The following is a 144179-nucleotide window of genomic DNA, read 5'->3' on the forward strand; positions in this document are numbered from 1 at the left end:
GAATAATGTGAATTTATGTCGAATATGAATCTATGTCGGATATGATTCTCCTTCGATCATTCATTACTTAGAATATTTGACAAGAGATCTGTTTGCATCTCGTTTCGCAGATTGTCACTTCTATGAGACAGTCTTCCCATCGTTAGAAGGAGATAAAAACGTCACAGTTCCTAAAGAACGACGTAAATTATCGTGGATGACTCCTACTTTGTCTCATTTAGATCCCCACAACACTCAGTCTGAAACTGAAATGCATCATATATTAGATCTCTAAAGCGTAGTTCAGAGCATGTCAGATGCTTTCACGGATCTAGTGCGAGTGACAAGATCACATATTCCAGCTGCGAATGTGCCTGCAAAGATGGATGTACCAAATGAATAACATACTTCCCTTTTGAAGGCCCAGGACGTCACTTTGGCCGATCCGTTTACATTAGCAGCTAGCCAATCATCTACCCTACACAAAAACGTGGCAGACCACTTGGTTCAAAGGATTCACACCCTTAGAAAAGGAAACCCATGACACAGGCTCCTTCTAAGCCTACTGTGAATCCGACTGTCGTCTACTCATTCTATATAACTCATGAGAAAATTCTAGATTACAGAAGCCTCTTTAAAGAGATGTATCCACCTCCTGAGAATCGTGAGATTTTGGTCCATTATGCTATCTTGGATGATGTTTGGTGTAGAAATGAGATGAACATTGACGATGCATTAGCATATGCAGTAGCTACTGAGATCATGTTGAGCGATGACATTGAACCCCGTTCTGTTGATGAATGTTGACGTAAAATTGATTGGTCAAGTAATCCAAGTTGAACTCGATTCGCTTACGAAACGTAAAGTGTTTGGACCTGTATCTCATACTCCTCCACATGTGAATCTCGTTGGTTACAAGTGGGTTTTCATTCAAAAGCGTAATGAGGATAATAAAATTGTGTGTTACAAATCTCGTCTTGTTGCTCAAGGCTTATCACAACCCCTGAGATTGACTATGACAAAACTTATTTACCTGTTATGGATGTGATTACTTTTCGTTACCTTACCAGTTTGGTAGTTTCCAAAAAAATTAAGTATGCAACTGATGGCAGTAATGATTGCATATCTATATGGAAATCTTGATACAAAAATCTCTATGAAAGTTCCCAAATGACTTACATTGACTGGAACAAATATTTCCCAACCCCGAAACAAGTTCTCAATTCAACTGATGCATTCACTCTACGATATGAAGCAATTCGGAATAATGTGGTATAACCGTCTGAGTGAGTATTTGACTAGTCAAGGATATGTCAACAACAAACTATGCCCTTGTGTGTTCATTAAGAAGTCACATTCCAGTTTTGCGATTGTTGTAGATGAAAGATCTAGGAAATACTCCATAATGTCTCTATCTCAAGATAGAGCACCGTTCGGATGGAATCTTAGTACATCAATCAAACTACACCCAGAAGGTGTTGTGCTTTTTAGGCGCTTTATTATACTTACCTTAAGGGTACTATGGATATGGGCTTGTTCTATCCCTAAGGATCCTCGAGTGATGTTGCACCCTCTTATATCGAGTCGATTATCGCCTTGTTGGTTATGCCGACGCAGGATACTTATCTGATCTGCATAAGGCGCGTTCTCAAACGAGTTATGTCTTTACCATTGGAGGCACCACAATCTCTTGGAGGTCAACTAAACAAACCTTAGTGCCCATTTCGTCTAACCGTACTGAAATTCTCGCCTTACATGAAGCAACTTAGGAATGCTTTTGGTTGAGAGTAGTTGTGTGCTATATTCGAAGCTCCCGCGATCTTTATCCTGTCGTTGACGTCCCAACGACAATCTATGAAGACAACACAGTATGCATCGAACAGCTCAAGAAGGGTTACATAAAAAGAGACAACACCAAGCACATTGTGTCAAAGTTCTTCTTCTCATTCTCACATCAGAAGATTAAAGTCATGCAAATCCGTTCACAAGACAATCTGGTCGACCTCTTCACCAAATCACTACCGAATGCGACGTTTGAAAAGCTTGTTCAAGGAATAAATATGCGTAAACTTTCTAAGTTGTAAAATTGCTAGTTCTCTTTGGAATTATGTGAGTGTCCTAAAGTATACTTGCTTGATCTTAATGTACTCTTTTTCCTATGACTAGGAGTATTTTTCCCACAGGGTTTTTACTACCTAACAAGGTTTTGACGAGGTATTCAACTTGGGTTGATCATATCCCTGATGACGTCCCGTAGACGTTTCATTTGACTTTGCATTTCTCACTTCTGTCAGTTAAATATAGGCCGCAACAAAAATTACATATATTTTTTGTTATACAAGACAAAATGCATAGTCCCTTGATTCATGCTCTCACCCCAGTCCCCCTCCCAAAAAAAAAACGTCAGTTAAATATAGGTCGCAACAAAAATTACATTTATTTTTTGTTATACAAGACAAAATGCATAGTCCCTTGATTCACGCTCTCACCTCCCCCCCCCCCCCCAAAAAAAAACATCTCTTCTAAGTCCCTTGATTCACGCTCTTCCCCCCTCCAAAAAAATCTCTTCTAAGTTCCTTGATTCACGCTCTCAACCCCCCCTTCCTCTTTCTCCCCTCCCCAACAAAAACATCTCTTCTATTCCTGAGCCTTAACGTCTTCGTTGACCAAGTGTCACGTTTCTATTTGACCACCATGAGGAGCACGTGCATTCGCTTTGCTCTTTGTTAGGTCGCGGGATTGTCCTTAGGGAGACAGCACGTGGGGCCCACGGATGATTGTCAGAGAGCACAAGCCCTCACGTGACCAAGATAATGGGCTCGTAAGGACACGTTGTCCTTGTATTCTCGTCTATATGTTGTCGTACTTAGTGTAGGGTTTTAGAAGGAGGGTGAGTAAGTATTTTACCTCACAATCGAATTCTGCGGCTAACCTATTTGTGTTTTGACTGCGCAATCTTCGCAGCTCCTTTTTCATGCCTTAGGTTATCTACAATAGAAAAGGTTAAAAGTCTAAAAGTTAAAAAATTGTCTAATTTATCCAGAAATTCATATCTAATTAATAATTGAGCTATAATTTAAGAAGCTCACTAGGTTATTATGGGAACTTTAACGAAAAACTTCTGGTACTGTTCACTTTAACGAAAAATCATATTTTTATGCTAAAAAGTCAATCATGGTACTATTCACTTTACCTTTTATTTTGGCCTTATCGTTAAAACTCAAAGTTTTCAAATTATTTTCATTAGTTTTTCTGGCTATTATTTGGTTAAAAGGGTATCAGGTTGGCCAAATGTAGCCATCCTCTTAACCATTTTTTGGGGGTTGACTCCTCAATTTCTATAATTGATTTAAATTCAACGGCTAGATTTGAAACAATCTAACGTAGTTTAATCAATTAACTAATAAATTTGAAGTATCAACTTATTCATAATAAATTATTGAGGGGTTCGGTTAGAGATGGTATATGAGTGTGGTCTGATACTGTTCATTTAAAAATAATTTTTTGCAAGCCTATAATTCTGAATTGTGATATGTTTCACTTTTTCGGTTGGAGATGACCTTATAATATTGCATGCTTTCTAATTTATTTTGTGGATTTTTTCTTTTTGTTTCCCCTTCTTTAACAATAATGATTTTCTTTCTTGTTTTATAAAAGAAAAGGCTAAATTACAATGAAAAACCTCGAGCAAAGTCTCTTCTAAAAATATCAAAATGATGAGCGAGGGATTAACTTTGAAGCACAATGCAATCCAAATGTGAGATGAATCAAACTGGTCATCAAATTCACTAATGTCATCAATAATGAATTTGCTCATGTAAACTTATAAAGGGAACATTTTTAATGTTCAAAATTATAGTTTTCCACTTTCGTAATTCCCAAATGAATGCAGTAAAAAAAGTAACTTTGAATCACCCTCAGTCATTACCAACTTAAAAGTTAAAAACCACTTCTTTAAGCGCATAGCAAACAACGAACTACCTGTTTCTAAATGATAAATTTGATTATCTGTTAGCTATTCCACATCGGTGAGGAAAAAAAAAAAGTTTAAATATGATAATCACCTCACTTTAATTAATGCCAAGATCTTTTGTGATAAAACTCCATACATGATAGATTGGGTTAGTGATAATTACTAAGTTGAGGTCAATATCAATGTTGTTTAAGCAACAATTATCATGATTACTGATCTCTCTTAATATTATTTTGGATCCTATTGTTTGTTTTTTATCATAAATTTTCTTAATAGTATGAGTGCACTCATTCACACAAAAATATCTAATTAATATTTGTAATTGATTGTTCCTTGATGTTCTATGTCAATGGACACAACCCGAACTACAATCAGATTGAACAATAAATAAGAAGACGATGTTTTGGTGGCATTAAAAGATGGGAAGAGATCCCTCCGGATCTCTCCTACCAAAGCCACACAATCAATTAATCTGAACCCTTGAAATTTGATCCAACGATTAAAATTATTATAACTTTTAAAAGGTTCCCTGTTTGTAACCGTTGGATAAAATTTCAAAGGTCCGGATTAATTGATTGCGTAACTTTGGTGAGAAAGATCCGAAGGGAATCTCTTCCCTTAAAAGATAGAGTGGATACAATTAGATTGGACAATAATCTAAAATAACATAAAAGATTTTGGTTCACATAAAATACCTTTTTTTTTTGCGCATGCAAAGAGGCTAGGCATGATCACAATTTTTTATTTATTATTTTTTTTAGTTTTTGTGACATTGTTTAGTTTTTACTTTGCACCGTACACAAAATAGTATTTTAACAATTGGGTCCAATTCAACCAAAAAACATAAATATAAATTAACCCAAAATCAAAAGAGGGTTGTTTTTAATTATGGTGTCGATTTCTAACCGTCAGATTGAATAAATTGAAGATGTATTAAATCAGAGGAAATGAAAAAAAGCACATTATAAATTAAAAAAAAATAGTATGTGAATAACACCACTATTCGATTATACTTTGCTCTACCAATTAAAATAGAATTCTTTTTAACTTTCAATCAGATATTTGGCAGACAGTTGGAGAAGAAAACACTTTACTTATTACATGCAAAGACGTATAAAGGCAAGTTGCAGATACAAGTCACAAAAAAATATGGGAGATATTGGGGCCATGAAATCCATTGCAGTTTAGTGGGGACGTAAGGCGTTCGGATTCGGATGTCGGCTTTTCATGTTCACTTTCCAATTTAGAACTCAACTCGCCCTTTTGAATTATTTTACATTCCAAAATCATGTACCTAAAACCCTACAATTATTTCAACAAAAAACAAGAAAACAAATAGGAAATTGTGTTTTATACTAACAAAGTGGAACCTCCATTGGGTAAAACTTGAATCCCAATGACCTTATAGGACTTTATTTTACTAATAAGATGGCCTTATGTATACTTAGAGCTATAGAGTGGTATGTGCACTTTTTTGGTTTTATTTTTTAATTGATAAGATGAAGCGAAATTGAATTTGAGATATATTTCAACATTAATTAGGAAGAGATACTGTTTTGAGTAATACATTCTTCTACAAGAGTGCAATGCTAGTGTTACCGTCACAATAGCATATGCAGTCCTAGTTCATGCTTCCTTCCCTTTTAAACTCTGCCTAACTTCTATTAATTTGCTTGGCCAGCTTATGTTTGTATAACTTATGTTAAGTAGTGGAGATGAAGGTTTACCGCATTAGCTGAAGTAGTCGCGTATATGCACTTTGGTGTGGGTTCAATCTCCACCAATTCTCCTCCTCTCTAACAATTGACTCATTTCACCCGATACCACTCTAGTAAAAATATGTTAAGTGATTTATTATGATATATATATATATATATATATATATATATATATATATATATATTTTTACTACAAATGATATTATACGCTAATCTTTACTAGGAGGGAGGGACTGGCAAAATATAATTAAACCTAAGATGTAGTGAGTTGAAGAAAAAAACACTAACTATCAGTTTATAATCCACATCTTGCATGCATGTTAAGGAATATTATTATGATTAGACACAATGAGTTGAAAAAGAGAGATTATTATGATTGGAAAGAGGTCGACCTCATCATCATATATTCGTATATAATGTTTACATTATCTAGCATTAATTTTGACAAGGTGAAAAGGACATGCATGTGAGAATAAGATCGAGTATGAATGATCGGAATCACATTAGGGTACGCTAGGGAAACTAAAATTATAGATAAAATTTACAAACTAAATTATGTTTCATTAATAGGAAATGAGCATATTTATCAAAGCTAAATAAAATCTAATCGTAAATTTCCATATAATTTAGTTTACAAAATTTAACTACAAATTTAATTTTCCTGGCACTACCCTTTTTTTTAATTTTCATGGGGTTGAAAACATATAGAAATAGTTTTTCAAAGTTTAATCAAAAGTTCATGCCGTAACAACTATTAGGTTTATTCTGAAAAATGGGGTCAAGACGTACGTACGTACGTTGAGACTTTTGGTTTTTTAATAGATCCACGATACTTTGTGACTTATGACTTGAAAACGCATTTTATAATTTTACCAGATAACAATTTTACGCAACTAGCACAAGATGGTGGTGATAAAAAAAAAAAAAAAACCACTTTACCCCCGACCCCAAGTTAATTAGTGTCAATGACTCTTATTAGGGTATGAAATGACGATAGCAACATCTTAGATATTAAGTTAGTGAACTAATTAAGAAATGTGGTGTGGTAACAAATGGTTCTAGTATCACTTGGTTTGATAGTAAATTATGTCTCTTATTTAGAGCGATTTTTAAGAGATGAGCAAGAAGCAAACTTTATTTACAGATTGATGTGAACAAATACTTCGTCATCATAAGAGATTTAGAAGCTTTAATAATACATATGGGATGAGATTTGAATGGAGGAATTCACTACATATTAATTAGAAAATACATCACGACACAAAGGTAGAGTACATCAATCGATAGAATTTGAAAAGCATGCAAATAATCGATCACTTTAGTTAGATAAAGCAGGGGGGGCATGCATGCATTACGCCAAGAGCGCCAATGATATCACAAAGAAACAAAAGTGGTAGTGGAGGCCTCATTGGCCCCAAATAAACGTTTTCAAAACATTATTTGAAATACAAATTATGTAAAAGTCCTATCAGACTCATCTGTCAGGTATGTGGGGGTAGAGGGCTAACCCTAGCTCCGTGATTAGCTCGCCGCTCGCAATTAAGTTTCCCTCACTATGGCAGACATGAATACGCCTTGATTTGCGCTTTGGTGCACGTACTGCTATACAGCTATCATACAATAATACAATAATACAGGCCTTTTCTGTAAAAAGATCCTTATTTTTTGAAAAAAAATAGATATTCTACTCAGCATCGAATTTCAACGATCCAAACCGTCTATTTTGTAAGTCTTGATTCATAGATCATCCTTACAATAATTCAATTTAATCCGAAACCATTTACCTATTTAATTATCAAAATAAAATTTCATTATTTCTTATATAATAAAATATTCGTTCATTTCTTTGAATTCAATTAGATGTCTTAAATATTTTCGATTTAGCTAATATTTTGCAAAAATGATCTATGAGGTACAACTTGAAAAATAGACAATCAAATCGTTAAAGTTCGATGTGATGTGGACCCTACAACTAATCTCCATTTTTATAAAAAAAATCGAGATCCTTTTCCTTAAATGCTTCCTACAATAATAATATTAAGCATAGTTCTTTTAGTTAAATTTTCCACCTTGCTTTTCTTTTTTCTTTTTTTTTTGGTAAACCCACCTTGGTTTTCTTTGGTCAACAACATATGGTCCTTTCAATTTCAAAGAGCGGAGAAGTAGGTGGTCTCTTTATAAAAAATAAAAATAATAAAAAAATAAAGTTAGGAAGATCAAATTTTTAAACCAAATAATGTGGATGTCGATGATTGGATTATTATTTAAATATTGATTAACGTGTTTATTTCTTATTGGTGACACATCATTTGGTTTGCAAATTTTGTGTAAAATTTAATTTCCTTAGAATTATCCTAAAAGGAATAATACTGAACTACTCAAAAGTATGACCTTCTACTTAAAACTTTGGGTAAATTACATAGTAACCCCTCAGGTTTGAGGTCTATTGCAATCTTATACAACATCTTTAAAACATTTCACTTTCATACCTCAAGTACTCTTTTATTTCAATTTCATACAACCGTTACATTTTCCATCCATGGATCTGTTAAATGCTGACGTGACTGCCACATATATACCACGTGGCTGCCAAATGTCTGCCACATGGCAACTAAAATATTTTTTAATTTTTTTTTAAAAAAACCTGTCTACCACATATCTTTTTTTTTTTTGTTTCTTCTTCTTCTCCTCCTCCTCCTTCTCCTCCTCCTCCTCCTCCTCCTTTTTTTTGTTTCTTCTTCTTCTTCTTCTTCTTCTTCTTCTTCTTCTTCTTCTTCTTCTTCTTCCTCCTCCTCCTCCTCCTCCTCCTCCTCCTCCTCCTCCTTCTTCTTCTGGGTTCTTCTTCTCTTCTTCTTCTTCCTCCTTGTTCTTGTTCTTCTTCTTCTTCCTTCTTCTTCTTCTTCTTCTTCTTCCTCCTCATCCTCCTCCTCCTTCTTCTTCTTCTCTTCTTCTTCTTCCTCCTTCTTCTGGGTTGCAAAGGGTTCGATCATCCTTTTTTTTTTCTTCTTCTTCTTCTCTTCTTCTTCTTCCTCCTTCTGGTTCGGTCCTTTTTTTTTTCTTCTTCTTTTTCCTCCTCCTCCTCTTTCTTCTTCTCTTCTTCTTCTTCCTCCTTCTTCTTCTGGGTTCTTCTTCTCTTCTTCTTCTTCCTCTTTCTGGTTCGGTCCTTTTTTTTTTCTTCTTCTTCTTCCTCCTCCTCCTCTTTCTTCTTCTCTTCTTCTTCTTCCTCCTTCTTCTTCTGGGTTCTTCTTCTCTTCTTCTTCTTCCTCCTTCTATTCTTCTTCTTCCTCCTTCTTCTTCTGGGTTCTTCTTCTCTTCTTCTTCTTCCTCCTTGTTCTTCTTCTTCTTCTTTTTCCTCCTCCTCCTCCTTCTTCTTCTTCTCTTCTTCTTCTTCCTCCTTCTTCTTCTGGGTTCCAAGGGGTTCGATCATCCTTTTTTTTTTCTTCTTCTTCTCTTCTTCTTCTTCCTCCTTCTGGTTCGGTCCTTTCTTTTCTTTTCTTTTTTCTTCTTCTTCTTCCTCATCCTCCTCTTTCTTCTTCTTCTCTTCTTCTTCTTCCTCCTTCTTCTTCTGGGTTTGGTCCCTTCTTCTTCTTCTTCTTCCTCCTCCTCCTTCTTCTTCTCTTCTTCCTCTTCTTCTTCTTCCTCCTCCTCCACCTTCTTCTTCTTCTTTTCTTCCTTCTTCTTCTTCTTCTTCTTCTTCTTCTTCTTCTTCTTCTTTCTCCTCCTCCTCCTTCTTCTTCTTCTCTTCTTCTTCTTCCTCCTTCTTCTCTTCTTCTTCTTCCTCCTTCTTCTTCTGGGTTTCAAGGGGTTCGATCATTTTTTCTTCTTCTTCTTCTTCTCTTCTTCTTCTTCCTCCTTCTGGTTCGGTCCTTTCTTTTTTTTTTCTTCTTCTTCTTTTTCTTCTTCTTCTTCCTCCTCCTCTTCTTTCTTTTTCTCTTCTTCTTATTCCTCCTTCTTCTTCTGGGTTCGGTCCCTTTTTTTTTTTTTTTTCTTCTTCCTCCTCCTCCTCCTTCTTCTCTTCTTCTTCTTCCTCCTTCTTCTTCTGGGTTGCAGAGGGTTCGGTCCTTTTTTTTTTTCTTCTTCTTCTTCTTTCTCCTCATCCTCTTTCTTCTTCTCTTCTTCTTCTGGGTTGCAAGGCGTTCAATCCTTTCTTTTTTTTTCTTCTTCTTCTTCTTCTTCTTCCTCCTCCTCCTTTTTCTTCTTCTTCCTCCTTCTGGTTCGGTCCTTTTTTTTTTCTTCTTCTTCTTCTTCTTCCTCCTCCTCTTTCTTCTTCTCTTCTTCTTCCTCCTCCTTCTTCTTCTGGGTTCGGTCCCTTTCAATTTTTTTTTCTTCTTCTTCTTCTTCCTCCTCCTCCTCTTTCTTCTTCTCTTCTTCTTCTTCCTCCTTCTTCTGGGTTGGAGGGGGTTCGGTCCTTTCTTTTTTTTTTCTTCTTCTTCTTCTTCCTCCTCCTCCTCTTTCTTCTTCTCTTCTTCTTCTTCCTCCTTCTTCTGGGTTGCAGGGGTTCGGTCCCTTTTTTTTTTCTTCTTCTTCTTCTTCTTCTTCCAATTTCTGGTTTTTTTTTTTAAATTAAAAAAAAATTTATTTACCACGTGGCAGACATTTGGCAGCCACATGGCATATATGTGGCAGCCACGTCAGCATTTAACAGATCCATTGATGGAAAATGTAACGGTTGTATGAAATTGAAATAAAATAGTACTTGAGGTATGAAAATGAAAAGTTTTAAAGATGTTGTATAATATTGCAATAGATCTCAAACCTGAGGGGCTACTATGTAATTTACCCTAAAACTTTTCATTTGTTATGTTGATTGTGGTAGCAAATTTCTGCAGCCTTTGGTCTTGACAAAAATGTGCTTACAAAACAATCAACATCTTTGATCAAAGACCAAAGCCTCACGCGCACACGAGGAGTGAGGGTGGGTTGGGGGCTTTTAACCAATTGATCTTCGATGGCTAAGTGAGTTTCTCTCCAAAAAGAGTAAATGTTTAGGGCTTGTATAGTAGCAAAAAGTTTACCAAAATTTGGTGGAGATTGAGGTATTTATAAGGAGGAGTGGTGGGCCATAGTGTAAGGGATTTCCCTATTCATGGCAGTATCCTATTGGCCAATGTGTGAGGAAAGAATATTCCCAAGATATTAATTAGGAGATAATATCTTGGGATAATGATGGTATGTAGTATCCCTAATTGATTGAAATATGGATAATTACTTACTTGATAGAGTTGATCTTCACTTGGGAATGTATTAAAGATAGAATTTGGTAATTAATTCATATCTTTAATGTCTCTGACTTTTCTATACCATGGGCAAGAGAGCTATGAGCAATCGTAGTCAACTGTTTGGACCTTCAAGGATGATGAGCTGTGCATGGGATTATTTGAGAGTCATGCTCATTTAATGAGGGTTGTCTTATCTTTCTTGAGTAAAAGTCTGTGCTATCTTCTAGATTTTTGAATTATTTTTTGCTCCATATTTATGATCAAAACCGTTCATGTTAAAAATACTCAATAAAAATTATCTCTGAAAAAAAAATCAAATAAACTAAGGTCATTTACATCGCACTGTACAAAAACATATGAATGAAAATGGTAAAGTATTCTGAACTATCTATTTATTTACCACAATTAGTAAAGTATAAAATCATATGTATAAAAACACGTGTGCAAATTGAAAAAGACTTTATATGAGTTGAAACAATCATCCAAGGCTTGGTTTGAGAGATGCTGCATGGCTATAAAGAAATAGGAAAACTAATAAAAAGTGCTTGAAAACTTTGAGTTTTAACGATAAGGACAAAATAAAAGGTAAAGTGAATAGTACCATGTTTGACTTTTTAGTGTAAAAATGTTATTTTTCGTTAAAGTGAACAGTATCGCGGGATTTTCATTAAAACTCCCCATATTTTTGTGTCGATGATATGATTATGACTGAGAATGATTAAGAAGGAAAAGAGAGACGTCAGAAGTATTTGGCTTCTAAATTTAAGATGAAAGATTAGTAATTTGAAGTATCTTTTTATATTGTTGCATGTTCAGGTCGAGGCATATTTCTCTCACAAAGGTATTATGTTCTTGGTTTGTTGATTGAAACTGGTTTGCTAGACTGTAAGCCAGCAAGCCAGCTGATACACCTATTATTTAGAATCATCATATTGGTGATGAGTACATAGATCAAGTTCCAGCTAACAAATAATGTTATTAGAGGTTAGTTGGAAGATTGATCTATTTATAACATAAAGACATAGTATTAATTACTTATGCGGTAAGTGTTGTGAGTCAATTTATACATGTTCTTAGTGAAAATCATATGAATACAGTTTTCTAGATTCTTAGATATCTGAAGTTCGCATCAGGAAGGAGAATTATGTTTTTTAAGAATGGTTATTTGAGCATAGCTAGGTAGATTTGATTCTTATTGGGCAGAGAATATCACTGAAACAAAAGGTAGTGGCTTTATTCAGTGCTAAGGCAAAATGTGGAGGTATGGCCAAAGGATTGTGTGAGCTACTTTGGTTAAGGAAGTTGCTTATGGAGCTTGGGTATCCTCTGAATCAGACTATGAATTTATTTTTGCAATAGTAAGGCAACGAGTGACATATCTCATAATCCAGTTCAACATGATCAAAAAGAACATGATGAAATAGATATACATTTTATCAATGAGAAGTTGGAGCCTCACATTATTTAGGTCTCGTTCGTTAAGTTTGAAGATCAACTAGTATATATTTTGACTAAGGTTGTGTCGAGTAAGGCGTTCCACGACTCACTTGGCAAGTTGGGCATTAATAACATCTATCCACCAACTTGAGAGAGAGAGTATTGGTGACAATCCCACTCCTATTTTATTGTAAATAAAATAAGAATGCGTAAATAGACTAGGATTGGATTCTTTATGACCCTATTATATGTGTACTATATATTTGAGCTTCTACAAGAAGAAGAAGAATACGTAACAAAGGATTTCACAACAATTTAACTATAATTATTAAGCAGATCCCTAATATACCCTCCATAATTAGACCTGGCAGTTTCTAACACGACACAAAAATAATGGGTTTTGGGTCAATACGATAACTAATCGGGTCATTATCGAGTGACCCGTTAAGAACCCCTTAATAACGGGTACACACGCGGGTAATATGTGGGTAACTCATTTCGACCCGTTAAAAAAAAATTATTTTGATAATTTTAAAGTTTAATTACTAAAAGATTTATTATAAAATACAAGTCATATTAATATATACAATATATTCTATATTAAATATATAGTTTTGTATTATTATTCTATATAAGTTAAAAAAAAAAAAGTTTTAGTCATTATTTATTTTTATTATGAGAGTTCCTTATTATCATTACTAGGATAAATTTTACTTAACATGTTGTGGTCCAAAATTAAAATAAACTAGCATAGTATTTGTATAGGCAAGAACTAAGAAGACATACATACAAGTATGAAAAATGTGAAAGAATATATAAACACTCGTGATTCATCATTATTCATCCATGAGTAGATAATGGTTACACTTACATTATCGTTTAGATTTTTAAAATCCTCCAAACCATCATGAATAATTTTTTTTTATTTGAGGGGAAAATTAATAATAATTATTTTAGAAGTGTCAAAAATGTAAAAAAATATATATATACAATCACTCATAGTGACAAGCTTTACAACTTTCATGAAGGGGTTAGCCTCGAAATCCAACACTATAATCCATAAACCTTACATTTATATTTAGCCGTTGATTGTCATTTACGCTTTATTCTTCTTACTGAATTTCATTTTTTAAATTTTCCTTTTTGAAAACATGATCATATGGTGAATGTAAGAAGATGAACGGTTTAGATCTTTGTTAACACATTTCGATATTTACGGTTAACTGAAATATGAGTCAATGTCATAGAGTTTGTAGAAACTTTATAAACATCAAACAATATTTTCACTAACCGTAAAACTCTGAATATAATATCAACTATCCAAATTGTTCATCTTCCTACATCCTCTAATAGATCATGTTTTCAAAAAAGAAAATCTGAAGAAAAAAACAAAATTTGATGAGAACAATGAAGCGTAAATGTAAACAACAATCAATGGTTAAATTTTGATCAATGATTTATATAATTATAGTGGCGAATTTCAAAGTTAAGCTCTTCATGAAAGCTGTAAAGTTTGTCATTACGAGCGTTTATATAATTTTTTTCTATATTTTTAACACTTCTACATTAATTAAAAAACTATTAAAGACTTTACTTAAATAACAACCGTAAGATAAATGAGAGTAAATCTGTACCGTTGGATTTTATTTCACTTATATTATTAGAAGTTTTTTGGATGAAAAAAACCCCTTCTTTATTCCAATATTTTCCAATTTTACCATTTGATCAATTTAGGCAAGCGAAAATATACTTAAAAGAAAAATGCGTTTTTACGTTTTGGATGTGACAATATGGTATGTATATACTTATTTAGTATTATGTTTTTCATTTGATTATTTATTGGTTTAAAATATTTTCCTTAACGGGGTAACGAGTCGGGTCATATTACATGTTAATATTATCGGGTCGATTTCGAGTCAGGTCATTTTACCTGTTTATTTGAACATGTGTTACACGACACAACCCGTTAAGATATCGGGTATGACACAAAAACGACACGAACACGAAAAACACAACACAAATGCCAGGTCTATCCTTAATATATGTGAGATCTACGTACTAACTTTTATATTTAATTAATTAGACTTTAGAAATAAGGAAAACTAATGAAAGAGGCTTGAAAACTTTGAGTTTTAACGAAAATAACAAAATAAAGGGTAAAATAAATAGTACCAGGATTGACTTTTTAGTGTAAAAATGTGGTTTTTCATTAAAGTGAACAGTATCGGGAGCTTTTCATTAAAGTTCCCTTAGAAATATGGTATATGATCAGTTGAGATTTTTTTTTTTTTTAATTTTATCAAATGGTAAGAGATTAGAGCAAGTCCACCCCTAAAAAACGCGCTAGCATCTAGCCCATTTAATCCACTCAGTGAACAATGATATACCCCAATGAACAATAATAGGCCAAATGTATCTTTACCCCTAAAAAATGCGTTGGTACCCAGCCCATTTAAAATATTATTTTTTATAAAATAATAAATAAATAAATAAAATAGTTTTAATTTCGGATATGATTTTTAACCAATCTTATCACGCCATGTGTCATTGTCCGAAAGTACTATTTTGTGGATAGATTTCCTATAAGATTTTTAACAAATCCCGACTCGCCATATGTCAGTATCTATTTACAATAATTTAGCCAAGATTTCGATCAGATTTTCAACCAATCTTGTGACGTCACGTGTCCTTATCCGAACGTACTATTTTGTAGATAGATTTCCGATTAGATTTTTAACCAATCTCAACGCGCCACGTGTCACTATCTGTTTACAATAATTTAGCCAAGATTTCCAACCAATCATGTAGTGCCACGTGACATTGTCCAGAACCTCATCCTTTCTTTTTTTGTCCATATAAACCCTACATCCTACATCTATCCTCATTCACACACCAAACTGAATCCTTCTTTTTAGCTCAGAATCATTCGTCATTGTTTTTAAATCTTGAGTTCTTACAATGTCTTCTTGTCAAGGAGATTGTATGAGCAACAGAAAAAAGTGTTGGCACAACATGAAGAATTGTTCAATCTTGAGGAAGGTGAAGATGATTCTTTCGCAATGGAAGAGGATGAGGATGATGAACATAGAAGGCTTCAGGCTTCACATTCCCGTCATGTCATAGAAGCTTTGGGTTAGATATCCAAACTCAAACGTGCTGTAAACTTGGATAGAAAGAGGGAAAGATGAGGTCAAGATTTATTGGAAGATTATTTTATCCCCAACAGTTTATCCCTGATCATATTTTTAGACGTTGTTTTAGAATGCAACGAAGTTTGTTCGACAAAATTATGAGTGCGATTTGCAACCATGATCCATACTTCGTGCAAAAAATGATGCTTTTCATGTTCTAGGTCTTCTTCCTGAGCAAAAAATTACTTATGCTTTGCGAATGCTTGCATATGGAGCATCTGCAGATCAAGTGGATGAGATAACAAGGATGGAAAGATCAACTGTTTTGAAGTCCCTGATGCGATTTTGCTCTGCAATCGAAGTCCTCTACACCAATGAGTACCTCCGAAAACCCACGCCAAGGGACATGCAAAAGCTTCTGAAGAAGGGTGAGATGCGAGGCTTCCCTGGCATGATTGGAAGCATCGATTGCATGCACTGGACTTGGAAAAACTGTCCAAGTGCGTGTCCAGGAGCTTATGGCAACAAAAAATGAGCCAAAAGTATCATTTTGGAAGTGGTGGCTTCATTTGATACATGGATTTGACATACTTTTTTTAGTGTTCCAAGAGCTCAAAATGACTTCAATGTCTTTGCCCAATCTCTAGTGTTCCACGAAGTGCTGCAAGGAAAAGCACCGAGAGTCACATATTGGGTCAATGATCATAAATACGAAGGAGCATAACACCTTGCAAACAGCATTTACCCAAGGTAGATAACATTTGTCAAAACAGTGCCACATCCACAAAGTGAAAAAGAAAAACACTTCACAACATGTCAAGAGGGGTGTAGGAAGGATGTGGAGCGTTGTTTTGGTATCCTGTAAGCTCGTTGGGTCGCTGCCATAATGTTTGATGTCGAGGCTCTTCGATCCATCATGATAACATGTATTATTCTCCACAACATTATTGTGGAAGATTAGTATGATTATGATGTCGTCGATGAATACGAGCCGGACACGATGAACAACTCAAGAACACATATCTATTGTGCTCATGGCTGCACTGAAGATCTCGTGCAACAAGAGCCATTGGAACGGGATGGATGTTATAATCAATTGATTGTTGAGCGGTACACTTCAATGCAAAAGCCATATTGGCACTTAAGCCATCAAAGTGACTTGATTGAGCACCAATGGGGATTGCAATAAGGTGAAGATAATTAAAATGAGCTTGTGGTGGAAGAATAAAGTGTGTTTTTTTTAAAGTTTATGTAATTTTATTTAGTATGTTTTTTAAGTTTATTTGGTGAGTTTATGTAATTTTATTTGGTGTGTTTTTTTTTTTTAAGTTTATTTGGTGAGTTTATGTAATCTTATTTGGTGTGTTTAAATAAATTACTAAAAATAAATAAGAAATTACATAAAGTACTTAAACTAAATAAGAAATTACTTAAGGTACTAAAATAAATAAGAAATTAAATAAAGTACTACAAATAAATAAGAAATTAAATAAAGTACTACAAATAAATAAGAAATTAAATAAAGTACTACAAATAAATAAGAAATTATACAAAGTCTGAGGAGTTAGGATATGTGGTGCTAGGATCTTCGTTGCTAGGATCTGTGTAGCTAGAACCCCCTCGATTTGATTCCTCATCTCTTGCACGCCTCTTTCGCACCACGTCTTTTTTTTCGATGTCCAAAAATATTTAGAATTCGGAGACATCCCTACTAGAGACTTGTTCATAGTGTCACAATTTGCTTGAGCCATCATTTCTTCTCTAAGCATTTGATTTTCTTGATTAAGTATTTCTCTTTGTCTCTCATTAGCCGCATCACTTTTCTCAGTAACTGCTAAGATTTTTGCCATAGTCACAGCTTTTGCCTCATCTCAAACCGCTTCCTGTGCCATGTTCAGTTCACTATGGTGAGCAAGTTCGTCCATATATTTTGTGTAGTCATTTTTTGAAGAACTCCTTTTTTTCTTTGCCGCTTTTTTACCTTGAGGCCTTAGGGACCGACGAGTCGGCTGGGTCTCCGGCACTTCTTCAAGCGTCCCTTCCGTCTCTTCAAATGTGTCATCTTCTTGTTCGACCGTGTCTGCTTTTGGCGAATTGTGTAGAGGGACGCCGTGCATGACAACTTCTGGACCGGTTGGCACAATTTTGTATCTGGGACAATCTTTGACAATTTCCCAACATTCCCATTTGTTGAATGATTTGTTGTGGTTCTTCGCATTGTAGAATGCTTGTGCTTGTAGTATCTATAAAATGTGGGATAAGACAGTATTATAAAAGACGGGTGTAAACACGGAAAATTCCTGAAACGAAAGAGACAAGAACAACGCGCACAAACAAATATTAAGTATTTGATGATTTTGGGTTACAATCTCTCTATATTTTGATCCTCTGATTCGATCTCCGTAAGGTGTGTATTTGTGGATGTGTGATTGATCCAAAGGGCCGTTGGGCTTGATCTAAGGATGAACGTTCTTCAAGGGCCGTGGACTTGATCTTGAAGGTGGATTTGAGCGGATCTTCAAAGGGGCTTTTGGGCTTGATCTTTGAAGAACAGTGACGAACGGATCTCCAAGGGCTTTTGGGCTTGATCTTGAAGAACAGTGATGAACAGATCTTCAAAGGTTTTTTGGGCTTGATCTTGAAGAACGGTTGGATGTGTGGATTTGTCGACGTTGTTGATCCAAAGGGCCGTTGGGGCTTGATCTTGGATGAACGGATGATGAACGATGGTGCTTTCTTCAAGGGTCGTCGGGGCTTGATCTTGAATTGGTGGATGGTTGATCCAAGGGCCGTCGGGGCTTGATCTTGGAAGAACGATGAACGAAGAACACTTTCTTCAAGGGCCGTCGGGGCTTGATCTTGGAAGAACGATGAACGAAGAACGAAGAAGGCTTTCTTGATTCTTCGGGAACCTGGATGCTTGAGAGCTTCGGAGTTTCAGAGCTTCAGAGCTTCAAGGTGTCATATGAATTGGTCCCCTTCAATGAATGAAATAGGCTTGTATTTATAGAATTTTCCAAGGTCTAATTTCGAATATAATATTCCAGATGAAATAAGTCGTTTCTGCCAGGTGTTGACACGTGTCCTATTTGATGACTTTTCCAACTCATTTCAATTTTCGTTGAGTCACACGCTACGTGTAAAATTTATGTAATACATGAGCGTTGACACTTTGATTTATTGGTCAACATTAATTTACCGAAATTTCGATGTCTACATTTCCGTGTTTACAAATTGGCACGCCCGGTGGGATATCTCTACCTCTCATCTCTTCCTCCGTTCAAGGAATATAAGCACACTTCCAAAATCAATGACGTCAAGGAAGGCTCAAGCTGTTCCCATAACCGGCGCAAAGAACAAAGGCGCCCTCGTCGCAAGTGGTGTCACGTTGGGTGTCACAACTCGAAGCAAAGCAAAAGCTACTTCTGCCACCTCTTTCACCTCTGCATCAACTCTGCCAGGGGAACGAGAGTACCCTAGGCATGAGCCTGTGATCACTTTAGCCTCACTAAGGGCACCAAGGGGGGAAAGACCGAGGGAATACTCCGAATCCATGCTCTCCGATGACGATTCAAGCGGCAGTTCAGCCATGCAAGTCATGACCGCTGGAGCAACTTCAGTCGAGGAACATCTTGCTCAAATGAATGAAGCAATCGCAAGACTAACTCGAACTGTGGAAGAAAAAGACTTGCAAATCGCGGCATTAGTCAACCGACTGGAGGCGCAGGACAGTGAGAAACCCGACCCAGAGGATGATCCGCTAAAGGAAGGAGCTGGCGGAGACGAGGAACCCCCGGTAAAGAAAATCGATGGGAAGCCGAAACCAGACCAAGCAGCGGCACTCATGGGATCCCTTTCTATCCAGCAGCTGCAAGAGATGATCACCAACACCATCAAGGCACAGTACGAAGGGAGCTCATATACATCCGGGTTGTATTCAAAGCCGTATTCAAAGAAGATCGACGCCTTAAGGATGCCGAGGGGTTATCAACCACTAAAGTTCATGCAATTTGATGGAAAGGGAAACCCGAAACAGCACGTCGCCCACTTCGTTGAAACTTGCAACAACGCAGGAACCGAAGGGGACTACCTCGCCAAGCAGTTTGTGCGCTCGCTGAAAGGAAACGCCTTTGAGTGGTACACGGATCTGGAGCCTGAGTCCATCAACAGTTGGGAGCAACTGGAGCGGGAATTCCTCAATCGCTTCTACAGCACCCGCCGCACTGTGAGCATGCTAGAGCTAACAAGCACAAAGCAGTGGAAGGACGAGCCAGTCATGGACTACATCAACCGATGGTGTAATCTAAGCCTCGACTGTAAGGACAGACTCTCCGAGATTTCTTCAATCGAGATGTGCATCCAGGGCATGCAATGGGGTTTACAATACATCCTTCAAGGTATCAAACCACGAACTTTTGAAGAATTAGCCACCCGTGCCCACGACATGGAGTTGAGCCTCGCCCACCATGGAAAGAAGGAGCCAATCACCGATTTCAAAAAGGATAAGGTGTTCACTTCAAGAGCAGACAATCATGGGAAAAAGCCCGCCAATGAAGCTTTTACCACCAATACCACCCCTATCAAGACCTCGTCCGCGCCCGTCAAAATCTCTTTCAATAAAGCAAGGGAGATAAAAAAGGTGAGCCTTCCCACACCCAAGATAGGTACAAAAACACCTTGAGGGAATTGGAGCAGAAGGTATACCCTTTTCCGGACTCCGACATGGACGCAATGCTGGACGACCTACTGGAGAAGAAGGTGATTGAGTTACCCGAATGCAAACGCCCTGAAGAAATGAATCGCATCAATGATCCCAAGTACTGCAAGTACCATCGTATCGTAGGTCATCATGTGGGCAAGTGTTTCATCCTAAAAGAACTCATCATGAAGTTGGCACAACAAGGACGGATTGAGCTCGACCTAGAAGACACAGCTGCGACGCACACCACTACGGTCGTGTTCGGATCCTTTGATCCCGTGTTTCTTCAAGAAATGCCTGACCATGCTCGGTAATACTCAAACCACATTCTGCACCACCGTCACTGGGGGCAAGCAACCAGGACGCACCTACTGACGATGACAAAGGATGGACATTGGTGACCTATAAGAGGACGAGGAAACCAAAACCGCAAGCTATAAAGCAAAAGGGGGAACAAGGGAGAAAGCACCGCCGTCGCGGCAATAGGAAGCCTAAGAGAAACATAAGAGCTGCTAAGCCAATATATGCTGGGGAACCTGCGGAGCAAAAGCCACGCATTCCCGTCTCATTGCACGAGTACTTCCCGGAGGACTTTTTCCAACATTGCACTATCACCGCATGTCACGTGGTCGAAGTAAAAATGGAAAAACCCTCAAAGGGCAAAATTGTCACCGCTGAAGGAGAAAATACTCCGACACCTGAAGGAGGTCTGCCAATACACTTTAGCATCGAGGAAGCGCTACAATTGCCAAAGAAGATACGAAGGGCATTGGCAACGGTTTTAGCGAGTCCAAACGACCACGAAGTGCAAGAAAGCAAGAACGAAGGCTTGAGGCCTCGGCCACACGAGTGTGCCACATGCTGTGCCACCGAGGACACAATCCACTTCGCCGACGAAGACTTGTTGCTAGGATCCAAGCCTCACAACCGACCTCTCTTCGTCTCTGGGTACGTAAGGGAGCATAAAGTCAGCCGCATGCTTGTGGACGGCGGGTCAGCCATAAATATCATGCCAAAGTCAACAATGACCGTAATCAGCATCAAGGTGGATGAACTATCCCTGAGCCGTCTACTAATCCAAGGTTTTAACCAGGGAGGACAAAGAGCGATGGGCATGATCCGAGTGGAGATGACCATTGGTGAACTCAAGTCAAGCGTGATGTTCCACATGATTGATGCGAGAACTTCCTACGGTCTGCTCTTAGGAAGGCCTTGGATCCATGCGAACGGAGTGGTACCGTCCACCCTTCACCAATGTTTAAAATTTTACCAAGAACGAGTGAAGGTGATCTATGGCGACACCAAGCCATTCACCGAAGCTGAATCACATTTCGCAGACGCCAAGTTCTACATGAATGAAGACACGGTGCCCGAAACTCTTCCAAAAGAGATTAAATCCATGAGCAAAGCAGCGCCTAAAAAACAGGAGTGGCAAGCTATGCCCAAGAAGCAAGAAGAAGAAGCTATGCCATCTTCAAGCAAAAACGACGATGAGCTTTCTAAACCTGCAACAACCAGAGGAAGCAGGACGACCTCAAATGGACCAAGCGTACCCGTCTTCCGGTACATCCCGACGTCGAGAAGAAAGAATGGTCAATCCCCGTTCGAAACTGCAGCGAGCAAAGCCGATGCACAGCGGCACATAGATAATGTAAAGTTGCTCCTAACGAATGCAGTTTTGCCTCTGACCCAGCTAGGCGACACTAAGGTTGCAAAACCATCACAGGGCTTCATAAAAGGCCTGCCAAAGGGGGTAGAACCAAGCTTTCTCCCAACCAAAAGGACCGAAGAAGGTTTTGATCCAAACGCCTACAAACTTATGTCGAAAGCTGGGTATAACTTCACTTCCTCTGCAAATTTGGGAAAGAATGATTTGAACACCGTCAAAGACAACGAACGTGATCTCACTAAAACTCAGAAGAAATTGGAGAAGCATGGTTACGGGGTTAGCAACAACAAAGCTGGGCTTGGCTTTACACCAAATGCACCGGTGAAGATCTCCAGCAAGGCAAAAAATGCTAGCGCTCAACACATCAGCGTAAGCATTATACAAAATAAAGAGGAGCCTCAACCTGCCCCCCGGACATCAGTATTCGATAGAATGAATCGTTCAAAGCCCAGAGTTTCGGCACCTAAACTCATTGGCGGTCAAAACAAAACTTCCGTCTTCAAAAGGCTTAACACGTCAGTATCTCGAGGCTCTGTTTTCAAAAGGTTATCAAAACCTAAAAAGCAAAGCAATACGACTAGCTTTCCTCCACGACAGTCAGTTATGGAAAGACTTGGAGAAGCCAAAGAGCCTTCCAAAATGAGAAAGACGACACCAGAAGTAGAAGAGATCGATCGCCTAGCAGAAAAGGATGACGTTCGAAGTTCCATTCCTTCAAGAATGAAGCGCCACGCAATTTTAGAGGTTAACACAGTTGGATCGCTGAAAGTGAAAAGGCGCACCATCATTCACACTGGACAATCTTCACGCCAACTAGCTCGAGAGGTTAACACCGAAGAAGAAGCCCAAGACGTCTTCCACATCACAATCCAAGAAGGTGAAGAAGATGAAAGCCTCGAAGAAGATGTCATTGCAGCACCATCACAACTCGAAGATGGGGGGCAAGCCACAGTTGACGATCTCAAAGAACTCAACTTAGGCACAAGTGAGGAACCGAAGCCTATCTTCGTGAGTGCATTACTAAGTGCGGGCGAGATAGAGAAGTATTACCAGCTGCTATTAGAGTTCAAGGACGTCTTTGCTTGGACCTACAAGGAAATGCCCGGCCTCGACCCTATCATTGCTGTGCATCATCTTGCAGTCAAGCCTGGAACGCGACCAGTAAAGCAAACTCAAAGACGCTATCGATCCGAGCTCATCCCACAAATCGAGGCCGAGATTGACAAGTTGATCGAAGCAGGCTTCATTCGAGAGGTGCAATACCCCAAGTGGATCTCCAACATCGTCATAGTCCTTAAGAAATCCGGACAAATACGTGTTTGCGTGGACTTCCGAGACCTCAATAATGCTTGCCCAAAGGATGACTTCCCCTTGCCAATCATTGAAATCATGGTGGACGCAACCACTGGCCATGAGGCACTATCATTCATGGACGGCTCTTCTGGATACAATCAAATTCGTATGGCTCTTGAAGATGAGGAACTAACAGCCTTCCGCACTCCAAAAGGTATCTACTGCTACAAGGTGATGCCCTTTGGTCTAAAGAATGCTGGAGCTACATATCAACGCGCGATGCAGAAGATCTTCAATGACATGCTACACAAGAACGTAGAATGTTATGTGGACGATGTGGTGGTCAAGACAAAGAAAAGATCAAATCACTTGAAGGATTTGCGAGTAGTGTTCGAAAGGTTGCGAAAATACAACCTCAAGATGAACCCGTTAAAATGTGCATTTGGCGTCACATCTGGAAAGTTCCTTGGCTTCATTGTCAAGCATCGGGGCATTGAAGTAGACCAATCAAAGATCAAGGCCATTCAAAGCATGCCCGAGCCAAGAAACCTGCACGAGTTGAAAAGTCTACAAGGTCGGCTAGCCTTCATCAGATGCTTCATCTCCAACCTTGCAGGGCGTTGTCAACCGTTCAGTCGACTCATGAAGAAAGATGTTCCGTTCGTATGGGACAAAGCATGCAACAATGCTTTTGAAAGCATAAAGAAGTATTTATCAAGTCCACCTGTCCTGGGGGCACCTGTACCAGGGAAACCGCTCATATTGTACATTGCTGCTCAGGAAAGTTCAGTTGGAGCACTCTTGGCACAGGAAAACGAGGCCCAGAAAGAAGGAGCGCTCTACTACCTCAGTCGAATGCTTACCGGCGCTGAATTGAACTACTCCCCAATAGAAAAAATGTGCCTGGCTTTGATGTTTGCCATCCAGAAGCTCAGACATTACATGCATGCTTACACCATCCACTTGGTTGCTAAAGCTGACCCGGTCAAATACGTCATGTCTAAGCCAGTTTTGACAGGGCGACTAGCTAAATGGGCATTACTTCTCAATCAATACGAGATCATCTACGTCCCAGCTAAAGCCGTGAAAGGACAAGCGCTAGCAGACTTCCTTGCCGACCATCCAATCCCGGCCGATTGGAAAATCTCAGACGACCTGCCCGACGAAGAGGTGTTCTGCATCGACATATTCCCGACATGGACGATGTTCTTCGACGGATCTGCACGAGCAGACGGAGCAGGGGCAGGAGTAGTATTCATGTCGCCACAAAGGCAAGTATTACCTTATTCATTCCAGCTAAGCGAATTATGCTCCAACAATGTCGCTGAGTACCAAGCACTGATCCTCGGGCTCCAAATGGCAATCAACATGGAAATCGCAGCCCTCGAGATATACGGCAACTCCAACCTCATAATCAATCAACTCCTGACTGAATATGAGGTGAGGAAAGATGACCTTGTCCCATACTTCCGGCTGGCAACGCAGTTGCTACAAAGGTTTGAGGCCGTAACATTAGAACACGTGCCAAGAAAAGAGAATCAAATGGCAGACGCTCTCGCCAACCTAGCCTCGAGCATGACATTAGGAGAAGATGAAGCTACAAACGTGCCAGTCTGCCAAAGATGGGTAATCCCGCTTGTCACCGAAATGGTATTAAGTGATACAAACGTTATTTCAATACTTCCGGTCAACGTTGAAGAATGGAGACAGCCTCTGATCAACTACTTGGAGCACGGAATGCTTCCAGATGATCCGAAACACCGCTCTGAAATACGTCGACGAGCACACCGCTTCCTCTATTACAAAGGAACACTCTACCGGCGATCGTTTGAAGGGGTACTTCTGAGATGCCTAGGCGAGGAAGAAGCCAATCAAGCCATGGAAGAAGCACACTCAGGAATATGTGGAGCACACCAGTCCGGACCAAAGCTTCATTTCCAGATCAAAAGAATGGGTTATTACTGGCCAAGCATGGTAAATGACTGCCTAGAATACGCCAAAAGGTGCCAAGCCTGCCAATTTCACGCCAACTTCATACATCAACCGCCTGAACCATTACACCCCACAGCTACTTCATGGCCGTTCGATGCATGGGGATTGGATGTCGTAGGACCAATTGCGCCAAAGTCATCTACGGGATAGGCTTACATCCTGGCTGCAACAGATTACTTCTCTAAGTGGGCTGAGGCCATACCCCTGAAGGAAGTCAAGAAGGAAACTGTCGTCTGTTTCATCAAGGGACATATCATCCATCGATATGGGGTGCCTCGCTACATCGTCACCGACAACGGAAAGCAGTTCTCAAACCGACTCATGGACGAGCTCTGCGAGAAATACAAGTTCAAGCAGCGCAAATCCTCCATGTATCATGCTCCGGCCAACGGTCTTGCAGAAGCGTTCAACAAGACATTGTGCAACCTCCTGAAGAAGGTAATCGGTAGAACAAAGAAAGACTGGCATGAAAGAATAAGCGAAGCCCTATGGGCATACAGGACAACATATAGAACGCCTACCCAAGCCACACCTTATTCTCTTGTATATGGCGTAAAAGCTGTCCTACCACTCGAAAGTCAAATCCCCTCGCTAAGGATGGCTATACAAGAAGGCTTGACTGACGAAGAGAATGCAAAGTTGCGTCTTCAAGAACTGGAGGCACTGGATGAGAAAAGACTCGAAGCCCAGCAACACCTGGAGTGTTATCAAGCTCGACTTTCTAAAGCCTTCAACAAGAAAGTTCTCCCTCGATCTTTTCAAATGGGAGATCTCGTCCTTTCATTGCGTAGGCCTATCATCACAACTCACAAGACAAAGAGCAAGTTCACGTCAAAATGGGATGGACCATACGTAGTACAAGAAGTCTACACCAATGGTGCCTACTTAATCATGGCGGAAGACGGCTTGAAGATCGGCCCTATCAACGGCAGATTCTTGAAGCGCTACTACCCGTGAAAGGCAACAAATTCATTCTCCTTGTTCGCACGAGCCTAAACTGCACGAACCAAAGCTCCTCGCCTGCACGAGCCTAAACTGCATGGCACAACGCTCCTGGTCTGCATGAGCTGAAACTGCAAACGGCACAAAAAAAAAATAGAAAAAAAATGTATTTTGAACTACGTTATGACTTGATCCCTCCTCAACAAAGGGTACGTAGGCAACTCGAAGTGTCAAAACTTCAAGTACAGTCACATCATCTAAAAGAAATATTAAAAAAAAAAAAAGAGCTCATTTATTAATGTTTCCAATAAATTACAAATATGTACATATACATAAATCAAGATAAACAGACGAGAGGGAGGAGAGCCTTCACAAAGGTTGCTCAGGCGGAGCCTCAGCGGTCGGCGGGGCCACAGAAGGATGAGGTATCGGAGGTTGATCATTCTGAGCTTCACTACACGGTACAGCCCCAGAAGACGAAGGCAAATGTTGTTGGAACAAGCCCACAAACCTCCGATGATCAAGTAAAATCTGACCATCAGATTCCTGCATCTTGTCAATTTTCCTCTTCATGTTTGTGGCATAGTTGTGTGCGAGCTTGTGCAACTGTTTATTCTCATGCTTAAGCCCCCTAATCTCCTGTTTGAGACTCATCACTTCAGCCGCCAACGATTCAACTTGACGAGTTCGAGCAAATAGGCGTTGGGCCATGTTGGACACAGAACCCGCACACTGCACACTAAGAGCCAGAGACTCCTTAACAGCCAACTCATCAGACCGCCTGGAAAGTAGTCTGTTATCTTTGGGAGTAACAAGGTTCCGGGCCACCACCGCGGCGGTCATATCATTCTTCATCACCGAATCCCCAACGGTAAGAGGACCAGTAGGGGATATGAATGATGGGCGCCATATGTTGTCGGGGGAAGGCGGAACTGCCTCTTCACCAAGGTTCAAATCAAAACGACGGTCGGATGGTCCAGACATTTTCAAAGGTGTTGAAGAAAGAAGAGGCCAGACAGATTAAGATCTTAGAAGTGCAAGAAGGGAGTTTCTACAAGCGAAAATTCAAGTGTGCTTTGAAACGAACTGCGTGCCTCTATATATATAAAAAAATAAATAAATAAATAAAAAAATCGGCACTCGACGGGATTTCAGAGATCGAAGAGGTGAGCTCAGAGTTCGAAAATGCCGATTCAAAAATCGAAGCGCCGATCCCAGATATCGAAGAGACGCAAGTCTTTTCCAGACACTTCAGCACCCATCACACGCGAACTCAGCTTTGCGGAAATCACGAGTGATTTGTCGAAGCACCGATCTCAGATATCGAAGAGACGCCAGTCTTTTCCAGACACGTCAGCACCCATCACACTCAAACTCAGCTTTGCGGAAATCACGGGTGATTTGTCGAAGCGCCGATCCCAGTTATCGAAGAAGCGCCAGTCTTCTTCAGCCGCGTCGACGCCTGTCACATGCACACTCAGCTTGGCGGAAATTACGGACAATTTGTCGAAGATTTCTGATAAAGAAGAAAGCACGTGAAGCCATGCTGATCAATCACGCATCGGTTACTGACACGAGTGAAAAAGCAGTACCTCTACAGGTATTAAGGAACTCCCTATAACTATCCACCTTCACCCTCCATAGCAAGGGAGACATACAGAACCTTTCTTCATCTCCGAGAATGCCTTCCCAACGAAGCCTCTCGAGTCACTCAGTGTTCCTTATTCCTTGGGGTACCTCAGCAAACAAATAACACCAAAGCAAAAGTATCTCATATCACCAGGGTAGAAAGCAAGAGTATCTCATATCATGCGTCTTCCCTGTCCTTTCCTTTGTCCTTGTTCTTACCTACAAAGACAAGGATAAAGAAAACAATATGCCAGAACCTCCACTCAAACTCGGGTAAGGAACCGACTGCTTGGAACCCTTCCCTGATTGCCTACCTGGCACTGCTCTCGAGTACTCGCCCCCCCACTGCTGCTGTACTTTCAAAGAAGCTGCCACATCTGCCCAGAGAACAGATAAGGCAAGTGAAAATGATACCTTGAAGCATGTGGAGACAACGTGCATAAAGAACAAGCAGAGAAGAATGCGGTCTGCACAGTCAACTCAGCAGAAGGAGTCCGAACTGAGGAACTCGAGAAGCTGCCACATCTGCCTGAAGAAACAAGCAGAGAAGAATGCAGCATGAACAGTCAACTCAGCAGAAAGAGTCTGAGATGAAGAACTCGAGAAGATGCCACATCTTCCTGAGGAACAGATAAAGGAAATGAAGATGATACCTTGAAGCATGTGGAGACAAGTGCAACCAAGCACGTGTTGATTCATCCGCTACTTCTTCAAAAGCAAGAGTATCTCATATCATCAAAGTTGCAATCACTCTGACGGTGAATTCGTTTTGACCCTCAAATTCTTGGGTCGGCTTACTAGGCGTTGTAGGCTGCACGTGCCGATTCACCACCCTTGAATCAAATCCTTAAAGATCAAGTCACCAACTGGAAGAAAAGCGCATCAATCTTGAAGATCATACCGTTGACCAAACTGCTCAGGTGTGAATTAGAAAGATTGAACAGAGCAACAAGTCGTCACATTCACCTCGTGCCTGCTTGTCATGTGTTCAAGTCAACCTTCAAGGATCAAGCCCTAACGGCCCTTGAAGAAGTTTCCAACCAAATTCAAGATCAAGCCTCGACGGCCCTTGAGGAAATCACAAGTCCGATTCAAGATTAAGTGTCTACCACCCTTGAATCAAAACCTAGTTCAAGAATAAGCTGTGGAAAATCAACAATTGGAAGAATCCAGAAAATCTTCCAACCCAGTTCAAGATCAAAGCTGTGGAAAGTCAACAAGCGCAACAAAATACGTGCCGATTCATCCATTACCAAAGCCAAAGATCATCTACCACATGAAGCTCCTTGTGGCCCAATTTCAACCTTCAAGATCAAGCCTCGACGGCCCTTGAAGAAATTTCAAACAAAAGTTCAAGAACAAGCCTCAACGGCCCTTGAAGAAATCTCAAGCCCAATTCAAGATCAAGCCTCAACGGCCCTTGAAGAAATCTCCAGCCCAATTCAAGATCAAGCCTCGACGGCTCTTGGATCGACATCTACAGTAAGGGACTTCAAAACACATCTCCTACACGTGACAAGCACATGTATACGACGTGCCTTGAAGTGGGGGCATTTGTAGACATCGAAATTTCGGTAAATAAATGTTGACCAATAAATCAAAGTGTCAACGCTCATGTATTACATAAATTTTACACGTAGCGTGTGACTCAACGAAAATTGAAATGAGTTGGAAAAGTCATCAAATAGGACACGTGTCAACACCTGGCAGAAACGACTTATTTCATCTGGAATATTATATTCGAAATTAGACCTTGGAAAATTCTATAAATACAAGCCTATTTCATTCATTGAAGGGGACCAATTCATATGACACCTTGAAGCTCTGAAGCTCTGAAACTCCGAAGCTCTCAAGCATCCAGGTTCCCGAAGAATCAAGAAAGCCTTCTTCGTTCTTCGTTCATCGTTCTTCCAAGATCAAGCCCCGACGGCCCTTGAAGAAAGTGTTCTTCGTTCATCGTTCTTCCAAGATCAAGCCCCGACGGCCCTTGGATCAACCATCCACCAATTCAAGATCAAGCCCCGACAGCCCTTGAAGAAAGCACCATCGTTCATCATCCGTTCATCCAAGATCAAGCCCCAACGGCCCTTTGGATCAACAACGTCGACAAATCCACACATCCAACCGTTCTTCAAGATCAAGCCCAAAAACCTTTGAAGATCCGTTCATCACTGTTCTTCAAGATCAAGCCCAAAAGCCCTTGGAGATCCGTTCGTCACTGTTCTTCAAAGATCAAGCCCAAAAGCCCCTTTGAAGATCCGCTCAAATCCACCTTCAAGATCAAGTCCACGGCCCTTGAAGAACGTTCATCCTTAGATCAAGCCCAACGGCCCTTTGGATCAATCACACATCCACAAATACACACCTTACGGAGATCGAATCAGAGGATCAAAATAGAGAGAGATTGTAACCCAAAATCATCAAATACTTAATATTTGTTTGTGTGCGTTGTTCTTGTCTCTTTCGTTTCAGAAATTTTCCGTGTTTACAACGGGTGTAACACAAATAATTTTTTTTTTTATATTGATGCGGGTGGAATACATATAAATAAATAAAAATATTGTCACCTAATCCTCTAAACTCCTCCCACTACTCAAATTAGTGGAAGCATGAGAGAGAGCGTTTTTCCAACAAGTAAAGAATATGTTGAGCTTTTTCCAACGACCTTGAAGACCTTGACTACTTCTAATGTCTTTTCCAAGCCTATCACAAAATGCTTCCGTAATTCTACTCCATATTTCTCGCAACTCCATCTCATTACCCATAAGCAAGTCATGAGTAATTTGAACCTAGCATTCACACAACGTAACATCTTCGATGAGCTTCCACGTGGTCATTTTTTCCACAAAAAAAGTATATGAAAGCTTTGGTAGAAAGTGTTGAAAATATTGAAATGTGGTGTAAAGTGGAAGATGATGGTTAGGTATTTATAGAAAATAATAATAATTTTTTATGTATTTTTAACAATTTTTAATAATTTTAATTAAGTTAATTATTATGAACCGTTAGATTTGAAAAAGATTCAAATCCAACAGCCCAGATGTTGACACATGGCCAACAGTCATAATTCTGACCGTTGTGCCTTTTTTTTTCATTTTTGGTTCTAAAATTGTGAACCGTTGATCTCTGGATTAGATGTTGGATATGATTTTCAAATTTTTTTTTACTGTTGGAAATCCAACGGTCTAGAAAACTAGCCATTGGAAATCCAATGGCCCAGAACGAGCCACATGACTTCTACCCCGCGTCCTCGATTGCAGTTGCAACGGCGGGCCCCATCGCCTTCTACTCCCACGCGCCTGACGCAAAAAAAATTTAAGTGCGTTGTGACATCACGCTGACGACAGCATGACGTCACAGAGGCCAGCTGATTGCTCAGCACATTTTGAGTCGGCATATGGCCTGACTTGGACTGGGTGCCAACCTATTAAACTGAGGTGGAGGATTTTTGGGAGGTGCCGGTCCATTATTTGTGCTTTGAGCCGGCCTACCCCTTGGGTGGACTTGCTCTTATGCAAATACTACTTGACCGCGCTAGGGTTTATAGGAACTAAATATCTTGCAGCCACGCCTTGAGTTCCCGAACTGCGAAGGGATAAGGGTCGCCCCACGCCATTAAAGCTTTACATCTTCTATCCTTAGTGTGTGGAACATGCTGCATGCACATACATATATAATATATAAGATCTTCATAGGGCCATGTGTCCCAAACAAGGGCTATGTGTTCGATTCCCACGTGTGATGTGGGACCAAATTCCTCACTCTTCTGTCAAAGATTTTTTATTTGATTTTCTTTATTTTTCTAGTTGTGTCTCAAATAAAAAAGTGTGCAAATTGTTATGATACAAAATTACAAATGAAGGGCAAAGCCCTATATATGCATGCACTTTTTCCCCTTTGTTTTGAAGCTTAGTACTATATGGTCTCACATATATAGCACGCGTTTGGGCAATGCTTCTGCATCCTCTTGCATGCGGATTAGGTGCTAGGGTAGCGACACACCTATACTCTCTCTATCCATACTCATGGGGTATGGGATCCTCTTTTTCGACACTTCTTGCATCAAAAGCAAGAAATTGGTGTATTGCGGGTATAAAGTGCATTTGCATGTGTATAATTGTGTCAATTTTTATTTATCTTTTCGGTCGAAAATAACTGAGTGATTAATTTGTTCAAGACATCACAACACAAGAACTTCAAATTCGCACCGAGAATTACACCACAATTGGATTTAATCACATTGAAAGAGATTTAGCAAATTCGATTCATCTTCACACGCTCTTGCACGTATATCCAAACATAATAAATAAAGTGTGAAATGCCGATTTAGTTCCTGAATTATCACCTCAATGAAAATTAGGCCCTGAATTATTTTTCAGAAAAATAAGTCCATACATTCATTAAAAAATGCTAATTACATCCCTACTATTATATTCAAAAGTTATTTTATTCAATTTTTCATCAACTTAAGTCGCTTGACACAGTTTAGAGTGAATAGCGTCCTTTTCTCAACCATAAGCCCTTAACATTTCATATATGTTGCAAATCTAACATTTAATTTACCCTCCAAAGTCAAATCCATGGAAAATTACTAATCTACTCTCCAATATGTATCACATGTAAGTAACATGACATAAATTGACGGAAAATTTAATTAGTGGCTTCGAATCTAATATTAGGGATGTAATTGACAAATTTTTATAATTCAAGAACTAATTTTTCTGAAAAAAAATAGTTTTGGAACCTAATTTTCACTCATGTGGTAATTCAGGGATTAAATTAGGCTAAGGGAGTATGCAAGATACCCTTGCTTAGGCCAAAGCCAGAACACTCTTGGTCTCGAAAAATCCGGCAAGCCGGTTAGGCGAGGAGTAATGGAAGTGGGAATTGAATCTGGTGTATGTTTCCCTTCGGAAGCTCGTGGATCTGAGAAAAGTAGTGGTGGGGATGGATTGTGAGCTAGTTAGGTAAAGGAAGGAGGTGGGGAATGGTGGTTGTTTGGGGTTGAAGAACATCGGATGGAAGATAGAGCAGGTAGAAAAAGAAAACAGAGGATAAAGTAGCAAAAACGGCGTTGTAGACATGCAAATTTCGGTGAAAATAAATGTTTTCTAACGTATTAAATTTTGACATGCAAGGCTTATGTGGCATGTATCATGCATGTGTCTCACAAATTGTACACATAACATGTGACTCATCAAAACCAAACGAGTTATCAAGAAGACACGTGTCAACGCTTGAAGGAAAGGATTTGTTTGATTTAAATAAATTATTTAATTTAAATTTAAATCAAATGAAAATGCCAATTTAGGAAGATTGATTTATTTGAATTTTATTGGATTAAATCAAATATTAATTGATGGAGCAATCACGAACCAACACACAAATCAAGTCTTGGGTCTTTCAAATGCAAATCTTGGAAGGTTAAGAGGCTCCAAGACAAAGAAAGGGTCTAGAAAATCATTCTCACCTAGACGCTGAAGCTTTAAGCTATCAAACCCCCCCCAGATTTCTTAACACTTAGAAGATTCAGAAAACTCTCTGCGTTTTTCATCATCCTTGAGAATAATCATCAAGCACAACTATACGTGCCGATTCTTCCATCGCCAAAAGCCAAAACCTCGTAGCATCCACTCTTCCAAGATCAAGTCATCGCGACCCTTAGATCAGTAACACACACATTTTACATTTTCAGAGATCAAATTAGAGGATCAACTTTATAAAGAGATTGTAATCCTAAACTCGTTAAGACAAATATTATTTTATACACGTGTTCCCGTTTAATTTGCTATAGGATTGTCGTATTTACATGCGTTAAAATGACAAGAAAACATATCACCAACTCTCAAAACGGCAGCAGAAGGTGACGTTTGAACACTATACAGATACAAGAACAAGCAACAAAGATTTAAATTCTCACCGGCCATTTGCCAGATATAAACACAATCCAAACCACCCTTGTCTTTTGACGTAAAGAGGCCCTTTGATCATTTCATGATGTAGGGTTTTGTAAATTTGTGTGATTTCCAATCCAAACAACCACGCAAGCAGAAGAAATTCAGTGCCAACAACCAGAACAATTATAAAGAAAGCTCTTCATTAGTATGGTGGCCCATGGCATCTGTAACTTGAGTTACATATGAGAAATCTCAACTTATATAATTTAGTACGTCGAAAATAATTAACTAGAATCGTGACATTCATATAGCTTGGTGATAGAGTACTCAGTACATACGAATTTGATTCTATATCACACTTGTAAGTTCAACGATCACATGTGCTCAACATCTTTCAATTTGTATTGTCCAAATAAGCTTGAAAATTCATCATAAAAATGCATGTGAGGATGTGAAGGAAATGTCACACATCGAAAATACCAAACATTGCATAACCTTATAAGGAATTGAGCTACTAATCCACATATTATCATTTGGTTTATAGTAAACCCTCAAATTCCTTCCCTTTATATACCCCAGAGAAAAGATTAATTAGAATCCATGTGGAACTTCTTTACAACAGCATTGTTATGTTAGTTGAAGTTGTTGTTTTTTTTTTTTTTTTGAAAAACAATATTATCTACACTACGAAGGAGGAGGTGGGCTAAACCTCACAATGAGCTAGCAATAATGTGGTTCAAATTTGCCTTTGGCGAAAATCAAATCTAAGACTTTTCACTTAGAAGTGAAGAAGGATACCAATATACCGTAGTACTAAGCAATATGTTAGTTGAAGTTGAATAAGTTTTTTTGTTTCAAGGGTTTTCTAGCTAGATATACCCTATGGTGATATGAGCTAGCGGGTACCCTTTAAATAGTAGCTATCTTTTAGTAAGAGAATTTTATGGTTCCAATAAGCCATTGCTTTGTTCCCTTCATATTTTATGGTCTTTATCTTGGTGTGAAAGGGTTTGGAATATGCTTTTAGAGAGTGTTTACATGCACGTACATGCACGTACATATTTTATGGCCTTTTAGGGCTGCAAGACATCAAAGATATCAAACATGAGTGTTTACATGCACGTACATGTAGGGGTGGTTCGGTATGGGATCCCATACCGAAACCCTTGTCCCGATTCCCAAACCAAATTTTTCGGGAATCCCAATTTGAATACCGATCCCAAACCAAATTTTCGGGAATCCCAATTTTCAGGAATCCTGAAATAGTTTCGGGATTTCGAGACAAATCGGGAATCCCGAAATGGTTTTGGGCTTTTGGGCTTTTGGGCTTTTGGACTAAAATTTGAATTGTTAGATTGTGCAAACATATCAAGCAAGTCTCATTCACATTCTTGGAAGTCATAGATTGTGCAGGCTGGTTAGTCTGAGACTGAGAATCTATTGCATCTCTTGCTAGTTTAAATGCAAATATAATCTCATATCGGAGCATAAGCATTGGATTGCAAACTGTAAACTTTGCTTGAAGGCTCTTAACCTGACTGACAAGCATTGCTACCTTGCGCTGCTTTGTTGTCCATTTACCAGTAATCTGCATATGTAAAATACATATTTACAATGCCAACAAGCTCCATTTATTGGTGTAAACAGTAAAGAGACTCAAGCATAGTAACTAGCTGATCCAACATTCTTGGTTTCGACATAAATAAAACAACATTGCTTACGTTATATCATAATTCATAACATATTCCATTCTCTGTAATAAGTTCAAACCATAAAGTCCATAATCAATTATAAAAGAATAATATATATGTATAAATATATATATAATAATTAATAATATATATTTTCGGTTTGGTATGGGATTCCCGAAATATCGAGAAGCCAATCCCGAATCCTGTACCAAAATTTCGGTTTGGGAAATTTTTGGTTTGGGATCGGGATTTTTTCGGTTCGGTTCGGGATTTTTGGGAATTTTTTCCACCCCTACGTACATGTTATCCTCTTAAATTCCCATCTCTTTCTAAGATGTTGATTTACCTTTTCAACTTATGATTTCAATATGCCAAATAAAAAAAATAAGTAATCCACTAATTACGTCACTAGTACTACAATTCCATGATATTTTTCTCCTCTTACAATTATACAATCTCATTAGATTTGACTTTATTGATAATGAGTTTAATACTTGATTGTGGCTGGTCTATTAGAGCAATTCCACCGGGGATGGGATAGGCCGGCACCCAGCAAAAAAATGGCCCGGCACCTAGGGAAATCTCTCCAGCCCAACAGATTGCCTGGCACCCAGCCCAAGCTGGTCTCTAGGCCAGTCCAAAATTGACAGACCTTGGGACTGGCCTGTATGACGCTTGCTGACGTCAGGGAGGGAAGGAGCACGGAGGGAGAAGGCAAATGGCCTGAAGGTGATGGCTTGAGTTCATCAGAAAATCTGAAAAAAAATGCACCAACAACATGTTTGCATCAACACAAAGGTTTCCAACAGGATTTATATGTTAGAAACCATAAGAATAGGATTGAGAACTTACCCAGGTGAAATGCAAGAGATTTCACCGAGATTGGACCTTGAACTCGTCAGAGTTGTCCGTTTTCCTTTGTCGGAATCACATGCAGGGAATTAAGCCCTCAAATTAACCACAAAACTTGCAACACAACAAGATTTAAAACTCAATAACACAATACAGTGATAGAAACATCACCTGGGTTAGAGATTGAGAGCTCAAGCTCTCGGCTTCAGTGGTAGGATCTCGCACCATACACCGATGCCGCATGCAAGGCCATGGTTGGGTTCCTTGAGCTCCAGGGATTACAAAAATAATATTTTGTGTTTGATTTGTTGAAGGTTTTGAAGAGGAAGGAGAATGATTTGTTGAAGGTTTTGAAGAGGAAGGAGAAGGAAAGCTCACGGGAGTGAGCTGGAAAAGAGAGAGAGAGAGAGAGAGAGAGAGAGAGAGAGAGAGAGAGAAATAAAGGGAAGATGACCGGACAGAGAAAAGGAGAAAAAATAAATTAAATGATAAAATATTAATTGATATAAATAAAATAATATAATATTAGATGGACTGGGTGCCAGCCTATTTTTAGGGATGGAGCTGCTTTAGCCTATTACTGTTCAGTGAGGTCTATTACTGTTCACTTGGGTGGATAAATACGCTGGGTGCTGACGTAAAGTCCTTAGGGGTGGACTTGCTCTTAGTTTAACACGCTAAACTGTAATTCATTGTGCAACTTAACCTAAATATCTTGTCATCTCAGCACTATTGCATAATCACTGAGTTAATCGACACAATTGACATAAACTGTTTGACAACACTCCATAAACTTAGTTGGTTATTGAGCAATACATGTATTTAAATTTGAATTCATGATAGATTCGAAAACCTCTCAACTTAGTCAATGTGAATTGTTAAGTGTGAAGTGCCTGGAATTTGAAGTGTGCAACTTGAATTTTTTAAAAAGAGAGCACCTAACGCACTAAAACTTCAAAAGCTAACTAGGGAGAGTCTTATTTTTAAGAGTACTATGCCCAAAGCTTCATGACATGAAGGAAGCTTGCTTTTGGACTTTAGAGGGCATTCGGAGGCTTTGAAGCTTGGATCACGGATCTATGTATTAGACACATCCCTTGAAACATTGAGCAATAAATATGTGCTCGGCGTGTTTATTGCAATACCAACTTTATGACAACCGGAAAAACAGAAAAAAAAAAATGAGAATGCATAGCGAGCCAGTCTCCCTTTTCATGCTAAAGATATGACGGTAAAAAATCCCGATATAGAAGATATATGAGCATATTAGAAAATTTCCAACTTCTCTATAGAGGCGAGTTTGGAATTTATAGGACATAATATGTTGAATTGTTGTTCAACGTAATAGTTTCAGTCTGAGTATTTCTAAGTTCACCAACCAACAACTATAACGATAAAAAAATCTTGGTCGAATCGAATTTAGTTAAGATAGTCTAGTCCAAGCCAAACTCCACCTATGTAAGTTTATCTTACATTGCCGGTCCCAAGCCCGGGTAAAGGAGGAGGGGGAGGGCGTCAGGTAGTCGACAGCCGGCACTCAACAGTTACGTCGAATCCTTATGAATTAGTCTAGTCCAAGCCGGATCAGCTGATTATGATACACACTCCAAACTTCTATAATGGTCAGTACCAAATATACTGCTGCATTAGGTTGTGAGGTTTACTGAGGTGAGGTGTTTTAGGTGGAGGTATTGATTTCTGGGGAGCTTTTAAAAAATCACGGTTCGGTTGCCGTCGCCGTTACAAAACCGGCGCCAGCCGGTTATTGCGGAGGCTCTGCCTCTTTGTCCCATTGACGTCTGGTTTATTCTTTGTTTTTTACCCTCAATTTTTAAAAATTACTTTTAGAAAAGTAAAAGGAAATCAAGAAAATAAAAAATAAACCCTTTTTCGGCCGAGACCGTTGATTGCGGTTTGAAAATAAAGCGCGCCCCTGACATTGGATAATGGGACGTCCCATTTTTGACCACTTCTTTTTTGTCTTTTCCATATTTTTTTAATAGGATCTTTTGATATAGACCCAACAGTTTTGAATTTTTAAATTAAACATTCATGTTTTTTAGTCATTTAATTAAACTTTTTTTGTCATAATTTTGGTGCTATATACACATTATATTGTAACAAATTTTCTATAATCTAGCCTTTTAATTACACTCTCATCCGTTAGAGATAATTGTAAAAAAAAAAGTTGGTTAGATTCAATTTATTTTCACAATATTGCTACAATTTAACAATAATTATCTACGATTTAAGATATTTTATTTCCAAAATAGTTGAAAATATTTTAAATTTCACAAAATCAAACGTATCGAAATAAGTTTTTCTTTTAGTACATTAAGAGAAAATATGATTGAGAATAATATAAATGTACCAATAAACAATGTGTACAAAATAAAACGTACCAAAATAAAAATAATGTACCAATATTAACAATATATATCAAATCAAACGTACCAAAATTGCAAATAAACGTACCAATTAATGATTTTTGTAAATTCAAACGTACTCGCAGATAATATATATGTAATGTATTTTACCTAATAATAATTTGTCAACAACTATACTTAAAAAAACAACTAAAAAATATAATTTCACAAAAAAAGTTGAAAAAATAACACAGAGCTTTTATGTTGATCACCAACTATTTGAAAAAGAAAAAAAAAACCATATGGAAAAATAAATAATATTAAATGCTTGCATAACAAAAAAAAATGTGATCGAAAAAACATATCTGGAAGAAGAGGAAATATAGTTTAATTACTAATATCTCCACTACATAAGAAAGTGCATCATGCAGATAAAAGGATAAATTCAAAAATTATTTTAATTTTAAAAAATATAATAATGACATGTAATTTAGCTTGAGGTGGTTATTAGTCAAAACACTTTAATCAAAATAAAAAAATGCATAGATGTTTAATCTAAATGATACAAAAAAACTGTAAAGGATTCTAATTTTTTTTAATTAATATTATTTTTCTTAATTTTGTAAGTGTGAAAATATTTGGAAAATTACAAGTGGGCATCGTTTGGACTTTGGAGGACAACTTACAGGAAAAGCCAAGTCGTTTTGACGCTTGTGTAAACGCAAGTTAAGTTTTTTACCGGGTACTGTCGGTGGCATAATAAAACTGAATTTATTGTATTTTCTTGGGTATGTAAATAAATAAAATGTATTGTTTTGGGAGAAAATAAATCATTAAATGGTGGTGAGTGTTGTTTGTCGGGTTGTCGGGCATTCGAATCCTGGTTACAGGTCAATCTTCTTGGGTATCATGTTTACACGAACCACGCCGCCACCTTCCCTGCCCTTGATATCCTTGCCATTTTACATTTCTACCCTTCTCTAGACCTTATATGGAGATGGAGAGGTCATTGGTTCTCTAATTTTACTAATGATTCATAGTGAAAGGGTTGAGCTCATGTGGATGCAAGTCCTTCTCTACTTGAACTTCTAGTTTGTGTTCATAACTTTACTACGAACTGTTTTAGCATCAATCATGCAAGAACGCATAAGTAAATATTGACCATTCGTATGTGCATTACTTATTTTAGAGAAAATGATTACTTGAGAGTGGACTAAGCCTCGCAATGGTTTAGCAATAATGTGGTTCAAATTCGACTTTGGCGATAATCAAACCTAAAACCGCTCACTTATAAGTGAAGAGAAAAACCACTAGACCTTATTAAAACTATGTAGTAATCGATGGTTTCCTCTATAGTTAAGACTATATAGTTAGTGATTTAGTTTTTTTAGCCAATTGGCATCCCCTCCTTTTTAAGAAAGTTGCTTGGTTAAAGTAGAGGGGGCGTTGAGGGGATGCGAAAGGTGCAGTCGCACAGGGCTCCAAATTTGAAGGGGCCCCAAAATTTTTGTCACCTAATATTTATATGTACTAATATTATATATTTAAAATTACTTTTGTTATGAAATAATATTCTATATTCAAAAATTGATTTTGTTAGCATTTTAAAATCTCATCTTAAGCGTAATTTTTTCCTTTCTAAATATAAAAATTTAGAGTACAATAAGATATTTTGAGTGCCAATAATACACCATAAAAGATGGTATTTTTTCAATATTATCATATAATAATGTTACATATTCAAGTGAAACTTTAAAGTTAGAGTTTTTGAAGTTTGTTTTCTTGTTTGGTTGTATAAGATTGAACTGCTTTTGATTATTTAGTGAATGTTATGTTTGTAGCTCTTTTTACTTATTATTAATGACATTTTTAAATATGCAATCAGTGAATGCTAAACTTTGTTTTGATTTAAGTGATTGTTTTCTAGCGTTAATACATTGTCCTACATTTTTTAAGACTATCTTAAGGAGGGGCGCTTTTATAAATTTCGCACAGGGCCCCAAAATCTCAGAGATGACCCTGGGTTAAAGGGTTTGAGAATGTGTATAAGGGCAATTTTGTAACTTCAAATTATTAGGTTTCTGCTTGCTTGTTTCATAAAACCAATCTCAAACAATATTTTATTTTGCATTAAAATCTGAATTTCTACATACCACTTATTTTTGCTAGACATTAATAGAAAAATTCATTTCAAATCAATTTATTTAAAATTATTATTATTATTATTATTTGCTAGACATTAATTCAAATTCCGAAAGCACACGGATATCCCCTCTGTAATAAAGATTTTCTTCATGGACATACTGCAAGAAAATAAATGCAAATATGCAACCCTAGTTAATGAAACCCTAAAATGTTTGTTCAATCTCTCCAACTAGTCTGGGTCTTTGTCTGTCTGTACATGCATGATATGCTCCTTCCTCACATGGATTATCGAGACTTGACAGCAAACCATTTGCAATCTCTCAATCACTTTCACATTTCGGCATGCATGCATATGCTATCAAATTATTGATCAATATATGTTGATTTTCTGTCAGATATATTGACAAGATTGGTCAATTTCTTAACCTCTTTAAACTATTTGGTACATTCCTTCTCAATAATGCATAGTTTTCCCTGATTTATGCACCTGCTCAACTTTAACAAAATTAAAGAAACTTTTTGTACTATTGTTTCGGATAAATATAGTTCGATTTGGTTTGAGCTGTAAATAGTTTTGGGGTTCGTTTGGTTTTTTAATCACATTCGCATTTTAGCTTGAACCGAACTAAACTGCATTGCTTGATGTGGTTCATTGGTTTTATTGTCACTTGGAATTGAAACTAATCCAAACAAGATCTTGTAAATTGTTGAGAATTTACACATTTATTTCAATGTACAACTCAAGATAAGGAAGTTTCTAAATATTGTTAAACAGGACTAGAGAACCATGAATAGTTTTAACTTTAAGGTACCTCATTGAAATTTCATTTTTTTTCTTCATATATATGAACAATATGTATCACGATTCACATGAGATAAACAAAGTTAACTATCGAAAATTCAATAAAAGTCGATTGATTTTTAACCTTTATGTTAGAGAGAATACAACTTCTATATGCGAAAAAAAATTCTCATAAACACACAAATATGACATTTGAGAAATATAAGGCGTACTCAAGGATCTAAAAGATGCTAGATGCTAGTCGGGCAGTGGGCAGGGGCCTAGTGCCTAGGTGATTAGGCGAAAGCCTAGGCGGACTAGGCGGATTTAAGTAAATTTATTATATATCCTATAAATAAGTGTCTGGTTATACCTAAAAAATACATAATTGCATTGAGATACATAAATTGTAAAATATAATGACATATAGATAAAGTATTAGAATATAATGCAAAATGAAAGTTATCTATTTTTTTGTCTAAGTGATAATTGAGACCTAGGTGAGTGTTTATGCAAGTCTGAGTGTCCTTCTTAATTTTTAAACGTCTAAGAATTATCAGGACGGTAATCAGTCGTCTAGCATCAAGGCAGCATTAATGGAAATTTTTGGGACAGTGGCCATACTTACCAAATCTCCTACTTGCTGTAAAACTTTGCTCTTTCTTGTTGTGGCAAAGACAAAAACATGATCAATGTGGTGAGACAAAGCACAAATATCCGTCGGTTAGGAAAGTACTAAAAATTGTTACCAAGACTATAGACAATGGAGATTTCATCGGGTAAATCGGTGAAATTTCATTTTTCCCCATGCAAAAATACACATCGAACCAATGAACAAAACTATCGATTAAAGTTCAGCAAAGGGTCAACCGATTTTCAAAATCCCTCGCCAGATCCAATAACATTCCGCCACGCAATTACCAAATCAAGTTGTGGAAATGGCTATAGTACCCAGAAAGACCAACAACTTTCACCCAAAAATACCATGGGTAAAATGGACATTTCATGGTGGGGACAGCCCAATGGACGGAAGCTGAAACCGTTTTGACTCTTCACCGCAGCTTCCTAACCCCTTTCTTGTTTTGAATCTGATAATTCTCAATCTCAGTGACCTGCACAGAAGTCGTGATTTAATTATAAATAAATAAATGCAACTCGTTAAGAATCTTTTAAGATAAAAAATTTGGCATAATACGAATAATTAAAATAATAAATTTGATACAAAAACAAGACGAACATGGCTTATTTACCGAGGACAAGGATTGTATGCCCTTCCATACCTTCCTGTTTGTGTGGTCATGATTAAGCCACGTCAACATTTTATATTACTATTCATTTTTGTCTTATTATCTTTATAAAAAAAAATAATATAAAATATTGATGTAGCTTAACTGTAACCACACAAAACAGAAAGGCATAAAAGAGCATGGAAAAAATGAGGGTAGACGATCCTTGTCCATTTACCAGAGCGAAGAAGCTAATATGCAGTAACTTTTTCCATTCCACACGTACAATAAATGCACACCGACCTTCCCAGCGAAGAGCGGGAACACCCACATGCCTCTGTTCTTTTCTCAACCGTTTTCAGCCCCTTGAAAAGAGAAATAATCTGAAATTATTCAAAAATAATTAAATTAAATTAACAAAAAATAAACAAAATTTTGGGTCCATACTAATTTCTGGGCACTTGTACTTTTCCCTCCTCCTGTATATAGATGCCCATTGTGCTCCTTCACATTCCCAATCCCTACACCCTCTCCCTCCACTTCATTTTCCCAAATCCCTCTCCTTTTTCTCTCTCCTGGTCTCTCCTGGTTTATCAGAAATTTTAGCTGATAAACCACCTCACATTGCCTTCTTCTTGTGTTTTTACAGCTTCAAAGCAAAGAAAAAGCTTCCATCTTTTTACCGTTTTACTGCTGGCATGGAGAAATTTGTGAGGGTAATTTCCATGGCTCCTCTGCTTCTGCTGCTCTGTTTGCCTTTTGCTTTGGCCGGCCATGACTACGGGCAGGCTCTGAGCAAGAGCATTCTGTTCTTTGAAGCTCAGAGATCTGGGTTTCTTCCCCGCAACCAGAGAGTCACTTGGAGATCCAATTCTGGCTTGTATGATGGCAAGGCCAATGGGGTAACTTCTTAGTCACTCTTTCAGAAAAAATCTTAACTGGGTTTTGTTGTAAAATGATGTGGTCAAATTAAATTACCCAGTTCATCATTTTGCATAAAGATTTCAATCTTTCAGTTAAAATCTCAACTGGGTTCATCATTTTGCATAAAAGCTCAACTCTTCAGTTAAAATCCCAACTGGGTTATGGTAAAATGTTGCAGTAAAATTACCCAGCTGATTATTCTTTCATAAAAATTAACCTTTGGTTTGGAATTTTCAGGTTGATCTGGTGGGAGGGTACTATGATGCAGGTGACAATGTGAAGTTTGGGCTTCCCATGGCCTTCACAGTCACAATGATGTCCTGGAGTATAATCGAGTACGGCAAGCAAATGGCCGCAAGCGGTGAGCTCGGCCATGCCATGGAGGCCGTCAAATGGGGCACTGACTACTTCATCAAAGCTCATCCTGAACCCAATGTCCTCTACGGAGAGGTACCTTTCCCCCCAAGTTCTCAACTTTTCCACTCTCCCCAACTAAAATTCTATAATTTTTAATTAGCTTTACTTTTCGAAAAAAAACATAATTTTGTGTTTTTTTTTAATGATTTATTGACCAACCCGGTTTCCAAAATTTGATTTTTATTTATTGCTCTGTGTTTAATGTGTTAATTTTGTGATTAGGTGGGAGATGGGAACACTGACCATTACTGTTGGCAAAGACCGGAGGATATGACCACTAACCGCCGGGCATACAAGATCAGCCCCAGCAATCCCGGGTCCGATCTTGCCGGAGAAACTGCCGCCGCTATGGCGGCTGCTTCCATTGTCTTCCGCCGCTCCAACCCCACATACTCCCGTGAACTCCTCCGCCACGCCTATCAGGTCGGTCTCACATTTATATTTCTACATTTTCAACTAAACTAATCGTCATTAGACTTAAGTTTAATCAAATTGATTAGAGTGCGTTAACATGAATTTGGTCCGTTGGTCTAAAAAGATAGTGTAATCCTGCGGTGGGGACCAGTAATAGTATTGTCGGTTCAACCGGCGTACGTTAGCCATGCGCGGCATTGAGCCGCTGACAAGTACGTGGTACATGCTTCGGGTCTCATGCTTTTGGCGCGGGACCGGCGCATGATAGGCAACTGTCGTAGTTATTAGGCAGTTACGGTTCCGACTTACTTTTTGTCAGTCTGGGCATTGCTACTTGCTACAGCGCAGCGTACGTTACTTTTAGCATCGAATGTATAAACCCTAGGCGGACGTTGCCGTTTTAATGCCAACGTCTGGTAGTTACTTTTGGTTGCGTTGGCAATTAATTTTACACATGGTTAACCATGTAGCTTTGTATCTTGTGTTGTTTTACTTAAAATTTCATATCAGTAATAATAGTAAAAAGAGATCATTTTAATATTTAACCGAAATCTCAATTATTATGTGATATGTATTGGCAACAAGGGTTGTAATTTTTTTTTTTAATTTTTTGTGAACAAATAATATTATGTACAGTAAGAGAATGAGGTAGACTTAGCCTCATAATAAGCTGACAATAATGTGGTTCAAATTCATGTTTGACGAGAATCGAATATAAGACTTACTTATAAGTGAAGATGAATACTACTATATTGTAGTTCTAAATGGCACAAAGGTGGTTGCTCTTAAATTTGAGAACAACTTAGGATTCATTTTTAATTGATTAATAAATACTTTTTATAATTATGACAAGTAATTAATAGTTTAATTTGACATATCGAGTGGATAACAAAACGTAAAAACAAAACCTAAAGTCCCACGTAGACTTTCATCGTTAGTTCCTAATAGTCTCGTTTGGATTGTGAATATCTTTTTTGCTGCCTATGTACTATCCGTTGGTGTTTGAATAAAACATCTTTTCCATATAAAAAATGCCCGTCTGCTTAAACGGGGTGGTCAAAGTTAAAAAGTTTTCGGCGCATAATTTGGATCGTGATGGGGGGCATATCTGCCCGTCGATCACGGGGACTGTGCTGCTTGATCGTACAGAATCTACGATACAATCAGATCTAACCCGTCCACTTGTAGCCGAACCGTGAAAAGTGTGAATGCTATTTGCACTTTCACGTGCGACTTTTGTCGGTGGTATCGTACACATACCACACCCACACAATCCCCAGCACCTTCCGTCCCTGCACATGCATAATTGTATTCCCTTAATACCCTCACTGTTTTATTTAATTTACTTAAAAAACCACTGATCTTACACTGACTTTTTTTTTTTTTTTTTTCAGCTGTTTGATTTTGCGGACAAGTACAGGGGGAAATATGACAGCAGCATCAACGTGGCCCAAAAGTACTACCGGTCCATCAGTGGCTACAATGTACGTTATTGGGCCCCTCTTGGGCTTTTCTCATTTCAGGCCCAAAAACAGCCCATTATGCTATTTCCATTTCATATCTAATTTTGGTTGGGTGTTGAACATTATTATTGTTATGTGCAGGATGAGTTGCTATGGGCTGCTGCTTGGTTGTTCCAGGCAAGTAACAACCAGTACTACTTGGACTACCTCGGAAACAATGGTGATTCCCTGGGAGGAACCGGTTGGGGAATGACCGAGTTCAGTTGGGATGTCAAGTATTCCGGGGTCCAAACCCTTGTTGCCAAGGTACTACTCACAACCATGGTCCATGAGATTTGAATTCAGAAAATTCTGATAAAGCAGAGACTTTGTGTTACTAGACCAAACGGTCGTTGACAATCTAATATGTTTTTTTATAAGTGAATTGTAAATTGCATTGATTAGATTTATATTGGGGAGACAACTAATTGGTTTGTGTTTTCTTGACTGACAGTTTTTAATGCAAGGCAAAGCTGGTCGTCATACAGCAGTCTTTGAGAAGTACCAACAGAAGGCTGAGTACTTCATGTGTTCATGCGTTGGTAAGGGCAGCCGGAATGCACAGAAGACTCCCGGTGGCCTAATTTACCGCCAGAGGTGGAATAACATGCAGTTTGTCACCAGTTCCTCCTTCTTGATCACCGTCTACTCCGACTATCTCACATCTTCCAGGAGAACATTAAAATGTGCTTCTGGCAATGTGGCACCCAATGAGCTTCTATCTTTCGCCAAATCTCAGGTAATTCATCCAAAAACACACCCTTATCGAATCATCCAAAACATAAGTACTTTGTCAAAGCATGTAGTTTGATCCTATGTTCTTGTTAAAATGCTCAGGTGGATTACATTCTAGGAGACAACCCAAGAGCCACCAGTTACATGGTGGGATACGGAAACAACTACCCTCAACAAGTTCACCACAGGGCTTCCTCAATTGTTTCCTACAAGAAGGACTCATCATTTGTGAGCTGCAGGGGAGGCTATGCCACTTGGTTTAGCCGGAAAGCTAGTGACCCCAATCTGCTTACTGGCGCTATTGTTGGTGGACCTGATGCCTACGACAACTTTGCTGATCAGAGAGACAACTATGAGCAGACAGAGCCTGCTACTTACAACAATGCTCCTCTTCTCGGTATATTGGCACGCCTACATGCCGGCCATGGCGGGTATAACCAGCTCCTACCAGGTATATATGCTGACTGTGTTCAATTTTTCTAAGCCTTATCAATATTTTTATTTTATTTTATTTTTTATTTTTGTCTAATGGTAATTGATGTATTGAACATTCTTACAGTGGTTCCCACTCAACCGAAATCAGCTGCACTGCCTAAACCAAAAGCAGCTCCAGAGCCTAAAGTTACTCCAGCTACTCCAGGTATTACATAGCTCCTCGTACGAAACTTTGTTTATGTTCATAGCCTTCTTTTTATGTTAACATGACTTGTCGGAAAGTGATCTAAAATGAGTGGCTTTTACTGCAGCTCCATCGTCGAGCCCAATTGCAATATCGCAGAGGAAAACTACTTCTTGGACTTCCAAGGGAGTGACTTACTACAGATATTCCGCAATTGTGACCAACAAGTCTGCCAAGACGCTTACGAACCTCAAGCTTTCTGTCTCCAAACTTTACGGTCCTATTTGGGGCCTCGCAAAGGCCGGAAATTCCTATGTTTTCCCATCGTGGATCAACTCTTTACCGGCGGGAAAGAGCATGGAGTTTGTCTACATCCATTCTGCTTCTCCAGCAAATGTCTTAGTCTCAAGCTACTCATTGGCATAAGAAAGGAAAAAAGCTCGTCAAAACAAAGGGGAGAGGCTCACACAGTTTCTGGTATCGGAATGTAAGAATTGTGCAGCTATCCGGATGCAGACCAGAAGAAACAAGTCCTTTTTTTTTTCTTTGCAAATAGTACTTATGATTGAGATCTGCATAGGCGTTTTAGAAGAACGTAGGTCAAAAAATAAGTACGGAAATTGGGGAAGAAAGGAGTGACGAGACGGGTTTAAAATGAGTGCTCGTCCTCTTTCACCTCAACTTTCAGTAGGGTTATTATATATTGGTTTTGGGAGAGAGGAACAGTTAAAAAGTAAGTGTGAGAGTTTGAGGGGGGTGAAAAAAATGACTTCTCTCAACTGGTTTCAAGAAGTCTTTTTTCTTTGTGCTTCAAAGCAGCTTTGGATGTCCTTTTCCTTTTTACTTTTTTTGTGTTGTGAATGTTGTAAGCTTTGCAACATTGTTATCTTCGAATGGAATATAGTTTGTGCAGATTGCATTGTGTCTATCTGCGAACTCAGCAACCCTATTTTCACAGCTTTGATATTACTCAAGTTGTAAGTGGCATGGTGACTCTTGACCAAGATGCAAATTTCGAAAACGAGTAAACCAGGATCGAAACAGACATCGAAGAGGTTCCCCAACGTCGGTGCCATACTCGAATCCGATGCTTGACATTGACATTGTTACTCCAAAAACAAGGTAGGATAGAAATGGGCAGCGCAATGACATGAAGACTCTCTTCGCTGTTACGACGAAAGGGGTATCGTTGATACATGTGATGGCTGAATCTTATCAGACAAAACATCGAACGCCTTACAACGAAAGGGATGCTGTTGATACAGTTGTTTACTAAATCTTATAAGACAAAGCATCAAACACATTAGGGTTACAAGTGATTATGATTAGTAGTACTCTTATCAATTGTTCATGTACTAGTGACGGAGGACCCCTTGCAAATTGCAATACCACAACGATTATCCGCCCTTGTGGCACCGTCTTCGTAGATTTCATGTTAAAAGTCCTTTTGCTTTACAATTACGCAATCACAATAAAAAAAATATAGCGGAATCCAAAAAATAAGTAGGGTTTATAAGGCCATCTCTAACCGAGGGCTGGCCAGAGGGCTCGTTTGAGCCCTCTGGCCCTCCAAGATTCCCCAAGATATTAATATTTTAATGAACAGTACATGGCCATATTTGCCTCCGTCTCCAACCGAGGGCCAGAGGGCCAAAGGGCTCGTTTTAGCCCTGTCACAAAAAATCGTCTCCAACCGAGGGCCATAGGGCCAAACATAATTTATTATTTAAAAACTACAATTTAAATTCAAATCTAACGGCTAGTGTGACGTCAACATGATGTCAGCTAGCCGTTGGTAGCTGACATCATGCTGACGTCAGCTAGCCGTTGAATTTGAATTTTTTTTTGCTATAAATAGGGTGGATATTGGGCTATAATTCACACAACTTTAAATTCAATCTATTTCAATTCAATCTCTTGCAATTCAATCTCTTTCAATTCAAGTTTGCAATGAATTCCAACTTTGGATCTTCATCCAATTTCAATTGGGGGTCCTCATCCAATTCCAAATTGGAAGCAAAATGGGCGCAAATGAGACGAGAAGATGAGGAGTCTGATGAAGAAGTTCAAGTAAGGCGCAACAAACAAAACATGGCAGCAGCCATGGCTGCGGCCATGGTGTGTCAGCCAACTGAGGAACAACCTCAATGGGGTGGCTCTGTTGCTGGTCGCTCTTACAAACCACGAAACAGAGCGATGGCGCATGCCAATCTGGTGAACCACTACTTCAACCCCAACTCGGTGTACACAGAAGAGGATTTCAGACGTCACTTCCGGATGAGGCGTCATGTCTTCGTGCGTTTACTTCGTGATGTCCAGCAGGTCAATCCATACTTTCGACAGAAGCGGGACAGAGTAGGCCGCCTTGGTTTCTCACCTCATCAGAAGGTTACTGTTGCACTCCGAATGATGGCATATGGCTCCTCAGCTGATTCGATGGATGATACCCATGGTATGTCTGAGTCTACATGCCTTAATACTTTTGAAGAATTTTGTAACACAATTGTTCAGGTTTACAAAGACGAGTACCTCCGAGAGCCAAATGAAGAAGATCTGAATCGGCTCCTTCACAAAGCTGAAGACCGTGGGTTTCCGGGCATGATAGGGTCATTAGACTGCATGCATTGGGATTGGAAGAACTGTCCCACTGGATGGCAAGGAGGCTTTAGCGGAAGGTCGAGAAAGCCAACTGTTGTGTTAGAGGCAGTTGCCTCATATGATACATGGATCTAGCATGCTTTCTTTGGAGTCCCTGGATCCCAAAATGACATTACAGTTCTTGGGCGTTCACCCCTCTTCAATAACTTGACGGAAGGTAAAGCACCTCAACTTGACTACTACATCAACGGCCGTGAATACAATATGGGGTATTACTTGGCAGATGGCATCTACCCAAAGTGGGCGACACTTGTCCAAGCAATTCCAAACCCTAGGAATGATGCAGAAAAGTTGTTTACCTTACACCAAGAGGCATACCGGAAAGATGTTGAGAGAGCTTTCGGTATTCTACAAGCACGGTGGAAGATTATCAGCGAACCGGCAAGAGGGTGGAGTCGAGAAAATTTGAACTCCATCATGATGTCTTGCATCATATTACACAATATGATAGTGGAGGATGAGCGAGATGGGTATATTGATGGAGAGTCCGATGATGACCAAGAAGATCCAAATAGGTCAAGAAGGGCTCTAGCAAAAATATATGATGTGCCTAATTTGCCTTTCAATCCAAGAACTGGAAGTATCTCTATAAATGAGTATATGAGGCGCTATAGAATGATACATTCTCGTGCCACAAATAGGTACCTACAACAGGATCTTGTTGCACATCTTTGGGCCAAAAGAAGCATGGAGTAGGCTTTTAAGTTTTATGTTGTTAAATGTTTTTAAAAATGTTGTTTAAGTTTCATGTTGTTAAATGTTTTTTTATGTTGTATAATTTGTATGTTGGTTAATGTTATTTAATGTTGTTTCATATTGTTTAATGTTGTTTCATGTTACTTAATTTAATGTTGTATAAATGGCCTAGGAAGTTATAGGAAAAAAATAGAATTGAAAAAAAATATGAAACAAATTTTGTGAAATAGAAGTTATAGGAAAAAAAATGGAATTAAAAAAAATATGAAACAAATTTTGTAAAATAGAAGTTATATGAAAAAAAATATGAATCAAATTTTGTAAAATTGAAGTTATAGGAAAAAAATAGAATTTAAAAAAAAATTGAAACAAATTTTGTAAAATAGAATTGAAAAAAAATATGAAACAAAATTTGATTCATATGAAAAGGAAAAAAAGAAGTTTAAATTCATAAAAAAAAAGGGCCTAATAATACAACGGCTACTAGCCGTTATATTAAAAAACATTCAAACTATTAGTGTCGGTTATAACCGACACTAATAGTAAAACTATTAAAAAAAAAAAGAAATCTCTTTAATGCTGTCGGTTATAACCGACAACAATAGGAAAACATTAAAAAAAAAAATAGCCAGCCCTCCAGCCCTCCAGCCCTCTCTGATCCCGTGGGGCCCTCCCAGATTCCAGAGCCCTCTGGCCTAACCCTCGGTTGTAGACGGTTTTAGGGCTATTTTCGGCCATCTGGCCCTTTGGACCCTTCGGTTAGAGATGGCCTAAGAAACTCTCATGAATCACATTCGGTAAAAAATCAGTAGGATTTATGAGAAACTATCACGAACAACATTCAATTAATAGCCTGAAAATGCACTATCATGACAAAGGTACGATAACACAGACTGTATCATGAAATTGTACCAAATATAATAAAGGTTGTTGGTTGTTGGTTGTTGAACTTGGGTGTAATATGTGCATTAGTTCATTTTGGTTATAATTGGGTTAGATTGTGCTGATAAATTGGGTAGGGCATGGGCGAGCAAAGGATCAACCGAACTCAACCCAATAAATGACCGGGTTGAAGTTAGGTTGGGTTTGGGGCGGGTTATAACTAAGAAAAATACCTACTTGTTCGGGTTTGAATTTGGGTTGGACATGGGTGAGTTCGAGTTGGCTGAACCCAAATTGCACCACTACCATATATGAAAAATGGAGCACAAAAGAGAAATATGGAATTATGCTTGTGTTTATGGAAGAAATTAACACACAATTTAGTTTTTTATTGCTTAAGAAAAGTGGAAGAAAGTAATATACAAGTTTTTTATTGCTAGAGAAAAGTAGAAAATTAATATATTAAGTATAAGCTCCACGTTTTGTTAAAAAAAAATGTATAAGCTCCACTTAATCAATTGTAATATAGATAACCATATGATGATCATTTTTCTTTTAAATTAAAAACCTTTTTTTTTTGGTTAAAAATTTACACTCATGTAAGGTATAGAAGGATAAAAGATTTTGGGGCCCTCAGAAATTTGGGATCCTGTGTTACTGCACCTTTTGCACACCCCTAACGCCATCAGAAAATACATGCGCCAACGAATTAATAATACCAACAGGATCCTCTCCGGATTCTTTTGCTAAGGATCATGGAGATCCGTAAATCGTATCTATTTATCGTACATTGTGCAATTAATTTTTGTCAGGTATTGCTTGTATTTAATTTTAAATCAAAATATTTAAAATAATTTTTAACTGTACGATGAACGGATATAATTCACGGATCTCTGAAATCCTCTCCAAGAATCCAGATTCTTAATAATATATAGTGCACTGCATGCCACAAGACACTATTCATATATCATACAAAAGAAACCCAGACTGCATACGATAAAATATAAAAAAACGCAAATGACAAATCAACTCGAACGAAAAATTCATCAGGCGGATGACTTGTTGAGCTCAACGACGATCACAGTTATTTTGTCTTTACTCCACCTCCTCTCGCCAAAGCCAACTGCGACAGCAAAGCCGCTGCATTCGTCGCCGCATTCGTTCTCCTCATCCCTTCCGACGACCTCATCTTCTTGTGCGCATCGAGGCACCTTCCCACCACCTGACATGTGCCCTCGTTCGAAACCACATCCCATAGCCCGTCGCTCTCAATCACGAGGAAGTCGCAGCACTCGGTCCTCTCGTTGATCGTCACCTCCGGCTCCGATATCACTTACGGCTTCAGGTAGTGGTAGCCGATCGACCGTGACGTAGAGAGAACTCCGAGGACGCGGCAGCCGTACCAGTTGATCACCTTCCCTCATGCCGCCTCCACTCTCTCGCGCTCGTCGGGTCGGTCCGGATTGTGGTCTCGTGACAAGGGAATCGCCACGCCGCCTCGGGTTGGTCCCTGCTATTTGGGTTTGCCGTTGCTTTCTGTGCATTTTATTGCCAGCCTCATCTGCTGCTTATGGACTGTACTGCCCGCTACTTCTGGATTGCACTGAACTACACACCGCTGCCTCTAGATTGCTGCCTATTTCCTGCCCTGGTCGCTACCAGCTGCTGTAACTGCTGCCTGTGGCTGTTTTCAGCATCTGCGTCCAGCTCTCAGCACTATTTCTGCCCGTTGCGATTGCTGTTGTGACTGTCGTCTCTGTGACTTCTCATTGCCTTGCCGCTAAGACAACAAATTGCCCTGCCGCTTAGCTGCAATGCCGCTGTGACTTCTCACTGCACTGCCCGCTGCTTGTTGTGAATTGTTTGCTAGTTTTTCGCGCATTACATTTTGTCTGCAGTAGTGCACTACTACTGCCCGATGTTGCCGCTGTTTGTTGCACATTGTTTGTTGTTTCACTACACATTGCTTGATGTTTTGTCGTGCACTGCCTCTTGTGCACTGCAGCTGCGACTGCTGCATACTGCGTACTGCCGTCCTACTACGTTCCTGCTGCTACGACTGCCCGCTGTTGTCAGTCGTCCGCTGTCCGTTGCCAGCTGCGACATCCGCTACCCTCTACGACATCCGTTATCCGTTTGTTGCTCGTTACTGCATCGTTGTTCCACATGAGATGGAGTTTTCGATTTGGTGCTCAAATTGGACGTTAGCTTCAATTACCTCGAGACAACCCCGGCAGGGAATGATTGTCCGCTGAAATTGTTTCCTGGGACTCGGTCATCTTCCTGTGGTCTTTGCCCTGACATGAAGAAGAAACATTAATCACCTCTTCCCCCTCACCGTCTCTTCTGGACGTAGACATCGCCCACCTCACCGTATATCCCGCGAGCTTTCTCTTGTTGCCTCAACAACCCACCTCGTCCAGCTCGATTCACCGTGTTGCCAAGGTAAGTCACTGTGTCTGTAGCTAGCTACTAGATATGTTTATGATATATGAATTTGGGAATTAGGGATGTTTATTCCATACTTAGGACCTCCGTATTTAGACCTCGTATAAATACTCGGAAAACTCAAATGTAATTATGTAATAAATGAAAGGGCAAATATGTAATAAGTGAGAAGTCCTTATTCTGTAAAAGGACTCCTCACTCTCCTCATTGGAGGAAGCCAATCCTTAGGCCTGAGATCCCAGAACCTCACCCTTACAATAGGGGACGCCAATTCTTAGGCCCTCTCATCCTCAGAAGCTCTCCCTCACAATCCTCTTAGAAATATAATATCAGTGTGGACGTAACTCAAACCTTGGAGTGAACCACGATACATCTTGTATTATTTACTTTCTTGCAGATTCATGGTCGGATTTACGTTGTTCCAAGACCTCCGGTTTTGTGCATCAACAAGGGATTAGGGATTTGGTTAATTTTAGAGGTAAAATTTGGATGAGTAAACTTTAAGATGAGATTCTCAATTATAGGGGATTTAATAAGTTGCAATTCTCTAAGTAACTTGTTTAAGTGGAATTTGGTGGAGTTGTTAATTGCTTCCTGCATAGGTGTAAGATTCCACATTGCCCAAATGGGTGATCCTTATATGTATGTTCTCATCTCTACCTAGCACGAGGCTTTTTGGGAGCTCACTGGTTTCGAGTTCCATCGGAACTCGGAAGTTAAGCGAGTAGCGCACGAGAGCACTCCCATGATGGGTGACCCACCAGGAAGTTCTCATGTGAGTTCACAGAAACAAAACCATGAGGGCGTGGTCGGGACCCAAAACGGACAATATTGTGCTACGGTGGAGTCGAGCCGGGGATGTGGTGGGGGCCTGGGCCGGGATGTGACAATTTGGTATCAGAGCCTAACCCTGACCGTGGTGTGCTGACGAGGTCATTGGGCCCCTTAAGGGGGGTGGATTGTAAGATCCCACATCGTCCAAGGGAGTGATCCTTATATGTATATTTTCATTCCTAGCTAGCACGAGGCATTTTGAGAGTTCACTGGTTTCGGGTTCCATCGAAACTTGGAAGTTAAGTGAGTAGTGCACGATAGTACTCCCATGATGAGTGACCCACTGGGAAGTTCTCGTATGATTTCCCAGAAATAAAATCGTGAGGGTGTGGTTGGGCTCAAAGCGGACAATATCGTGCTATAGTAGAGTCGAGCTGGGAATGTGATGGGGGCTTGGGCCGGGATGTGACAATAGGCATAGGCGATGTTTATGACATTCTTATCAGAATTTGTGTGCCTCATGGTGTTCGATAAAATGCTAGAAAGAAAATTGGTGTTTCATACAATGCACATCTTCGCATTTGCTTAATTACACATCTAAATCTTAGATGATTTACATTTGACAATTTGACAAAGCGGGTTGGTCTCTTTGGTCAAACATATACTGCAAGTAAAGTATTTCACAGCTCCACAATGGTTCTTTGGTCACAATTGGACTAAGCGGAGGGTGCTTTTCATTTTTTTTAAAACAAATTTTTCGTTTAAAAAAATTGAATCAAACCCAAACCGAATTGAAAGAAACCAAACCAAATAAAAAATAAAAAACAACAGAACTGAATAGTCATTTCGGTTCAGTTTTTGGTTTCGGCAAATCGTTGTTTGCAATGACAAAACTGGTGCCGATCTCGTGCTCATGTTACTTTGCACCTCCGTCAATTAATTAATTTCTTGCAAGTAGTTCTCCACTACAGTGGTTGGGAGGAATGTTGTTTTGGCATCACAACGTGAGTTTGAACCCAAAACTTCTTAATCTAACATATTTATCATTTGACAAAACAAATTTTTTATTTAATTCTTGCTTTTATTTTTGTAAAATATATTTCTTGTTCCCCAAACGAACAGTTTTACACGCAACCGAAAAAGAAGTAAAAAAAGAGTAATAATTGGCCTCCAACTTCTTGACTAAATTATTGAAATACAATTTGCATCTCAGAAACACAACACACAAAAGGGCAAAGAGGGAGAAGAAGAGAGAGATGGCGGTGGAATTGGTGGAGCTCTGCATACAAGCCGCCTCTGAAAGCAGAGACAACGTCGAGAAATGGCGGAGGCAGCGACGGAGTCTCGAGCGCTTGCCTCCTCAGCTCGCCGACTCTCTCCTTCGCCGCCTCATCTTCCGCCGCCTCCTCTTCCCTTCCTTACTCGAGTAAGTTTCCCACCTTCTTTTCTGTTTGTTTCCCGAGAAACCCGTTTCCGAAATCTAACAAAACTGCTGCAAAATTACTTGATTTTAAAGAAATTCGATTTCTTGATGATGTGAATAAAATGGGTTGTGGGGATTTGGTGTAGATTATTCAAAAACACCGTGGAGGAGGTTGATCTGCGAGGGGAGAGCTCCGTTGACGCCGAATGGATTGCATACCTAGGGGCATTTCGGTACTTGCGATCTTTGAACGTTTCTGATTGCCGTAGACTCACTGCCTCTGCTCTTTGGCCTATTACTGGTACAATGCTATTTCTATAAATTTTTCTAAATTTTTTGACCGAAATTAAAAGAAAGATTGAATTTTTATCATGGGTTTTAACAAGTGCGTACAATTTTACTGGGTTTCTTTTTTAGGGATGGAGAGTTTGAGGGAGTTGGACATTTCGAGATGTCCCAAGGTTACTGATGCTGGGATTAGGCATCTTCTATCAATTACAACTTTGGAAAAGTTGTGCATTTCTGAAACAGGTGTGTCGGCGAATGGGGTTATGCTTCTCGCTTCGCTGAGAAACTTGTCTCTCCTGGACTTGGGTGGTTTGCCTGTTACTGATCAAGCACTGAGTTCTCTTCAGGTAATTCGGTTTTTGGATGCTTACGCACATGTTTTTGATCATTGATTGATAGAAGTTCTTGGTATTGACAATTTATGTCTTTTTCTTAAACTGTATGCTTTTCTTAGGTTGTCACTGAAGTAAAGACATGATTCGTTTTAGCTTGATCTTCAAATTTCTGTTGTATATTTCATGTGGTTTGACAGAATTTGGCCCCTGAGATCTTCGCAGCTGAACTTAATGTGTTCACCTTTGATGCACACTGTTATATCTGCTTGTTGCAGTTCATACATGATTCTTTTCTTTCATTCAATGTTTCGCCATTTCACTCTAAACTTCTGCTTTGTAATATTTTTTCTCAGGTACTTACTAAACTGCAGTACCTTGATCTTTGGGGGAGTAAAATATCTGACACAGGTGCTGCTCTTCTTCAAGCATTTCCCAAGATGAGTTTCCTCAATCTGGCTTGGACCAGTGTGACGAAGTTACCAAATTTGTCATCCCTCGAATGTCTAAACATGAGTAATTGTACAATTAATTCTCTACTTCAGGTGTCATTCACCAGCTTCAATTGTACAATTAGAGCTCCTTTGGCTAAGCTTATTGTTTCTGGAGCTACGTTTGGGGACGAGTTTGAAGCCTTCCATGATATTGAAAAAACTTTTTTGACCTTTTTGGATTTATCCAACTCCTCGCTTCAGAAATTCTACTTCTTATCTCATCTAAATGCTCTGGAACACTTGGATCTCAGCTCAAGTACAATAGGGGATGATTGGCTTGAACTAATTGCACGTATTGGAGTAAATTTGAAATATCTAAATCTTAGCCGCACCAGAGTCAGCTCTGCTGGCGTTGGAGTTGTCACTGGACATGTACCCAATCTTGAGTTCTTGTCAGTATCTCATACATCGGTTGATGATGTTGCCGTTTCATATATTAGCATGATGCCATCTGTGAAATTTATTGACTTGAGCAATACGAACATTAAAGGTATGGTATATTAATGCTAGAGCCGCCCTGGTTTTGTCCAGAACTATGCTGGAGAAATCACTGCATACGGTGAAGTGAACAATTTTCAGCTGCAGGAATTTGTGACATAATTATGTGTTTTTCTTTTCTCAGGTGTCATTCACCAGGTTGAACCCGAGTCAGCTCCAGTTCTCTCGCTGTCAGCACTTCAAAGTCTCCGACACTTAGAAAAGTTGAATTTGAAGGATACGAAAGTTACGGATGCAGCTCTTGACCCTTTAAAGAGCTTCCATGAGTTAACCGATTTAACACTGAAAAGTGCATCTCTTACAGACAACTCGCTTTACCACACATCGTCTATACCAAAGCTCACAAATCTTTGCGTTCATGATGGTGTTCTGACCAATTCCGGGCTCAATTCATATAAACCTCCATCGACCCTAAGAATGATGGACCTGAGTGGTTGTTGGCTCTTAACCGAGGATGCGATCTCATCCTTCTGTAAAGCTCATTCTCAGATTGAATTAAGGCATGAACTTGTTCATATCTCTCCGTCAAAGCAGATTGTTTCTAATAGGCCATCTTCTTCACGATCAAATAGAAAGGCTTCACAGGCAAAGCAGAAGCAGAAGCAGGAAAATGTACCAGTGTTGCCAGGTTTTCTAGGTAAAATTTATATATAAACATTTTCTTCTGCAGCAGCGTTTATACAAATCATCTAATTGAATTCCTAAATTTTATGAACCAGATCAACGATTGAAGTATAGTAAAGAGGAGCTACTCGCGCTGCAGTACTCATCATTATCTCTTGTGCCGCCTCCTGATGAGGGCGCTGTATTACCTAACACAGAATCGGGTTAAGCTGGAGCCGTTGGCACGATTGCATCCAGATTTTACAACGCATCGCCCTAGTAGCTGTCTGCCATGGTAATCTTGTGCTTTGTAATCATAGTTGAGATCCTTTTCCTGTTTCTTTTCCAAGGATGTCTACGAGTCGCTGGAGAAAATTGAATTAGTGTCGTTTATGTATGATATTGCTTCGATGTGGATCTGGACATAAAATTGTCTTATAATCGGAAGTGACATGCCGTTTTGTGGTTGTCAAATTTCAATGGAACAGGCAACACCATTGTCATTCCTTTGTTTCTATAGTAGGATTATATGGACAAGTTTTCTTCATGTCTAATTCTCATTTCAGTCCCCTTGATCATCATTTCATCGTAGGTCTTGTGTTGTGTCAGGAAATATTTGTTTCCCCTCATGTACACAGGTGAATACTCTTTACCTATTACTTGAGTTACAGATCACATGCAAGTGTTGGATTGCCCTGGTGACCTTTTCTTTAACTCACTACATTCTAAATTCAAGCACCCCTCAATCTTAGTGTAAGTTAGTGTAGATTATCACTAGTTCTAAAAAAGTGGTGTTTTGGAGAAAGTCAACTAACCCTCAAACCAAAATCCATGAGAAAAGACAACTAATTAAGTTACAAAACTCTTGTAGATGACACTTTACCGTAGTGGCAAAAAGCAATCATGCATATACACTATGGTGCTGGTTTGACTTTCACCGACTCTCCTCCCCCTAACAACTAACTATTTAAACCACATACGCTATTGTTTGCCAAAAGAAAAACAAGTTACAAAACCCTTAACCATTAATGAAAGTTACAAAACCCTTAACTATTAATCAAAGTTACAAATCAATGAGAAAGACGAGTAATTCTCGGCCAAACATCCGTAATAAGCCTAGTCAAAGTTTGTTTAAATTTGACTTCAAATGACACAAAAGTTGTTATAGCTAGCCTTTAATAACGCTACACCAGCAATGCTCGCTGGTTTTGACTAAACCTAAATCTTTAATTACACATATTAATGATATTGAACCATTCGAAGAAGGCTCGAGAAGAGCCCTCCATGCTAGCTTAGGTAACCCTGCATGCGGGTTAGCCTAAACACCTTGGCTAACCTGCATACTGCTTTTCCGTAGTGGGCGGCTAGGTCATCAAAATCCCACACAAAATTGTACATGAAAAAAAATAGCAGAGTGCAACAGCAAAATTGGTCAGGAGAAGACTCAAAGTTTCTGTTTGGCTCATTTGGATGAACATGTATATGCATATTATCAGAAGTACATTCACATTCAGTAAGCATAACTTACCAGATAAGCATATGTACAATCACAAATATAAAAACAGAGAAACTAAAACAGAACTTGTCGAATTGAACGTCTTTAAGGTTTCTGGTTCCGCATGTGTATATCTTTCAGGCATCGGGCTTATTTTGCACTCTTGTACATGTTATCGATCAAATCCTATGCATCAAAAGAATTCTGAGTCAGCACTATCACCGGCACTAACATATAAGAAGTAATCGATCATAAATGAAACTCATACAAATTGATCGGGTGCAACTTTGAACATAAATAATTGCTCATAGAAATCCATGCACTAAAGTCTTAATCAGTGAAAAAAACATTGTTGTGCACTGTTTATTTGCTTGGATGATCCATGCAACGGCAACCATTAAAGCCTATCTCATCCCAACTTCATGTGTCATAAGGGATGGGCAGACACAAACCGTCTATCAACAGAGTCACAGAGCATATGTATTCTTAGGTTCCAATATCAGATACCATGTTTCATGATTTCAAATAACGCTAAGGATGCTTTTTGAACTGTATCGATGCTGTGACAAATATACAAGAGTTTAAAAAATCAAGCGATAATATCAGATTACCATAGTGGTGCAAGGGCACGGCGTTGACATTTCACAAAATGTGCACTGTAAAAACAAGAATTTAGAAATTTCATAGAGAAAGTAACAGGATAAGAGCTACCTTGTAGTGTTTAAGCAACTGGGGTCTCTTTTTCTTGTATGTTGGAGTGATAAGGTCACGCTCCATGTCAAATGGTTCTGGGTCAAGGTGAACACCTTTTATAACCTCAAAACCTTTCAACTGCCAAAAAAACAACACGAGCATCACAAAGAGTTTCACAAAATTCTTCAAAAGCCAAAATTAATTCTGTGACCACCAATGGCTACAAATTTAAGGTACTCCAATTAAGAAAGGCGAAACCTTTTTCTCTTTAGCAATCTTGTTGAGCTCTCCAAGTATGTGTTCTTTCACCTTTGCATTTCCACAAAGAGAATTGAAGTCACCAGATATACCATTTTGTTGAGCCCAACTTTCAATTGCTTGCTTGTTGGGATTAACTACCGCAACCAGGAAGGACTCAAAGCTGTTCCCATAAACCCATATCTAAAATTGGCAGAAAAAAAAATTACTAACCATCAGACTAGTACAAATTCATATCAAGCAGTAGAAACAAATCCCACTATAGTTAAAGCAGAATATTGCATTGAATGCACGTATTACTTAAATACACAAGTCACTATATCTAGATGAGCATTTTCTACTAAAAAGTTGCATGAAAACATACCAGCAGAAAGAAAATAGCAGACGGAATAGCATAATTTTGAAATGCAATTATGAAAGCAGAAAGGCATACCGCGTCAATATCAGAAACAAGTCCATAAATATTCTCCAAGTTTTCAACTGCAACATACTCTCCTTGCGAAAGCTTGAAAATATTCTTCTTTCGGTCAATGATTTTCAAGCTTCCATCTGGTTGCCACTCACCAACATCCCCTGATACAAAGATAATTATGGGCAAAAGTTAATGTCTGGAGTGTGTGATATGTGAGCCATAATAGACAAACGAAATACACCAGCATGAACAAACCTGTATGGAACCAGCCATCTATCAGGACCTCTTTGGTGAGGTCCTCGCGTTTGTAGTACCCTGAAAACAAAGTGTTACCCCTTACACATACTTCTCCACGCGGTGTGTCTGAAAGAGCATCGTATCCCATTTCGGGGACTGATTCTAGGCACACATCCACATTCGGAACTGGAGGTCCCACAGTGCCAAGCATTGAAAGTTCATTTGGCAGTGATACAAATGTCCCCGCACAAGTCTCTGTCAGACCTACAGTAGCATATATACAGAATACGTTATCAATGTACCGAGATGAACCAATAAAGTTGATGATAAAATGAAAACTAGCTTATATTATCCCTTGAGTATAGCTCCCGAAGATAGCTTACCATATCCTTGTAAAACATGAGCGCACGCCACCACTCGTAAGAAAGCTTCTACATGAGTAGAAAGAGGAGCAGCTCCAGACAGTATAAGCCGCACCCTACCACCCAATCCTTGCTTTACCTGAAGTTGTCGGAACATAAATTAGGCTCAATCTAGGAAGGATAATAGGGTTACAATTGTTGTTCATAGAATATAGAGCATGTTCAAGTAGAAGGAAACACCTTACTAAACACAACTTTGTCAGCAATGGGAGACGCCTGTGCATGCCCATGGCCCTTTTGCATGTTATGATACTTGCTGCAGCACCAGATGAAACATCAGGCTCAAATAACAACCATCCTATTATCTACTTCCACTAAGAACACAAATATCTATATCTACTTCAAGCCTTAATATCAAGTAGGTCTAAATTCACCAAATTTGCAGTGAATCCACACAGGTGTACATGCACATCAAACAAATGGACAGGTTATTTCAGGAAAAAAAAAACAGCAATCCACATGCAGATACAATGTATCTTGTTTAGGAAGTAAGAAGAAGGGTACAACAAATAGGATAAAGCACAAGTTCAAGCTTCTTTTCAGAATAGGCATGTAGAAAAATTTGATAAGATACGGTGTTTTACTAATCATCAACGCAAAGAATGGCACTTACTATGAATATGCAAGATTGAACATGGTCTTTTTCACAAAGCCGCCTGACGAAATCCTGTGTGTCAAGCCTGGAATGTGCATAGAAATTATATAGCATTTCAGTTGAAGTTATTACACAATTTTTATATAATTGCATCAACGAGTAAGAAGCCTCAGTTCCATGGCTAAAATCATGCACCGACAAGCTGATTGCTCCACTGAGATGAATGGTTTCTTTCATTACTTTCCACTTGAGCGAAAGATCCAGAAAATCAAATTCATTGGCAAATTAATCCAGGAGGTAAATGTACTTGTATTACCACTATTCCCAAAAGCTTATGATGTTAGGATTGGTCTAATGATTACTTTAATAACAACAGACCCCTCACATGTGAGCCTCTCCCCACCATTGGAGCCCAACATGTTACATTTCAACCTAAGGTCCCTTGTTCGGGTACCATGTTAGTTCATCACTGTTCCCAAAAGCTTAAGATGTTGGAATGTGAGCCAACAAGTACTTATGGTTGAACAGTACCTGCATAGATTCTGTCTAATACACGAGGAACAGCACAGAAGATAGTCGGTTTTAGCTCCCCAATGTCTGCAGTTAACAATTTGACATCCTGAAGAATGAGAAATAACATATAAGTCAATATCACACTTAAATTTTTTTATTAGAAACGAACAATAAGTAATTGTACTCACCCCATGCCAGAACCCTATTTGGGCGCCAGTCCAGATAAATAACTCCTCAATCACCCGATCGAAGGTATGTGCAAGAGGAAGAAATGAAAGATATACATCCTTCTCACTCAACTTTAAAAATGAAAAAGAAAACAAAAAATATAATGCAAAAGTCAGTATTCTAAAACACAAGTAACCAGTTCTTGTTCTCACAAAATGAGGTATGTCGTTTGAAATGAAGAGGAACTCACCTGTTCATTTACACTCTCTAGCAAACGTTTCACCCCAACCAGAAGAGTAATGATGCTTTCATTGGATATCAATACTCCCTTGGGGTCACCAGTTGTTCCACTAGTATACATTATAGTACAGATATCACTTTTCTTTTTTACTGGAAGGTCAAAATCTTTATTCTCTCCCTGCAGGAGCATATTTAAAACTTAAACCAGAAAAATGTACAGTATTGATAATTTGGAAATAAATAATTAACCAAACTGTGCATGAAATATGACAGCCGGAATCCCTTCCCTGAACACATTACACATTTCCTCTAAATTATCACACAGTAATTATCTTTCAAATAACTGATTAGCAGTTCGGTAATTACACACAGATAGAGAAGAATCATTTCAACTTTTAAACAGTGTTCAACACAAGGGGAGTACTTCCGTAAGAAATTTCCTAACTATTTTCCTCATAATAGTTATGTAGAGGCATTTGTCCTTCTTTTGTTTTCAGAAAATTTTCTTTGGGTCACAAATATAATTTATTACATGAGAAGAGATTGGGAGAACAAAAATAGAACCCACCAGTTGCAGAAATTCACTCCATGAATATAATGCCACTCCATACTGCTCAAGTGTTTCCTTTTGTTCAGGTGTAACATTGCCAAAGCTCACAAGTGCTGCATTTAAAATAAAGATAAAGAAGTTAATTTAATAGCAACAGATACATACACAAAGAATCTCGGAAAAAATATGAGAAATATGCGACTTACTCTTCAGATATTTTGCTGCACCAGGAAATGTTTTCAACAGCTGAAAGGGCAGTAAAAGAAGAGAACATGAATGAGCACTAGCAGCTTTAAAATGTCATAACTCTCAAATTGTCACCCACTAGCATGTTTACGTAGTTACTGTCAATATTCAACCTATATTTTCAGTATAATCTGACAAAAGTATCCTCTGCTCTGATGTACCTGTACCACATTAAAGCTTTACTAAGCAATAAAATTGTAGATATAGAATCATGTACCTCGGGTATCTTCTTTTCTTCAGAAAAAGCAATTGAAACTTCAGCATGGCATATGATAAATTCCACAGCACCAGCACCTAAACCATATATCAGAGATTAGGGGAAAAAAATATTAAAAAAACTATTGGAAAATCACGAAATGCGAGTTAAGGTACACCTCAACTATATCAACCAAGCCCTTCAACCCAACTGACTGGGGCGGGCTACATGATAAAGAAGAGATATGCCTACCTAGGGAGTCATATAAAGGCACGCAATAGAGTCCATGAGCATTGCAAGCCTGCAGAAATGTTTTATTATTAACTAGAGTTTCCCAGAGAAAAGGAGACTTATGTAAATATAACCAAATATGAATGAACTACGTTTCATACAGCTTGCAAGCCCAAGTAGAGATACCAGACATAAGAAAAATTTCTCGATGTAAACTCCTCACTTCAGAATTCAAGGATACCACAATGGACAGGAAAAGACTTCTTTTCTTGTTTCTTTAATGGACCATATCAGTACAGAATGGTAAGTAACAAAACAAAATACGCTTGAAAACCCTACCATCTTTATCAAGTAAGCATTTTTCCATACAGGTAAGAGGAAAAACAAATGGAAGAAGTTACAGAAGAAAATGAAAATAGAAAAAGACAGCATACTTCCATGCTCATAATCCATTCTGGGCAGTTGACACCATATATACCACACTTGTCTCCCTGCAATCACAAGTAAATACGCTGATTCATAATATGCACGTAAATTGCACGGGAGAAGAGTTCGCGGAGCAGTGAACGAAAAATAAATTAGCGAATGAGAACAGACAATGACATACTTCGCCCACACCACAACTGCGAATGGCATTTCCAACTTTGACTACCACATCATACACTTCCTTATATGTTAGCCACACATATTTACCAGCCTGCAAAGAACCAAAACTTTACATATTAGCAACAAATCAAAATAATTAGGTAGAAAGAACGCTATCACCGCAGATAGACACAGATGATGTACAACTACGATATTATACCTTCCCATTCACAATCTCCCGACGACCGAGCATTGGATTTCCGGGATTTTTCTCCACTGACATGCTGCAACACAAGCAAGACCATTTACAAACAAGAAAAATTCATACATAAAAGTCATTGATTTTGTGGACAGATCAAATTGTTATGCTGTTCCATAGCAAAACTGAACAAACTGATTTTTCAGTCAAGCTACCCGATTTACATCAAACCTCTTCAGCAATACTTTTGCATTTCGTTATCGAAAACCAAAACAATTTTCACCGTGAAATTTTTTACTGCATCACTTTTGCATGGTCAAAAACTGAACTTATTGCATTCAAATTGTGAAAGCTGCCACTTTTTTTAAGCCAAGGCCACAAACTTCACAACTGAAAATACAAATTACAAAATGTGACTAAAATTCTCAGAAAAAAAACGCTGAACAATCCGTACCACGCTCGATCACTGAAAAAAATAAAAAAAATAAAAAAATCATGTAGAAACAAAATCCTTACGAAAAATCAAATTCCAAATCGCCCAATTTCAGAGTTCGATATATACTAAGCATTCAGCTCAACTGATTTTTTTAACTTTAATTTAAAAAAAAAATTGCATCAAACAACAAACTGCCAAGCAAAGAATATAACTTCTGTTAATTTTCTTTCTTTTCTTGCGCTTTCTCGGCAACCAAACAGAACTATTAGATTAAAAACAAAAATAGTACCGGAAAACATCCCAGCAACTGTCCATTCCGGGAATCGCAGGCGGAAAGCCATTCTTAGCGAAGAGGCTCCGGTACACAGGTCCCTGCGACGGCCTCCCGTCCTCGGCCTCCTTGGCCTTCTCCACTTCAACCAGGTACTTGTACTTGGTCGCCGCCATTTCTCAAATCTCAACCGGATCGCACGGAGCTTCCTCTCTCTCTGCGAATATGAGAAAATCGAGAGAATGTAGAAAATGGAAGGGAAGTTAGTAATATTTATATGGGAAAAATAATATTCAATGAATTTAGGTGGCAGTGGGTGGGTAGTTCAGTAAATTCGGTCACGGTTTTCAGAGGCTACCGCTCGCAGGCTCGCAGCCGGTGTTTTGACTTGCAGACGAAGACGAGTTCACTGAGTCACTGAGTCAGAACGAAGAGTCGCAGGGAGGACCACATAAGGCGGAGGCTTTGGGATTTTCGCTTTGATTTTTTTGAGGTGGTGGTTTGCGGCTGAGTCTTTGTGCGCCGTGTGCGTGCAGAGTTGAATCAATTGATTGCGTGTTATACCACTTGTAAAATGACTGCTGTCATCTAAAGCTCTGGTTTTGGGGGGATTTTGATCTTGATTTGTTTTAGGCTGTCCGATCATTCTGTCTTCAATAGAAAATCAAAATAAATGTACAATAAACCAGTTAGTATTATAGTCTAACGATATTCCTCTCCCTCAAGAGAAGGATTTTAAGTTCGATTTTTGTCAAAAACTAATTTTAACCAGATTATTAGTAACCCATTATGAGTCTTAGCGTACTCTCTCACCCTTAATGTAAAAAATATCATTTATTAAAATAAATAAATAAATGTACAAAAACAACGGCTTAAGTAAAGGGGTGTGTTATCTACACACCTTTTTTACTTCTCACGTCGGACCAAAAGAATTGAAAAAGATAAAATGACAAAAATTGCTAAAAAATGTGTGAGAAATAAAAAAGGGCTTATTATATTAACACCTTACAAATTGTTGAATAAACCCCACATACTTAATACACCCCACATTTGCTTTTTCATTTAAAAATTATCTTAATACATCTCATCTACTTTCCCATAATACCCACACACCCCATATTCTCAATATACATCTTATATTTTGTACATACACCCCACATTTTCTATACACCCCACATTTATCAAATCTTATAAGACTTTTTTTATTAGCAACTGCAAGATTAATGCGATTAATTACTAATCTATGATCTTTCATATTCGATTCATTGCCATATGACTAAAGGTAATTAGCATATCACCAATTAGGGTTTTAGAATGCATGCAATGCGAGTTTAAATTGATGATACATATTCATCGTCACCAACTTAAATGTGATTGTGATTTATGTGAGGGGTTCTAAGCTTGGTGGTCAAGTAAGCTTGTATAAAGTAAGGAATGGCTTGGGGAAGGAGCTCAAATATTTTTCAAGGTTGCTTTGCATGCCTGCTAGATACCATTCTAATTGTTTCTTTCCAACAGCTCCGTTGAACATAAGGAGCCTTCTCTCGAGGCCCTCCAGGCCAGACGGACTGTTCTTATCTGAATTTGGAATTTTCTCTTGAAGGAATTTCAAAGCCTCGATTGTACATGGATGATCTTGAGGCCAGCCAATAGCACTGATATTATAGCCATCCAAAACAACAAATCTGAATTCTGGGGCCGGTGAAAAGTCATCGTAGGCACGACCATCGACAATTGGAATGTTCAATATCGAGAGTAATTTGTTGCGGGGAAGATTGTACAGGCAATGATTACCAATCATATGATAAACAGGGTACATAGCATCTGTTCCAGTGAGCTTGTTTACGAGTATGATCCCAGATGAATATATAGGTTTAAATAATGCAGCAAATGCAAGATTAAATAATTATCGATGTCATCGAAATTATTAAAACAATAAAAAATATGAAGTCTTTCCTCATGTGAAACTTCCAAAACATCGATTTCGTGTTCCATTAGTCAAAACCAATTTTTGACTAGGGTTTTGTTCAACAATGGAGGGTGGGAGGGTTTTGATAGTTGAAAAGATAAATAATACGCTAAAAGTGATTTTGGGTGTATTTAGAATTTTTTTTAACCTAAAATAAGGTCAAAATTGTGATTGCATAGTGGGGTAAATAAGTTATTTAATATTAAATTTTAATGTGGGATGCATTACATTGTGTGGGGTGCTAATATAAAAAGCCTACAAAAAGTGTGTAGATAACACTCCTCTAAGTAAAGCTTGATATTCGGTATTTCCTTTGGTTTTACTCCTTTAATGAAATATCATTTACCTCCAAAAGAAAAAAGAAGCAAAGCTTGATATTCTTAATTTTATAGTAATTAAATTAAAAATAAAAATAAGTAAAGCTTGATATTCTTAATTTTATGGTAAGTAAATTAAAAAAAGAAATAAAGAAACAAAGCTTGATATTGTATTTAATTTAGATTTCTGAAAGTCACAGGTATCCAATTAGGATTTCAACGGAGTTTATAAAAATTTACAGAATTAGTAAAAACTTCCAGGAACTGAATTTGAGTCTATAGTCTGCCCATTTCTTCATCTTTCCAATTATTCAACAACAACTGAATTTGAGTCTTCCAACTTAACTCATCCCTCCAATCATTTAACTCCTATAACACAAAAGCCATGGTTAAGATTTAACACTTACAGATGCCTTTAACGGTCAAAATTAACTCCAAAATCCGTGGGTTTATATATATATATCTACACCCCATTCTTAGGGAAAGAAGATGAACGATAGAAGCCTTTTTGTCGTGAGAAAAAATAGGGTTTGTGGGGCGAATAGAAATATTATCTTACAAGTTTTTAGTAATATGTCTTCTTTTGTCAAACACAATTAAAAATTAAAAAAAAAAAGAAGAAAAAGGTAAGCTTAAATAATGGAGTGAACTTAGATGGTGGTGGTGTTTAAACAAAAACACTCAAAAGAAAAACTATTTTGACAACATTTTTTTATAACAAAAATATTCCACTCCATAGTTTAGATGAGTGTAATGTGTATATATAAGAATTAGACAACTTGAGTTTGATTCGTATTGTCGCTTGTGAGTTTGATATGAGTGAGTTTGATATATTAATTGTGAGACTCATGTACTTTTTTTTTTCTTTATCTTATGATTGGTTACTTCTTTTTCTCTTTGTCATTAATTATATATGTATTACACTCATGATTTTAATATATTGAACTCAAAAAGAAGAATTATACACTCAAACTTTTTGGCCAATTGTTGAAGGCCTAAAGGGAGGGAACTGAGTGTATATATAGAAGTACAGTTCTAGCCAGTTGATGTTATGCTCGTACATGTATTTTGAACACATTGTGATTATATAAGCTAAGCAGATGAGGAAATGCAACAAAGAACCTAACCGTCCTCTTTAATTGACTTCATCAGGAGCATCTGTAAAGGAGTTAGCAAAATTTTTCTTTAAAAGTGCTATTTGAAACACATTTGGCACATTTCCTTCATTGAAACTTTGTGTCTTTTAACTTTTGATTGAAGTCCTTTAACTTCTTTCCAAATCAGCATTTTATATAATTTTTAAAATATAACGTAGCCCACACATCATTTGTGTTTGAATAAAAACACTAAAAAGAAAAAAAAAGAAAAAAAGGGAAGGAAGTTAGGAGAGAAAATAGGAAGTGAAGGGTTATGCTTTGGTGACAACTGGGTGAAGACTGGGAAAAGAACAACAAATTTTGGTTTGTGCGAAATTACATTTCTCATAATTTTATTTTCTAATCCTAAAATAAACCAATTTACAACAAATAAATAAAGTAATCACAAAATAATGTTACGGAGACCAAATATCTAAACCAACATTTGTAACCAAATGATGCAGATGTTGATTATTGGACTAGTAGTTAAGTTTTGATTAACATGTTTATTTATGTTGGTGACACATCATTTAGTTTATAAATTTGATTTACAAATTTAGTTTTTGTAACATTACATTTGTTCTATTCATATTTATATTATATATGCCAATGAATTAGTTTTGGGCACATTCCAATATAGAAGAGTTTGCCCCATCCATAAGTAAATACTTTGTAGTAGCCTTATTAGAACGTACATCTTTCTTAGTATATTTATATAATAGGTAGGAGCATAAACTGAAACATTCTGAAGCTACAAAGATAGTTATTAAATCGTTAGCACCGCACAATAACATTCCTCCTAGAGTAGCGATAACAGAAACTCTGTTATGTAACGATAAAGAAAAACAAACGTATCATCTAAATGTTATGTTTCCAATAAACAATATATATTATTGGGATGGGAAGACGTCAAATGTAATCCAAATACAATCTCAAGGAAATTAAATTAGAGTGGAAGAGGATCCTTATAAACAGGCTAATTAAAATAAGGTATGTGATCGATAATGCGATTAGTATTGACCAAGTAAGATTCATATATTATAGGTTTTTTTTGTTGTTATAACTAAAATGGTCCTTGAAATTGTCATAACTCCTCACTTTGTTCTCTGAGATTGAGATTTAAAATCGATAGGTTATTTGAGTTTGTTTAGCGTCAATCATTTTGGTCATTCTGTGAAAAATCTCTTTTAAATAAAATAAAATGACAAAAATACCTTGAATTTTGTCAAATATTTTGGCTCATTGTTCATTAAATTGAAGGTATTTTTGTCATTTTGGTCTTTATTTAACAGAATTTTTTCACGAAATGACCAAAATGATTGACGATAGATAAACTATTGATTTTCAATTTTAGAGACTAAAAAAAAGACTTATACCAATCTCAGAGATCATTTTAGTTAAAATGGTTATATTATAAGCAAAGTTATTGTGCAAGAGCACTTTTATAAGTTTAAGAAGACTTACAACTGGTTTTCTTGCTATATTTGAAAATTTGAAGCTTATCATGATAGGCTAAAGTTGAAATGGACAAAAGTGAACATCCACCTTGAATTATAACTCATTACCGAAAATCAAGAATCAGATCAATTAGAAGACTAATTATTCTCATTCTCGTTATTTTTCTTTTTCCAGATCCATAAATTTTAGTTTGGCTGCCAAGTAACATGCTGCACGAGGCATAACCAAATCTCAAGAACCTTCAAAGTATATTTCTCTTGCCTGTTCTAGAACCATTAAAATGAGTTCAACAAAATCATATTCCAAGTCGTTTATTTTATCTTTCTTGGGTCTAAAGGAAACAAAGACAAGTCCTAGTCTATACATGAAGGCAAACCAACCATAATGCAAGTGTGCTAGGAGGCACGGCTTTCCTGCCCACAAGTCGCAGCCCTTTAATTTGGTTTGTTGATCCATTCATACGAGGAACTTTCTCTGAAATTTCTGTTGACATTATGTGGAGTTAGAAGTTACTTATAAACTGCTAGTGATTTTAATGCTCTTCTTTTAATTTTTTGCCCTCAAGTGAGCAAAGAAAAGACATTATAAAATATTCAATTTAGAGTAAAAATAATTGAACGTTGCTCGCTCCTCCTTATGCGATCCCAGAACCACCAAAATGGTTAGGTTTTTCATTTAATTGCATCATCAATCGGCATCCTTTGTAGCTTCCCTCTACCATCTAATTTTTCGTCATGTGGTCCTCTTCTATTTTTTAATAGGTTTAACAAATGATTCATAATATTTTGGAAAACCATATATGAGATGGTAACTTCGTCACTGCTTCTCATTCCCACTTCGCAATTTTGTACGATAATCAAAACTATTTTTTTTCGAGATCAGCTTTCAAATATCATGTATGCGCAAAATAAATCAAATTAAAAACTGTCTAGCCATTTGATTAACATTGATACGATAATTCAGTGTTTAAAAACGGGTTGATGACTAAAATATTTTCGATTTATTGATTGGGAGGTGCAAAAGGTACAGGCTACTCCATACTGTACTAAATTAAAGGAGAGGGTTAATTAAACTCGAAACAAGTGGTTAGCATTGTCTTTCTTTGTGGCAATCTTCTGTTGGCCCAATTAATGAATTATCCCTTATTTTTTCATTTTTTGTTTCACAAAAAAAAAAAGAAAAAGAAAAGAGGTGATGTCATTGACTAAATGTAATCGTCTACGGAGGCATATCCTTATATTCTTCATACAGATGATCTGTTATGGGCAATGCATTATGCATGTAGGTAAACCACTTAGGCTAGATCTCTTTTTATTTTACATTTTCTTTCAACCCAGAGTCCCACACCCAAAAACCAAACCCTCATAATCGGGAATATAACAACTAACTCTGGTGTAGAAGAGTAATTTTTTTTTTTTTTTTGGAGAACAAGGAACAGCATTCCACGGGCACAGAGGCCAAAGAAAAAACAGGAAAGCCTAAGAAAGGCAAACCGCAAAGCTTGAAAAAGCAAAGAAGGCAGTGAAAGGAAGATCAGAGAACGTGACGCTACAACCGAGTGGAAGCGTCGCCCCCTAGCACTGCCTTCCACGCCTAGTAAGGACAAGGAAGACCATCATTGTTCAAAACAAAAACTAACGAAGATGGAGGTCTATCAACCCAAACAACATCACACATCTCCGTACAATCCCGCGACGTAAGAACATCCGCCGCCATATTAGCTATTCTTGGAACCCAAGACCAGCGACAGTTCTGAAAGGTTTCCCCTAGCTTTCTCACCCTAGTTAAAATAGGAAAAGCCTCCCAACTGCCATCCTCAAGAGAATCAGAAAGGCAAGAGACTCCCTCGAGAGAATCAGATTCAACAATAACCTATGACAAACCCAATGAAGCACCCAACTCGCACCCGCGAAGCAACGCCAAAGCTTTAGCAGCAGCAGAATTGGAAGCCTTGATCGAGTAACGCGCTGCAGCAATAAACTGCCCCTTAGCTCCTCTCAAAACTACACCCACGAAACCTGACAAGGACATCTTAAACCAACTAGCGTCGACATTGATTTTTATAAAAGGGGAAACCGGGGAAGTCCAACAAGGCACCTGATTTGTAACCTAGCCGACATTATCCCTCGACCCACTGACCTCCAGTTTCCTAACAGCAGCCAAGAAGGATCCCACCTCAGTAGAAATAGCCAAAACAACCCTAGTGGGATTGATTCTCACATGATTAAAAACAAAATCACACCGAGCTTTCCAAATGAACCAATAGGTAAAAGCCACGATCGTGCGAACCCTCATCCAATCAACAGAGGCTCCAAAATTTGAGGAAAAAATAGCCTGCAACCAAAGAAGCCAGGAACTAATAGCAGAACTATCAACTTTATAACTCAGAACCCCACCGAACCAAACATGTTTGACCCACGGACATAGGAGGAAAATATGTTCAGTGGTTTCATCTTCACATTGACAAATAGGGCAGATTGGGGAAGTGGAAGCTCGACGTTTAAAAAGATTAACGTTGGTGGCAAGGGCATTATGAAGATAACTCCATAAAAAGTGGCGGATCTTAGGAGGCACCTCAATCTTCCAAATACACTTCCATAGCTCTTCTGAAACAGAGCGAGCATGAGGAAGGCGAATATCTTTCAAACTTATGGATCGCGATTGAATCCACCTATACCCAGATTTAACTGAGTACTTTCCATTCTTAGTAGCTGCCCAAATCAATCGATCTTTCCTACTCGTATCACCAATTGGCGTTTCTCTAATTGCCTCATGATCAGCGTCCGACAAAAAAGGATGCAGGAAATTAAGATCCCATTCTCGAGAGAAAGGACATATAAGGTTGCAAACCCGAAGATTTCTAGTCACCGCCACTTCACCTAGCGGAATTGGATGCCCCAAGGAAAATGAAGGTAACCAACGATCCACCCAAACTCTCACATCTTCACCTCTCATGATTTGCCAGTGAGTTCCTTTAAGAATCAAGTCTCTTCCTGTGAGCAAGCTACTCCATGCCCAAGAAGCTCTACCCCCTTTTGATGCCTCTAAGAAAGAACAATGCGGGAAGTAGCGGGCCTTTAGAACTCTAGCCCAAAGAGAGTTCAGATCACAAATTAAACGCCAACATTGCTTTGCTAAAAGCGCATCATTGAACTCCTTAAAGTTCTGAAAGCCCATTCCTCCTATATTCTTAGGAAGACCCAAGACCTCCTTAGACACCCATTGAATTTTCCCTCCTCTTCCAGTGTTCCCCCACCAAAATCCAGCCACCAATGCATCCAATTCGTCACAAACCACTGTCGGAAATTTAAAAATGTTCATGGGGTACGCGGCAATAGCCTGGGCAACCGCTTTGATTAAGACTTCCTTGCCCGCCTTTGATAGAGAATTTTGTTTCCATCCTTGCAATTTCCCCGCAATCCTGCCCTTCACATAAGCAAGACCCCATTTTTTTGAGCGTCCCTATAATGCCGGAATGCCCAAATACGTGCCCGGGTTGTCAACCACTGGCATTCCTAGAATCTGACCCAATTCCTGAGATACTTCTATCGGAGTATTGGCCCCAAAGTACACACTGGATTTTTGCATATTCACCTCCTGACCCGAAGCATCGCAGTAAGTCCGAAGCAGCTTGACAAGATACCTACAGTTTTTCACATCAGCCCGCATAAAAACTAAGGTATCATCGGCAAAGAAAATGTGGGAAAGAATCGGCCACATGACACCCATTCGCACACCATCTATCATTTAGTTCTCCACAGCCACTTGGATCATTCTCGGAAGAACCTCTCCAACCATAAGAAATAAATACGGAAAGACGGGGTCTCCTTGCCGAAGGCCCCTTGACGGAGCAAACTTTTTACCAGGTTGCCCGTTAAGGATGACAACAAAATTGACAGAAGACACACACCCCATGATGAGCTTTCTCCAAAGACTACAAAAGCCCATGCGCTCCATAACCGAATCCAAGAAGTCCCATTCCACCCTATCGTAAGCTTTTTGCATATCAATTTTAATACCCATTTCAAACTTGTGTTTCGATTTGCACCCTTTTAGAAAATGAAAAACCTCATGGGCTATCCCGATATTTTCTTGAATTTGTCGACCCATCACAAACGCATTCTGAGAGGGAGAAATTAGCATTGGCATAATAGCTTTCAGTCTGTTTGCTAGAACTTTGGAAAGGACCTTATAAGAATAATTGCAAAGACTTATAGGCCTAAAGTGAGACATAGACTCTGGATTCTGAACCTTGGGGATCAACATAATATGGGTACTATTGAGCATCGTCGGGCTAATCGAATCATGAATTAGGGTCTGAATTAAATTGTTGACATCCGCCTCAATATTAGCCCAGAAAGATTAGTAGAAAATCCCCTGAAAACCATCCGGACCCGGAGCCTTGAATCCCCCCATTTGAAAAGCCGCAATCTTAATTTCCTCCAAAGAAACTGATGCCATGAGAGTCAAGTTCATGTCCTCTGTAATTCCTGGATTAACACAGTCCAACAGATTGCCCCAATCCCTAAGCCATCCCGATTTGAATAGATTGAGGAAATGAGCATCCACCAGTTGACGAATATGGATGTGGTTCTCCACCCAAGTACCATCACCATCCTTTATCTTCAAAACTTTGTTCCTTCTGCGTCTTTGTAAAATGGACTGATGGAAGAAAGTAGTGTTAGCATCTCCCTCCCTTAACCACTTCACCCTAGACCTCTGATGCTAGAGGCTTTCCTCCTGAGCCCTCAATTCATCGAGAATTTTGGACTTCTCTTTAATCATCTTCACATTTTTTCCCCAATTCATTTGAAGTTCTCCCAAATGATCGAGTAATTCCTCAATCTATCTTTCCCTCTGTTTAAACTTCATTCTGCTCCACTTGATCAACTGAGAGCGACAATCATCAATTTTCTTAACCCATCTCCCCTGGACCTCCCCTTCAAGCTGCCGATCCCAGCAACTTCTCACCAAATTCTTACACTCTTCCTCCCTGACCCAGAAAGCTTCAAAACGAAATAATTTTCTTTACCTCCTCCCTTCCAACTCCGTCTTGATGATAATCGGGCAGTGATCAAACCCCAAGACCACCCCGTGAATAGCAGTGGAGTTAGGCCACAAGCTCAGCCATTGATTATTTACCAAGCCCCTATCTAAGCGTTCCTCCACCAGACTGCCATTCATCCAACCCCAGAATTCTGCTTTTTTTCCTCTATAAGCAGTACCGTAAATACCAGTAACTCGAACCCAAAGATTGGAATCACAATCCCTCACAATAGCATCTATCACATTCTTGGATGAGAACATAACATGCACTTCCATTGAATCATCCCACCACAAACTGAGACCGCCCGCCCTTCCAACTGGAGACACATTAAACCCCTTGGAAAAACCCATACGTCGCCGCACTCCATCTATTATATGATCTTTCATCTTAGTTTCAGATAAAAAAATCATAGAGGGTTTCAAGTTCCTTATTTGCCTATGAGGGGCCCAAACTACCGTGTCCGACCCAAGTCCACGGCAGTTTTAATAGATAAATCATGGCGATCTTGCGGCTGTTGAGGGCCAGCCGCCACCACCCCGAGCCAAACTGCCCGCTTGTTTTCCGAGGAGCTCACTCATTTCGTCTTTTGATGTCTCTTCCAAGTACTCCCATATCTCATGGAACTCTAGGGGGATTTCCTGCAAATTCTCATGCACATAGATTACACTTTCTACTATCAGACTTCTTTCCTTGATACTCATGGCCTTCATTTTCTCTGTCATCCTAATGTTTCTGCTTTCACGGCTTTCTGTACCCCTGACTTTCTTTTGCATGGATTAAAATGTCTCCATGATCTGTGGTTCCTTACCCCTTTTTTTGTCTGGTACCCTCCACTCTGGAATGAGTAGGAAAGCTCAGCTGACTGCTTTCACTGTGAGTACAAGCCGTATCCACATCATCATCATTTGGCAAGGTAGGCGCATCCGCAATAATTTCTTGTATGATAACCGAGTTCAGATCAGTCCCCGGCTGTTGCATAATAATATTCTGGAAAAAAGGATAGCAACTTGTCCCAGAGCCCTACAACGACTGCTTGATACGTTGTGGAATAGTCTAGTTGAGTTGTCCAGTGGTCCCCTGAGCACGAGATTTCCTATGCCATTTCTTCCTTTCACGGGGAAGTGTAACATTGTCTTCCCCTTGTTCCACTCTCAGAGCCTTGATCCCACTTGTTTGATTCCCCGCCGAGTCAGAAGCTTGAAACTTGCTATGAGAAGATGAAGATGCTTCCACTCTCACCGCACCAGCTTTTCTTCGGATTCCTGCTCCTACTGATAAGGGTCTTGAAGCCTTCACCACATCCCGAACTGGTGGTGCCTTTATCCACTCTCCAAAACCTGCTTCCCCACCTGTATTTGCCTCAAAAGTACATTCAAGATTGACATGATTTAGACGACCGCATCTATAACAGAAGTCTTGTAATATCTCATAACGGAACTCCACCCAGGTATCGCGGTTATTCTCCCTGCTCAGCCAACAACCATTTATTAATGGTTTAGCTGCATTAATCAAGATTCTTACCCTCAAGAAACCACGAGCCTTAGCCGGATCCTCCATTTGAATAAAGACCCCCACCTGTTTGGTCAACCTTCTAACATTTTCTAGAGAAATAAGGCAAAGAGGGATTCCTCTTATTTGAACCCAAAACGGGACATGCTCCAGCTCTAATTCCTCCAAAGCAAGCTCGGGGGGCCACATCTTAACAGAGAAATTCTTTTTCATTACTCCCCAAGGCACTTGGTCAAGAATTTTTGCTGCCACACTTTCATCCGGGACTGAGATAATAAAAGTGTTTTCTTTAACCCATTTAATCTCAATCTCTCCATAATCCTTCCAAGTTGCTTTGAGAATATTCCTGACTCCCCATTTGTTTAGAGCTTTGGATGCCAGTGCCGAGCCCACCAATTTCACCCCATGTTCCATTGCCGAAAGATCCATGGACTGTTCCAAGTGAATCACAAGCTCATCCACTCCTTCCTGTGCCATTTCTTTCCAACTTGGTTTTGTTGGTTGCCCCGTTTGCACCGCTGAGTACAACAAATACAAAGTAGATGCTTTCTCCAGGTATACTATAGAGGAAGTATTAGCCTTTTGCACCCCACATGCAATTTCTTTTATTTGTTGTAAACAAACTAAAAGAGCAATAAATATGGGTGGTTGGAAATACTTATAGCTGGTAGAAATTGAGTACTTTAAACCTTTACCTAATGTGGTTGTCAAACCTGTATTTTCATCTCGGACAATTAGCGTTTGAACCTCCTGTGACCATTTATTCCTTTCCCTTTTGTTAGAGTCAAAACCTCTGCGCTTCCCCATAGTGACGTAAAGCATGTAAGTACCATCCACCCCCCTCCCCCGAAGAAATAATTTCAGAATTGGGAAATTAAAGAGGTAGAAGAGCAATTACTAAGATGTCAGAATTGAGTAACCATCCCCACCCACCCAAGGGCATAAGTAAGCAGAAAAGACCCGAGAAGATAAATACAGCAGGTAGATGACAGTAATTGAAGAATTAAGGGCGAAAAGGGGCACGGGATAAAGAACCTCAACAGAGACTGACAGGGACCATCCCGCGGACACCAGAGGAGACCGAAAAGAAAGGAAGAATACGCAAGGAGAGAAAACCGGAAAGAAAGAGAAATGGGGCTCGAACTTACCAGAATTAGAAGAAAATAGGGCACGCACTTCGGCGGAGTCTCACAGAGGAGAAAGAGCTCTCACGGAGGAGAGAAAAACCTCGAGACTTTGATTTTTTTTGGTGTTCGTCCTTTATCTCAGAAAATGAGGACGGATGGGTTTCGTGTAGAAGAGTAATTTGCATGCAACAAGTTCAACATTATATGATGTCTCGATTCAATAATATCACGTCAATTTGATAAAACTTACAAATGAAATGACATTATTCGACTGGAGTGCAATGATAACAGCAAACTCGTTCCAAATAATTATTTCTCCTGATGTAGAGTTAGTGCGTTGCATAATTCTTACTTGTAATGTGTTTGTGTGTGTTATATTTTAATCAGTTCGTAAGTCTAATCACTAAAAAATTGGATCAACAGGCTTGGTAAATGGGTCATGTTTGCCGTATTTCGTGTATTATTTGTTATCTTAACGGGTCCTTAACAGGTCGGATCACTTTACCCAATAGGCACCCGACCCGTTATGACCGGTTACGAAAAATATTTTTTTTCTTAAATTTGCACATACTATATTGCCACATAAATATTACTTCAAAACCTAAAAACACATTTGTCGTTAAGTATTACATCCACACTCCAAAATAAGAGCTTGATAAAAAAGCACAAATACAATACTAGTCTACTACAAAATATCAAATGTGCAAGGATATGCAAAATGAAGGAGTTTTTCTTTTCAAGGTTGTGAAGCATTCCTCAGAAGTTAAAACTTTGCCAATGAAACTCAAAACTTGCATGTTACTCCTTTTACAATTGATCATCATGGAAAAATTGTATTGGAACTTTGGCTTGATCTATTGCCTTCAAGAGTTATGTTGATGATGTTTTCAATAAGGTTTTCCACATCAGAACTCTCTTCTACATAAACTAAGTATAAAAAATGAAACATTATAAATAATTCAAATTATGAGAAGTTTACCAAAATAATTATGAAAATAAATAAAACAATATTACTATACCATATAAAAATACAGGAGCTTTATATATAAAGACAAAAACTTTCACTATATTTCAAGGAACTCCACTAGTTTTTAAACATATTAAGGAGAGACAAAAACATAAAAACAATTAAAACCCAGCCCAAAAACATGAAAAACAATATTTAAAATAGAAAAAATTCATATAAAGTATACTTTTAATACTTAATTTCATATTGAGACAATACTTTTTAAAAGAAGAGACAAAAATAAATACATGTGAAAGATAACATCATTTACTTTAATTTCCTCTCGAGTTTAAGTTACAAAAATACCCTTTATCTTTTGCATTTTTCCACACTTCTTTCTCCTCTCCCTTCTCTCTCCTTTTTTTTTTCTTTGAACAAACTCTTATCTTTTTTTCTTTTCTTTCTCATGCTCCCCTCTGTCTCTCTCTCTGTCTCTCTCTGTCTCTCTCTCTCTCTCTCTCTCTCTCTCTCTCTTTTCTTTATTTCCCTTCCTTTTTCCCATTTCATCAATAAACAAACAAAAAATATCCATCCATACACCAATAAAATCACAATTTATGCATGTGCCTGATCAAGAAAACACGGTACGGTGAAGCACAAACCATTCTTGATGATTGGTCGCAAGGTCATCTTCATGAATTTAATGAGCTCCAGTAAAAAAATTTGAATTGAGGAGTTGTTGTAGGAGCTAGCTAGAGCAATGTTAACTTGTAAGTTTGTCTACCAATTCTTTATATTTAGAAAATAAAAATGTTTTTCTCGAGGAGCTTGACCACTTGATGAAGCACTAAAATCCTCTATGGTAGAGGAGACTTCCCATATTTGATGAGATTTCTTCATTTAGAAATGAGTTAGTTTGCTAATTTGTAGAGATTTTTAGATGTTGAAGCGGATCTTAATTTGAATTCTACTATAAGTTAGGAGGTCGGTACCAAATAGGTGATATCTGTACAAGAACAACAACATTGAAATTCATTTTTCTTAACTTTGATTAAATTATGGTAACAAAAATAGGGTGACATCTTTGTCGTTTTGAACTAACATATATAATTTTATTTCGTTAATTTGTAAAAAAGTATGCTTATTTTCTAGTTACTGAGCTTAAAGTGATCACTATAATTTATGTTTTGTTGCTTCTGTTTATTTGCTTTTAGGTTCAATATCTACTTATGAAACAAATAAATATTCATACGTGAGGATTAATGAAATAGAGCTTACTTTGTGTTTCAATTTTGTTGTATTTTCATTAGGTTGTATAGGGAGCTTTGTAAATGAATCTATTAAATGTGTTTCTTTTGGTTTGCAAAAATGGTCGAAGACGGGTTGATTTGATTCTACAAAAATAGTCTAGAATAGGTTTTGAACTAATTCTGCAAAAATAGTTGATGACAGGTTGAAATGATTCTGCAAAATAATCGAGGATGGGTTGAATTGATTCTACAAAATAGTCAATGACGAGTTGAATTGATTATGCAAAAATAGTCGATGATAGGTTGAACTGATTCTGCAAAATGGTCGAGAACATGTTGAACTTATTTTGCAAAAATAGTCGAGGACAAGTTGAACCGATTCTACAAAATGGCCGAGGACGAGTTGAACTTATTATGAAAAAATGGTTGAGGACGGGTTGAACTGATTCTACAAAATGGTCGAGGACGAGTTGAACTTATTCTGCAAAAATTGTCGAGGATGGGTTGAACTGATTTTGCAAAATATTCGAGGATGGGTTGAATTGATTCTGCAAAAATGGTCGAGGATAGGTTGAACTGATTTTGCAAAATGGTCGATGGCGGGTTGAACTGATTCTGTAAAAATAGTTGAGGACAAGTTGACTTGATTTTGCAAAAATACTTGAGGACGGGTTGAACTGATTATGAAAAAATGGTCGAGGATGAGTTGAATTGATTCTACAAAAATGATCGGGAACAGGTTGAATTGATTCTGCAAAAATAGTTGATGACGAGTTGAACTGATTCTGCATATAGTTTCAAAACTGATTCTGCAAAAATTGTCGATGATGGTTAAGCTTATGACATGTATTAATTTTGTTGGAGTTGTGAGGGTTGTGTTCAATAGCCCTCGATGATGGTTAAGTATGACTGGTATTATAAAACATTGTTTTCATGTTTTTGGGCTGAGCTTTAGTTATTTTTATGTTTTTGTCTCTTCTTGACATATTTAAAAACTAGTGGAGTTACTTGAAATATAGTGAAAGTTTTTGTCTCTATATATAAAACTCTCTTTAAAATATCAGCCATACTCCTAAGGCCTTATGGTTGTTAATAAAACCCAACCCTCATCACATCTCCAATAAAATTAATATGTGCCATAAATTCAACCCATTCTCGACTATTTCTGCAGAATCAACTTTGAAACTATTACTAGAATCAATTTAACCTGTCTTCAATCATTTTTGTAGAATAGTTCAATTTGTCATCGACTATTTTTACAGAATCAGATCAACTCGTCGTCGACCTTTTTTGCATAATCAGTTTAACCTGTCATCGACTATTTTTGTAGAATTAGTTCAACCAATCTTCGACCATTTTTGCATAATTAGTTCAACTCGTTCTCGACTATTTCTGAGAATCAGTCAACCGTGCATAATTAGTTCAACCTTTCTTTTACCATTTTTGTTGAATCAGTTCAACCTGCCATAAACCATTTTTGTAGTTGCAGTTCAATCTGCCATCATCCATTTTTGTAAAATTCGTATAACCCGTCGTTAACCATTTTTACAGAATCAGTTTAACTTGTCCTCGACCATTTTTTGCAGAATCATTTCAACCCGTCATCGACATTTTTTGCAAGATTAGTTCAATCTGTTTTTACAAAATCAGTTCACCTCGTCTTCGACCATTTTTATAGAATTAGTTTAATCTGTCGTCGACCATTTACGCATAATCGGTTCAACTGTTCGTCAACTATTTTTGGAGAATCAGTTCAACCTGTCTTCGACTACTTTTGCATAATCAATTTAATTTGTCATCGACCATTTTGTTGAATTAGTCAACCTGTGCAGAATCAGTTCAACCCATTGTCGACCATTTTTGCAGAATCAGTACAAGCCGTCTTCGACCATTTTTGCAGAATTAGTTCAACCCGTCCTCAACTAGTTTTGCAGAATCAGTTTAACATATGATAGAACTGTTAACCATAAAAGGACAACGTGTAGTCAATTACAACTTTTGGCAGTTTGAAGCAAAAGGTATAAGTCAAAGAATTACTTGTAGATTAGTCCATGTATGAAAAATTAAAATATAAAAAACAAGTCCAAGATCTTTCGAACAAGCATTGATTTGGGATCTGTAGCAAATTTTATGGCTGCTTGAAAAAGAAAAGTCTCTCATTAAAAGATCCAAAGTGAGCATTTGATTCATGAAAAGGATGATATCGACATAAGTATTTCTTCCTTTTTGGTTTTCTTAGAAACAAATCAGATGATATGAGCTTAGCAATCCAAATTAACAAACTTGATATACATACTAAACCATCCGACGAAAACCAAATCCTCGATGAAATGATATGAACATTCTCATTTATATGCAGATACAGAAGAAAAACAATTAAGGAATATAATCTAAGTAGATGCTCATTAGAAAAAGAATAAGTAATTTCTATGTGTATTTTTTCGCAAGGAAAAATCATGCATGTATTGGTCCTTCAACAGCATTCCAAAAATAAATTAATTGGAGGTTGTTTGTTACTCCTCGAGTCATTATCTGCTCCGTAGTATGATGTGTTAGAGTAAGAGATAGAATTGTTAGATACTACCATGGGTTACACTTGTATTGGTGACTCTAGAAGTTAGTTACGTGTGGTTGTATTTATAAAGACAAATGATGTAATAATTGTTTATATATATTGAATATTTAGTTTCCCTTTCTACTCTCTCTAGCTTTCTCTGTATTTTACCATTGTTTAATCTCAAAGTTATCATGGTATCTTGGCCTGCCATGGTTAACACCCTTACTTGATGATTCATGTGCTTCCACTCACCTTTGTTATTTCGGTTGCTGTTGGTGTTATTTCCGCCGGACGTCGATTGTTTCCGGCAATTGTCGGTGTCGCAAACCCTAGATTTTGGGGTTTTTGAGCAAGTTGGTGGAATTCTTCTTTGTTGGTCGCTCGTTTCTTCATCGGTGCCTAGGGCTTTGATTGCCGATGCTTGCGTATGCAACTGATTGCATTTCTATTGCTGCAATTGAGGTGTTTTCTTTTGATTTCTCATTCTACTTCGATTCAATGTTGTTTCTTGATCGTTCTTGGGTAATTGCTTGATTCTTGGTAGTTATTGTTGCTTGATTTGCTGTTTCTGTTGAATTATTGAGTAAAGAAGTGTGTTCGAGTGATTACTTACTGTCGAAGACAAGTATTGTGTTTCTTAATTTTCTTGCTTCACTTAAGAAACGTTGATTTCTGTTGGTTAATCATGGTTACTACTGCACAACTAGCTCTTACATAGTCTCCAATTTCTTCACTAATATCAAGTATTGGAAACACGGTCACTGTGAAGTTGGATGATTCTAACTATGTTACATGGAATTTTCAGATAGAACTGTTACTAGAAGGGAATGAAATTATTGGATTTATTAATGGCTCTATTCCTTGTCCTGAGCAATATGATGAGTCGGTAGTTCATAACTCTCCATTGATTGATGCTTATAAAGTGTGGAAAATACATGATAAGGCTCTTATGACATTGATTACTGCAACACTCTCTACTACTGCCTTTTAATGTGTCATTAGGTGTCAGAGTTCAAAGGAAATGTGGACTAATCTTAAGGAAAGATTTACTAATATGACTCGTACTAACATTGTTCAAATAAAGATTGATCTGCAAAATATTAAGAAAGGACCAGAATCCATTGATATGTACTTATAGTGAATTAAAGATTGTAGGGATCAATTAGTTGCAGCTAGTGTCGTCATTTCCGATGAAGATATTGTCATTATCGTTCTGAGAGGCTTACTTACAGAATACAATACTATTAAAGCTGTCATTCAAGGGAGAGAGAATTTGGTTTCACTTAAAGAACTTAGATCTCAGCTAAAGGCAGAAGAGTCTACTTTAGAAGAAGTTCTTAAACAACCATCTTTAACCAGCTATGTTTGCACATACTTCTCCCTCAGCTTATGAAGTTGGTGCATCTTCAAATTCCAAGTCTCCAACTGGCAATGTTGGTATTGGAGTATCTGCTTCTTCATTCCCAGCTATACCATAGTTTCAGCAACTGCCATTTCCTTCTACCAATGGTCTTGTTGCATTGGTTTCGCAGACTGGTTCTAGGACTTATAACAACTTCAGGGGGAATAATTACAGGTCCAAGGGTAAAGGGAAAAAGTTGAATGTTGGTTATCAATCTTCTGTGTATCAGGGTTTTGCACAACCTTATATTCAATCTTAGTCTCAATTTCAGAAGTTGGAGCTCAAATGGCTTCAGGCCAATCTTTTCAACCACTCCATATCCCACATTAGAAACTGTTATTGGTGCTAATGGTGAAGGTTTGCATAATTCACATATTGGTCAAGCTAGTTTCTTTACTTCTTCTCATAAGTTTGAGTTAAAGTCTGTTTTGTATGTTCCACAACTATCCCAACACTTATTGTCCATGTATCAATTGTGTAAAGACAACAATTGTAGGTGTATAGTTAATGATTTTTTTGTGTGTATACATGACAAGGTCACCAACAAGGTTCTATATCAAGGACTAAGTAACCAAGCTATCTATCCACTTCCTACTTTCAAACAACCAAAGATCACTCCGGCAACATATATTGGACAGAAAATAAATGCATCTCTTTGGCATTGCAGATTGGGTCATCCAACCAATTTTGTAACTCAGATAGCTCTTAGTAAGTCAGCTATTAAATTTCCCTGTAATTCCATACCTCAAACTTGTACTGCTTGATTGCAAGGCAAGTTCACCAAATTACCTTTACCTTTAGTAGCTTCTAAGTCTCTGGTTCCCTTTGAAGTCATTCATATAGATATGTGGGGTCCCTCTCTTACTATGTCTAAAGAAGGGTACAACTATTATGTGTCTTTTATCGATGAATGTACAAGATATACATGGATTTTTCCCATAAGTAATAAAGCGGTTGTTTTTGGAATATTTGTGCAATTTCATGCATATATTCAAAATCATTTTTCTACCTATGTCAAAATCTTATAGAGTGATGGTGGGGGAGAATACATTAGCACTGCTTTTCAAAATTTCCTCAAAGTCAAAGGTATTTTACATCAAAAGTTCTGTCCATACACCCCTGAGCAGAATACTTTAGCCGAAACAAAAAAATAGGCATCTTGTTGAAACTGCTATCACATTACTTCAAAAAGCCTTTCTTTCACTTAAGTTTTGGTTTCATGTTTGTGCAACAACTGCTTATCTGATTAATAGAATGCCTACCTCTATTTTGATTATTGCACTAAATTAGAAATTGGCGAACATGAAGTCCAAGAAACACTAAAGTTTCATGATGAGAAGTAATGGGTGTGGATGGAAATTTCTTCCTCCTTGATCTTGGACAATTTTGCACATGCAAAACAACTAGCACCTTAGGTTAAGGCCAAAAGCTTCACGCGCCCACGATGAATGGGGGGAGCTTTGGCCGAAGAACCTCCGATGCCAAAGTTAGAATTTAGAGCGAAAGAGTGTTTAGAGAATTTTGGGATTTTTGCCAAAGTGTTGGAATGGCTTTTTGGTGAGAATGGGATCGCTTTTATAGGGATAGGAAGTGGCCGGCCTACCTAGGGTTTTTGGGTTTAATTTAGGTTTAATTAGTCAATTTATTTGGCTAATTAAACCCTAAAGAATAAATTGGTGGTTACAAAATTGATTATTTGTATAAATGGGGTAATAAAATGGAGAAAAGTGAAAAAGGTTAGGAAAAGGGAGGTGGCCGGCTTCTTAGTAGTTTTAGGTGTGAATGTGTGTTTTAATTGATAATTAAGGGATTGATTATGTAATTAATCCCTTAATTAATCAACTTTTTAGGGAATATGAAAGGAAAATATTATTTAGCTAATTGATTAGCTAAATAATGGAATACAAAATATATAGAATAAATTAGGTTTTAGGAATTACCTTATAGAAAGGATTTGATGAAATAGGCTTTAAATTGTTACCTATTTTGGGCACTTTTGACTTGGTTGAGGATGATTGTTTGCCGCTCGCATGTAGGAATCTTGGTATGCCTCAAGGGTATTTTTGTCCCTTTTTACCCAAAAATCCACGTGTTACCTTGTGATTATTTTTGGCTCCACAAATGCCCCGACACCTGTTGGGCTGCTCGCAGGAAAGGGCAGTAGGTGTAAAGATCTTCTTGCTTTAGGAAACTTAAGACTACTTCCTATTTTGATGTTGATTCTATCTTTAATAGGGAATTAGATCCTTCTAGGAAAGGGAAATAAATTTCTCTCAAAGCTTATTTAAGTCCACCTTAAGTGGGTTATTAAATCAACTTTGGAAAGCGATTTATTCTACCCTACAAGAGAGAGATAGCTTAGAGGATATTTGTTCCCCTACCTCTAGCAATCTTCTACATCTTGCCCGTGCAAAGGATCGTCTTTTGTTGCTTTCTTCGTCTTTTTCGTGCCGCACTGAGGCAAGAAAAAAAATAATTTTCCTTGTCTTCTTCTTGGATGGTGCTACCGCGGGGCATCCGTCGAGGTGATACGGCATGTCGGCTGGCATAGGCCAGGAGTCAGCTCGGCATGGGCCGATAAGGTATTGTGGCAGAGACCACTGTTTTAAGCTGCTCGACTTGGCTAGAACCAAAGGCAGCTTGTGTGGTTGGGGCACCGCGGATTGTGGCGCTGGGGCACAGTACTAGGCGAGTCACATGGCTATGTCTTTTTACGTTTTTGGACATGACGCAAGCTAGGCCGGTGATTGAGAAAAATGAAGAGGTTGCGGGCCTCATGAGTTGCTGGAATGTTGGGGTGAACTCCCCTGCTAGGTACCACGAATGGCATTGGCTACTTTAACTCTCTTCGTCAGGAGAAACGTGGGCTGCTCCCAAAAGATGAGGTGAATAGGATCAAGGTGGATGCATTGGCTTGTCCAATCACTGTCGTGGATCCTGCTGCAAATGAAGGTGGGAAAAGGGATATTCTCTACCTGCTCAAGAGATGCTAGCTGAGAAAAAACCAAAGACTTCTTCGCTGCTCGTGTGGGTTCGCCGACTACCTCCAGGCTTGTGATTGACTTGACTTTTTCCAAGGGGACGAAAAATGAGGCTACTAGATCTGAGCATGTGGCGCCTGCCATGTCAAGAATGGCTGGTATGATTGCTGATAGGATTGTTCAGCATAAAGGTCCTGTCATGCCCCTAGTGTCGAATTTTGTACCAAGATGTCTATTGGGAGCTAAGTCCGGTTCATCTTTGGAGAGGCTTGCTATTATGAAGAGCGATAAGGTGTACTCTGCTACTAAAGTGGCGTCAAGGCTCATTCCTTATACTGCTGAGACTGATTCGCCTGCTGGGAATGAGAAGACTGCTCGCGTAGGTAGCTGTGAGAAATCCACTAAGCCTGCTTCTGGGGAGGCTGCTAAGATCTATGTGCTTTTGAAACTAGATCTCTTGAAAACATGGACGTTTGTGCCAAGTTTGTTGATGGCGTCGGAAAGGTTGTTTGCCCAAGCTCATTTGCGAATCATATGGCATAATATAGAATGACTGCTCTGCTTGCTATGATGCAGATATAGCAAGGCTGCTAAGGAGATGGCAAAATACTATGGCAAATTCTGAGCTCGTTGCCTTGAAGGGGTCTAATATTCTGCCCCCACTTCTTTGTAGCTTGAGACCGCTCGCCAAGAGATCTTGACGTGATCCAAGTTAAGCATGAAAGTGCAGAGAAGGAGATCGGATGTCACATACCTTAGATTCAAGATCTTAAGCATGTCATTTCTGAGCTTCGTTCTGCTGGAAAGGATGAAGAGTTGATTGCTGCTTATAACCAAGTGATCCACTTCAAGAGAATCATCGATAGGTTTGAACCCCAAATGTTGGAACTTCAAGGTGTACTGAAAGCCTGAAGAAGGAAGTGGATGAGATGTAGAGCATCCATGTTGGTCTGCTCGAGAAGGATGAACAGCTAAAAGGTGAAAAGGCTATGCTCGGGGTTTCGAGACATTCTCTATTTCTCCGGAAGACTTGGTTGATTTTACTTTTGAGGCTTCCATTAGTGAAGTAGTTGGAGAAGTTAGTGCCTAGGCTGGGGCAGCCGAGGGTGAAACATGGGATGATACCGCTGCTAAGAGTGTCGCGGCTGCTGAAGGTGTGGTGACCGAGTAGTCGTGGGATGTTCAAGCTGCTATAGTCTTCTAGGTAGCCTGTAGGATTTTATTTGTTTTTCCTTGTAGCTCTTGTTTTGCTTGAACTCCTTCGGCATTTGCTAGTTGTTTATAAACATGTTTTCCTTTACTTTTCTTCATCTTCGCTTATTTTGTTCATGCCCTAACGTTTATACTTGATAGACCAGTGGCAGGCATGCTACTTTTTTTATAAGCCTATGCAGCCGTTGGTGTTGGTGTAGAACTTTGCAAAGTTGTTAGCCATAAGGTTGGCAGTCGGATGCCTTACTTACAAAAGCAGACAAGTCTGCGTAACCACTAGGCTGTTAACCTTGGCTTTCTCCAATTCCGTAGGTTGCGTAGCAAGTATCACAACACTTTAAGACTTGGTGTAGGTTGTTCCGCGCTTGGCAGAGGTGAAGCTTATCGACTACGTAGCATGTCGGCAGTGGATAAAACTTCGTATATGCGCGCTAGCTTGTTTAACCTTTCACAAGAATATGCGGTTGTATAAGTCTAGCGCGGCTTTACTGCTCGAAGGGTAAGCGGTAGGCAATCTTCCAGAATCCGTAGGCTACCTTAGTGTACTCGGTAATAGCTTTAGGGTTCCAAGGCAGCCGTCTGTAGGGCGTACTGCGTAATGTGCCCCCTCCGTCTCTAGGGCCCGTTTCCCCACGGATTAGGCCAAGAGACCAAAAATCTTTCAGTTAGCTAAGTCTTGACAAAGACCATTGTGGCTACTTCTAGGAATCCCAGCACAAGCCATCATGCATCTAGTTATACTAGGGCAGCCAGGCTCATCCACGTCTGGATATTCGGAGTGTAAAGTTTATCCTCCCGTCTTGGAAAGCTGACCCATATGGGTGTCAAGGAATTGGTTTACCCTCTCGAACTGGAAAGCAATTAGTTTACCTTCTCGCACTGGAGAGCATGGTTGGTCCCTCCGGGGCGCAATTCCTGCGATGAGTCCCTAAGTAAGGCGCAGTCTTCTTTTAAAGTGCAGAAGTGATCAGTTGTTGTAATTATGCAGCCGAGCCAATTTGTGATTACTTCTGAATCCTCATTGAAAAAATGAGTGAAACGAACGAGAACTTAGCTGTAAAGTAGAAACTGCATAATAATTGGATAGTTCTCAGCTTGTGAGGTGGTGCCCGTCGAGCTTCTTGAGTCTTCAGGTTTTAATGTAGCGGAAGGTCACACATGGTACTTCTTTAGATTGTAGGCCATCCATTGATTTTCGATCTTTTTGTTGTTTCATGGTGGCGAAGGTGTAATTACTCTTGCCGCCTTCTCTACTGATCTTGTACAGACCTTCCCAGATGAGATTCATCTTTTTGGAGCCTTCTCTGCTGGCAGTGATGAATGCCTTAAGACTAGATCTTTGGGCTGGAATTGTCGGATCTTGGCCATTTTGTTGTAGCTGGAGAGGAATTGATGCTGGTAAGCTGCGATGCGGGTGATAGTCTACTCGCACTTCTCTTCTGCCAGATTTAAGCTTGTGGCTATCTCCTTTCGGTTGCTCGTCTTTTGGTGGTGCAATATGCCCATAGATATCCTTGGAGTTTGTCTGGCCATTTTCTTTTCTTATTGGTGAGGGATTTCTTGTGGCAGTCGAGGATCATCTTAGTGGATGCTTTGGCCCGCCTATTGCCTTGAGGATATCTTGGCGTAGACATGTGCTGCTTGATGCCATATTTTTGGAAGAACTTCGCCAAATCTTTGCCCACGAATTGCAGGCCATTATTGGTGACGATAAATTAAGGGATGCCAAATCGGCAAATGATGCTCCTTCATATGAAGCGCTCTATATCCGTCTGAACCATGATCGTTATGGGCTCTGCTTCTACTTATTTGGTGAAGTAGTCGGTTGCCACGATCATCATGCCTTTGTCCCTAGTAGTATGGCTGGTGATTAGTTAGGACTCGGAATGAATTGAAAGCTTTTTCACCACCAAGTCTTTTGTCATTCGAAGCCCTGCTAGCGAGGCTTCGTACTCTGCTTCGTTGTTATATGCTTTGAAGATTAGAGTGATCGCTTGCTCGAGCATTGAAATGTCTGGGGTGGCAAGAACCATGACTGTTTACGAGCCTTCGTAGTTGGATGCACCGTCTACATGCAAACGCCATAAATCTCCATTGAGGGAGCTGGTGTGGCTAAAGTGTGCTCGACTACCTTTGGGGCGTCGTTGGGCTGCTCTGTTGCATTGTCAAGGCTAGGCTTGAATGCGCGATAGGGAGCTGTGGAGCTGGGGCCATGTTACATGTAGCAGGAGATGCTCAACTTCCGGTATTAGGCCACTCTAGAGCTGAATAATGGAGTAAGGGTCGGCTAGGGCCGTGTGACGCGTAGCATGAGGTAGTGTTCGACTGCCAGTACATGTTGCTCTTACGTAGAATCTTCTGGGGTGACGAGGATAAAACCAACTTTTGAGTGTTCCTTCTAGTGTTCGTTTGCTCTTGGCGTCTTTTTTGGGCCGAGTTGTTGCGTTCGTCAGAAAACTTTGCATCTGCCAGGGTCTACGCCTTTATCGTTACGGGTTTGGATTCGGCAGAATAGTGCGTCATGATGATGACTGCGTGCGTTTGAAAGTAAAACTTAATCTTTAGGGTACTTCTTTAAACATGCGAATAAGTCCTCTGCTGCTTCTAGGGAAGTGATGTCGGGTACTTCTTCAAGTCCTTGAATGTGCATTGGTGAGCTTCATCCCAAAGTGCATGTTTTTCGCCAAAGAAAAAGAGTCTGCCAGAGTTAGATCTTCTTTCATGATTAATTTTTCGAATAGCGGGTAGTCTGCTGGAAGGCCTGTTTGGAAGGCTGCTCTAGCTATTGAGTCGTTGCATCCAACGATCCTTGTCTTCTCTGCTTTGAATCTCCTCACATAGTCACGAAGTGACTCCTTTGGGTTCTTCTTGACGTTAAACAAATTATCGGACTTCTTTTTGATCGAGCGATGGATGAATATTCTTTGGTGAAAACCAAAGAAAGTTCGTAGAAATTCCGGATGGATTGTGGCGGTAGGGTGTAGAACCAATCTTGTGCCTCGCCTTGTAAAGTGGTGGCGAATATCTTGCACATGAGATCATCGTTGTTTCGATAAAGGATCATTGCACTTCGGTAGTGCTTTAAGTGTCTCTCCGGGTCTTCATCCCCTTTGAAAGATGTGAAATGTGGCATGTTGAACTCACGTGGAGGCTTTGCCTGCTCGATCTTGTCCGTGAAGGGTGACCTACTTATGTTGGTCATGTTCTGTTGTAGTGCCTCGTCGGTGACCTCGTTGCGTTGGAAATCGTGCAATCGCTTAGTCAAGAGTCTCTATACTTTTTCCTGAATTTGCCTTTGTTAGGGTATCAGAGCTCTCGGCTGCCCTCAGCCATGACTTGCTGGTCTAGGTTGCTTTTTCATGTGTTTGGCTCGTCTATACTGTGATGCAGTGCATGTGGTGTGTTCTTAGCAGGCGAGCGAGTTCTTCGCAGGCTGCTGGTTGAACTTGAGCTGGATTGAGTGATTGGTTCTCTCCGTCCGTCGTGCTGCCTACTCCGATGTGAGGTGGAGGATGCTCCTTGCGGGCTTAGCCGCGAATGAACACTTTGCCCGGAAGGTTGCTCATGTTGACTACCGGAGTATGACCCCAACCATGAATGTATGCTCACCCGTAGGCCTAGTCGAGAGTGCACGCTTCTCCGTGTGCTAAGATAAGAGTATACGCTATCTCGGGAGCCCAATCGGGAGTGTACACTGCCTAAACGCTCGGCTCGTGACTGCTTACCGGGACGCTGCTGGAAAGGTTCGTCTGCCCTTGTCCTACTTCGGGATACCTCGTCCGGTGCACGTTGGTTCCTGGTGCATTGCAAAAGTTGATTCACCAAGGTTATCTGTTGTACAAGGGCGCTCATCAACTCTACGACTTGTCGAGACAAGTGTTGTTCGCCATTTGGATTGGAAAAGCTTGGAAGAAATGTTCCTCATTGGGCAGTGGAAGGGTGGTAGACTCCGGGCTCGAGATTTGAGTTGGAAAATGTCAAATCTGTGAAAAAATATGGTGAGAATGCCCCTGGCTTGATGGTAGGTCTGGATGGTTGAGATAGTCTTGGGCCGACTTGGGCTGCTTGGAAAGCCACGGGAGCAGACTGGGCCGCGGGAGCAGGCTGGGCCACGAGAGCAAGCTGGGCCATGAGAGTGGGTTGCTCGATGGGAGTAGGCTGGGCCACGAGAATGGGCTGCTCGTTAGGAGCAGGTTGGGCCACGAGAGCAAGATGGCCCATGAGAGTGGGTTGCTTGGCGGGAGCAGGCTGGGCCACGAGAGTGGGCTGCTCGGAGTGTGATGCACATGGGTGCGAAGCTTGGGCTCGGCTTTGCAACACATTGAGTTCGCGTTGGGCTTGAAGTGACATGGCTTGGGCCATGGCCTTGGTGTCGTGAGCCTTGGATAGCATAGCTTGGGCCGTGGTAGTGGTGCCATAAATCTCGCGCGGGTAGTGGTGACCGTGGTGGCCACCGCGGTGGTTGCCATGGTGGAGCCTCGTAGCGATGGTGCTGCTCCTATGATCACATTTAGCCTCGTGGATCGCTGTGGTCCCATTTCTTGAGTATTAGAATTTTCACTTGTGGAATTTTCTAAATTTCTAACCATTATATTTTTCTTATACGTTTTATCAAAGAACATTTGCAAATAAAAAATTCTAATAATAAAAACGTATGAAACAATATTCAAATGGACTAGAAAATAGAGAAAAACCTTTTTATGCGAGAGTCTTCTATGAGTATGGATCTCAACTCTCAATGAAAGCACCAATTTGTGGATCCAAATTTCTTTCTCCTTGATCTTGGACAATTTTGCACCTACAAACCAACTAGCACCTTAGGTTAAGGCCAAAAGCCTCACGCGCCCACAATGTATGGGAGAGCTTTGGCCGAAGAATCTCCAATGCCAAAATTAGAATTTAGAGAGAAAGAGTGTTTAGAGAATTTTGGGATTTTTACCAAAGTGTTGGAATGACTTTTTGGTGAGAATGTGATCACTTTTATAGGGATAGGAAGTGGCCAGCCTACCTAGGGTTTTTGGGTTTAATTAGGTTTAATTAGTCAATTTATTTGGCTAATTAAACCCTAAAGAATAAATTGGTGGTTACAAAATTGATTATTTGTATAAATAGGGTAATAAAATGGAGAAAAGTGAAAAAGGTTAGGAAAAGGGAGGTGGCCGGCTTCTTAGTAGTTTTAGGTGTGAATGGGTGTTTTAATTGATAATTAAGGGATTGATTAGGTAATTAATCCCATAATTAATCAATTTTTAGGGAATATGAAAGGAAAATATTATTTAGCTAATTGATTAGCTAAATAATGGAATACAAAATATATAGAATAAATTAGGTTTTAGGAATTACCTTATAGAAAGGATTTGATGAAATAGGCTTTAAATTGTTACCTATTTTGGACACTTTTGACTTGGTTGAGGATGATTGTCCGCCGCTCGCGCGTAGAAATCTTGGTATGCCTCAAGGGTATTTTTGTCCTCTTTTACCAAAAAATCCACGTGTCACCTTGTGATTATTTTTGGCTTCACAATGGGTAAATGGTTTTCTGATAGACAAATTTTTTTTCAACATTCATATGTAAGGCTCAAAAGTTGGACAGTTAAGATCATTGTAAAACATTGCGGAGAGCTCATTGTCTGCACAAGCAATGTAATCAACTAGTACACGTGGTAATGATATAATACTTTCTTTAGTTAAGTACCAAAAAAGAAGGCTATAATGAATAAAAATATCAAAATGGATTGTCTAGTTCGCTTTAAAACCTCAAAACTACACCGAAAACAAGCCAAACCTAACCAATTTAGATATTGTGATATATATGGATCAGCCGGTTTGATGCCCACACCTATCATGCACAAATAGACATACACACACCTATTATACACAAATAGACATACACACACCTATCATACACAAATAGACATACACGTACAAACAAATAAACCAACTGAGAGAGAGAGAGAGAGAGAGAGAGAGAGAGAGAGTTACGTACTTGGTGCAATCCATGGTATTAAAAATGGGAAAACTAAGATGTTGATTGCAATATAGGGGAATAAATTGGATGTGGGAGGGTATATAAGGAATGCCATAAGACATGTCCTCAATGCATTGACAGATAATACGTGGTGCGTTTTTCTCATCTGTTTTAGCCATCGCGTTCAACGCCCTCACAGAGCCACAACACGCCATTTGTATGTCGTCCACTCCGGTAATGAAACTGAAGCAGTTGTTGAATTCACGAATAACGATAGACATCACCACATAATTCTTGAGCAGTGGCTTGATGTGTTAGAATTCCTCTGTCCCACATCGACCACTGAGCTTGAGAACAAGCTCTTTAAATAGAATTACCTAATTTTAACTAATACCGAGGCCTTTTGTATTAAAACCCCACACTTGATGGATTGAGCAGGTGGCCAAGTGGGGACAGTATCTGTGTTGTTGGAGTGGGCCCATGGCCCGTCTACCTGAAATTTAAGATGGCATCAGAGCCAGGGGACGGGCCCGTACATCCACATGAATGGGTGGGTCCCCTTTGACCCTGCGCGAATGGGTGAGCCCCGACTTGGCTCCACGTAGGCTAAGAGATGCCACATGAATGGGTGGGTGGTGGGTCTCCATTGGCCCCGCACAAACGGGTGAGCCCCGGCTTGGCTACACGTGGTTGCCGATGTGTGGAACTCCACATGTGACCCATAAAATAGAGTCTCATGTGCGAGGGAGTGTTAGAATTCCTCTGTCCCACATCGGCCACAGAGCTTGAGAACAAGCCCTTTAAATAAAATTACCCCACTCTAACTAATACCGAGACATTTTGTATTAAAACCCCACACCTGATGGATTGAGCAGGTGGCACTCTAACTAATACTGAGACATTTTGTATTAAAACCCCACACCTAATGCATTGAGCACGTGGCCAAGTGGGGACAGTATCGATATTGTTGGAGTGGGCTCATGACCCGTCTACCTGAAATTTAAGATGATGACCCACAAACTAATAGATAGATGGCCATCGCACAAGCAAAAATGCGAGCCATCCAATACAAATTATTATTCACTATCCAAGCCAATTAATTGACATTTATAAGATACACACACACAATTATAGTAATGCTCTAGCGCTAACTAGTTAAAAACCAAATACGGAGGTAAGCATTCGTTAGTAATGTTAGGGAGACCAAATTTTGTAAACCAAATTTGCAAACCAAATGATGTGGTTGTAGATTTTTGGATTATTAATTAAGTATCGTTTAACGTGCTTATTTTTTATTCGTGATACATCATTTTGTTTGTAAATTTGGTTTAAAAATTTAGTCTCTCTAACGTTATCATTTAGTAGTTTAACTATTGTTTTGAACATTTTTTATTTTCATGATTGCCTTTTAGATAACCAAGTAGATTTTCAATTTCTGTGATTATTTTGAAGGGATGATTTTCCAGTGATACCCTAACAAAAAGGATACTGGGAGACCAAAATTTTAAACAAAATTTGCAAACCAAATGACGTTTTACCATAGAAAATAAGCAGGGTAATCAATACTTAAGTAATAATCTAATCATCAAGAACCACATCATTTAGTTTACAAATTAGGTTTAAAACATTTGGTTTTCTTAACATTATCCTAAAAAAAATCAGTTCAAATTATGATAAATATTATAAAGTGGATCCAAACAGGTGATTAGCTGATTAGCGTTTGAACTCGTGTAGATGAATATGCCAAATGTGGCATGCTTTGGGAGAAGAATGCGAGAGAGAGACATCAGAAACACACCTGATAATTTAGTTTGTTGATTGCTTTGCTACAAAAGGAATCATTATCATGCTTAATGAATGACTTAGTACTGGTTTGGTACTAAAAAATGGGTATAAAAAAAAGTTGAGCTTAAAAAAGTGTTTGGTAAACACTTAAAAATAGCTTATTTTCACATTTTTACGTGAAAAAAAGCTGAAAACATGAAGCAGGAAAAATAAATTTATTCTCACAGCACAGCAGAAACAATTTTTTTTTCTTTTCAAAGCACAACAATACCAAACCAATCTTTAGTTTTATACTTTGACAAAAAAAAAAAAAAGACTTAGTTTTATACTTTAAAATTAAGAGAATTTGTTGTAATCACGGCATGATTACATCTTACACTATGTTTGGATGAGAAAAATAAACTTAGAATTTGGATAAAAGTCAGAATTTGTAAATTGACATGCACCAATTCTCTTGTTTGGATTTATAAACATAGAAATTTAGAATTTCCGCTAGGAAAAAAAAACTTGGAATTTGGGACCTCCAATTTCCAAGTTTAAATTTCATGTAAATAGGTGTCATTTCCCAATTTCTATGATTGAGAGCTTAAAAATAAAAAATTCCATATTCAATTCCATTGTTCTTTTAGGTTAACGAAACAAGAAAATTCACAATTTCTAGAAAATAAAATATTGTCAATTCAATTTCCGTCATTTTAAAATTTCTTAGTAATCTTAAATTTCTTTTTCCAAACATAGTGTTAAAGTCTCCAAGACGTTGCAAAATCTTATCAACTTTGGCTTTTCCTTGAGGTTTCAATTTTATTTAATTAATAAACTCCGTATGCATCGTGATGGACAAGTGCAAAGAAAATGGTACATAACGAAAGTTGATAAAATTGAAACATTGATAAACTTGTAACGAAAGTTGATACATAATCTAGATGCATGGACAAGTGCAAAGAAAAGGATACACTCCTTTAGGGGGTTATATTCAATTAGGATTATGTGAGGTTATAAAGGAGTGTAAAAATTCATGGGTATTCAATTAAGATTTTAAATGAATCAATTAAATGCATGTTGTATTCAATTTAGATTTATAAAGAGTCAATCAAAATTTGGTGGTATTCAATCTAGATTTTTAGAGTGACTTTCCAAATCTGAGAGTCTTAAAAAAATCAGGGAATTTGTAGGATTCAATGAATTTGTTGATTTTGATGCATTCTAGGGTGTGAGGTATAAATATCAAAGGCGTTCACAAATCAGGCACCCCTCTCCATATTTCAATGTGATTCCTCATTGTCAAAGCATACCACAGAATATGAACTTCTTCTTCTTCAAAAGTCTCTTCTCCGGGTAATACACACACAATATGCTATGTCTCATACTGTAAATCTTTTGATTAGGGTTCTAATTATCGTGTTTATTTGTGAGTTTGCATTTTTTTTTTCTTTTTTTACTTACACCATGGATTATGTGGGTATTGGTTTATTTGAAGACACATTGAAATCGGAAGAACTATTGAAAATTGCAAGTTATTCCGATGGGTATTTCCAGACTCCAATAATTTGATAAATGTATTTGGCATGGAGGAACAACTTTTGGGAACAACTCAGTTGGATTGGGTGAAGACACTTATTCTGGAACATATCAAGTGGGAAAGAAATACAAGAGAAAAAAATACTAGTGTCGTAATAGAGGACTATGTTATTGATGGCAATACTGACACAAACGTGTAAAGTCAAGCTGTGGAAGATGACTACATTTTTCTTGGACACAAATTTGGAGCCTTCCATAACAAAACTCCCTCAAAGAATGAGACCTAGAATAGATTACGAAGCAAATAGTACCTCAGGTGAGACTGTCACTCTAGCAACTCTAATTGAAAAAAGTTTAAATTGGTATGGATTCAATTGAGGCAATTGCTAATAAAGTTTGAGGAATGCAAAGCCTAGTAGATAAAAGAGAGAGACAGGGAGATAGAAAAGAAAAACAATGACTTTTAGAATCCGTAATAAAAAAAAAAAACTACCTAATGACTATTAGACTCCTTAAAAATGCATTGAACTTCATAACAAATTCATACCAAATCTTTCAACAATTCACCGGATTTTATGTGAATCAATTAAAATCCATGAAATCCATGAGAGTTAATAATTACACAAAACTCTATTAGAATCCTAATTGATTACACCCTCCTAAGTGTTCTTGTTTCTTTATTCCCACTCTTTGATTTTTTTTTTGTTACAAAAAATGGGGCTAAAAACAAAAAAAAACTCAAACAAAACTAATAAATCTAGACCAGGACATTTTAAGTCAATCTTCACAAATAAAACTAACTGAACAACAACAAAGTATTAAATCTAAATCAAGATTATAGTTTGTTTGTACTATACTTAGGGCCTCCGTATTTAGACCTCGTATAAATACTCGGGGGACTCAAATGTAATTATGTAATAAATGAAGGGGCAAATATGTAATAAGTGAAGAGCCCTTATTCTATAAAAGGACTCCTCACTCTCCTCGTTAGGGGAAAGGCCAAGTTTAGGCCATGGGAAGAGAGAAAATAGGCTACAGAGCACACTGCCTCTAGCCTTTTTGTATATTCACCATTCAGAGTGAAACAATATCAACATCAGTGTGGACGTAGCCCAAACATTAGGATGAACCACGATACATCTTGTGTTCTTTACTTTCTTGCAGATTCACGGTCGATTTTACGTTGTTCCAAGACCCCTCCGGTTTTGTGCATCAACATTTGGCATCGTCTGTGGGAAACGACACGAAAAACTATGTCGGTTCTCTCTCAAATTTTCACCTCCGCCGTGAATCTACAAAAACCCAAGAGCCCAAAGCTTTCCCAGAAAACCCATGGACCACCTCCTCTTTCACTCAGTCTCTCTTTGAAACACACGGAAAACACCTTTCCTTTAAAAAAAAAGTACAAACAGAGAGAAACATCTAGAAGCGCAAGTCGCTCGACGATCTCATCTGGAGGCGCAAGGCGGAGAAGTCGGAAGCCGGAGGGCATCGCCGTGATGAGCGACAGATCCATCCAGAGAGAAACAAAGTCTGACAGATCCATCAGAGCCATCTACCAAGAGCAACCAAAACCTCACAAAGCTCGAAGCTTTCTCCAATGGCGTCCTGCAAAGTTATCTCTAAGTTATCCTTCCGATTACGACCCTTCATGAGCAATCTCGCCTGGGAACTCATGGAGGGGCTCGAAGAAAGATGAGACAGGCAGCAGCAACAACATACCGATAGCATCACTTTCTCCTCTCCTCTCTCTCTCCTCTGACGGACGAGACATGTAGCAGCAACAGCAACAACAACCAGCATCAAGTCAATCATTATCTCCCTGACAACGAAAACCACCACCACCTCGATGTTGAAGAAGAGCTGAGGCCCAAGAATTATAATCCTGGGCTGACTCACCATAAATTTGGGTCGACCCGGATCAGCCACCAGCACATACCGCGCCCCTGCTCTTCAAGTTTTCGGTGCCATCCGGCCACCATCCAGTTCGCCGCCTACTTGGTTCTCCTCTTCGTCGTCCGATCTTCAAAAGGTAGGCCACCCGCCACCCAATTGGGCGGATCAAAGTCAGAAAGTCTCATACCACCACCTGTTTCAAGCTTTTTTTCAAGTAGGATCAATTACTAACAGAAAGAGCAGAAAGAATAAGGATAGTGGGGTTGACAGGTGGAATTGCTTTCGGGAAGAGTACCTTCTCGAATTTCTTCAAGGAACATGGCACCCCAGTCATTGATGCCGACCTTATTGCTCGAGATGTGTTGAAGAAGGGCACTGGTGGCTGGAAAAAGGTTGTTTTTGGAGAGGACATTTTGCAACTTGATGGCGAAGTTGATAGGCCTAAATTGGGACAAATTGTGTTATCTAACCCCGAAAAGCACCAACTTCTTAACCGATAGACTCCTAGCTCCTTATATATCGTTTGGAATCTTTCGGGAAATTTTGAAGTTATGGATGAAGGGGTGTAAGGTTATTGTTCTTGATGTTCCTCTGTTGTTCGAGGCCAAGATGGACAAATGGACAAAGCCTATTATTGTTGTATAGGTTGATCCTGAAACGCAGTTCCGGAGACTCATTGGTGGCAAGTTCCGACCAGTGGAGTCTGTCTAGTAGTTGGAAGGAGCTGTCATCGTGAAAGTTGAAGTCTGGATGGTCATGGAGAGAGGCGAAGAAGTGTCATTGAAAACTTTTGAAGAACGAGGCCGCTCCTCTCCCATTTTCTACAGGAGAACATGCAGGAAATGGAGTGGGAAACAAAAGCAAAAGCAAAGCAAAAAAACAAAAGAAAAGCAGAAAGAAAAAGTAGAAAAAAGGGAAAAAGAAGGAAAGAAGAATATCTCATCCTCATCCTTCATGATCTGCCTCTGCAAAAACAAAGAAATGGCATTATTCCTTGTCTGTCATTTGCTAAAAGAAAGAAAAATAAAGAGAAAGGAAAAGGTAAAACATTCAGTAGGCGCAGTACACACATGGAAAAAGATCTGCAACAACCCAGTACGCAGTAGGTGCAGTACGTACCAACGATCTGCAACTGTCGAAGCTTTTGTGTCGAAACCTTTGTTTTGAATGATGTGATTTACTTTTCTTATCTTTTGGAGACATCTGTATAACCCCAACAGAGGGTAATCATAAATAAAGAAAGAAGGCAGCATGCCAAAAAAAAAAAAAAAGGGGCCAAAATGTTGGCAAGCCCACAAGCCCAAAATAGTGGGCTGGAATGTTATGTGGAGGGCGAAGGCCCATATGCCCAAAAAAGCCAGACCCTATGGCTTCAAACTCAACCGTCATCCCTCCACTTAAGGTTCACCTTCTATTATCACCAACCAGGTGATCAAAAGTACGTCCAGTACTCCAAAATTATTCGGCAACCTGCTGCTATTATCACCAACCAGGTGATCAAAAGTATGTCCTGTACTCCAAAATTATACATGAGCATCACTCATGTCAATCATACATAAACATTCATGACCATCATTCATGTCAACATTTATGAGCATCACTCATGTCAACATTCATGAGCATCACTCATGTCAACATCCATGAGCATCACTCATGTCAATCAACATAAACATTCATGAGCATCACTCATGTTAATCATCTTCGAAAGCTTCATTTACAGAGCTCCAGCTTTGAGAGCTCCAGCTTCAAAAGCTTCATTTACAAAAGCTCCAGCTTCAAAGCTTCACTTTCAAAGCTTCACCTACAAAGCTTCAGTGCAGGGTATACAAATACTGCCTCCGAACAACTGCCACTTCAGCCCATACATGGATTCAATTTGAAGTCTCTAGCCAACATACTCTATTGATTGAAGACTTGGGGGAATACACTATGTACCATATATTGGGCTTCCGCAACTGGGCCTCATGAAAAATACTTGGACGACTTAGCCCATTATTTATAGTGTACCATATATAGAGCACCCATTATTTATGTATTGAGAAGCGAACCCTTATTCTATAAAAGGGACTCCCTCACCATCATTAGAGAGCATCGCCGCCAGCTGAGCAACCGCCTCGCCGCAAGCATCGCTCTTAGCCCATCACATATGTATTGAGGAGCGAGCCCTTATTCTATAAAAGGGACTTCCTCACCATCATTAGAGAGCATCACTGCATGCTGAGCAATCGCCTCGCCGTGAGCATCACTCCTAACCCATCACTTATGTATTAAGGAGCCAACCCTTATTCTATAAAAGGGACTCCCTCACTTTCATTAGAGAGCATCGCCGCCTGCTAAGTAACCGCCTCACCGCGAGCATCAACTCTAGCCCACCATTTATGTATTGAGGAGCGAACCCTTATTCTATAAAAGGGACTCCCTCACCATCATTATGAAGGGAAATCTATGAGATTCATATGGGATTTCTAGTGACTAGCATGCATATACAATTCAAAATTTATATACGAAATCAACGGAAGCATGTTATCAGATAATATCAAAGCAATAGTCACATAAATCCCCTTCAAGATTCATAGGTTTATGTAAGATGCATCAAAAACAAATTTATATAAGAACAAAGTTTAGGAGTAGTTTTATACCTCTTGATCTAGATCTTAGACCAAGGATGGACCACCTCCAAGACCTTTGCTCCTTGAACTCCTTGAGCCTAGCCTCCTTCCTTGCCTCCTCCACTTTGTTTACAAATGAGTGCTCCTAGGTTCTCTTCAAGTCTCCAAAGTTGAAGACCTTTAAAGATCCCCACCCACTAGTGTAGTGAGAAGGATGAAGGAATAACCAAAGGGAGAAAAAGATGATTAGCTAAAATCTCCCTATGGTGGCCGGCCTTTGGTGTTGAAGAGAGAGTTATTTTCTTTTTCTCTTTTGTTGTTTTGAACACCCAAAAACCCTAATGAAAAATATCTCTATAAAGTTCCTTTTATAGAACAAAGAAACCTAGTCAACCACTTGACTTCCTCTCTCTTCTTTTCCCTTTATGTGGCCGGCCTCCTTAGTGTTGTTTGGGCTTTTGGGCTTTTATCATTTCAAGTCATCTTATGCTTGAATAAAAGCCCAATAGGTTTAGGCCCAATGGGCCCAATTAAACCCGAACGTTTTTTTAAGCCCAAAACGATCTTATATCGTTTTTATGATTTCTTTAGACTTTCTAATTAATCACAACACTTAATTAATCCAATTAATTATTTCCATCATCCATTAATTACTCACTACAATAGTGTATTGGTGAACAATCGTTTTAGGTTCTAATTAGCAAGGCAGTGAGGTGATTGGCACCAATCCAATTGATTATATTTGATCCAATCACTTAGTGAATTAAAACTTACTTTTAATTCACCTTCTTCTTTGACAACTACATTTAATCATCTAGAAGAACTCACAAGCCATGAGGGACATCTAACCATATATCATGGCTACCCAAGCTAATGTAGAAGTTGTTCGGAGAACCTATTCAGTTGGAATTACAATGCAATTCGATCCTTCTCTAAAACAATACTCTCAATCACATCACTAGGGTATGGATATGTTATGTCAAACCCCTAATGTGATTATTCCTTCTTATATGATTCAATTGAGTCGTATAGGAACGCTTTCCTTTATAACGCTCGATACTTCGGCCGAAGATTCCCGAATCATATCTTAGAGTATTCATCATCTCTTAACAAGGATTAGAGATTCCTTGTTGCTCATTCACTTGCCTTCATGACTAAGTGGCTTAACCCCGACTATGTCGTGGACACCCGCGGATGGAGTGACTTTGACATAATCAAAGATCAAGTACTTAACCACAAGACAACGATGATGCCTCAGGTCAAATGACTACTTACATTATTCCAACCATTAGAGTTACTTGCTTGACATGTGAGTAAACCTTCATGCAAGTACTCTCGTTCGATTGTGTTCAGTGAACTCATTCCCTTAATGAGCACCTACATACTTGTCTTAGTGTCACTACACGAATGGGATGAGACTTTCCATCATTCTAATCGAAGCGGACATAGTACATACCGATCTATGCATTGTCAGTATCCCTCCAACAATCCTATGACCAGGAACCTTTTGGACATGATGGTTATGTGAAAAAGGTCTCTGTAGTCTAACATCATTAGATTACTTCTTCAATCGATCCATTGTCCATGGATTCACCATTTAGGACATATATCGTTTATAGAGATAGTCCTAAATAGTATCTTCGCCATTTGATGTATAAGAGTCATCTATACATCCATTTATTGTCCTGAAAGGTTTCTTCCAAAGATTGACTTTCAGGACATATTTCCAACACATTAGAGATCATCACCGCCTGCTGAGCAACCGCCTCGCCGCGAGCACCAACTCTAGCCCATCACTTATGTATCTAGGACTAAACCCTTATTCTATAAAAGGGACTTCCTCATCATCATTAGAGAGCATCGTTGCCTGCTGAGCAACCGCCTCGCTGTAAGCATCAACTCTAGCCCATCACTTATGTATCGAGGAGCAAACCCTTATTCTATAAAAGGGACTCCTTCACCATCATTAGAGAACATCGCCGCCTGCTGAGCAACCGCTTCACCGTAAGCATCAACTCTAGCCCATCATTTATGTATTGAGGAGCGAGCCCTTATTCTATAAAAGGGATTCCCTCACCTTCAACGCCAAAAGGTGAGCCAACCAAGGCAACATAAGCCACAAGCCGAGCAACCTTGCAACATATGCTACTTATAATTTAGCATCATTGCACATTGAGCACTGCCTCATATCGAGTATCAGTTCTAGACGATATCTAGTTACTTCAGCCTACACATAGACTGAATTTCAAGTCTCCAGCCAAAAGACTCTCTTGACTGAAGACTTGGGGGACTACTGTTTGTACCATACTTAGGGCCTTTGTATTTAGACCTCGTATAAATACTCGGGGGACTCAAATGTAATTATGTAATAAATGAAAGGGCAAATATGTAATAAGTGAAGAGCCCTTATTCTATAAAAGGACTCCCCACTCTCCTCATTAGGGAAGAGGCCAAGTTTAGGCCATGGGAATAGAGGAAATAGGCTAGAGAGCACACTGCCTCTAGCCTTCTTGTATATTCACCATTCAAGGTGAAACAATATCAACATCAGTGTGGACGTAACCCAAACATTGGGGTGAACCACGATACATCTTGTGTTCTTTACTTTCTTACAGATTCACGGTCGGATTTACGTTATTCCAAGACCCCTCCAGTTTTGTGCATCAACATAGTTCGCTAAATTATATGCCACAAAATTCATTTATGTATAGACAAGCCGAAGATTGTTGGTTACTACAATTTTACATTATCCCACAATTCCAAAAGTTATGGAATTAATCCATTTTTGTAAATTACAGATCGACATGAGTACGTAAAATTACAAAATTTAAACTCCACAATTGAAATTGATTCTTATTTCATTTGTTGAATTGAAATTGGAAACATGTATTTTCTTGATCCCATCTAGCAGAAAGGATAATGTATTTACTTAGTACATTCACCATCTAATTGCCATATATGGTCCAAAAAACCAAGCCTAATTCACAAAGTTTTATAAAATATATAAATGCATACACAAAACCACTCGAACACCTTCCATCAAACCCTCAATAAGTGAAACAATGAGTCACCAATTAAAACAGTAAAAAGCAATGAAACCTCCTCATCAATGGGTCATCTTAATAGTTGAACTTGTAAAAATCAATAAACTCACTACTTCTCCTTGTCTTCCTTTCTTCCATTCAATTGTTTCTCTAAACTTTTAATCCCTAAGAATTGATGAAGATTAGGATGATGATATACTTTGGTCTTAAACTTTTGATGGTCCAACAAGTAGGGAGGTTGAGCCACAAGACCCTACAACGACTTGAGGCAGTGTGGATTATAGTGAAAATGCAAGTTGCGATCATTGAGGGGGAGCATTATCTAGCAGAGGTTCAGGAATATCCAAGGCTTGTTTCAACCTAATATGTTTAACCAATGAAATCAATATTCAAAATTAGAGTACACCAGAAGTTTCAGCACAATAAGTTGAGATATGCTTTTAATTTCTAGCACAAATAATGTGCATCTCACATCAATGGAAAAGCTTTTTTATTGTTAATAAAATATAAGGTAAAAGGACTCAGTCAGTCCATATGAGAGCGAAAACAAGTTGAATGTCACTTAGTAACAAAATACAGCCTGCACAGTTGATTAGACCAAGTACAATATAATGTCAGCCTAGCTTCACATCTATCCAGTCAGTCGTCATCTCTCGACTATCAACCCAAACCTGTCTATCCAGTAGGAATTTATGTGAATGGTTAGTGAGTAAGTTAGTTTTCAAGGACATGTGTGAAAGGTTTCGCATACAGTGCTGATTTGTGTTTTGAGTTGAAGGTCCTTTCTACATTGACAATCCTCTTGTATTTATATGGACAAAGTACTTGATGCCCAAGTTTTCAAGTCTTGGAAGCAGAGATTATGACAATCGTTTCTTGCTTGAGGCAAGAAATTCATTTTCTAGTGATCACAGTGGTCCACTAAGGCTTCCCATAAAAACTTCGGATCCTCTTTAGCTAGAAATTCAATTTGAATGAAAACGAGGGTCTTAACTTTCTAGGACTCATTGGCAACATCATCTAGGATGGTGTCGGACAACTTCCTCACCACTTCTTGACATTTTGGGCCCACATGATGTAGTTAGTGCCAGAGATATAGAGAGCAGTGAAGTCCAACTTGTTCAAGTTTGACATCTTTTTTGTAGGAAAGAAGTGGATTCAAACTAGATATAAAAAAACGGTGAAGTCCAACTTGTTCAAGTTAACATCTTTTTTACAGGAAAGAAGTGGATTAAAACTTTAGGTTTAATGAAACTGGATGTAAAAAAAACCGGATTAAAGGTTTGTTTTGCAAGATAACTCCAGGTTTCTATCTGGTGAATAAAAGCTTAAGAGTGTGAGCTTCGACCATAGATGTCACTACAATAAATTGGTCTTTTAGCAAGAAATGTTTCAGCGAGAACATTATCTTCCATGCTGTAGAGTTGCTTTCGGCAAGGAAAATTTTGAGTTCTCGTAAAAAGTGAGCTCATTTGGTCTCCTTACATCTCTAAGAAACAGCGAGGAAAAATTAATTTGGTGAGAAAATTGTTTTGTAGCTGTACATAATGCTAGCGAGGAAAAATTGTTCTTCTTGCTCTAGGTTTAGTGGGAATTATATTCCCTTCCGCCAATATATTAGCGATGAAATTATTGTTTTTCTCGCTAAATAAAAATTTTAATGAGAAAAATGGGTTCTCGTTGTAGCATTCCCGCTATAACTTTCCAAAAGTTTCAAATATGGCACCTTTTATTCACACCTATAGCAAGAAATTTTGTATTTGGGTCGCATAAGTGTTCAGCGAGAAATATATTTCTCGCAGATGGCCCAAGTTTTTGAAACTCAATATTTTCCCAAGTGTTATAAAGGCAATACGGTGTCGTTTATGGAATAATAATAATAATAATAATAATAATAATAATAATAATAATAATAATAATAATAATAATAATAATATTAATATTAATAAAAGAAAAGGAAAGGGGAGAATCTTCTAAAAAAGGGAGCGGGTGGAAGAAGGAGCAGGAGGAACCTGAATAAGGAGGAGAAGAGAACATGGGAAAAGAAAAAGAAAGAAAATGAAGAAGAAGAAGAATAACAAGGAGAGAAAACTATACCTGATTTTTTAGAGAGGTCGAAGGAAGTATAGAAAACTACGAGCGGCTAAAGAATTGAATTGGACAAAGTAGAGTATTTTCTTCGAGTTAGAGTATTGGTCAAAGCTAAGGTTGAGACATAATATTGATGTTATGCATGTTGAAAAAAAAAATATATATGTGATAGTGTAATCAGGACATTGTTGAATATTGAGGACAAAACGAAAAACATAGATAATGCTTATCGAGACTTGGAAGCTATGAACATCAGGTCAAATCAACATCTGAGACTTGAAAGCAGAAAAATGAGAAAACCACATGCTAAGTATGTACTAAAAATGCCTCAGCGTAGGGAATTTTGTAAGTTTCTAATATCAGTCAAATTTCCTTATGCAATATCTCTAGAAATGTGAGCATCAGTGACAGAAAGATATCTGGTTTAAAGAGTCATGATTGCCATGGTTCACCTAGTTGTCCATTTACCTCGTGAAGCCAAACTTGGCGGTTCTGTTAACAATCGATGAATGTATTCAATTGAAAGGCTCTTAGGAAAACTAAAAAAATATATTAAAAACAAAGCTTATCCCGAAGGTTCACTAATAGAAGGAATATGGTAAATGAATCAATAATGTTATGCTCATTGTACTTACGTGGGGTTGAAACACGCTTTAATCCAAATGAGCAAAATGATGACGGGGGAGATGATCGAAATGTGGGTGGTTTGTCAATATTCTCCCAGAAAGTGCGTTCATTTGGTGGTAGAAAGTTTATATTGTTGCCTAAAAAGGAAGTTGATAGAGCTCATTGGTTTGTGCTCCACAATTATGATAAGGTTCAACCATATCTTATGTAAGTAATCTTTTAGCTCATCTATATATTTTCATTTTTATGTATTAAAGTATTAATTAAGTATTTGTTTGTCTTACTTGTTTAGTGAACATATGGAAGAATTAAAGCTAAAAAGCAATGAAAATTTATGTCAAAGGCAGGAACAAGAGTTTCCTAAATGGTTTGAAAATCGAGTTAGTTTTGTAGACATGTTTATGTTTGAAAATATATGTGTCATTATTTTCCTATATGTAATTAGTGTTTTTATAATATTAATAGATATATGGCTTGAGAGAAATGGGATCATTGGAAGCCACTAATGATCTACATTATTTGTCATGCAAGCCTGATGTTCGTGATCATACATACAATGGGTGTATTATTAATGGAGTTTGCTTTCAGACAAAAGTTTGTGACGATAATTGTACCACACAAAATAGTGGAATTTTTGTCTCTGGAGAACATAGTGATTGTAGTCATGATTATTATGGTGTTTTAGAAATTGTGTTGGAATTGACTTACACCAATTGCAATAAAGTATTTTTGTTCAAATGTTTGTGGTTTAACACTAACTCGACTCACAAAGACCCTAAGAAGAGAAAGATACATCAAGATTATCATCTTTCAAGCATCAATGTAAATTCATTGTGGTATAAGGATGATCTTTATATACTTGTTGAACAAGCACAACAAGTGGTTTACGTCAACGATTACAAGCTAGGTTCTAGCTGGAAAGTCATGCAAAGAGTGCAATGCAGAAATCTATGGGATGTTCCAGAAAATGAAGTAGCTGAAGAGGTAGATGAAGATATCGAACCAACTACTGATAATCATGTTTACCAAGAGGATGAGTTCAATGAAGTTCACTGGGCTGTTCAAGGAGATCAAGAAAGTCTTTTATCAAGTGATGATGACATGGACGAAGATTCTGAAGAAAAGCCTCATGTCTATGTTGTAGAAATTGATCCAACTTATAGGGTATATTCAAGACATGACGACGAGGATTTTGAAGAAGATAATTCATTGGATGACAGTGAAGATGAAGAAATTCTTGAAAGTGATGATTAGGAATGGGCAAATACCTATTGGCTATGGGTAACTGCAATTACCCGCCCATTTAAATTTTACGGTTACTGTTATGGGTAATCGTTTAGATAAATAAATGGTTATGGGTATAACCGTTTACCCGTGAAATTTAAATGGGTGGTTATGGGTATTAACCGCGATTATAAATGGATAACCGTTTACCCGTTTATTTTATATATGTAAAATTAACACAAACTATGTTCTCTATCAGACAAAACTTAAATCAATGTTATTGACTATAATGCATGGTTTCTGTAGTTAATATAATATAGACTCAGCACAGTTTGACGGACTTGTAGCTGTTGGATCAAATTTCAAGAGTTCGGATCTCCGAATCCTCAGGACTTGGTGGGGGAGATCCGACTGGGATCTCTATCCCAGTTTAAGAATATATCATCTCACTGCCTGTCTCTAGATAGATGCTAATGTAGCGCAATTGAAAATTTTTAGTTTGGAGAAAAGATGAACCTACTCTTGCTTTTCATCTTCTCTCTCATCAACTCCTTCAGATTATTATGTAAGCAACAAGCTATCTCTCCTTCTCTCTCTCTCTCTCTCTCTCTCTAAGATTTTTATTTAATTCAGATGTTCAAATTTTGGTAACAATTAATATATGATGCAGATGGGTATGATCCATTAGATCCATATGCCAACATAACAGTCAAATGTGATTTTCTGCAACAAAGTGGAACAAATATAAACATATTATATTTGTGTTGAAAAAATATGCAGACTCCTCGATTGTCAAATGACAAATTTTTCTTTTTAAATATTCAAGTTGTTAAAAAAACATGTAGACGAATGAAAAATAGGTAAATGGTAAAAAAAAAAGGATAAACGGGTTAAAAATGGTAAATGGGTAAATGGGGTAGTAAATGGTTACGGTTAAATGGGTATGGTTAACCGTTTATAAACGGTTATGGGTATGGGTATAACCGTTTAGGCAAATACCCAACGGGTGAACGGTTATGCAAATATGAGCATAAACGGTTATGAATAAATAACCGCAGTTACTCGCCCGCCATCACCATTGCCCAATCCTAGTGATGATAGTGATGGCAGTGACTATTAAGAATTTTCTAATGTAGTTTCTAATTTTGAACTTTTGATAGTGCCATGATGTACTTGCGTATTTTTTATTTTTGTCATTTTCATATGGTTACTATAATTGTAGAAGCTACTAATGTGATGTAAGTGTATTTTGTCTTTGGCATTTGAGGGGTAAGGTGCAATAGTTTCCCTTGATCAATTGTAATTATTCACTGTCTATATTCATAGAACTAATTTGTCGTGTTGTTAAGCTTTCTCAAATAACTTGCATATTTTAACTTTGTTAATTTTTTTCTTCTCGAAGAATATCACTATGGAAGGAAAGAGGAAGCGAATTAGGGTTGCTGTTGTGATACCTTCAAGCAATACCCAGGGAAGTGCTAATGATATGCCTTTTTATTTTGAATGTTATCTATATTATGTTGCTTAATTGAAGTGATCTTCTTCTCTAAGTGTATTTGAATATAATTTGTGTAAGAGTTATGACATGTGTTTTATTAACTATTTTGAACTTTTCATTAATGAACTAAAAGTTAGAGCAAGTGCTTTATACCTCAAAAAGAGTTTTGTTTTATAGCAATAAAATGTGGCTCTTTTCTTTTAGGATGTTGTTGGTGTGTTCAATTGGTTTTTTATTCTTATGGTTTTCTTAGTCCATGGCCTTCTTGTTCCACTTGTTTTGTATTGTCTTTATTTCAGTAAAAGGTTCTTGTATCATATGTGAATTTAAAATTTGCATTAATGATGTTTTAGGTGAACCGAAAAAAAAAAATATCAAAAACCAATGGGAAGAATTCTGATAAACTGCAAGAGCAGCTTGATGGTTTGAAAATACCAATTACTCTGACAAAACTAAAGGGGAAGCCCACATGTCTGAATTCCTAATTTCTTGTGAATGATATTGGTTTTGTGGTTTGGACCTACGCACCACTAAATGTGAAGCAATGAAGGAATGTAGAAAAGAAGGATGTGGATAAGATGATTGAAAGAATAATTGTGAGTAATATTTTCTTTTCACATTTTTGTTACATTCAGTATGTAAAAGTCTTCTTAAATTAGATTTACGATAAATTGAATTCCATGCAGAGCAAGTACGATATTGATATGCCACTAACTCATGTTAGTACATATGTTAAGAATGCATTACAAGGGTAGTTTGTTGATTTTCGACACAAGTTGAAGAAGAATTTTGACTCCTTCCCAACTCTAGAGGAGGCTAAACAAAACAAACATGAGGATGCAACTAGTCAAGAGGAATGAAATTTTCTATGATCGTTATGCAAGTGTTCAATTCAAGGTACACATGTATATTAATGAACTGAATTGTGGTTGTCATGTGTGCTATTTATCTTCTTTATGTCACAACATTTATTTTGCTATGCAGGAACGCTCAAATAAAAATGCAATTAATAGGTCTCATTTGACTTACAATCATAAAGGAGGGTCAAAATCGTTTAGGGCCCAAGAAGAAGAGATTGTAAGATGTATTTTTCATAATTTTAATCTAGATTCTAGGTGGATAATAAGTTATTAGCTTTAATTTGTGATCCATGTATTAGGAAGCCAAAACCGAAGAGCAACTAAGTGCAATTGATTACTTTGAGGCTGTGCATAAAGCACCAAACATGACATGACAGATTTTATGTTTGTGTACATTAAGGAGCCAAACATGATAATTTATTTTTCATTCGTTGGAAGAGATGCTAAGTATGAAAAATGAAACAACTCTTCCAGATGGTACTATGACGTTGACAGATGATGAAATTGTTTTAGGGGTTCTTGATCACAAGTCTGGGTACTTCAAAGGTCCTTCAAAGTCTTTCTCTCGTGAAGACACTATGTTGGACAAACATTTAGAAGAAAAACTTGAGACTCAGCAACAAGATCTTGTGACAACAAAACAAGAGCTTGGTGAAGCAAAACAAGAGATCCAAGAACTGAAGGATAACCAAAAGAAATTTGAGGAACTCCTACACAAAATAATGGAAGGGCAACAAACACCTTCATAAGTAGTCGTTTTATTTTGTTGGAATATGTGAACTTTCATAGTTGTTAACATTAAGCTTAACTGAATTTGTACACTATGAATTATCATTGTAAGCTATTTTGGTTTTAGACTAATATGAATTAACTTTCAGTACCTTTGATCATTAATTCTTGGCACTAAATTCCAGTTACAGAGAGAAGCCAACTTCTTGCAGTAGGTTACTTATGAGAATAATTATCTTCAACTTATAATGTGGAATTTTACCTTCGTTAAGGTTTTCGTTGTAGACTTGCTACAACGAGGAAATGAGTGTCTCATAGATACTTATCAACAAGGAAATTTATTCTCGCAACATATGATTTGCAATGAGAAATAATATGTTCATCGCTAAAAACTCACCTACAAATTCCTTGCCAAAAGATATTTACAGCGAGGAATTTGATTATTTTTGCGAGGAATTTTATCCTTGCATAAGTTATGGAATGTCAATATTTAGGTTGTCAAAAGGTTTTGGCGATCACATTCCAACCCTTTTAGTGAGGAATTTGTCACCGCTTCAACTCAACTACGAGAAAAAGTTCCACTCTCGTTGTATCATTTGTATGAGGAAACAATTCCTCAATGTACACATTTCCTGATGGGCGTACTATGAGGAACGAGTGAAGAATTTTTTTCCTCGCTGAAAACCTTTAGCGAAAAAACGGCAACTCTTAACAAGGACAAAAGTCCTCGCCAAACAGCTATTTTGTTGTAGTGTGAGCTCATAATGAGGCACTAATTAGTGGATCCATTTGGGCTTGGTATTTTGTTTCTTAACTTTAGAAAATTTCTAAAGTCAAGTGAGCTAGAGACAAAAAATAAATTAATTCAATTCATGCGCTTGAATGATTTATTTGGGCTCTTATTCACATATTCAACTGGATATGAAATTGGGCTTTCGATTGGATTCAAAATAAGTTGTTGACTGGAAAGCAAAAATTGTGCATTCGACTGGAATGCGAGTTTTGTATCCGATTGGAATAGGGGTTGGGTTTTTCGATTGGAAAGCTGATTTAGGCATTCGACTGGAATGCACATGGGAACATTGTTGGGTGTCGGGTTATGCTTACTTCTGGAAGCCCACTAGTTGCTAAGGTTTTGCGATGGGGATTGAGACATCATTTTAAGCCTCCATATGATATATACATGTCCTCCATAAGATATATACATGTTTATCATAAAAAATAAAAAATCACAAACAACCGTTTTTTTATTTAATATGCATAAAATTAGATTAAAGGTGCTATGCATCATGATGATTTTTCATATTGTGAGGGTTTCACAAAATTACAAAAAATAAAATGATATATGATAAACAATAAAAAGAAACACAAGCAATAGGTAAATATTATAATTGATTTCATGCTTCATGGGATGTTTAAATATACAATTACAAATTTGGCATGAATTTGAAATCATGAAATGAAATACTTAATTCAAAATGCAATGATGCATTTACTTTCAAAATTCTGAGGATTATTGCCAAAAAGGTGAGAAGAACCAAACTACAGGATTTGCTAAAAGCAAAAGTGCTGATAACGTGTTGTATAGGAAAATAATTTGAGAGAGAATGAGAGAATTCTATAAGAGAAATTCTTGGTGTGTTACAATGTGAGGCATAGTCACCTTTACATAATGGTAAGGCTATCCTGGTAAACTACACAAATACCCCTAATTCAATAGGGAGAATCAATTGCCTAAATAATTGAAGAATGAATGGCCTAACATTTATATCGGTTAATTGAGGAATGATGGCTTATTCATATGAAGTATCAATAGCCTATTCATGAAGGTCCTGCAATAGTATCTAGCTTCTCATTTTATGAACTAACAATTTTAAATGTTTCTTCAAAGAAATATTAAGGAGACTCTCTTAAAAGTGAGACTCACCATGGCTCTCTACCACCTCATATTTTTTACAAAATATTATATAATATTGGCATGAGAATTGAATTGACATTAAACTGTGAAGTGGTAGAAAATCAATGAAGAATCTCACTTTTGATAGAGTCCCCTTAGCATTTCTCATTTGTTTGACCAAATAAGATTTATGAATCTACTTATTTTTCCAAAAAATTAGATAGTACATCATTCAATGTACTATATTATTCTATTTTAGAATATTTAATTAAGAAAACAAATTATTTAAATAATAAAAAACTATAGTAACACAACACATCAAACACACAACAATGACTTTTCATCTCAAATGTGTAAATAAATTGTGAGGTTGCTAATCTAACATCTAATCTAACAAAATTTGTCATTTGACAAAAAAAAAGTGTAAACAAATCAACAACGACCGGTGAAATGCGTAGAGCATTGTGCGAGTTCAACAACGATAATCCAGCATTGTCAAATTATAATTGAATCATATTTTAGGAAGCTTCATAGTTGAAATATAAGCACTATGTATCATGTTAAATTTATTATTTTATTTTTGGTCAGATGTATCAGGTTTAATTATATATTACGGGGACTCATATGAAATTTTTATAATGTATATTATTTTATAAATTTAGTGAATTATTAATTTAGCACGTAATTAGTCGAAGTTAATAATTTGTTAGGTATTAAATTATTCTATTGTACAAACCCAAAGAAATATTAATGTGCTGGCTTGCGGATTCTTTGCACGCACAATTTAGATAAGTAATGATGTGGGAGTTGCAAATACAAGCGTACAAACAATTTCACCTCTCACAAATACTAACACAAGTTTTGATATTCCACACATATTCCATTATTCTCATTGCAATTTCTTTTTCCACATTTAATTTTGTTTTACATTGCAAATCTATGTAACCCCATTGCCTTGAACACAACCATATTTATTCAAACGGTACCAAACTCTCCTTCCCCTATCTCAAACCCTACAAAAGAAACCAAAATTCAGTCTTTCGACTACTACAAAAGGGTTTTATAGTGTCAGTGGGTGGTGTCGCTTTAATCTAATATAGTGGTGGATAAGACAGTTGCGACATTAACTGAATATGACGTCGGATTTACTGTTGCTTATAAGCGTCATAAAATATTTATGTCACTTTTAAACTGACGTAAACATAAATTTTAATAATTTTTAACTACTAGTATCGCTTTTAAGCGACATAAAGTATTTTTTAAATACTGGTGTCGCTTTTAAGCGACATAAATTATATATATTAATTTAATTTAATTTTATACCCCTAAAAACTATAATAATTATATATATATATATATATTAAATTAAATTTTAAAAATTGGTGACCATTGGATTGGCTTAAATATATATACGATTCAATTTCTTAAGTTTTATACATACAAAATAAATAAATTTAAATCCACTTAATAAATATATATACATATATATATACACACACCATTGAACTTGATTGGATATGAATTCTACGAAACTAATTTCGACTGTTATAAACGAAAAATCACGATTTAACGGTTATTTTAACTCCGATTTTGATGATTTTTTTACAGCTACACTCCTTAACCCTATATCAATACAATGAATGAATTTGATCTTCAATTTAAAATATTTACACTAGTGGATACCACAAATCTTATGTTATACTTAATGAAAGTATAAATAAACTCTAAGTGTTAGTGAATCTATCGTTTTGATGAGATACACATCCTACGAAACTAATTTCAACGATCTAACCGTCAAACTTGTTTGTATATGCTTCAAGATCGCATACGCCAAAAATCGCAAAAAAAAAACATTCAGAGATCAGGTAACGGGGCAAAACTTTTCGATGGTTATAAATGAAAATTCACGATTTAACGGTTATTTTAACTTCGATTTTGATGATTTTTTACAGCTACACTCCTTGACACTATATTAATACAATGAATGAATTTGATCTTCAATTTAAAATATTTACATCAGTGGATACCATAAATATTATGTTATACTTAATGAAAGTATAAATAAACTCTAAGTGTTAGTGAATCTATCATTTTGATGAGATACGCATCCTACGAAACTAATTTCAACGATCCAACCGTCAAACTTTTTTGTATATGCTTCAAGATCGCATACTCCAAAAATCGCAAAAAACAAACATTCAGAGATCAAGTAACAGAACAAAACGTCTCGACGGTTATAAACGAAAAATCATGATTTAACGGTTATTTTAACTCCGATTTTGATGATTTTTTTATAGTTACACTCCTTGACCCTACATGAATACAATGACTGAATTCAATCTTCAATTTAAAATATTTACACTAGTGGATACCACAAATCTTATGTTATACTTAATGAAAATATAAATAAACTCTAAGTGTTAGTGAATCTATCATTTTGATGGGATACGTATTCTACGAAACTAATTTCAACGATCCAACCGTCAAACTTGTTTGTATGTGCTTCGAGATCGCATATGCAAAAAATCGTAAAAAACAACATTCAGAGATCAAGTAACTGGACAAAACTTTTCGACAGTTATAAACGAAAAATCACGATTTAACGGTTATTTTAACTCTGATTTTGATGATTTTTTTACAACTACACTCCTTGACCTTATACGAATACAATGAATGAACTCGATCTTCAATTTAAAATATTTACACTAGTGGATACCACAAATCTTATGTTATACTTAATGAAAGTATAAATAAACTCTAAGTGTTAGTGAATATATTGTTTTGATGGGATAAGCATTCTATGAAACTAATTTCAACGATTCAACCGTCAAACTTATTTTAATTTGTTTTTGTTGTTATTTTGATAACTTTGATAGCTTTTTGTATATTTATTCGAATTAATTAATTTTGTCACGTGAATTGTTATGAGAAAATGGAAATGAATAATATTTATAAGCATTTATGTTAAATTAACGATATTAAATATACCCTAAAATTATAATATTTAGTAATATAAGAATATATTATGTTAAATTAATTTGTTTTGCACTCTAGATATTCAAAATAAACTAGGCAGGAACCTTCCCGCTTGTAAGTAGTCGTTTCGGTTTAAACTGACACCAAGTGAAACTAAACCGATGCAAAGGTCACCTCATTAAAGCTTGTCAGACTATGGTGTCGGTTTTAATCGACACCAAGGTTTATGAAAGCGACGCCTTATTAATTTGAAAAAAACTATGTTATAAGTAGTTGATTGATTTAATGCGTGTCAGTGGTGGTGTCAGTTTAAACCGACACCAAGTGCAACTAAACCGACACCAGTTTTTGTTCAATACATTTTGTCAGAAAGTGGTGGATAATGAATGTCAGAAGTTAGTGGCTGTTTAAACTGACACCAACTCTCACTTATTACGACGCCAGGGGTCCTTAATGACTCTGCATCTATACTTAAACCTCTTCTTCCCCTATTTCGCCGTGCATTCATTTGAGTTTCAATTTCAACCTCCATTTCTTCTCCCTTCTCAGTTTTTAGGTTATTACTTCTTGAAGATTGTTTTGCTATGGATCATTTTGAGGATGAACATGCTGATGAACTCCAATTCGAAGAGGAAGAAGTCGAAGGTTGTCCATTTTTATTTTTTTTATTTTTTTGGAAACGTGGTACTTTTTCATTTTATTATGGTTTTTAGTTTCAGTTTTTGGTTTTGTAGTCTAACTATTATGATGCCCAAATTGATAATTGTTTTTTGGTTTTTAGTTTGAGTTTATGGTTTTTTATCGGAACCCAGATGGAAAATCTTTCGAAATCGAGCTCCAAAAGGCTCTGCATGTCATTGGGAATTGCTCATCGGAATTGGGTTTCTGAGTTTTTGAAGAATAATTAACTGAGGATTTAGTGCTAATTGACCCAATTCACATTAATTGTTTAATGTCAGTAAAATGTTAAAAATCTAGCAAAGATAGAATTATGGAACTTTTGTTAAGATGGATGGATTATCATATAAGCTTAGATCTTAAATTTTGAAACTTTTTCGAAGCATGTGCGTAATTTATGTGTTAAATGTGCTTCTTCAAATTACTGGTAAGTGATGAGAAATCTGTTTTAGTTTTTACTGCATAAATGTTGTTGAAAGTGTTTAGCTCAGAGAGTCAGCGAGATTCTCTTTCTCCTTCTGCGTCAGTAGACATCATCGTCTTCGTCGTCGCTGAGCTACAACCAGCAGAGCAATGGAGCAGCAGAGCAATCAGAAGACTGCCCAACAACAAGACGAACTCGAAGAAATGCGGCATGGCCCTGTCCCCGTCGAACAACTTCAGGTGAACCCATTTCGATTTCACACTCATTTTGAGCAAGTCAATGGGTTCCCCATGCGGGTTCTTCTTCAATCTACTTCCGATGGGGTTTTCTTGTCTAGATTCTTTGTTCCTTTCAAAAATTTAAGAAATGGGTTTTCATTTTCTATGAAATTATGTTTGAATTTCTGTGAATTGTTGTTAAAGATTCTATATTTCATATGGGTTTTGCGATTTACTGTGAATTATTGTTGGGTTTTGTTCTTTACCCACTATGAGAAAACCTAGCCAGCAACAGACCTGGTTTTGGCTACCAATTTCATATGGGTTTGATCATTTTGGTTATTATTAATTAAAAACGGATTTTTTTATTATTAATATATCTGGTGTCGCTTATGGACGACATTAGCTTAATTATTTTATTTATCTAAATGGTAGGTAATGTCGGTTACAACCGACATTAGCTTGACTATTTTATTTATTTAAGTTAGGTGATGTCAGTTTGAACCGACAGTAAGTGTGATATTTTAATTGTTTATTTGTTACTTAATGTCGGTTTGAACATCCATCATATCAAATTTCCATGTCGCTTTTAAGTGACGTAAGAACCGATGTCGCTTTTAAGCGACGTTGTTGTTCTTTTTTTATTTTATATTACTTTCCTTCTTCGTGGCGGATTAAGGAAGATAAGCGACGTCAATATCCTTTTGTGACGGTAGTAGTGGCGTCGCTTCCACTATCCGACATTGCACGATTTAATGTCGGATTTTTACCAAAAATCCGATAGTAAGTGGTGTTTTTTGTCGATTTGATAGCGCCAGTGATATCCCTTTTTGTAGTAGTGTTCCCTTCCATATATAAAAGGAAGATGAGAGAAGGTTAATTATGGCAATCGAAAGACAACTTACCGGGAACAATCGATGTTTCTTGAGATAGGTGGAAGGTTGACACAAACACCACATTTAATAGACAGATCAGAAATGAGAGAAAAATCAATAGACCCTATCATATTAGCTGCACCCTTGATACACCCACAAATAGCCCGCCTATCTTCCCTGTCGTTTGAATACTTGGTGAGGTATTGCACACCATTACAGCAAGCAGGTAGGAGATGCACGGGGTCAACTGGTTCATAATGTCTTGGCAGGAGGGCACAGTGCCCATGGTTGAAGCAGAAGCCACAAAGAAAAGAACAATTACAATGATCTTAGTTAGATGAGTCATATTTGGGGGCTTAATATTGATTAGTTAAGTCAATGTGTGGTAGTAGCATGGAAGAAGTTTATTTATCCATGAATGGTGTTTATTTGTGTGGTAAAAATTTAAATATAGTCATGTAAATCTCATGAACCATATTGTGGGGTTTATTGTTAAGGGTTGAAACCATAGATTTGTATAAGACACAGGAAAAATGATTTTTCATGGTTGGGCTGTTGCTGTCACATTGCTCATGCATGTTGATCAAAGGAAAGTAAAAAAATTTGACTAAACAATAGACTAATTTTGAAGGACTAAATTTCCAATGTAAGGTTACTGGGAACTCAACTTTATTTTCTAATAAGCGATGAGTTCAAATAGTTTGTGGTGTACAAGTCCTTGTTTGTTCTGTTGAGAATCTACTTAAAAGTGTAGCCCTAATTCCACTAATCAAACACCAAAAGTTTATCCTTTGTCACACTAATCATTGAGAACTAAACAGATTATAAATGGAAAATATTTGTTGATTATAAGGATCATGTGTTTTCAATCTCTCCATCAGCTTGATCAATTCCATCATATTTTACGTTTATTATTTTCTCAAACCTTCATTACAATCAAGGAAGAAAATATCGGTAATATCGGAAATATCGGTAGTCCGAAAACACGGAAATATCGATGGAAATATCGGGATAATATCAATATCGATAAAAATTACATGGAAACCACGGAAATTGTAAGAAAAACTTGGAAATTTTTATTGAAACTTTGCAGGATGTTTATTTAGTCAATTATCTATTAGTTTATCACAAAAAATTGGAAGGAAATGCATTACATGATGGATTTAACTGATTTAAGTTGATTATACAGCGAGCTGGCAAATACTGTAAGTGAAGAAAATATGTAGTAATTAATGAAAAAAAAATTAAACACACCATAATAATTTATATATAATGATTTACTACAACTTTCGAGTAAAACTCATATTTTAGTTTTTAAATCTACCCTAATTCTGACATACTGCCGCACCCATCATTTCTCTACTACCTTTCTTCCTTCTTCACATGGGATGTACCTCCCTCATTTTCTATTATTTCTTTCCTTTCCCCACACACACACACACACGCACAGACACACCCCACTCCCTCATTTTCTATTATTTCTTTCCTTTCCACACACATATTTTCTATTATTTCTTTCCTTTCCACACACATACACACGCACAGACACACCCCACTCCCTCATTTTCTATTATTTCTTTCCTTTCCACACACATACACACGTACAGACACACCCCACTCCCTCATTTTCTATTATTTATTTCTTTCCTTTCCTTTCCTCCACACACAGACACACCCCACTCCCTCATCTCTCGATCCATCTCTCAGATCCTCCTCGTCCGCGTCTCCCTCTGCTCCTCCCTCGCCTTCCTCCTCGTCGAGCTCGTCACCATGTCCTGCGACCTCTACCTCTCCTCCGTCGTCCCCATCGGCGTGATCCTCCTCATCCGGGTCTCCCTCTGCTCCTCCCTCGCCTTCCTCCTCGTCGAGTCGTCACCGTCTACTCCATCGGCGTCGCCTTTAAGCAATGTCGCGATAATATCGCTAATATCGCGATATTATCGATATTATCGATATTATTTCAATATTTTGACGAAAACCTATTGGATATGTGTAGAAATATCGGACTTCCAAAAAAACGATAATATCGGCGAAATATCGCCGATATTATCGATTTTTTATACCATGATTACAACCTTGATAATTTAATACTCGATAAATAATAACTTCAGTTAAATAATATATTTGGCTGGTCCCAACTTGAAGATAAAGTACTGAATTAATAATTTGCTTGATTTATACAAGAATACATTATAAAAATTTCATATAGATCCCACGTAATATATAAATTAATAATTTCCTGATACATAGTGATTATGATTTGACTATAATGCCTTCCAAACACATAAAATGAGATTCACTCTTGTGTTCGAAGCTCAATGACCGAGATTTGGACTGTTCAAGAGAGAGAGAAAGAGATTTGAGCCGTTCAAGTTTTTGAGTTTTTGTGAAGTGGGCCTAATAGGAGCTGTATGAGTGATCGCATCTTTTGGTCCGTGGGCTCTGGGATGGATCTTCATCCCTAAAATAAGACTCGATCGTTGTTTATTTTTCAGTGCTTTCCGAATTATCTTTATTGTACTTCCACAATGCTTTAAGAAAATAAGAAATACTTTGATCATTTAATAAAGTTATTAATAATTGATAAACTAATAGATAATTAATATTCGGTAAATTAATAGATTTTTCTTGTTCGACAATCACGAGAACTTCTCCGATGTCGACAAGAACGCGTACAGGAGATGATGGCAGTTCTTAAGACTCCTAGCTGGGTTGATACCAGCAGTGGCGAAGCCACAGCAGGGCAATGAGGGGCGGACGCCCCTCCGGTCGTCGGAAATTCACATGTAGAGCAAGGAATCCGCCGCTTTGGTCATCAAAAAACCACATAAAGAGCTATGGTATTGGTGGGCTCTCTGTTGCAGAGGAGGGCAACTCCTGCACGAGGAAGAAGAACATAAAAGAAAAGTTGTTTTAAAAAAATCTTGGACCCCATGACGTCGTTTCAGCATTCCTTCTAAATGAAACGTTGCGTTTTGTTACTTTTTCTTCTATCCTTCCTTTGTTGCTTTTCTCTGTTTTTTATTTCCCATTTTTTTCCTTCTATCTTTTTTCCGTTTGACTTGGTTCCTTTGTTTTTGGTTAAATGGTTTGGCTTGGTCTCTCTTTCTTTTGGTTTGATCTTCTGATTGGTCCCTAATTAAACTTTAAAGACATAAGTGCTTCAATGAATTTCTGATGTGACTTTGAGGACTTGTTTCATGTTTCAAATAATAGGAAAACTAATGAAAATAATTTGAAAATTTTTGAGTTTTAATCAAAATGACAAAAATGTGTTGTAAGTGAATAGTACTAGGAGTGACCTTTTATAATAAAAATATCTTTAACGTTAAAAGTGAACAATACCTGAAGTGTTTCGTTAAGACTCTAATTTATATCCATCTAGGCTCCTGCCTAAGCACCTAGCTGCTAGGTTCTAGTCTGCTGTTTGACTAGCGCTTAACATTTTTTAGGATCTAATCCTAGCCAATTTAAGCTTTTTACATTGACTTTGACATTATTGCTTACAACCGCTTTGGTGGAGAGAGTATTTCATGCTATTAATAGACTCAAAACTTTGCACTCTCCAATGTAAAAGTAACCGCTTCGATTGAACCTTGCACCATTTTGAATTTTGCCCCTTTCCTCAGCAAATCCTGGCTTCACCACTGGATACCAGTTCCAGAAATGGGGATGGTGGACAAGTGCACTAAGAACACGGCAAACCAAGAAGCAACGAAGCCAAAATCTGATCAAAACCCATCAAAGTTCACTACCAACTAATATAGAAACCAAATGAAACCCCAACAAAAACAATCAAATTCACAAAATTAGTTTAAAAAAACAAATCTGTCCCCCGTGGGGGTGGGTACTGCTCGCCGGGAAGGGGACTTTACGCCTTTTTCCCAATCTTCCTCAAATTTTTGTTATTTTCCTGATGGTAAATGATCTCTAAAATTGACCTATCTAATTAAAATGATCTCTGAAATTGAAAATTGATCAATGTCGTTTTTGAAAATGAGTGGAGCAAATCAATATTGTCATTCCGTTAATACTCCGTTAAAAAAATTGTTAATATGCTGACATGACACATTATGAGTCCCACTTCAAAACTATGATGCCATGTGTATTAGAGAAATTCATTTTATATATATTTTTTTTAATTAAAAAGTTGAAACGGGGACTGGGGATTGCTGCTACCCAGCAACCCTTCTTCTCCAGCAATCTTAATTAATCTTCTTCTTCTTCCTTGGTCGTCATTTATTATTTTTGGGTAATTGATTCGACTTCTCGTCTCAACTCATATACATGTGCTTTCAATCTCTATGTGTCTTCAAAAACCCTAGATTCCCGAAAGCACACAGAGGTCCAAACCCTATCAATAATGGCAGTCTCAAAGGCATCCTCCGTCGTCGCCATCACGATAGTCATCTTCATCGTTCTCTCGGCCACCAGCACCGCCCAGGAGGCTCCAGCTCCCAGCCCAATCTCCCCGGCCGCATCCATCTTCTCCTCGTTCGTATCCGCCTTTGTTGCCGCCGTCGTCAAGCAATCATCCCCTATTGTCTTTAGCAATCGGGGAAGGAAACCCGAAGCCGAACCTCACCCGAAGCCGAACCTGCATATATATTGATCAATGCCCGAAAACTACCTGCATATATTTAATCAACCCTGTAATATATATATATATACACACACACACAAGAAATCAAAACCAGTCATTAGTTCTTATTATATAAGTAAAAAAGATTAAGATTGCATATAGATGAAAGAGACAAAAATAGAGCCAGAGAGATGATTACGTGGAACAATCGGTTTTATTGGAGATTGGTGGAAGGTGAAATAATAGATCGCAGGCTTTAGGGAGGGAAGAGAATTTAGAAAATTTATCAAGAGGCATGTTCATCAAAATAGCTTCAGCCTTGATGCAGTCACATATATTTTGTCGACCCTCCATGTTTCGTGCTGAGGAGCTCAGGTCTAGGACGCCATTACAGCAAACCTTGGTTGGCTTCGCTTCGTTTTCGAGTATGTAAGGAAAGCAAGGGGTCAAGTTGTCGAGGACGATAGGGCAGTAGGGTACTTTAGGATGATCATCTCCTTCTCCCATGGCTGACCTAGCAACCAGTAATATCATCAGAATGACTATGATCTTTGTCGTTGATTTATTAATAATGTTGTGGAATTTGGGAAGAGAGGAGGTCATGTATATATAAGGTTTACGTACGTATGTGTACTTAATTACTAAACGTTGTGGTTAATTAACTTGATTACCGATGGACGAAAGTCGTGTTCCATAATAGTAGGGATCATTGTAATAATATGTTACTTTTTTTGTTTTGTTTGCTTGTTTGCTCCCAAGAGTGGGGCATTGAGACTTAAATATATGCAGGAAAATGCTTTTTTCATGTCCGAGCTGTTATAACATTACCAGAGAGACAAAAGGGAAAAGAAGAAGGGTTTTCTATTATCTCTCATAATTGGTTACAATTTCATTTTCTAATATTATAAGGGGTTGTGGCGAGTTCAATACCACGTTAGAGTGATGCTAGAGACACCACAAATACAAGTAGGTCTCACTTTTATTAGAGAGGTAATTCACATGTGTTTGGGCTCAAAATATTGGTGTGGGCCGAGTAAGGAGTTGTTCTCGGCCAGGCAGTATAATTCTAGAACCATCGCGAATTCCAGTTGTTATGGGCCACTTGGTTGAGATCGGCCGAACCCTAGTATGAGACAGATTGATGAGGTAGGTTGAATCCTAGTATAATTAGGAGTCTCAATAGGATGAGGATGCTGAGATTTGAGAAGTGAATGTGGCAGGATAAAGAGTTTGGTTCAAAGTCCTAATGGAGGTAGGATTGGTCGAGTCTTGGTGAGATTAGGATAAAGAATCCTAATCCGAGTATAGTTCTGTTTTGGCCATGACGAGAGTGGTTGCTATAAATAAGAAAGGGATGCATCATTCAAACCCTCTCAAATTTAACACACAAACTGCCCTGCGCAAACTCTCGCTCTACGCAAAACCTCTCAACAACCTTGAGATTTTTATTTTCTTTTTCGCCGACACATCTTTAATTTGGATAAACAGCAATGTGAAGGCAACCGGTGAACAACTTCATTTTGGATAAACAACATTGTCGTCGTAGAATCAGCCAACTGCGAAGCACCTTCAATTTGGATAAACAACACTGCGTCAAGGCCGACTAGTTATCTATCCAAGTCTCGGTCGATAAGGGTTTTCGAATCCTTATTGGCAGAGGTCATCTCACGAGCCTTCTCGACGAAGTGAGGTGTTACAAATCACTAAACTCGGCGCATTGAACGCCAAGTTATTTTATGATTGGATACTCACAAGTTGGATTTAGAGTTCGGCATTCTGACGGCCGAACCACATTTAAGATTAAGACGTACATCTGCTTTGAATACTTATGTCCATATAGTCTGGTGTCAATTCAGCATGCTTATACTCTTATGAATATAATCACCGTGACAGAATCCGATGCCAACGATTTGTGAACTTCGTAGAACTAGCAGCCTTGTCTTCAGGCTCTAAAACCCGAAGGCCGAGACGTGTTCCTTCCTCGGTCGTAGTCGCAAGATTCAGAAGTCAACAGCGCGCCCAACGCAACATCAATAAATTTTACTCACCGGCCAAGCTTGGCAGTCGAGTTGGCACACCCCGCACACAACCGAATGACGTAGTTAGTTTATTAATTACTCGACCCGTGCGCCATGTAGGCTTGGTAGTTTTTAGGGTCAACATTTTGGCACGCCTATTGGGACGAAGTGCTAAAACTTCGAAGTTCATAACCATTGAGACACGGTCAATAAAAAAGAAAACAGTCATGGGAAAGTCAACGACTGACTTGCCAGTTCAGGGCCCCGAACTAGATTTGTCACAAGTACAAAATCCTCTTGTCACTGTGACACCTAAGGTTACAAGTGCAACGCCCCGAGAGAGGGAAGTTTGTCTCGGCGGTCAGCCTCGCAACACATAAATTCTTGACAAAACCACATGCATTTTAATTGAAGGGATAATGGAAGACTGCGATGAAGATGGTGGTGAAGGCTCTGATCCCCCGACTAGGTCGTTTCTTCGAAGACGACTTGATGAGCAATCTCGGCAGGTTGAACAACCGGTCAGCTAAAAAATGAACGGTTTGCTCGATGTGATACGAAGTAATGGTGACACATATACCAGATTGCTTGAGTTATTAGTCAGTAAAGCCTTCGAAGATAGACCCACTGGTCAGCTCCGACAACTTTCATTTAGGAGTAATTCGCTACAAGTCGAAACATGATTTGCTCGGCTCAAAACAATTGAATTGGAAAAAAAATAAGGATCGAGCAGTAGATCAGACGGATCCAACCCGAGAAAGGAAACAGCATCCTTCGATATGATCGAGGTCCTGATGTGATATAAATAGCACACAAACTTAAACCCGTTTTTTGATAGTTGTAGTATATGTAAGTAGGAATCGTTCTATCCGGGGATTATGATGGCTGCTAATCTACAAAAATTAAACTCTAAATCACTAAGCTAGACTAAAAAACAGAAAACTAAACTTAAACTACTCAAAATAAGCTAAATTGACTCAAAACACACAAACTAAGTTAAATTGACTCGAAACAAGAACTAAAGGGAAATTTGGACGAAAATTAAATTAAAAAGACTCAGAATACTAAACAGGTGGTTGTTTTGACGAATTCAAGAGTTAAACAAACAAATTTGCATAAACAAACTAAAGGGTACGAAATTAGGTGAATTAAAGGGATGGAAGGCTAGTTAGAGGGTCCTTCTCCACACATGAAACATATGCATACAAATCGATTTCCAATTATTCTTCCTATAAACCATGAATGACAATGCCCCAAGTTAACCGTGAACTGCAAAAAGTAACAATCAGATTTTCCTAAATTCATTAAATTGGACTCAGCGGCGCAACCAAATTATTCTTATCAAGTTCCCTACATGAACTGCATAATATAGATACTTATCAAAGATCATTGAGTTCTGTGAAAATCATAAGCATTAGACTTCGGCTTGCCTCGTTCTTTTGTTAAGTTAAAGTTGTTGGATCTACTTTATGCCAGCCGCGAAGTCCGTCAGTCGAGCCTTATTCACCTCAAAATCCTTTTCAAGTTCTGAAGCAACAACCGATCTTTGCTGTTGAAGCTCAGCAATTTGACGTTGAAGCTCGGCAATTTGATGATCAAAGCCGGCCAGTTGCGCTTTCTTTGCTTTTATGGCCTCAACCTCTGACTGACTGGCTTCCTGAGTAATCTTTGCAGCCTTTAGGTCATCCTTGGCCCAGAGAGCTTGTTGAAAAGTAATAAAGTGTTGTCAGGTCTGCTCCAGGAGATCAAATAAGTGGACGACATTTTCGATGCTCAGTAAGTTGCCGGCTGCAAGATCATTTAGGCACTCTCCTACAGAGTCGAGGCCTTTGTGTTGAAGAACTTATGAGGCAGAAAGGGATAGGAGCTCCTGCAACTTGGCGAATGTGTTGGATTCGGCCGCGGTCTCCAAAGGCTCGGCCGACGCGACAGAATACCCGGCTACTCCAGAGGTATTCAAGAGTAGGGCGTCAAGCTCAACTTCCCATAAAAGCTGCATAGGAAAGAATTTTAGGCAAATGGAAAATTGTAAAGAATATAGCAAAGGGAATTTGTTTTAAACCTGTCGAAAGGAAACTTCGACCATGTCCCCTGGTTTATTGCTCGAACCTAGAGAGCTCAATGGCCAAGCCTAATGTTTAAGACTGCTTCTCAATTCACACGGTCGATGGAGGTTATCTACGTTCGACGGCCACTGAAGTGGCTAGGAAATATAGATAACACCATTCGACACATCAAATTTTTGGTGAAATGAATAATCGGGCACTTGACATTTAATTTTTTTTCCTAGTTCAAACTTGTTATAATAAAATAACAAGAAAAATGGATAGCCTTACAAAAGTCGAAGTAACTTTTTGTGGAGGAACGCCAAGGTCTTGATCTTGCGGATGGATTGGTGTCTCCGCCGTTACTTCAGGCTCGATAAGAGGTATTTTCCCACCATCTACTACAGAAGGATCGACATGATCAGCCGCTTCAACTACAAGAGGAGGATGAGTGGTAAGGGGTTTGGTTGGTCAAGGGCGACTCGTTAGCAGGGTTTCCTCACTATTGTCATTCTGAAATAAGAGTTATTAGTATTCAGAATTTATTCGAAGAAGTTGCCAGCAACATAATCATACCTCTTCCTCTAGAATGACCACGTTTCTTGTTTTTGGATTCGGTGGGAGATCTTTCTCGGCCAAGGTGGCCATTTTCTCCAAGACAGGAGCAACGGTTAGCCCTGGTACTGCAAGTTCGTTGACCACCAGATCGTGGGAAAGCAACTGGCCGAACGGAACTAAACTAGGGTGCTCGACCGGCATGAGGGTTTGGTTGCATATCCGTCAAGGTCTGAACGGCAGGAAAGCAAGGAGACTTAACAGTGTCCCCAGTGGTTTGGTTGGACATGACATAAATCTCACGCTCCCCTTTTTTCACAAACTTCTTGATAAGTTTTTTAGGACGGGGAGCATCGCCAACCATTTCGGCCTCTGGGTGAGAACGTTTACTCGGTAAAGTTGGCAAAGTGGTCTTAATTTTCTTTAGCGAGGGGGCAAGTCTCTTCTTAGCCACGATCACAGCTGCCACGACCGTTTGACTGCCTGAAAATGCTAAAATCAAATCAGAAGGGAGGTCGAACAAATGACCAGAGTGAAATGATACACGCAGGCAAATACCTTGAGCCGTTTCTTTGGATGATGGTATGGGAATCTTTTTCGATCGGTCCTCAAAAAATTTCTTGATTACGTTTTTTATCGATGCATCGAAAAAGTCTTGAGTATATGCGGCCCACTAGTCAACAAATGTAGCAGTATTGAGTGTTTTATGGACGTTCGCCCGAAGGTGGAATTTCTTGCATCTTTCTTGAAATTCTTGCTCGACCTCCCTGCATTCTCTTTTTGAGGAACCAGAGAGGCATTCTCGGCTCAGGAGAGAACGGGAGGTTAGTAGGGGCAGTGGGCAGCCTTGGAGGTAGCCAAGATGTCGCGCGGTGAAGTGGGGTTGGTAAATTTCCCAACTTGCATGTTTGGCATCGTAGCTGAGAAGAAAGTCGCGAGTTAACACAAATGACCCCCAGCTTTTTCAGAGGTCACGTCTTCAGCTTCATTCCATGCTGAGGATGGGAGCTTAATGGAAGAGGGTATTCTTGACAACGGCAGATCAAAAACTCGTCATCAGAAAGGTCTTCTAGGTCGAAAAAGTATTTAAAAACTTTTCGACCGAGTGAGGAGAAGCGGGTATATAGCCTAACTACAGACCTAACGCTTCAGTGGGTCTGAAGTTAGGGACTTCTGGCCTAAGGGTGGAAAAATAGACTTGCAGCCAAAGTTGAAAATCCTAGAGTGGGCCAGTCTGGTGTGTGTCAATTTTGTTGACAGTCATCTCGGCCAGGTAACGTGTGAGGTTGGCGAGGATAGCTGAGCTGAGAGCCAGGACATGACCACTGGCCAATGCTTCAGCGACCGACATGTTCTCGACCAAACATTTATTTGACTTGGTACAACAAATAAATTTGTTGTACCAGTAGAAAAGGAAGGCTTTGTGTTCTCCCTTCCAGAGGTTTTCACCCCCTCAGCCAGCGAAGTGTTGAATGAGGATGTTGTAGTTGAAGAAGTTTTTGTGCAACTTCTGAACTTCCTCTTTCAAAGGTTCTTAGTTTTTCTTCCTCAGCAACTCAACAGCACATTCGTCAAATAGTATCTTGAGGTCGAGGTTGGATGGGCACCTGGAGAAGGAGACGTCAATCGGGAGACCTGAAGGAGAGACCCTGAGGATGGCTGAGATGTCCAGAATAGTAGGGCTAATAGGGCCGAGCAGAAGGACCATAATATTGGTGGCCGAGCACCAAAAGCCTAGAGCTACCATGAGAAGTTTTTTGTCCATGGCGATCTCGATGGTCGAGGGCTTGACGACATCATAAATGCCGAGAATCTTCCACTCCTTACTGAAGAATTTCTCCATCCTTTTAACTCACGCTACCCAGGCCGCGGTGGTTAAAGGCTAGGCTCCTAGGGATTTAGTCAATTCCCACTTCGACCAGTAATAACCTTGAAGTAGGGGTTCCAAGCAATGATCTTTGAAGAGGTTGATAATGGATGTTGGGACGTTGTCTTTAAAGAGTGGTCCTAGGATCTGATGGGAAGCGCTCGAGTCACCTTCGAATCGCAGGTTTTTTATGGCGCTCCGGTCAATAAAGTCCCGGCACTTGGCACATTCGTCGGAAAGCTTGGAGATGAAGGTGCTGAGAGTCATTGTGGAGGACTCAAAGGAATTTCTGGATTCAAACAAGTTTTTCTGGTTAAGAAGGGAGCTTTGAAGGATGATATGAGAGTAAAATGCTTGAGAGTTCTGAAGGTGTAAAGGAAAAAATGAAGGATTTTGAGTATTTTAGGGGTTTTGGGAGAATACCAATCGTTTGATTTTGAAAAGAAAGGGTAAGACTAGTCAAACAGTTTTACAATCATCATGGGTATTCAGGGGATCCAGGTGAAGGGACCGAAGAACTCGTGGATTAAGGCGACGTGGTGACATGTGGCGGTAAGTTTTTTATGATGAAGGGACAGTTCAATGACCTAACAGTTTGTAATTCAAGATAGTGCAGTTATGCGTAACGGCAGGGTTAATAATGAAAAGATCGTTTGGCGTCTGCACGTTATAAAAGTCATCATTAGGGGATAAACAAGTAGAAAATTGCTGCGTGGCAGGATGTTAAGAAAATCAGAAATGTGTGATTGTGTCTCATAAATGCGCATGGTTAGGGTATTCGAGGCATGACAGTGTTTATAAGAGGTATGAGTCGATTTCACTTCTTCAAAGTCGAGGCTCAGCCTAGGAATGAAAGCCAAGGACCTTAGAAGCGAGGGGGCAAAGTTTGGGCCCAAAATATTGGTGTGGGCCGAGTAAGGAGTTGTTCTCAGCCCGGCAGTATAATTCTAGAACCATCGTGAATTCCAGTTGTTATGGGCTGCTTGGTTAAGATCAGCCGAACCCTAGTCTGAGATGGATTGATGAGGTAGGTCGAATCCTAGTATAATAAGGAGTCTCAATAGGATGAGAATGCTGAGATTTGAGAAGTGAATGTGGCCAGATAAAGAGTTTGGTTCAAAGTACTAATGGAGGTAGCATTGGTCGAGTCTTGGTGAGATTAAGATAAAGAATCCTAAGCTTAGTATAGTTCTGTTTCGGCCATGACGAGAGTGGTTTCTATAAATAAGAAGGGAATGCATCATTCAAACCCTCTCCAATTCAACACACAAACTGCCATGCGCAAACTCTGGATAAACAGCATTGCGTCAAGGCCGACTGGTTATCTATCCAAGTCTCGATCGAGAAGGGTTTTCGAATCCTTATTGGCAGAGGTCATCTCACGAGCCTTCTCAGCAAAGTGAGATGTTACGAATCAATAGACTCGGCGCATTGAACGCCGAGTTATTTTATGATTAGATACTCATAAGTTGGATTTAGAGTTCGGCATTCTGATGGTCGAACCACATTTACAATTAAGACATACATCTGCTTTGAATACTTGTGTCCATATAGTCTGGTGTTGATTCGGCGTGCTTATACTCTTATGAATATAATCATTGTGACCGAATCCGACGCCGACAATTTGTGAAGTTCGTAGAACTAGCAGCCTTGTCTTCAGGCTTTAGAACCTGAAGGCCGAGACGTGTTCCTTCCTCGGCCGCAATCACGAGATTCAGAAGTCAGCAACGCACCCAATGCAACATCAACAAATTTTACTCACCGGCCGAGCTCGGCCGTCGAGTTGGCACGCCCCGCACACAACCGAAGGATATAGTTAGCTTATTAATTACTCGGCATCCGTGCCACGTAAGCTTGGTAGTTTTTAGGGTCAACAACATGTAATGAAATGTTGTTTTATTAATATATTCCACCACACTATGGCCAACATTTTCTTTGTATGTAGGAATTAGCCTAAAACCCTCAAACCTTCCCTTTGGGCATGACATTGCCATGGTTCCTTCAACCCCAGCCCTAAATTCATCCCTCTTTTCATTCCCTATTTCAACCTACTATTTCTTCTCCTTCATCATGCCAATTCATCTCTCATCCTTAATCAAGTTTGAGATTTAGTGCTCACAATCTAAAATAAATTTGTTGCAAAATGTACTTTAATTTGATGATGTGTTGGTGGTTGGTAGATGAAGGGGTTTGGTTGCGGGGCAAAGATTAAAATAAAGGGAGTTTTAACGAAACACTTCCGGTACTGTTCACTTTTAACGAAAAACCATTTTTTTACATTTTTCTGGTACTATTCACTACACCTTTATTTGTCATTTTTCATTAAAACTAAAGTTTTTTTTTTGGACCTTTCGTTAGTTTTCCTATAAATCAAAAGAAAATTAATAAAAAGGGTTTTAATACTTTGAAATTTAACAAAAAACCATGTAATAATTTTATTTAATAATTAGGACAATACCAATACCAAACCAGCCCAATAAGACTGACTCACACAAAATAATTATGGAAATTTCTATTTAAGCCCATATAACCTCTTTTTACACCCAACTTACTCTCTACACCCATATTACCTTTAACTAAACTATCAATATCGCTTTAAACGCAAATTTACTACCTAAATTATTCTCACAAACTCAATTCAATATATAATTCAACTTTTCACTCATTAGAAAATAAAAACTCAAAAGCAGTATTCTATAACTCATTCAAGGCGTAAAGAGAGCAGTATTAGTTTTTTAGAATTAGATTCGCCTCTCTAGTGGCATTTGCTTAGTTGTGATAAAAATTCTTTTAGGGTGTTGTAGAATATAGTTATGTGCTACCAAAAGATTCAAATTTGTTCCTAGGTTTTTACTATCTAATATAATTTATTTCTCTTGAAAATATTCTACTCTTTTTTTTTTTCTACCAATATCCTCTTGCATTCTTCGTAGCACATGAATGAAACCGTTGATGTAGGCACTAACTTCATGTAGCTTGGGCCCACCCCTCTTTATAAACCCTGAACCTCTTCATGCTCAAGTATACTAGCGAAGATCTAGTTCTTAAAGAAGTTACTATTGACCAATCTCAAATGGTATTATGGGTGGGTTCAAAAATCGAAAACCAAACCGGATCGAGGTCAAAAAAAAACCGAACCGAAAAAAACCAAACCGAACCGAACCGAATTTGGCCAGTTCGGTTTCGATTTTTGAGGTTCGGAAACCGAAACTTACCAATATGTATATATTTAATTTTTTTTTCCAATATTTATAAATAGTTTAGTCATACAATCATAACAAAACAGAATATGTTGCCAAGTTGGTTACATTGAAACTTTTCAAGCTAGAGCGCATAGGTTTGAACCCTCGTGCCTTTAGGATTTTGAAGAATTTTTTTAATTTTTATAAGAAATCAACAAAACTCTTTTAACCCTAGCCACTATGTAGCAGACGCACCTCACCTTTTCTATTTTTTATTCCCCCTCTTCTCTCTCGTTCCCTGCCTCCAAACTCCCTCAATCTCCATGTCAGTGCCTCCAATTTCTCCATTCTTCTCCATAACCTTCATCCTCCTTTCTATTCTAAACTTCATATTTGTGAGACCCTCTTCTCTCGTGTTCTACAGATTTTATTTTCAATTTCATGGGTTTTGCAGATTTTATTTTCAATTTCATGGGATCTGCAACTTTTCAATTTTATGGGGTTTGCGATTTTCTTTTCCTTCTTTTGGCTGGGAACTGAAGTAACAATCATGTATTGATTGCGATTTTATTTTCAATTTCATTGCTATAGATAATCTCCTTCCTTTGCTTTTACAGCCTTCATTTGGGTTTTGATTCATTTGATTGCTTCTTAATAAGAATTGTGAAATTGGAGAGCATTTCGATTTGGGTTTTCATTGATGAAATTTTTCGACTTTAGAGCTTCGAAATGTAGGAAAATAGTAAGAAAGGTTATGAGTTTCTGGTTAGTGGTTACTGATTTAGTTAATTTGGATTTTGTAGGTAGAGATGGTTTGACCCACAACATGTTATATAACTGTGAACACGGAAAATTCCTGAAACGAAAGAGATAAGAACAACGTGCACAAACAAATATTTGTATTTGATGATTTTGGGTTACAATCTCTCTCAAATTTGATCATCTGATTCGATCTCCGTAAGGTGTGTATTTGTTGATGTGTGATTGATCCAAGGGCCATCGAGGCTTGATCTTGGAAAATGGATTTGAGCGGTCTTCAATGAGCCGTTGGGGCTTGATCTTGAGGATGAGTGTTTCTTCAAGGGCCGTTGAGGCTTGATATTGAATAACGGTGATGAGCGGATCTTCAAGGGCTTTTGAGCTTGATCTTGAAGAACAGTGATGAACGGATCTTCAAGGGCTTTTGGGCTTGATCTTGAAGGACAGTGATGAACGGATCTTCAAGGGGCTTTTGGGCTTGATCTTGAAGAACGGTGGCTTGTTGATCCAAGGGCCGTTGGGGCTTGATCTTGGAAGAACGATGAACGAAGAACGAAGAACACTTTCTTCAAGGGCCGTCGGGGCTTGATCTTGAATTGGTGGATGATTGTTGATCCAAAGGGCCGTTGGGGCTTGATCTTGGAAGAACGATGAACGAAGAACGAAGAAGGCTTTCTTGATTCTTCGAGAACCTGGATGCTTGAGAGCTTCGGAGTTTCAGAGCTTCAAGGTGTAATATGAATTGGGTCCTTAAAATGAATGAATTAGCCTTCTATTTATAGAAATTTCCAAGGCCTAATTTTGAATATAATATTCCAGATGAAATAAGTCGTTTCTGCCAGGTGTTAACACGTGTCCTGTTTGATGACTTTTCCAACTTATTTCGATTTTTTGTTTAGACATACGCTACATTTAAAATTTATGTAATACATGAGTGTTGAAACTTTGATTTATCGGTCAACATTTATTTACCGAAATTTCGATGTCTACAAATGCCCCCACTTCAAGGCGCGTCGTATACATGTGCTTGTCACGTGTAGGAGATGCGTTTTGAAGTCCCTTACTGTAGATGTCGATCCAAGGGTCATCGAGGCTTGATCTTGAATTGGGCTGGAGATTTCTTCAAGGGCCATTAAGGCTTGATCTTGAATTGGGCTTGAGATTTCTTCAAGGGCCGTCGAGGCTTGATCTTGAAGGTTGAAATTGGACCACAAGGAGCTTCATGTGGTAGATGATCCTTGGCTTTGGTAGTGGATGAATCGACACGTATTTTGTTGCACTTGTTAACTTTCCACAGCTTTGATCTTGAACTGGGTTGGCGGATTTTCTGGATTCCTCCAGTTGTTGACTTTCCACAGCTTATTCTTGAACTAGGTTGGAGGATTTTCTGGTTTCCTCCAATTGTTGACTTTCAACAGCTTATTCTTGAACTGGTTTTGATTCAAGGGTGATAGACACTTGATCTTGAATCGGACTTGTGATTTCCTCAAGGGCCGTCGAGGCTTGATCTTGAATTTGGCTGGAAACTTCTTTAAGCGCCGTTGAGGCTTGATTCTTGAAGGTTGACTCGAACACATGACAAGCAGGCACGATGTGAAGGTGACGACTTGTTGCTTTGTTCAATCTTTCTAATTCACACCTGAGCAGTTTGGTCAACGGTATGATCTTCAAGATTGATGGGCTCTTCTTCCAGTTGGTGACTTGATCTTTAAGGATTTGATTCAAGGGTGGTGAATCGACACGTGCAGCCCACAACGCCTAGTAAGTCGACCCAATAATTTGAGGGTCAAAACGAGTTCACCGTCCAGAGTGATTGCAACCCTAATGATATGAGATACTTTTGATTTTGAAGAAGTAGCGGATGAATCAGCACGTGCTTTGTTGCACTTGTCTCCACATGCTTCAAGGTATCATTTTCATTTCTTTTATCTGTTCCTCAGGCAGATGTGGCATCTTCTCGAGTTCCTCATCTCAGACTCATTCTGCTGAGTTGACTGTGCAGGCTGCATTCTTCTCTGCTTGTTTCTTCTGCACGTTGTCTCCACGTGCTGCAAGGTATCATTTTCACTTGCCTTATCTGTTCTTCAGGCAGATGTGGCAGCTTCTTTGGAAGTACAGTAGCAGTGGGAGACGAGTACTCGAGAGCAGTGCTAGGTAGGCAATTAAGGAAGGGTTCCAAGCAGTCGGTTCCTTACCCGAGTTTGAGTGGAGGTTCCGGCATATTGTTTTCTTTATCCTTGTCTTTGTAGGTAAGAATAAGGACAAAGGAAAGGACAGGGAAAAAGCATGATATGAGATACTCTTGCTTTCTACCCTGGTGATATGAGATACTTTTGCTTTGGAGTCATTTGTTTGCTGAGGTACCCCAAGGAATAAGGAACACTAGGTGACTCGAGAGGCTTCGTTGGGAAGGCATTCTAGGAGATGAAGAAATGTTCTGTATGTTTGCCTTGCTATGGAGGGTAAAGGTGGACAGTTATAGGAAGTCCTTTAATCCCTGTAGAGGTACTATTCTTTCACTCATGTCGGCAACCATTGAGTGATTGATCAATATGGCTTCACGTGTTTTCTTCTTTATCAGAAATCTTCGACAAATTATCCGTAATTTCCGCCAAGCTGAGCGTGCATGTGACAGGTGTTGACGAGGCTGAAAAAGACTGGTGCCTCTTCGATATCTGGGATCGGCGCTTCGACAAATTGCCCGTGATTTCCGCAGAGCTGAGTTTGCGTGTGACGGGTGCTGACGCGTCTGGAAAAGCAAGTGCCTTTCCGATTTCTGAGCTTGCCTCTTCGATTTTTGAATTGGCCTCTTCGAATTCTGAGCTCGCCTCTTCGATCTCTGAAATCCCGTCGAGTGCTGATTTTTATAGAGGCACGCAGTTCGTTTCAAAGCACACTTGAATTTTCGCTTGTAGAAACTCCCTTCTTGCACTTCTAAGATCTTGATTCGTTCGACCTTTTTTTTTTTTTTTAACACCTTTGAAAATGTCTGGACCCTCCGACCGTCGTTTTGACTTGAACCTTGGTGAAGAGGCAGTCCCGCCTTCTCCAGACAACATATGGTGTCCATCTTTCATATCCCCTACTGGTCCTCTTACCGTTGGGGATTCGGTGATGAAGAATGATATGACAGCTGCGGTGGTGGCCTGGAACCTTGTCACTCCCAAAGATAATAGACTATTTTCCAAACTGTCTGATGAGTTGGCTGTTAAGGATTCTCTGGCTCTCAGTGTGCAGTGTGCAGGTTCTGTGTCTAATATGGCCCAACGTCTATTTGCTCGAACCCGTCAAGTTGAATCATTGGCGGCTGAAGTGATGAATCTCAAACAGGAGAATAGAGGGCTTAAGCATGAGAACAAACAGTTACACAGGCTCGCGCATAACTATGCTACAAACATGAAGAGGAAGATTGACCAGATGCAAGAATCTGATGGTTAGATTTTACTTGATCATCAGAGGTTTGTGGGTTTGTTCCAACAGCATTTGCCTTCGTCTTCTGGGGCTGTACCGCGTAATGAAGCTCCACATGATCAACCTCCAGCTCCTCTTCTTCCTGAAGTTCCGCTGAGTGGTGTGGCTTCAAACAGTTAACCTCTGGCGCTTCTTCTTCCTGGAGCTCTGCCGAGTGGTGAGGCGCCACCTGATCGTCCTTGAAGATCCCCTCTTGTAAATTTGATTTGATTTTTTTTTAAGGTCTGTATAATGCAAATTTATGTAAAATTTCCAGAAAAATAAATAAAATGGACTTTATTTCTCTCAATGTTTTTTTTTTTTTTTGCTATATACATACATATACATATACATATATATATATATATATATATATATATATATATATATATATATATATATATTTTCACGTGGACTGATCCACCATTCCAAAACCCTTTTCTTTTTTTTTGCATGGTGCTAGCCACCAAGAATCCATTTACTCCATTTATATATATATATATATATATATATAACTTTTTTTTTTGTTTCTTCTTTTCTGCTTTCGGTAGTGCTCACACCTACCACATCAAATTTTTTTTTATTATATTTTATTCTTTGCTTTCGGTGGCTGGACACCATTTGAAAACCTTTTTTTTTTTTTTTTTTGCATGCACCATTTCACAACTTTTCATTTTTTTACACATATATTTTTTTTTAGAATGGTGCCCATCATTTTTTTATTATATTTTTTTATATATAAATTTGGATGACGGGTTGAGGAATTTGCAGGGAAGGACGAAGACGGACGGAGAGCTGCCGTCGAGGCTTCATGACTGGCTAGTCGTTTGACGGCGGTCATTGAAGTTCTTCACCGTTGCTGTTTGCCACTGCTGGGTGTACTTGAGCGGACTGTACAAGCTGTGAACGAAGGCTAAGCCTTAAGCCGCTCCGGCCGTGATTTTCAGCCTCGTTGGGAAGTGCGAGAGATCTCGATCCAGTGTGCCTGCTCCCACGGTTGTGATCCATGGAGTAAAATTGGTGGACATGTTCTACAAGTACTTATTGCTGGGAAGTGAGTGGTGCTTCTTGTCATCAAGTAGTTGCAGATTCATGCCTGCTAAAATTCCAAACCCCTGCATGGCAAAGACTATGGCAATAAAAGATCCCTGAATCTTCTTGTTAGCATTCTCTGGCATGATTGTGGCAGAAAGAAGGCCGTTGATTGAGGGCGTATTGTTGTCGCTGTTGAGACTGGGTTTGTATTTGGGGAGTGAAAGAGTCGGACCAAAAATGAAGGGGGAGATAGAGACTGATTGCAACTGGCAGGCTGCACCACCATCATCTGCTTTTCCTGCTTTTGTCAGCCATTTTTGTATATATACATTACAAAGGCTACCACCATCATTTGCTTTTGTCGGCCATTTGCATATATTTTTTTTTTTTGTAAATACATAAACATATGTATTCATCATTTTTTTTTAATAAAATAAAACATTTATTTATATTTTGATGTGACTGAACTCGAAATTTTGAATATTCAAGCTGCCTACGTACCCCTCTAAAGAAGAGATCAAGTCGTAACGTAGTTCAAATACATACATATATTTTTTTTTGCTATTTTCTTTTTTGTGCCGTTTGCAGTTTCAGCTCATGCAGGCAATGAGCGTTGGTGTTGCCTTTTATGCTCGTGCAGACCAGGAGCATTGTGCCGTGTTGCAGTTTCAGCTCGTGCAGGCAATGAGCGTTGGTGTTGCCTTTTATGCTCATGCAGACCAGGAGCTTAGTGCCATGCAGTTTAGGCTCGTGCAGGCGAGGAGCCTTTGGTAGATTTGTCAAGTAATTTTGGAGAGGCGCTCCTCATAATCTTCATAGCAAGGAGCCTTGACCGAGTGATTGAAGAAGTCTTCGGGTAAGAAGTCGCGCATCGTGATGGCAACAGACGATCTTTGTGTCGCAATTTCATCATCCTCGACACTTTCGTGTAGCTTTGGAGGTTGACAAGAGCTGCTTTGCCCCCTTTCCAATTGGTGAACTTGTGGATGAGACGTATGCTTCTTACGCAGTTTCTTTGGAGTAACATGCGTCCATCCTTCAACTTCACTTGACTTAACTGACGTGGTTTTGGAGCATGCCCCCAGCGGTTGAGGTGAAAATTTTGAATTGAAAGAGCCAGAAGTGATGGTGGTGTAGTTTGACTTCACCACATCGTCAAGATCTAGCTCGATGATTCCTTTCTGAGCCAGCTTTATGATGAGATCTTTCAGCACGAAGCATTTTTCTGTCGGATGACTGATGAAGCGGTGGAATTTACAGTATCTTGGACTGTCGGTACGACTCATCTCTTCCGGCCGTTTGCACTCAGGCAAACTGATCACCTTCTTGTCCAATAAGTCATCTAGCATGGCAACCACATCAGAGTCGGGGAATGGATAAGTCTTCTCCTCAAGCTCCTTCAAAGTGTGTCTACGCATTTCTTGATCACGAAAAGCTTCGGTTTGAATCGCCTTGCCTCGTGCAGGGATTTTGACGGGAGCTGTGTTGACTGTCATTGCTTCCTTTATGGATTTCCACGTAGCCTTCTCCACCTTTGTCTCAAGAACTTTGTTGTTCTTGTAGTCGGCGATCGGTTCCTTCTTCCCATGATGGGCGATGCTTAACTCCATGTCATGGGCGCGGGTGGCTAGCTCTTCGAAGGTCTGTGGTTTGATGCCTTGAAAGATGTATTGCAAACCCCATTGCATGCCTTGGATGCACATCTCGATTGAAGAGGTTTCCGATAGCCTGTCTTTACAGTCGAGGCTTAGAGTGCGCCATCTGTTGATGTAGTCAATGACTGGCTCGTCCTTCCATTGCTTTGTGCTTGTTAGCTCTAGCATGCTCACAGTGCGGCGAGTGCTGTAGAAGCGGTTGAGGAATTCCCGCTCCAATTGCTCCCAGCTGTTGATGGACTCAGGCTTTAGGTCCGTGTACCATTCAAAGGCGTTTCCTTTTAGCGAGCGCACAAACTGCTTGGCGAGGTAGTCCCCTTCGGTCCTTGCGTTGTTGCAAGTTTCAACAAAGTGGGCAATGTGCTGTTTCGGGTTTCCCTTTCCATCAAATTGCATGAACTTTGGCGGTTGATAACCCTTCGGCATCCTTAAGGCGTCGATCTTTTTTGAATACGGCTTCGAGTACAACCCATAGGTATTTGAGCTCCCTTCGTACTGTGCCTTGATGGTGTTGGTGATCATCTCTTGCAGCTGCTGGATAGAAAGATATCCCATGAGTACCGCTACTTGGTCTGGCTCCGGATTCACATCGATTCTCTCCACCGTAGGCTCATCTTCTGGGTTAGGGTTCTCGCCGTCTTGTGGCTCCAGTCGGCTGACGAGTGTAGCGATTTGCAAGTCTTTTTCTTCCACAATCTGTGTTAGCCTTGCAATCGCTTCATTCATTTGAGCCAGTTGTTCTTCAATGGAGGTAACGCCGATAGTCATGACTTGTGCGACCAATAGACGTGACTTTCCTTTAGACATCCAGGATGCTGATGAAGAACGTCGTTGGCTGCTTTGGGATGTCATCTTATGTGCCTCAACATCATGCTTCGGTGCTCCTCTTGCTCCTTTAGCAGCACCAACTTTGAAGTGGCATGTTGATGAGCGGTTGTGGCGCCAATGGATTGTCCGTTTGCGGCAGAAGTGCTTAGGATCCTTCCCTCAATGGTTGCAAGAACGGCTTGTCCCTTTCTTGATGTCATTGACTTTGAGGTGTGTTTGGATTCCTTGAACGGAGAAAGAGATGAGAGGTAGAGATGGTCCCACTGGGCGTGCCAATTTGTGAACACGGAAAATTCCTGAAACGCAAGAGACAAGAACAACGTGCACAAATAAATATTTGTATTTGATGATTTTGGGTTACAATCTCTCTCAAATTTGATCCTCTGATTCGATCTCCGTAAGGTGTGTATTTGTTGATGTGTGATTGATCCAATGGCCGTCGAGGCTTGATCTTGGAAAGTGGATTTGAGCGGATCTTCAAGGAGCCGTTGGGGCTTGATCTTGAGGATGAGTGTTTCTTCAAGGGCCGTTGAGGCTTGATCTTGAATAACGGTGATGAGCGGATCTTCAAGGGCTTTTGAGCTTGATCTTGAAGAACAGTGATGAACGGATCTTCAAGGGCTTTTGGGCTTGATCTTGAAGAACAGTGATGAATGGATCTTCAAGGGGCTTTTGGGCTTGATCTTGAAGAACGGTGGCTTGTTTATCCAAGGGCCGTTGGGGCTTGATCTTGGAAGAACGATGAACGAAGAACGAAGAACACTTTCTTCAAGGGCCGTCAGGGCTTGATCTTGAATTGGTGGATGATTGTTGATCCAAAGGGCCGTTGGGGCTTGATCTTGGAAGAACGATGAACGAAGAACGAAGAAGGCTTTCTTGATTCTTCGGGAACCTGGATGCTTGAGAGTTTCAGAGTTTCAGAGCTTCAAGGTGTAATATGAATTGGGTCCTTGAAATGAATGAATTAGCCTTCTATTTATAGAAATTTCCAAGGCCTAATTTTGAATATAATATTCCAGATGAAATAAGTCGTTTCTGCCAGGTGTTGACACGTGTCATGTTTGATGACTTTTCCAACTTATTTCGATTTTTTGTTTAGACATACACTACGTGTAAAATTTATGTAATACATGAGCGTTGAAACTTTGATTTATCGGTCAACATTTATTTACCGAAATTTCGATGTCTACAATAACATACATGCTCACTAGAAGCACCAGAGAATGCAAGATTAAATGCAAATGTGTTTGTAGAAGAAGAAGGAAAAAAAAAAAAAACCGGCCCAACTGAAAAAACTGAACCGAAAAAAAATTGAACCGAATCGAAATTTTTCGAACCGAACCCAGCCCTAAATGGTATATTACCACTTAAACTGTTATCCCTTAGTGTTCAAAGCAAGATATAGTAGGAACCGTATCTGCAAATGTAAAGATAGAAAAGATAATCTCCAAGAAAAGAAAATCTCCACGTATCTATCAAAGCACTTTTAACTATCTTCATGAGCCACAATATCACCATCCATCGGTCAAAAGAGCTATTTTTCTTTATAAGAGTGTCTTAGAGTGTTAGCTAGAATGAACATATAGTAAAGATTGCGTGATGGTAGAGTTTGATGTGATGATAGGGTTTAATTATTGGGTGGGGTCTATTGATAAATTATAATTTTATTCTTAATTTTATCTTGTAGTTGATGGTAATTATGCAATTGGATAAAAAAAGACATTTCACATCTAAAATTTAATAAATTGTGTAGAAATAAGTTACATGGGTTTAAATAAAATTTCTCATAATTTATCGAGCTTCCAATTTTACTCCTAACGTTAGTTTGGCCCGCTTATGTGCTCCACCTATGTAAGTGGGTTGGCAACAGACGTGTCCCTCTTGATTCGGTGTAGATATAAGAAAGGGAAAGGGATCCTCTCCAGATCTCTTGATACGGAGAATCAATTTCCTCTACAATTCATTCCTATCAGCTTTCTTCTTTCTAGACACAACGACTTTCTTATGAAGATGGATCTTTTCCAGATATAATCCTCTTCATCGAACAATCCGGACATTTGAAATTTGATTCAACGGCTAAAATTATTATAACTTTAGAGTGGGCCCCTATTTTTAGTCATTGGATCAAATTTTAAGGGTCCAGATTGTTTGATGAAGAGGATTAGATGGAAGAAATCCAGAAAATATCCATTTTCATAAGAAAGTCGTTGTGTCCTGAACATGGAACAAAATGTCGATAATATCGGTGAAATATCGCCGATATTATCGGTTTTTCACGGTAC

The 144179-nt window shown here is 38.6% G+C and overlaps 4 protein-coding genes and 1 long non-coding RNA gene across 6 annotated transcripts; 4 read left to right on the forward strand and 1 right to left on the reverse strand.

The window, feature by feature from the left end:
• The first annotated feature begins 43139 nt into the window (after nt 1-43139).
• On the forward strand, nt 43140-48162 carry LOC126600002 (endoglucanase 6-like). Its single transcript, XM_050266496.1, has 9 exons — nt 43140-43541; nt 43801-44013; nt 44203-44403; nt 45789-45878; nt 45999-46163; nt 46351-46635; nt 46734-47082; nt 47191-47271; nt 47378-48162. The coding sequence occupies exons 1-9, from the start codon at nt 43338-43340 to the stop codon at nt 47674-47676; spliced, it is 1887 nt and encodes a 628-aa protein (XP_050122453.1). The 5' UTR covers nt 43140-43337; the 3' UTR covers nt 47677-48162.
• A 7720-nt stretch (nt 48163-55882) lies between these two features.
• On the forward strand, nt 55883-58849 carry LOC126599521 (uncharacterized). 2 transcript variants are annotated; one of them, XM_050265911.1, is made up of 7 exons: nt 55883-56134; nt 56278-56432; nt 56549-56766; nt 57108-57735; nt 57868-58380; nt 58463-58524; nt 58577-58849. In XM_050265911.1, exons 1-7 carry the CDS (start codon nt 55965-55967, stop codon nt 58643-58645), a joined length of 1815 nt encoding a protein of 604 aa, XP_050121868.1. In that variant the 5' UTR covers nt 55883-55964; the 3' UTR covers nt 58646-58849. The 2 variants fall into 2 exon arrangements, with proteins under 2 accessions (XP_050121868.1, XP_050121867.1); XM_050265910.1 differs by having other exon boundaries at nt 55885-56134; nt 58463-58849.
• Nucleotides 58850-59774: 925 nt separating this feature from the next.
• Nucleotides 59775-66652, reverse strand: LOC126599520 (long chain acyl-CoA synthetase 4-like). The gene is made up of 20 exons (XM_050265909.1): nt 66452-66652; nt 66112-66310; nt 65408-65471; nt 65210-65299; nt 65037-65093; nt 64624-64672; nt 64393-64469; nt 64136-64175; nt 63948-64042; nt 63390-63557; nt 63160-63270; nt 62990-63077; nt 62477-62543; nt 62044-62119; nt 61825-61942; nt 61460-61705; nt 61226-61365; nt 60793-60975; nt 60553-60672; nt 59775-60027 (listed from the first exon to the last, which is right to left on the reverse strand). The coding sequence occupies exons 2-20, from the start codon at nt 66267-66269 to the stop codon at nt 59992-59994; spliced, it is 1983 nt and encodes a 660-aa protein (XP_050121866.1). The 5' UTR covers nt 66270-66310; nt 66452-66652; the 3' UTR covers nt 59775-59991.
• Nucleotides 66653-87952: 21300 nt separating this feature from the next.
• LOC126599079 (dephospho-CoA kinase-like) lies at nt 87953-100671 on the forward strand. Its single transcript, XM_050265434.1, has 2 exons — nt 87953-88175; nt 100406-100671. Exons 1-2 carry the CDS (start codon nt 87953-87955, stop codon nt 100669-100671), a joined length of 489 nt encoding a protein of 162 aa, XP_050121391.1.
• An 11164-nt stretch (nt 100672-111835) lies between these two features.
• LOC126598645 (uncharacterized) lies at nt 111836-112565 on the forward strand. The gene is made up of 3 exons (XR_007614909.1): nt 111836-111860; nt 111951-112161; nt 112249-112565. It is a non-coding gene; the product is annotated as an uncharacterized LOC126598645 (long non-coding RNA).
• Nucleotides 112566-144179: the final 31614 nt, after the last annotated feature.

The sequence above is a fragment of the Malus sylvestris genome, chromosome 14 (genome assembly GCF_916048215.2).
Source record: "Malus sylvestris chromosome 14, drMalSylv7.2, whole genome shotgun sequence".
NCBI classification, from domain to species: Eukaryota; Viridiplantae; Streptophyta; class Magnoliopsida; order Rosales; family Rosaceae; genus Malus; species Malus sylvestris.

What these genes read in the sequence shown, in the direction of transcription:
- LOC126600002 (XM_050266496.1), top strand. Translation starts at nt 43,338, where the DNA reads ATGGAGAAATTTGTGAGGGTAATTTCCATGGCTCCTCTGCTTCTGCTG. An exon ending in TCCTCCGCCACGCCTATCAG is followed by an intron (nt 44,404 to 45,788) that starts GTCGGTCTCACA and finishes TTTTTTTTTCAG; the next exon opens with CTGTTTGATTTTGCGGACAA. An exon ending in GGTCCATCAGTGGCTACAAT is followed by an intron (nt 45,879 to 45,998) that starts GTACGTTATTGG and finishes TGTTATGTGCAG; the next exon opens with GATGAGTTGCTATGGGCTGC.
- LOC126599521 (XM_050265911.1), top strand. Translation starts at nt 55,965, where the DNA reads ATGGCGGTGGAATTGGTGGAGCTCTGCATACAAGCCGCCTCTGAAAGC. An exon ending in AAGCACTGAGTTCTCTTCAG is followed by an intron (nt 56,767 to 57,107) that starts GTAATTCGGTTT and finishes ATTTTTTCTCAG; the next exon opens with GTACTTACTAAACTGCAGTA. An exon ending in GAGCAATACGAACATTAAAG is followed by an intron (nt 57,736 to 57,867) that starts GTATGGTATATT and finishes TTCTTTTCTCAG; the next exon opens with GTGTCATTCACCAGGTTGAA.
- LOC126599520 (XM_050265909.1), bottom strand. Translation starts at nt 66,269, where the DNA reads ATGGCGGCGACCAAGTACAAGTACCTGGTTGAAGTGGAGAAGGCCAAG. An exon ending in TAGAGAGTGTAAATGAACAG is followed by an intron (nt 63,271 to 63,389) that starts GTGAGTTCCTCT and finishes TCATTTTTAAAG; the next exon opens with TTGAGTGAGAAGGATGTATA. An exon ending in AGATGGCTGGTTCCATACAG is followed by an intron (nt 61,366 to 61,459) that starts GTTTGTTCATGC and finishes TCTTTGTATCAG; the next exon opens with GGGATGTTGGTGAGTGGCAA.
- LOC126599079 (XM_050265434.1), top strand. Translation starts at nt 87,953, where the DNA reads ATGATTGCTGATAGGATTGTTCAGCATAAAGGTCCTGTCATGCCCCTA. An exon ending in TGAGAAGACTGCTCGCGTAG is followed by an intron (nt 88,176 to 100,405) that starts GTAGCTGTGAGA and finishes AATTACTAACAG; the next exon opens with AAAGAGCAGAAAGAATAAGG.